This window comes from Canis aureus, chromosome 28, assembly GCF_053574225.1.
Source record: "Canis aureus isolate CA01 chromosome 28, VMU_Caureus_v.1.0, whole genome shotgun sequence".
Taxonomy (NCBI): Eukaryota; Metazoa; Chordata; class Mammalia; order Carnivora; family Canidae; genus Canis; species Canis aureus.
In genome coordinates this window covers 34589411-34705565 of record NC_135638.1, presented here as the reverse complement: position 1 = coordinate 34705565, position 116155 = coordinate 34589411, and the positions used below count along the sequence as shown (strand labels likewise).

At 36.6% G+C, this 116155-nt stretch overlaps 2 protein-coding genes and 1 pseudogene across 10 annotated transcripts; 2 read left to right on the top strand and 1 right to left on the bottom strand.

Annotated features, from left to right (window-relative positions):
* Positions 1 to 20583: 20583 nt before the first annotated feature.
* LOC144300635 (ras-related protein Rab-28 pseudogene) lies at positions 20584 to 21844 on the top strand (annotated as a pseudogene).
* A 5231-nt stretch (positions 21845 to 27075) lies between these two features.
* On the bottom strand, positions 27076 to 75092 carry TMEM68 (transmembrane protein 68). 7 transcript variants are annotated; one of them, XM_077876919.1, is made up of 9 exons: positions 74892 to 75085; positions 66162 to 66206; positions 64982 to 65375; positions 49934 to 50101; positions 46642 to 46835; positions 41514 to 41574; positions 39739 to 39878; positions 33633 to 33670; positions 27076 to 28451 (listed from the first exon to the last, which is right to left on the bottom strand). In XM_077876919.1, the coding sequence occupies exons 3-8, from the start codon at positions 65304 to 65306 to the stop codon at positions 33656 to 33658; spliced, it is 903 nt and encodes a 300-aa protein (XP_077733045.1). In that variant the 5' UTR covers positions 65307 to 65375; positions 66162 to 66206; positions 74892 to 75085; the 3' UTR covers positions 27076 to 28451; positions 33633 to 33655. The 7 variants fall into 7 exon arrangements, with proteins under 7 accessions (XP_077733045.1, XP_077733043.1, XP_077733042.1 ...); XM_077876917.1 differs by lacking the exon at positions 33633 to 33670 and having other exon boundaries at positions 74937 to 75092; XM_077876916.1 differs by lacking the exon at positions 33633 to 33670 and having other exon boundaries at positions 74892 to 75084.
* On the top strand, positions 74865 to 115749 carry TGS1 (trimethylguanosine synthase 1). Of its 3 annotated transcripts, XR_013367407.1 has the most exons (14): positions 74865 to 75401; positions 80582 to 80646; positions 82923 to 83083; positions 83423 to 84248; positions 87065 to 87182; positions 88651 to 88737; positions 90568 to 90743; positions 92619 to 92921; positions 94988 to 95143; positions 97109 to 97252; positions 101156 to 101372; positions 102274 to 102352; positions 113215 to 113376; positions 114179 to 115749. XR_013367407.1 is itself a non-coding variant. In XM_077876913.1 (13 exons), the coding sequence occupies exons 1-13, from the start codon at positions 75298 to 75300 to the stop codon at positions 114299 to 114301; spliced, it is 2559 nt and encodes an 852-aa protein (XP_077733039.1). In that variant the 5' UTR covers positions 74867 to 75297; the 3' UTR covers positions 114302 to 115749. The 3 variants fall into 3 exon arrangements, 2 of the variants coding, with proteins under 2 accessions (XP_077733039.1, XP_077733040.1); XM_077876913.1 differs by lacking the exon at positions 113215 to 113376 and having other exon boundaries at positions 74867 to 75401; XM_077876914.1 differs by lacking the exons at positions 74865 to 75401; positions 113215 to 113376 and adding an exon at positions 79715 to 79788.
* Positions 115750 to 116155: the final 406 nt, after the last annotated feature.

Below are 116155 nucleotides of genomic sequence, written 5' to 3'. Positions count from 1 at the left end.
CTGAGGAAACATGCTTTCTGTTACGTTTTAAAAGAAAATCTTATCCTTTTCCACAAATGGTGCTGGGAAAACTGGACATCCACATGCAAAAGAATGAAATTAGACCTATACCCTACACTACATGAAAAAATTAACTCAAAATGGATTAAAGACCTAAAGGTAAAAACTAAAACTATAGAACCTTTAGAAGAAAACAGAGGAAAACTTCATGTGGACATTGGATTTGATGATGATTTCTTGGATATGACACCAAAAAGAACAATAAGAAAAATACAACAAAAGAAAAATGAGATAAATTGAACTTTTTTAAAATTTAAAACTTTTGTACATTAAAGGACACTAACAAAAGAGTGAAAAAGAGATCCACAGAAAGGGAGAAAATCTTTGTAAATCATATATCTCATAAAAGATTAATATCTAGAATACATATAGAACTCCTAAAAGTCATCAACAATAAAAAAGAAACAACTCAATTCAAAAATGAGCAAGACTTGCTAGACATTTCTCCAAAGAAGATATGCAAATGGCTGATAAGCACATTAAAAGATGTTCAACATCACTAATCATTCAGACAGTGTAAATCAAAACCACTAGATAACAGGCAACTATCAAAAAAACACAATAAAAAAAGCAAATAATTATTGTCAAGGATATAGAGAAATTGGAACCTTTGGGCATTGCTGGGAGGAAAGTGAAATGGTATGGGCACCTAGAAAAAAATATGGTAGATCCTCAAAAAATTAAACATAGATATTATATATATAATTCAGGAATTACACTTCTAGGTATATACCCAAAAGTAGTGAAAGCAGGAAATAGAATAGGTATTTGTACATCCATGTTCATAGCAGCATCATTCATAATAACCAAAGATGCAAACAACTCAAATGTCCATAGACAGATAAATTAATAAACAAAATATGGTATGTACACACACAATGGAATGTTATACAGTCTGTAAAAGGAAAGTGGTTCTAAAACATGCTGCAACATGAATCAAACTTGAAGACATTATGTGAAATGAAATAAACCAGACACTTATTTCACTTATATGATTTCACTTATATGCAATACCTATGCAGTCAAACTCACAGAGACAGAAAAGGTAGAGCCATGGTTACAAGGGACTGAGGGGAGGGGGAAGCAGAGGAGGTAGAATTATTGTTTAATGGGTGCAAAGTTTCAGTGTAAGATGCTTAAAATGTTATAGAAATGAGTGGTGGTGATCGTTGCCCAACAATGCAAATTATACGCTCAAGAAAGATTCAAATGGTATGTTTTAGTTTAAAAACTTAAAGAAAGGGATGCCTGGGTGGTTCAGCAGTTGAGAATCTGCCTTCAGCCCAGGGCGTGATCCTGGAGACCCTCAATCAAGTCCCACATCGGGGTCCCTGCAGGGAGCCTGCTTCTCCTTCTGCCTGTGTCTCTGCCTCTCTCTGTGTGTCTCTCATGAATAAATAAATAAATAAATAAATAAATAAATAAATAAATAATCACTATTTTAAAAAAAATAAAAATTAAAAAAAAATCAGGATACACTATTGGCAACCATCATAGTAATAAATGATTTAGGCATCAATGGATACTAATACTGGTGGGTGAAAGTATGATGGATAGGAAACTTAGAGCATTAAGATACCTCCCTTCAATTAATTGTAGAAGGAAAACAGTGACTTTTAGAGTGGAGAAACCCGGCAGACGGCACCTTAGCCAAGTGATCAAGTTCACTTTCCCAGTATTAGGACTAATGAGCTCTCTGGGCCTCCTGACAGCTGTACAGAGAAGAACACAACAGCATTTCATTTTGGCCATGCTTCTAACAAAAATGCACAGCCTCAATCTAATGGTGATGAAATATCGGAGTAAAAGGTATTATAATGAAAAAAGAAATTCTCAAGCCAACTGATTTACAAGGAAAATTTCTTCTTTCACCAGGAGGTAGAATGGGCCCAGCCTTAGCTAATCTAGCAATTTAGATTTGTTTTTGTCTGTTGACAGTTTTCACTCTGCCATCCTTTGCCTGTTTGGCTCCCCGTGGCTCCTGTGTTATGTTCCAGACATAGTAATGGGCAATGGAGACAAGGAGTTATCTCTTCTGGTATTTCTCACTTTTAATCAGCAAAGAAAATGTTTATTAGAAGATCCCAATATAGTCTGGTCTCCAGCCCAGACTGGGTCACATGCAAACCCCCAAACAGATCTCTGGCAAGGAGAAAGGTATTCCCTGGACTATTTAGCAACTCTGTGGTGAAGGGTGGCCCCCCAAACCAAAGTGGGGCTCTTCAGCAAGGAAGAAACAGGAATGGCTGTTTCAGGGTGAACCGTGGACCTCTAGGGTCAAGGCTAGCTGCAATCAGAATATTAGATGATTCAACCGTCAGGTAGAAGGCTAAGGGTCACCATGGAGGGGGTTTTCTGGGGGGGAATTGTAAATTACATCTGGAGGTTGGTAGACAGCAGCAGCAGAGACACATGAATGATGCTATAAGCAGAAGATATGGACCTGAGAAGAGGCTCTTTTTGTTTGGTTAAAATCGGCAACTAAGGGTATTGAAGTGGCAGCAGGCATGGCAATGTGATATGCATGAAAAATCTTGTAACCCACCTTTTTCGTAAAAACTAACAACGTCTTCAAAGTTAGTGAGTATGAATGGGAAATGAGAGAATACATGCTCAAATAATGGGACTTGGGTGGATGAAGGAAAGTAAAGTTTTTCAAAGAGAAAATGGATGGACTATGTCTTGGTTTAGCACCGCCTTCAGCCCAGGGCGTGATCCTGGAGACCCGGGATCGAGTCCCACATCGGGCTCCCTGCATGGAGCCTGCTTCTCCCTCTGCCTGTGTTTCTGCCTCTCTCTCTCTCTCTCTCTCTCATGATGAATAAATAAATAACTGGAGGGTATTATGCTGAGTGAAGTAAGTCAGTCGGAGAAGGACAAACATTATATGTTCTCATTCATTTGGGGAATATAAATAATAGTGAAAGGGAAAATAAGGGAAGGGAGAAGAAATGTGTGGGAAATATCAGAAAGGGAGACAGAACGTAAAGACTGCGAACTCTGGGAAACGAACTAGGGGTGGTAGGAGGAGGGCGGGGGGTGGTAGTGAATGGGTGACGGGCACTGGGTGTTATTCTGTATGTTAGGAAATTGAACACCAATAAAAAAATAAAAAAAAAAGAGAAAAAAAAATAAATAAAAATAAAAATAAATAAATAAATAAATAAAATCTTAAAAAAAAAATAAGACCTGAATATCCTTGTTTAAAAACAAAACAAAACAAAAAACAAAGAGTATTATCTTTTTAGTGCTTAAAAAAAAAAAGAAACCTACACTCTCTGGGATTCACAACATCCCTGTCTAGCCTAGTATAGTGCTTTATTACCCTGAGTCTCAAGAAACTTAATCAATACCATGCTTGCCCAGATGTAAGTAAGGCCAATTAGTCTTTTTCAGTCTTAAACACACATGAAATACAACTGTTCATTTCCCAAAGTCACTTCACACAGATTTCACAAAATCTATTTAATTGTATCATAGAACACTTAAAAGATACCTCATTGTAGCATCCCAGGCTGGCAGTGACAATCAATAAAAATGAACAATTCCTAGATTCAATTTGCAGAAAACTCAATACAATACATTTTGGGGGAGGGGGTGTTTCTTTGTTATGTCTACATTCTAGGCTTAGTGTTGTCCTGAACATTGATCTTCAGGGGAATCAAATTCTCTTGATTTATCAATACAGAAAAACATTTTTGAACAGATTCTAAGTTCCTAGCTGGTAGAACGTGTTGCTTGGGATTTAAATACACTGGTGCATTTTTATAAATAAATTAAGCCACTTTTTAGATGAAGTCAAACAACTTTATCACAAGAAAATGTTTTAATCTTTTCATGCACTTTGCTCATTTATTCAGCAACTATGTATAACATGGTATGTATTCGGGAAGGAACCAAAAACACGACAGTCAGACAGTCAATGATACAAGCCGTTGATAATAACACATGACATGTATCCGGTGTATATGCCAGCACTGTGCCAAATGAGTTCTACCTTGTTTTTGCTTTGTTTTGTTTTCTGCTTGTTTGTTTGTTTTTCTCAAAGAGGTCATGTGAGTTGCCCAAACTATTATAGCTAAGAAGTGGAAGAGGTAACTTTTAAACCCAGTTCTGTTGTCTCCAAAACCTAAGCTCTAGAATAGCACTATGATGCTTCTGGCAGATAATATATGTTAAGAAACTACAAATGTGACAAATGAAATAGAAAGGAAATCTATGGCAGCCAACATTTCAGGGGGACAGAGAAGATAAAAATGGTGACATTTTAGCTAAACAAGAGTTAGCCAAGGAAAGCAAGAGCAGTTCAGGGAAAGGTAGAGCTAAGCAGAGGAAAAGTGGGGGCAAGGTGCCAAGAAACTACAAAAGAAAAAAAAAAACCTGTACGGCTACAATCAAGAGATGAGAGGTATGAAAAAGGGCAAGTAGCAAGACTCTGGTGCTCTTGTGAACCTTGTCAACAAGACTTTATTCAAATGCAAAGGCATCTCATCTACCACTTCAGTGTGGTTTTCCTATGTTCTTCTGTTTTCTTTTTTTTAAGATTTTATTTATTTTATTTGACAGAGAGAGAGAGAGATCACAAGCATGGTGGAGGGGCAGAGGGAGAAGCAGGGAGCCTGATGTGAGGCTGGGTTCCAGGACCCTGAGATCATGACCTGAGCTGAAGCAGATGCTCAACTGATTGAGCCACCCAGACACCCATATCTGCTTCTATTTTCATGAATATTTGTCTTTAGTTTTAATAGAATATTTCAACTTTTAAGTTATTAATTGAATATGAATAAATTTAGTTTTCTTTCATTTTTCACATATTAGAGATATGACTTGGCTTACTGGACTATTTTTCGAAGAAAATGATTTTTAATGACTACAAATTCTACTTCTTGGTTAGAGTCCTTCATTGTGAAGATATGTTTTGACTGGTTTTGCAAAAGCATTTGAGCAAGAAGGGGATCCTAGCATTTCCAACTCCAGACCTTATAATAAGTGGATATGTTCTGTTCATAAATATACTTTGACAACTAGCAGGTTGGGGCCCAGCTCCTGGCAGCTGTATCTGGAATAGTCCAACCAAGTATCAGGCTTTGCAGCCCAGAAGCCAAGGCTTTCACTTTCAAGACGTAAATCCTTAAGGCACTTGCTTCTAATAGACACCTGTTGCATCAAATTTAAAATAATACAGTTATGGGAGCAACCTTCAGAATCAATGAACAAAAAAAAAACACCTCCTACAGAACACTCACAGCTTCCTCCCCTCCCCTCAGCTTGCTCCCCTCCCCCCAGATCTCTTATGTTTGTGGAAAGAATGATGGTTCTTGAATCCACTGATGCAGTTACATGCACTGAAGAATTCCAGCCTTTTTAAGTTTTTTTTTGTACATTGGTAAGGCTTTTTGTTAACTCAAGAAAAAGCTTGCCTTTGATTACCTTTAAATACTAGCAAAGGGGGGGTACCACATACAAGCCATAATGCTTTTATGTATGTTGACACCATCCCCCTATTTGACTGCTTTATAAGGTTGTTAAAGGATTTTTTAAAAGACACCTAAAGTGCTCTGAATAGCACCTGGCTCATGATGGGTGTTCAGCCGTGTTGGTTGCTATTATTAAATTGGGATCCTCTCTTAAGTGGATGTTTAAAATTAATGTTTAAATGTTTAAAATTAATTATAATGTTCAAAATTAAGCCTTACAAGCCTTGCCGGGTTACAAGAGAAGATCCTCCAGGCCTTGGAAGGGGGTCCTGGTATGACAAGGGAAGGTTAAGCTGCTGGGTAATACGGTGAAGGGAGACTGAACTGCAGGGAGACAGTTATGGATGAGTCTCATTAGGGGAGCCTGACGCAGGCCCGACTGTGGGGGAGCTGAGACTACCAGCCTGTGCTATGACGGTGCTTTCCGTGTCTTGTTAGTTACAAATTATAGGACTAGCAATTTTTAATGCATCTGCTTAATCTGTATCCTGGAGGTATCACTTTTAGATGATTTTTCTCCTCTTGACTGACACAAAGAGCTCCATGCAGACCCAAAAATGCAATTGTCATCTTAATTAACTTCATGCTTAGTTCCCTGGGAAGAAGGATGCTTACTCCAGCAATCCATTGGTCCTCTTCAGCATTTTGGTGAAGTTCTTACGGTTCAAAATTTTTGAATAGTCATGCACTGTCGTATAATGAATAAGTATTCGTATCAACCCTTTGAAGGCTTGATGGAGAATGCCTCTTCTCAGGTCATCCACAGAATACTGGATCTCATTAGGACCCCCCACGAAAGGAGATGTGAAGCATATCTATGTTTCTCAGGTTCAGCCATGGGTAACTCAGTACTTGGAGTTCATCTGCAAGCCTATTGCAGAAATGAGAGTCTACCATAGGTAGATGATTATCAAATGAGTTCCCAAATAACCATCAGTAAAAAATGGTTTAATTAAGTAAAGGGTGTATTTGTTGGAATATTATGCATCTATAAGAAATGATGAGTTAGGTCTATATCTCTTCATTTAGAGGGTGTTCAAGATACTTTGTTTTTCTTTTAAAGCAGGTTTCAAGACAGTGTTTCTAATCAGATCTTCTGTTTGCAAACACACACACACCCCAGAAGACAACATTCCCATCTAGTACATATCCATTTGAATATGTCTTACACGCACAAGGAGGGAGGGGAAGGTGTTCACTGCACACCAGGCAGCTGACAACACACACTGCAGAGGCTCAAGGAAGGGGAGGCATGAGAGGGATCCTTTTATTTTCTTTATATGCCTTTGGACAAATTCACTCATTACATAGAATATGTTTTACCTTTGTATTTTAGAAATCTACTAAATAGGATTTAAACAAACAAACAAAAAAAATGATTCCAACCAAAACAAAAAAACACTTCCCTAGAGACTTCTATTTTGCCATTATACTTCCACTGTAAGATTCAAAACCATAGAGAAAGGCGGGGCTGGACTCTAAATTGTCTGTTGCTGTGTGTGTATTTCCTCATTCTTGACAATGGCCTAACTTGGCCTGGTCTCCTACTGAGTGCCCCCGGCTCTCAGGGCATTGCCTCTTTTTCAGAGCCTGTTTTTTGCCTCCTTTTCCCCTGGCTCCTCTGATGGCAGCCTCTTCACTCACCCCATATCTCTCAATGGCCTCTTAATAACTAGCATGGACTACCTCCAAATCTCTGGGTCCTGAGCTGAGAACCGGACTTGATTTCCCTGCCTTATTCAATTGAACCCAGGTCAGACTTGCACCAGATTGTATGCTTCAGTTTACATTCTTCCCCAGAGCAAGTAAAACCCCTTATTTCTGAGGATTCCCTTCACCGTTTCCAAACTGCGGGCCCCTCCTTCTTGAGTCTGAGGGTCTGCCAGGAGAAGCGGAGCATAGCTGCAAGTCCACACTCAAATGGCACTTTTTCCCTCCTCATGATTTCATCAAGGTGGCTGTAGCGAAGGCTGCTTTCTGCTTCCTGGTGTCCTTTCTTCTTCAGGAATAGGAACCTCAGTTTGTAGCTGGGCACATTGCCACCAGCCTCTCTTGTGGATAGATGTAGTTGTCTGAGTAAGTGTTGGGTGTTGAAATGTAAACTAGTACTATGTGAAGAATTCCAGGAACTCAGAGGGAGGGAAGCTGAGCCATCTTCTGCCCACCCTCCTTTCTGTGGCCTGGACTGCAATGCGAGCCTAGACCACATCATGGATCATGACCCGACTCAGGGGCAACAGCAGATAAAAATGGAAGGGTCCAGGGCAGCCGGGGTGGCTCAGCGGTTTAGCACTTGCCTTTGGCCCAGGGCATGATCCCAGAGACCCAGGATGGAGTGCCACATCGGGCTCCCTGCAGGGAGCCTGCCTCTCCCTCTGCCTGTGTCTCTGCCTCTCTCTCTCTCTCTGTGTCTCTCATGAATAAATAAATAAATAAAATATTTAAAAAAAAAAAAGAAAGTAGAGCCATAGTCCTGAATAGGTTTATATCCCACTTAGGTAGCTAAGATGGATACGAGAAAACAATGAGAGGGCAGGGAAAGCTGGCATCGTATTTAATTAACTTATGTGACAGTAGTTGAAAGTCCAAGAGGAGTTTAGAGAAATAAAAATTTGGAGGGACAGTAGTCTTTGTTTTGTTAAGAATGGATTATTTTCTTTTTTTAATTCTTTATTTAAATTCAGTTTGTTAGCCTTTACTGTATTATTAATTTCTGGAGTAGAATTTAGTGATTCGTCATTTGCATACAACACCCAATGTTTATGACATCAAGTGCCCTCCTTGATCCCCATCACCTAGTTACCCCATCCCCCCACCTCCCCTCCAGCAACCCTCAGTTTGTTTCCTAGAATTCAGTATCTCTTATGGTTTGCCTTCCTCTCTATTTTCATCTTATTTTATTTTTCCTTCCCTTCCCCTATGTTCATCTGTTTTGTTTCTTAAATACCACATATGAGTGAAATCATATGGCATTTGTCTTTCTCTGACTGACTTATTTCACTTAGCGTAATGCTCTCTAGTTCCATCCACATCATTGCAAATGGCAAGATTGCATTCTTTTTGATAGCTGAGTAATATTGTATATATATACCACATCTTCTTTATCAATTCATCTGTCGATGAACATCTGGGCTTTTTCCATATTTTGGCTAGAGTGGACATTGCTGCTATAAACATTGGGATGCATGTGCCCCTTCAAATCACTATGTTTATTTTCAATGAGGAATACCTATAATTGTGTTGTTGTTAAATGTTGTTAAATGAGTTCAATGATTTCTCTAAAGGCCCATTATTCCTCATTCTCTAAAGGCCCATTATTCCTCATTCAATATACCTCATTCAATGCTTCAGGTTAGACTTTTTTAAATAAATCAAGAAATGCTAGAATAATAAAATCATTAACAGAAGGCAGAATTACTGTTCAAATGATGAGAGATGATTATTGTACAGAAGACACTTTTCGGTTAGTCTTTGTGAGTCTGCTAATGTGTTTCAGTTTTCCAATGGAAACGTGATGAGGACTGATAAAGCACAAGCCTTCTTGGACTCCCTACTGCTGGTGCTCACACTGGACTGTCTATCCCTAATTCCAGCCAGTTCATAGTTATTTATATTATTCTTGATCTGCTTGGTATTATTAAAACCCCACCTCTCTCCCTGCTTCTGACTTTTGTATCAGAAGCATAGCTTTATAAATCATTGCTGCTCAGATTTATAAACTTATAGCATCAAAACTGTATGCTATGGAAGATTGGATTTGTCTAGAATTTCTGTTAGGAGTAAGAGGCAAATTCCCTACTTCTTCCCTGGATTTTCAGAATGCGACGGATATGGAAATGAGCCTTATACCTGTCACATTCAGTAGCTGCGGACAGAGTAAGTCCACTGAGAGTTGTTGTCTTAAAATCCATGTCTTGCTTTTAGCCCTCGATCCTCCAGAAAGCAGAGCCTGAAGCAAGGATTAAGATGCCAATACTTTATTTAGGAAATGCAAGCTGAGAACAGCGATGGTAAAGTAAAAAAGAGAGGTAAGGCTAGCAGAACTGTGACACAGCATAATGGGAAGTGTTAGTATTACTGCTCAAGCTGTTTTTCATTCAGTGACAATGAAAAACAGCAGGTTGCTCTGCAGTATGTTTATTCACCACTTATCATTTTCTAGAAGGGTTGTAAAGAGTAGTCCACCACAGAGAGAAAGGAAGGGAATGCAGGAATGCACAGGCCTCACTTCCACTCATCACTTGGCTCCCCCTTGCTGGTATTCACCTCAAGGAGAGCTAATTCCCTCACATGCCCTGGTAGTATCACCCATTGATCATGGATGCCAATCCATCCACTGGCAGCCACTCAGAAAAGCAAATGTCATATTCTTCTGTGTAGAGTATTAACAAAGTCCAAAAGTGGTAGGCCAACATGGTGCAAGCAGTGGGCCAACCAAAGAAGTGAGAGAGAGGAGGAAGTTAAGAGGGTCTGAGAAGTAGGACAAGGTTTCAAATCTATTATAGAGGCACATGCCAACTAGGTAGGCTTCAAAAATTTCTTTACCATTGGCCCAACTTTTGTTTGTTTGTTTGTTTGTTTTTAAAAACTATGAGGTAACTTAGGGTATGACATTTTTGATATAGTAAACAAGGGAACAAGGGCTCACCAAGTGATAAGCATTAGCTAAAGTATCTGGGCAGTGTAAGAAGTTCTGGTCAAGATAATGCTGTGAGGTCAAGGTTTATGTTTCCTCCTCAGTTCCAAAAGAAAACAGTAATAGAGATTAAAAGTAAGACAAATTCATCCTCTATGGGTCTAGAAGAAGAAATACAGTCATTCCTACTGAAACTTAAAAAAAATTACTAAAGGAAATCTGTAGCTTTTTTGTTGTTTTTTGAGAGAGAAAAAGAAAAAGTGCACAAGCAGGGTTGGGGGGATAAGGGCAAGGGTGGGCGGAGGGAGGGGCAGAGCGATAATCCCAAGCAGGCTCCATGCCCAGTATGGAGCCTGATTGTGTGCTCAAGCCCATGACCCACGAGATCATGACCTAAGCCCAAATCAAGAGTCAGACACTTAATCCACGGGCCACCCAGGTAATACTCTGTAATATTTGTAGCAAACATTTGTGAGTTTCGTTTTGTTTTCGCTATCTAGAAGCTAAACACATTTCCTATTTTGGAAAAAAACAAATTTGTGGGAATAGGATGCTCCCAGTAGGGTAGGTAATGTGAAGGGACAGTTACAATTTCTTCTCAGCTACCTCACAGCTAAAGCATGTTTCCAATAAGATGCTTCTGCCTAGAGCTTTGAATATTGAGAGATAATGTAAAAGTGATGAGGCAGAAATTATTCTTGACATGGGTGGTAGAGACAAGAAGCCTGGGACATGGAGCAGGAGCTCAAGAGCAAGAGTGCCCTTAGTAGGTTCTTTCAGTGACTACGCATCTTTGAAGTCCAGAAATGTAGACTTTCCATTGAAAATGCAAGGTATCCAATACCCTCACAAAAAGTGTTCTTCTGCTTACGTTTACCAGAATTAGTTTCCATTGTTTGCAACCAAGAACCCTGATAGAGCCAAAAGAGAAAGAGAGAGAACCCAGAATGAAGTAGCAGGACTGAAGAAACACTCATAAAAATAAATATCCCTAGAGTGCAACCTGGATTCCCCATACATCCTCTGTTCCATCGATAAGCCTCAGAGAGGAGCTGTGTGCACTCAGACTAAATGTGTTTCTTTGTCACCTGGAGTCAAAGGCCAACATGCTGAAATATGATCATGCAAAGAAGGCAGAGGCAAGGGCAATATGAAGACAGAGATGGAGATCAGAGCCATGTGGCCACAAACCAAGGACGTTGGCAAATACCAAAAATTAAAAGAGGCAAGGAACTGATTCTTCCTTCATGTGGCCTTGCTGACTCCTTAATTTTGGACTTCTGGCCTTTAGAATTGTGGGGGAATCCACTTCCATTGTTTTAAGCCACAAAATTTGTGGTAATTTGTTACAGAAATCCTATGAAACTAACACACATAGCAATTTCATTCCTAGGTATTTATCCAAGTGAATTGAGAAACTATGCTCACCTAAGACTTGTACAAAAATATTTATAGCAGCTTTATTTGCAATAGCCAGCAACCGAACAAACTCCAATGCCCCCCTGCTGTGGAACAATTAGACATATTATGGTACATCCATACAATGGAATAATGCTCAGCAAGAAAAAGGAACCAACTAGAAATACATGTAATGACATAGATGAATCTCAAATCTCTATTATGGTAAATGAAAGAGGCCAAACCTCAAGTGCTATCTAGTGTATGATTCCACTGATTTGACATTCTGGAAAAGGCAAATCTTTAGGGATGAAAAGCAGACTAGTAGTTACCAGGGGATGAAGTTGGAGAAGGGTTGACTACAAAAGTGGCATATGCATTAATTTTGGGGGTGGGTGACACAACAGTTCTGTATCTCAGTTGTGATGGTGGGTACTCAGTGATGCTTTCAAAGCCCAGACAACGGTACATCAGAAAGAGTGAAGTGTGGGTCAATTTTAAAATAGAAGTAAAAATACTCTTATAAATCATCATTCTAGAACTGGGCACCAGGGCACCAGGTAACCAGGAATGTCACTCAAACACTCATCAAGGTGGATCTTGTTTAACTTCAGAAAAATCAGAGGAAGAGGGTACATTTCATTTTTATTTAATGCCACTAACCATAAATATTTATTTGAAGGATAAAGTTTGTAGGAGATATGCTAAGGGTGGATAAGTTTCTTAAAAGAAATAGTACTTGCTCTTAGCACTAAAGACTTAGAGAAAACTAATGTGAACTAGAATACAAATATGTCACCTTGACAACTTGAAGGAAATGAGCTATCAAAATTTGCTCCTGATTTATTTTTATTTCCCTTGTGCATTTATGGCTACTTTTTTTTTTTAACAAAAAGGTACGCTTTGCAGTATTAGGGGAAAAAAACACCAAGAGCTCAAAAGTAATAGAGAATGAAAGAGGAGATTTTAGAAAGCAAGAAGGTTCAAGTAAAGGAAGAAAACAACAACAACAACAAAATCCACAACTCCCTTCCAAAATTGGACAGGAGTCCATGAAATATGAAAACTGATGCTAAGAATCTCACTGGACCAAGAAGAAACAAACAAAGTGCAATTTGTAAATCTTGACTTGCCTTGAAGTTAATTACATCCCACATTCAGTAGAAAGAAGAATACGAAAAATTGTTACTCTATCTCAATTGTGAACAACAGAACTGGTTGGAAAGGTAAAAAGCCATAATACCCTAAAAGCTAAGCAAAGGAATTCTGAACACAGACATTCTTGACTTAAGATAAAAATAGCCACATTTCTGTATCTGGAGATTCTACAAAAGGAAGATGACTCAAGAAGAAGGAGAGATGAAAAATGTAAATCTTCATAATAGCAACACTACTGAAGGATGAAGAAATGGAAGGTACACATCAAAATCCTTGTAGTTACCCAAATTACCATCTGGTAATCTTAAGTTTTAACAGATACTTATGAAAGAGGAAAGAAATGCCAAATGTCCAAGAACAATTTCTAAAATGGCATGACATGAAACTCTAGATTGGCATTCCAGGCTGAAGTAGCAAATGAGAACAACATATTAGGGTTCTCCAGAGAAACAGAACCAATAGGAGATATAGACGCATATCAGGAGATTTATTATTGGAAATTGGTTCCTATGATTATAGAGGGTGAGAACTGTTGTGATCTGCCACCTGTCACTGGTGTAACTCCCAGACCTATTTCAGAAGACCTTTGTCCCAGCACAAAAAAAGGCAGAGAGCAAATTCTTTTTTTACCCCTCTTTTTTTCCCTTTCTATTCAAGCCTCCAACAAACTGAATAATACCCACTCATGTTAGGGAAGGCCATCTGCTTTATTCCATCTACCAATTCCAACATTAATCTCCTCCAGACACAACCTCACAGACATACCCAGAATAATGTTACCAAATATCTGGGTATCTTGTGGCCTAGTTAAGTTGACACACAAAATTAACCATCACAGACAACAAGGGAGCTTTTTAAGTAGCACCAAGAGAAGGACAGACCTATGTGTGGGGCCATGGCCCAGTGAGGAGCAGTGTACGGAAGGGGAAAGGGGCAGGCTCTGGTGTGGACATGGGAGAGCTGGGGAGGGATTCTCTCTTCTGTTCCCAATTGTGACATGACCATGAGCAAGTTCCTTAATCTCTGCAGGGGGCCTACATTTCTACTTCTCCATATAAATGTGACCATTTCATATATTTTATAATAGAGATCATAATTTCTATTTCCTAGGATTGGTAGAAATAAGTCATATCTGTAAAGAATTTAGCACATGGCAAATACCCATGATGTGAGTACTAAACTGTTTCCTAACAGAATAGTAAGAAACAAATTTAAAACATTCAATAACAAAGCAAAACTTTTAATAGCACAGCAAAAGCATTCACTTTTAACTTAGATATGGTCTTCTTCATTAGAAAATATCTCAAAACTAGAAATATAAATAAGTTCTCTTCAAAAGACTTGAGGCTTTAAATATGCTGGTCAAAACATGGTAATTCCTCATTGCTTTTGATTTTTCAAATCTCTAGATCCAGATGAATTAGAATTTATAATTACTAATATCCAAGGAATTTTGAACAGGAGTATAGGGACCAAAATCTTCAGGAGGAACTTGAATGAATGAATGTCCTAATTTTCAAGAGGGGGCAGAGGTGGATTCTGAGAACAGCAGACTCATAATGAAAGAAAATGCAGATATTGAAAGCCAAGTGAATTGTTTTAACTCATAGATACCCTGCTTAAGACAATTCTAGCTCTCTTGATCAAGAAGGTGTTTTGTAATCACTTAGAAAAGGAAGAGATAAACAGCTAAAACTAGTGTTGATTTGCTAACAAGTCATACCACACTAATTTTGATTCTTTCTTGGAGAAAGTTAATTTATCAAGAGATCTAGGAGAACCATATATTAAATCCAGGAGCCTAGGAGCAGGCAATACTCACAGCTCCAGCATATGGGTGGGCAAGAGATTCACAGGTACCCAGCATTGAAGATGAGAAATGACAAAAAATTCAGAGTTGAGAACTCCATGATCAGAACTAGGGTCTGAGGAGCATGGTCAGAGCTAGAAATAGAGTACATGCACAGAGCTGGACAAGCAGGGCAGTTAGTTTCTAAGATGGATATTAGCATGCAAAGGGCTATGGTCTCTGGACCATGAGGTTCAGGACAGGCAGGAGAAGGTGGTGAACTACTGTGCAATTGGAAGATATTGCCACCAACTCCAGGGAGAGGCCTGGAGCTGGAGTGGCCTTTTAGAGACATCCTGAATTGAGAAAGAGACAAGGTCTATCTTTTTCCCACCATGGGCTAGTCACTGGAGGTGAGCTAGTGCCTGGGGAGGGATGTGCCTATGGGTAATGCTGCAGCCCTTTTAACAGAGGGCAATTCCAGGAGAGACACCCAGCTCTGAGCCTTCATCAGCTGAGGGGAAAGCATCTCTGTCTGCAGGAGGATGGTGGTGCACCACAGTACCCACTGAGTCTCCACAACACCAAGGAAGATTGCCTGCAGCCCTCTTGGGCCAGGAGCAGGGCTGAGATTGGAGACAGTGGTGGTAATTGTGGAAAAATCAAGGACTTTTGTCGATGGATCAGCAATTTGCTAGCAAGTTATTAAATTCTTTGAGCTCCTGGTTTCGGCCATATTTATAGAACACTTAGGGGTAGAATTAAAATGCATAATGTATAAAAAAGAAAGAAATATCAGTACGTTGATGAAAGAGTCAGAGAGATCATTACAACTTGGAATGATAGGGTGAAATAGAGAATATAAAATTTAAAAGGGACACATATGAAATATTTAATAAAGATTCCACAGTTAAATTGCACATATACACACCAGGAAAGTAAATAATGATGGCAGATACTTACTGAGTACCAAGTACTTATCATGAGCCAGGTCTTAAGCTTTGTACTGTCTATACTATGCAACCAGATACCACAAAGTACTAAACCCCTTTACAGGGATGATTTCATCATTAATCCTCTCAGCAAACCTGTGAGATAGGAGCTTTTATGACCCTTGCTTTTCATAGAGGCGAACTTTGGTTTGGGAGAGTAAGTAATTCTACCCAAGGTCACTTGACTGGGAGGAGGTAGACCCAGGATACTGAGAACCTTGAAACACAAAGCTCTTACATGTGATGACCACATCAGGCTACTCTCTAGTATTAGAGAAAAGAAACTAGTATATAACAAATCACATGTTGTATCATTTGAACCCCACATCCGTCAAGATACATAAATTGCAGGTAATAAAAAAAAATCAATTTAAAGATTTAAACACAAGAGAAAGTAATTGGCTCATATAACTGGAAGTCCAGAGATAGGATGTCTTTGAGGATTGACTTAGTCTAATGGCTCCATCTCTATTTTCCTGTAAACCTTTCTCTTTGGCCTCCAGTGAGGCTGGCTTCTTCCCAGGCTGAAAGTGACAACCTCACAGCAGATCCAGGGCTCACTGGATCCAGACAATAAATCCAGACAAAGAGAGAAAGGGTCATTTCCAAGACCTCACCCAAAAAAATGAGAAAGAATTTTCCCAAAGTCCCTGGCTCACTTCTACTTCCATCTCCCAGGTCAAAGTTATTAACAGATCAAGGACATAAGATCATCTTTAGACAGATTGGGCCATCTTAGGAATTGCAAGTGGGGTCAGAATTCCCTGAGATACACGAACTTCCTGGAAAAGGGGTAGATACATGAATAAAGTTAGGGTTCTTTTTTGGAAGAAGAAAGGAAGGAAGGAATGGATCCTGGATAGATAATCAACCATGTCTGATTCAGAGAAATAAATTCTTATCTCACCTTCCTTTTGCAGATGATATGTGGCTTTAAAACAGTTCTTGTGAAAAGGCTGTGATTTTTGTATTGATAATAAATTTAATATGAGCCAAATGGATCAGATGGTCAATGTAAATGTATCAGATGGTTAATCTTGAGCTCATTGATAAGAGCAGTTAAAGAAAGAATAGCTTTATTGTATTCAATTCTGGTCATATCAGAACCACAGTATCAACTCCAGATGTTGTGTTTAAAAAGAAATATTAAACAAAGATCATAGAGGATGTGGAAGCATAGCAATAGGCATGAGAAGGGACTTGGCAGGTTCAAATCTCAATTCTGACATTTCCTTTTGTGAACTTCAGCAAGTTGTATAAACTCTAAACCTCAATTTCCTGAGGTTAAAATAGGAATATCTTACAGAGTTGCTGGGAAAATCAAGAAAGACCAAATTCTGCAGAGTCTCAGGAGCATAAAGTTTACTTGGATGTCATGGTCTCCAGACCCTAGCTTTTGTTGGATTTGTCCAGTTCAAGAATTGTGTAGAAGGCCCCAATGAGCTCATCTGGCACTGACCCTAACCTGCCTAGACATAAATCTTGGTCTATTTCTTTGATTTGCACAGAAAAACAAACAATTCCCTCAGTCTCCAGAATCAGTATCAGTGGGAACACTGGACAGACACATGCAAAACAATGAAACCATACACACAAAAATTATCTCAAAAGTAATGGAAGACTTGAATGTAAGATCTGAAATCACTAAACTCTAGGAAGAAAACATAGGCAGTAAGCTCCCTGACATCAGTCTTAGTGATGACTTTTCAAGATTTGACATCAAAAGCAAGGACAATACTAGCAATAATAAACAAGTGGAACTCATCAAATTAGGCAGCTTCTGCACAGCAAAGAAAACCATCAACAAAATAAAAAGACAACTTACTGAATGAGAGAAAATATTTGCAAATCACATATCTGATAAGGGGTCAATATCCAAAACATATAAAGAACTCATACAATTCAACAGCAAACAAAAACAAAACCAGTCCAATTGAAGACTGAGCAGAGGATTTTAATAGCCATTTTTTTCAAAGAAAACACACAGGTTGCCAACAGGTACATAAAAAGATGCTCAACAAAACCACAATGAGATATCACCTCACACCTGTTAGAATGACTGCTATCAAAAAGATAAGAGATAACAAATCCTGGTGAAGTAGAGAAAAAGGAACCATTGTGCACCGTTGGTGGGAATGTAAATTGATGCAGCTCCTATAAAAACAATATGGGCGTTCCTCCAAAAATTAAATATTGAACTACCATATGATCTAGCAATCCCACTTCTGGCTATCTATCTGAACAAAACGAAAACACTAACTCAAAAAGACATCTGCATCCTGGTGTACATTGAAGCATCATTTATAATAGCCAAAATTTGCAAATAACGTAAGTGCCCATTGACAGATGAATGGATAAAGAAGATATGGTGTATGTGTGTCTAATATTACTCAGTCATAAAAAAATCTTGCCATTTGTGTAACATGGATGGACCCTGAGGACATTATGCTATGTGAAATTAGTCAGAGAAAGAGAAATAGCCTAAGATATCACTTACACATGTAATTTAAAAACAAACAAAACCAGGTTCATAGATATAGAGAACAGACTGATAGTTTCCAGAGGCAGAGGTTAAGGAGATGGGCAAAATGGGTAAAGGGAGTCAAAGGGTACAAACTTTCAATTATAAAATAAATAAATCCTGGGGATGCAATGTACAGCATGTTAACTAGAGTTAACAATACTGTATTGCATATTTGAAAATTCCTACGAGAGTAAATCTTTAAAATTATAATTTAAAAAAAAGTTAAAAAGAAAGAAAGAAAAAAAACCACCAAATACTCAGCTCAAAGAATAAAGAGCTAAACAAGTATCAACAAATTTCAGGAGACTTGGGATAAAATAAAACTACCAGAGAGAACAGGTCCCACAGAAAACACAACCAAAATGCCAAGTATCTTAGATAAGCAATAATAGACACTAGAAGATAATAGAAAATGATTCAGAAATTCTGAGAATGGAGGCACCTACATAGTCCAGTCAGTTAAGTGTCCAACTCTTGATATCAGCTCAGGTCTTGATCTTGGGTTCAAGAATTCAAGCCTCACATTAAAAAAAAAAAAATTCTGACAATGATTTCAATCATAGAATTCTACCTCCAGGTAATCTACCAAACAAATGTGAAGCTGCTCAAAAGCTTAAACATGTGTGTCTCATGCAACCTTTCTCAGGAAACTACTGGAGGATGTGTCCCACCAAAACTGAGCTTAAACCAAGAAAAAGGAAGAATGGGATCCAGAAAGCAGGAATCCAAGAGAAAGAAGTGAGAGGATTTGTTAGGATGCCACAGCAGGATCAGACAGAAACTATGCCAGACTGCAACACATGTACAGAAGTCTCCAGCAGAGGTAGAGTGCAGCAGACTGGCTGATGTGCATCACTGTAACATTATTTTGACTTTTTAACAACTTTGTAGTTGGGGAAGAACTATTAGGGCCAGTGGAAAATTAACCAAATAGAAAGTGAAATAATTACTAATTCAGCAGGGCAAGTGAGAAGGCTGTTCAAAAAAGGAAATGTAATCATAATACATATATGGCTAAGCTGTAAACATATTTGCATAGTTGCAAATAACACTGGATCCTAATTTTATCCAAAGTTGTGATAAATCTATTGGTAGAATGGGAATAGGAGAGGTATGGGAAGCAGTGGAGAAAAACGAATTAAATCACCAGCTTTCTTAGTAGGAAATCCACAGGAAAATCAGCAGATAAACCTAGAAGTAGTGGTATATGACCATGTTAGTTAGAAGTAATTAGCAAAAGTAGCTAGAACTGAAAGGGTTTGTGTCTAGAATAGGATATGGGAGGTGAGGGGAAAGAGAGGATAGAGAACGGCTACTGTTCCTTATAAGTTTTATTCAGCATATGTACTACTTTGACATAATGAAAATTAGATTTTAAAAATATGAGTGTGTTTTTACTTCCACAATTTAACAGATACCAAGACAAGCCCAATTTCAATGTCAGAAACTTACAAAGCTTTTATTATATACATTTTGTTGAGAATCCTTTTTCTTCCTTTGTTGATCCAGAAAAAGCCAAAGACAGTTTCCTGTTACAGAATTTTTGAGGAAGGACAAATAGTATGTTGCTTTTTGAGAAAAGAGTGTCTTCTGATTTAGAGTTACAGAGTTTAGTGTCATTTTTGACTTGTAAAAGATAATATATTGACAACCAAATTTTAAAAGTGGGAGTTTCTGCTTGGAATTCAATTTTGCCTGCCAGTTGATGAATGTGTTCTTTTACCTACAAAACAATAGTCCTAAATGGGGAAATAATGTTAAACATGGAGTTTAAACAAAGGTTTTGAATAAATAAGTCTGATTTGAATTGAATTACTCATTTGAATAAATGAGTACTTGGTTTTCAATACTGTTGGATGGCAGTACATATTAGAGTTAAGAATAGGACAAGTAAATAGCTTCTGTAGAGTAAATTAAATGGAATGACCAAGACAGAACAAATGTTTTACAGATATAGAATTATGTTCATAAAGCCACCCAGAATTCAAAATAACCCTAATAACACAAACCAGCCTGATGTTTAGAAATCAACAAACAACATGAAAGAGATAGAAGATTCACATCTATTCTTTCATCTTTGAACATGAAAAATAATCATATAAAGACAAAAATGCACACTTCTACCACATGTATTCAGCATACTGTCAGAAGTTCTAATCAGAGTAATTAGGCAAGAAAAAGAAATAAAAGATCCAAATTGGAAAGGAGGATGTAAAATTATCTGTTTGCAGATGACATGAATTTATATACAGATAACTGTAAGTTTCCACCAAAAAAAACCACAAACTGTTAAAGATAATAGATGAATTCAGCAAAGTTGACAAGCCAAACTAACACGCAGAAGGCACTTGTATTTCTGTACATTAAGAATGAACAACTGAGGAGGGGAGGGGAGGCGGGCAAGATGGCGCCCGGAGAGTGATTCACCCTAGTTACGTCCAGCGGCCGCTGAGACACCGGGCGGGGGGTCCTGCCCCCACTGCCGCCCGTCCTCCTCTCCTCCCGCCCCCGGAGACGCCCCCTCCTTCCTCCCTCTACCTCGGGGTGGGGGTGGGGGTGGGGGTGGGGGAGCGGGCCTGGTTCCCGGGACACCATGTGGGACTCGGAGGAGGAGAGCCAGGACCGGCAACTGAAAATCGTCGTGCTGGGGGACGGCACCTCCGGGAAGACCTCCTTAGCTACGTGCTTTGCTCAAGAAACTTTTGGGAAACAGTACAAACAAACTATAGGACCGGATTTCTTTTTGAGAAGGATAACACTTCCAGGAAACTTGAATGTTACTCTTCAAGTTTGGGATATAGGAGGACAGACAATAGGAGGCAAGATGTTGGATAAATATATCTATGGAGCACAGGGAATTCTCTTGGTATATGATATTACAAATTATCAAAGCTTTGAGAATTTGGAAGACTGGTATTCTGTGATGAAGAAAGTGAGCGAGGAGTCAGAAACTCAGCCGCTGGTTGCGTTGGTGGGCAATAAAATTGATTTGGAGCATATGCGAATGGTAAAACTTGAAAAACACTTACGGCTTTGCCAGGAAAATGGTTTAAGTAGCCACTTTGTCTCAGCAAAGACAGGAGACTCTGTCTTCCTGTGTTTTCAGAAGGTTGCTGCTGAAATCCTTGGAATCAAGTTAAACAAAGCAGAAATAGAACAGTCACAGAGGGTGGTGAAGGCAGATATTGTAAACTACAATCAGGAACCTATGTCAAGAACTGTTAACCCTCCTAGGAGCTCTATGTGTGCAGTTCAGTGAGCACACTCTACCTTTGCACCAGTATTCCTGGCCGCCCTTCACCCCCGCCCCCATGGCCAGAGGCCTCTAGAAAGCTGTGTTATCAGTGGCCATCTCTGTAGCATTCAGTTAACACCTTCTCCCAGCTTCCTCAGTGCACACCGCCGCCACAGCTGACGCAGCTCCTTGGCCTGAAGGATCAGCTTCAACTTTGGGACAACACTCTTGGAATCCAAAATGGAAAGCCTTTTCTCTGGAATTAAACTGCTTCACTGAAAAAGAATAATTTTGGTTCTCTTTACATTCTCCCTTCTTTTTTCTTCGACGTGAACTTTTTTAGACAAATATGAAAACAATACAGGTCTTGATCAGCAGCCTGGATTTGGCACTGCACAGTTTCATTCTCTTATCTGAACTACCTGGCAAAGTGCGTTTCATAGTGCAAACACTTAAACAAGTAATATATTTTATCAACAGATACTTCAGAAGGCATTCTTTTGCTGTCTATTGTGAGTGAAAATATATAAAGTTGTATCCAACTGAAAATGCTTGAAATAAAGCTGTAATAGATATATTTTTTTCATTTTTTTAAAGAAGGCCTAAACTGTTTATATTGTAACTGTAACTCACAAAGTAGTGAGTATTTGCTATTGTATTTTTATTACCATGTCATTATGTATCGTGTAATACTCAGGTTGGATGGCTTTATGAAGTTTGGTAACTGTTCAGCTGTTGCTCCACATGGACTTCCTCCTCCAAACTGCCCAAGAGCACTCCCAGAATGAGTCCCGACTGTTGTTGGATCATTGTGGATCAGACTGTACCTGATGTTCAGATGTTCTTCTCCTGCAAATAAACTTATTTCAATTAAAAAAAAAAAAAAAAAGAATGAACAACTGAAAAGTAAATTAAGAAAGCAATTGTTTAAAATAGAATAAAAGAATAAAATTCAAAAGACTTGAACATTCAAAACTATAAAACATTGCTCAAAGAAATCCAAGATGATATAAATAAATGGAAAGTATCCTATTCATTGGACACTTAATATTGTGAAGATGACAATACTTCCAAAAGCAATGTATGGATTGAATACAATCTTTATCAAAAGCCCACAGGATGAGCACTGGGTGCTATTCTGTATGTTGGTAAATTGAACACCAATAAAAAATAAATTTATTATAAAAAAAACCCACAGGAAAACCCATCCTAAAATTCATATGGAATCTCAAATGATTCCAAATAAACAATCTTTAAAAAGAACAAAGAGGACTCATACTTCTAGATTTCAGAGCTTATTACAAAGTTATAGTAATCAAAACAGTGGTACTGGCATATGGATAGACATATAGACCAATGGAATAGAATAGAGAGTCCAGAAATAAACATTTGCATTTATGACTAGTTGATTTTTGAGAAAGGTGCCAAGACCACATATGGAGAGGACAATCTTTTCAACAAATGGTTCTGGAAAACTGGACATCCACATGCAAAGTATAAATTTGACACCAGACAGAAAAGTTAACTTAAAATGGGTTAAAGATCTAAACTTAAGAACTAAAATTATAAAACTCTTAGAAGAAAAAATAGGGCAAAACTTCATATTGGATTTGGCAATGATTTCTTATATATGATACCAAAACACAAGCAACAGAAGGAAAAGTAGATAAGTTAGATCTCCACAAAAAAATGTTTTAAAGAAAAAAAAATGTTTTAAAGATTTATTATCCATTCTAGAGATGGGTAGAGGGGCAGAGGGAGAGGGAGAGAAAGAGAATCACAAGCAGATTCTCTGCTGAGTGTAGAGCCCGACATGGGGCCAATCCCATGATTCTGAGATCATGACTTGAGCTGAAATCAAGAGCCAGAGGCCCAAGTGACTGAGCCACCCAGGCACCCCTAGATCCTAACAAAATTAAAAAATTTGTTCCACAAAGGACACTATCAAGAGACTAAAAACACAACCCACAGAATAGGATCAAATATTTGCAAATCATATAACTGATAAGGGATTAATAAGCAGAACACATAAAGAACTCTAAAAAACAAAAACAGGACTTGAATAGACATTTCTCCAAAGACAATATGCAAATGGCCAACAAGCAAATGAAAAAATGTTCAAAATCATGTCATCAGGGAAATGCAAATCAAAACCACAATAAGATACCATTTGGATAGTTATTTCCCAAAAAATTGAAAATAACAAGTATTAGTGAGGATATGGAGATAATGGAATCCTGGTACATTGCTATCAGGAATATAAAATGGTAGTCTGTGGAAATCAGTTTGGCGGCTCTTCAGAGTTAAATATGGAATTACCATGACCCAGCAATTCCATTCCTAGGTATATATCAAAAAGAACTGAAAGCAGAGACTCAAACAGATACTGGTACACCAATTCATAAGAACATTATTCACAATAGCCAAAGGGTAGAAACAATACTTTGGATAAACAAAATGTGTTATGGACATACATAATATATGGTTGAATATTTTGCAGCCATAAAAAGAAATGAATTCTGATACATGCTACATGAATGAACCTTGGAAACATTATTGTGTGATAAAATATACATATATGTAGTCTTTGTTCCTAGCTCCCGGCATTGAGCTCCTAAAATCCTGGTAATTTTCTGAGTGATAGGAATACCTGTCTTATGCTAATGCTTCCTAGTTGGGTATGGTGGGGAAAGGCTCGATAGTTTCAGGATGGAGCAGTTATCAGGAAAACTATGTGATTAGAGGGTTTAGAACTTTCAGCCTCATCCCCAACCTCCAGGGAGAAGAGAGGCCTACCAGTGGCCAAGTCAATGAATAACACGAAGATGAGGTTTAGGGGAGTCTTCTGGATTGGTGAACACATCATATGCTGGAAAGGTGGAACACACAGAAAGAAAAGGAAGTTTTGACACACTACGTATTCCCATACCTTGCCCTCTCCCATTTGGTTATTGCTGAGTTGCATCCTTTATAATAAAACTGTAAGTATGGCATTTTCCTGAGTTCTGTGAGTTATTCTATTAATTATCCAACCTGAGGAGGGTAATATGCGAGGTCATGGAAATCTCCAAATTTGTAATAGGCCAAGCAGAGGCAGAAGTGGGGGGCGCCTGGAGGCCCTATTTGCAACTGGCATGAAGCAGAAACAGTCTTAGGGGACTAAGCCTTACCTTGTAGGGTCTGTGTTACCTCACTCCAATAGTTAGTGTCAGAAATTATCATATGATCTCACTCATATGTGGAATTTAAGAAACAAAACATAGGATCATAGGGGAAGGGAGGGAAAAATAAAGATGAAACTAGAGAGGGAGACAAACCATGAGACTCTTAATCATAAGAAACAAACTGAGGGTCACTGGAGGGGAGGTTGGTGGGGAGATGGGGTAACTGGGTGATGGACATTAAGGAGGGCACTTGATGTAATGACCACTGGGTGTTACATAAGACTGATGAACCATGATCTCTACCTCTGAAACCAATAATACATTGTATGTTAATTAATTGAATTTAAATAAAATTTTTAAAAATAAAGGGGAAAAAAGAATTCAATGGAATTGTAGGAAACCCAGTGGATGTCTGAGATTTGGAAATGAAACTATGTCATCTGGTGTCAGAAAAGACACCAAATAATTTTGCTCAGTGAAATAAGCCAGACACAAAAGAATAAATATTGTGACTCCACTTACATAGAGATTAGGCAAATTCATAAAGAAAGAAGTAGAATAATGTTACCAAGGGCTGGGCAAAGCAGGGAATGGAGAGTTATTATTTAAAGGACAGAATTATTGTTTGGGATGATGGAACAGTTCTGGAAATGAATAGTTGTGATGGTTCTACAATACTGTAAATGTATTTAATGCCAATGAACTGTATACTTAAAAAGGGCTAATATGATAGATTTTGTTATGTATTTTACAATAAAAAGGCAACAAAAATATATTTAAAAAATAATAATCATTTACAAAAACATATCCCACTTACCCTTACATATCCCATATCTATTGTTTCAAAGATTCATAAATGCTATAGAGGGTCTCATATTTAAATTATTCAAAAGTATATATATATATATGTGTGTATATGTGTGTGTGTGTGTATATATATATATATATATATATATATATATATACACTCCTTTGAACAAAATATGACTCTGACAGTCCACAGTGGTAATATCAAGTATGTGGGGAAAGCAAAAATTGGAAAATTCTTTCTTATAGTAGAATGCCAACTAATAATAGCGTTAGAAAATCACATTTTTGAAAACCCCATAGCAGTAATTGTTTTAGGAAATAGTCAACTAAAGGATGCTAAAACTAGAGGGTGAAAGTTTGATAAGAAATGTATTCACATAGTCTCAAAGTATCTCTCCATAAACTTAATACAAAGGACAAGTTTACAGGAAAGAATCCTGGTGAGGGCCATTTTAACCAAGTGATCAAAGTTACACATTGCTAATGACACAAACCAACATTATGTGCCTCCTGATGTGAAACACTTGAAAGAGCACAGCATCATTTATGTAGTATTTCTGGAATAATGCATAACCTGAATCAAGTTATGCAAAAATATCAGAGAAAAACAGAGTGAAGGGAATCTACAAAACAAATTGTCTTCTCTAAAAATGTCAGTATCATTGAAGACAAAGGCTAAGGAATCATTCCAGATTAAAGATTACTAAAGAAATATGAAAACTAAATGCAATATGTGATCCTGCTATGAACCATGCATCAAGAGAAACTTGTAAAAAGGATATTGAGACAATTGGTGAAATTTAAATCCAGCTATAAGATTGGATAATACTAGATATCAATGATAAATGTCCTGATTTTGACCATTGCTCTGTGGTGCTATAAGTGGATGGCCTTATAAGCAAGTGTAAAGGTAAGGGGCATGGTATCTGCAATTTACTATCAGTTGATTCAGAAAAAAAAAAAAATGTAAAAAAAAAAAAAGAAGAAATTTTATATATATATATATGGAGAGAGAGAGACAGAGATTATATATATAGACAGGAGGAGGGGTGGGTAAAGAGAACAAAACAAATGTGATGTAACAATTGGTCAATCTGAGTGAAGGGTATATGTGAGTACTATGTAACTTTTCTGTAAATTTGATATTGTTTCAAAGTTAAAAGTTTTTTGGGTTTTTTTTTAAGGATATGAAAGATTTCCCATAGAAGTATGCCATGTTCATGCTCCTGGAGAGTCCCTAGCTTTCATAAGACTTGTGAACACTCCCTTCAAGAAGGGTTAAGAACATCCCCTTTCCATTATTACTTCTATTTCCATATTTGATCATATCCCCTCATTCTTGTAAATGGCACTTAAATTCAAAGAGCAAAGACAAAGATCTTGTGTTGAGCAAGACAGGATGACTTGCAGTTAGTCCAAGTATTGAAGAACAAAACAAAGTTTTAAGTAAAGCAGTAAAACTTAAATACTGTAAAAAATAATAGCATTTGCTACATTAGCAATGAATATTGTTCTTTCTTTCATTTTTAAATCCAATAGTTGCTCCAAAACATTATTCTCATTCATTTTATAATCATTTATTTATTCATTCTTGAAATAATTATCGATTTCAAAGAAACACTGCTAACTGCTAGAGGGGGGGAAAGCTGCAAATAATCACTAAGTGACTCTTTTCATTGAAATTGAAATTAAAATATATTTATTACATTAGAAAGTAAGGTTTACTCATTGTGGCTGAGAGATGAATATGACTGTGGGTGAAAAATGAATAAACAGTAAAACAAAAAATTAGTTTAAAATAAGATAATGTCACATGCAATTTCACAAGAAAATGAATTGCAATTTACTTTATTTTTATGTTGCTTAATTTTATATACATTAAACACATCATACATATATACCTGTTATACAAAAATCTATACAAAAATCCAAGTAATTTAATGTCTAAAAAAGGAAGAGGGAGATACTGCATTTGATTTCTGGTACTCTTCCATTTAAATACTTTTAAAATTCAGATTTCAAGGAGACAACAAATTGAAAGCCATTAATTTTTCAGAAAGCTTTGTGTTCACATAAATTTATCATTCAAGTATATTTTTATTGAAACAATAAACCATTTGACTCATTGCAAAATCAAGCTAAATAAGCCATGATATTGAGCAAAAGCAGAACTTTCTTTTGCTCTGCTTTTATCAGCCTAAAATCAGCTTCTAACGTATGAAATGCAGAGCACAACAGTGATTTTTAACCTTATACTATTAAATGCCACATTGCATAGCTGACAATGCATAACACACCCTACATGGTCTATCTACTGATTCTTAAGAAATAGAATACTAAAAATAATTATTAAAAATTTTACTTTTCTTAATTTCTTTTTTGTTCAACTTGAAAAACAATGTATATTTTCCGTGGGCTTGGCAACTTGACATCATACCTAAAGAAATAATTTAAACATTGTGTGGGCCAATATATATAAATAAACTAAAAATTCTTGGTACTGTTTAATTCAGTAATAATTTCAGTTCTACAGTTATCAATCACAGCAAACATAAAGAATTTAAAATTTAAAAAAGAATTTAAAATAATATTCCTCAACATAGTATTAGCTTGTTTTTAAAAAGTGAATTGTTGAGGCACCAAAACATTATATGATTTGCCCAAGGTCATGAAAGGAATGAGGGACAGATGAAAGTATTTCTTCTCTAACTTCAATGTCTATACTAAATTATGCCATCTTGCAAAATCTGTTGCAAAATAAGCTCAGTGCAACAGAATCAGATTAGATGCATTACTTTAGGAATGTTTGTAAACCTAAATTGTTATTAATGAACTTAGTTTTTAAAATCTATATGTTTATTATTACATTATCAGGAATTTATAAAAAGAAACAGGATCATTTTCTGAATTATTAGGCATGTAATAAGTTACTATTTAAATTTGACACTATTGCAAAAACAAAATCAACAATACAATTTTAAACAAGTTCAGTGAAAGATGCTTATTAACATTTTCTTTAAAAATACTAATGATAGAACCTACAAAATTTAAAGGACAGTACAACAAACACAAACATACTAATATAAATGTATTAAATTGTCTTCTAGTTGATCTTTTGTTTTTTATGAAAACGTTCTAACAAAGCGCTCATAATGTTTCCAGGTATTCTTTGGTGTTTATCAATCAAAGCTTGAACAGCATTCTTTGTCTATTAAGAAAACAAAAGAAAAGCCATTATTCTTTTAGTTCTCAAAATAGATTTTTTATAAAGATTTTAATATACTACTTTCAAAAAGTCTTCCTTAATTCAGCACCCATCTTTCCTCAAAATGAATGATTTCCTTCTCAGAACACCCCCAGTGTAGTCCTCATACTGATTTTATTATGCTGGGAGTACAGTTAATGTTACCCGGCTATTTTCTGTACCAGATTGCACGTTCCTTAAGACACAGCTTCATATTTCTCCAGCACTGAGCACAGCAGTACTTTGCATACAATGAACACTACAAGGAATTGAAGGAAAAAAATCAGAAGAAGAAAAGTAGTAGGAAATTTTCTAGTGGGCAAATGGGAAAGGAAGTTTTACTTCTTTCTATCCATGAATAAACTTTTGTGTATTTTTCTCTCATCACTACACACCCAAACAACTATAGCAGGCAGTATAAGAGGAAAAAGTGAGGAAAACTGTAAATGAGCTGATACGCCTTTTAGTTCATTACGTCAGTTTCTAGACAGTTCAACAGGAATTTAAATTAAGTCACAGTAATGGAAAAGAAATCTAAAATAATGTTTCCCATTAAACTCATGACAAATTTAAATAATATTTACAAAAAATAAATAAATACATAAAAAATAAATAATATTTACTTTTGGATCAGTTTGTGGCTAAAAAAATTTGTGTGCATGCACATTATACATGTTTGTACATGCATACACACTTCCTTTTAGATGCTAGATTTTCAATGAGTCCTTTCATAAATTAGATCTTCATCTTTTTTTTTTAAGTTTTAATTTAAATTCCAGTTAGTTAACATATAGTGTAATAGTTTCAGGTGGGGATGCCTGGGTGGCTCAGTGGTTGAGCGTTTGCCTTTGGCTCAGGGCGTGTGTGATTCTGGAGTCCTGGGATTGAGTCCCACATTGGGCTCCCTGCAGGGAGCCTACTTCTCCCTCTGCCTAGGTCTCTGCCTCTCTCTGTGTCTCTCACAAATAAATAAAATCTTTTAAAAAATTTAGTTTCCGGTGTATAATTTAGTGATTCGTCACTTCCATACATTACCTGGTGCTCATCACAAGTACACTCCTTAATCCCCATCACCAATTTCATCCAACCCCCCACCCACCTCCCTTCTGGTAATAATCCATTAGTTCTCTATAGTTAAGATTCTGAGTTAAAAAAAAAAAAAAAAAGGTTCTGAGTTGTATCTCTTTTATTTTTTTTAATTTTATTTATTCAGAGAGAGAGAGAGGCAGACACACAGGCAGAGGGAGAAGCAGGCTCCATGCAGGGAGCCTGACGTGGGACTCAATCCCGGGTCTCCAGGATCACACCCTGGACTGAAGGTGGCACTAAACCGCTGAGCCAACTGGGCTGGCCTGTATCTCTTTTAAAATATACTTAATAAACCCTGGTCCAAATATGCATTTTAAAAATATGCCTCTCTAAACCACAAGTTCTCACATTTGTGAAAGAAGAACTATTTCATACACTTATTGTAAGTAATAAATGAAACTGCAACCATGTCTTCAGGTACTAAAGTGGCTAATATAAGTTGTTTTCTGTGAAGTATGTTCTTTTAATTTTATTCATTTATTTAGAAAACATTAGATGCTTTGGAAGCTATAACATTAACGAAATAAATCTCTAATCTCAAGCTCATAACTTAGTAAGTGGATCAAGTACAAAGCAATAAAAATGTAAGATCATTTGTAAGATGTATCTATCATCTGAGATGTGATAAGAAAGCATTTGGAAGTTCGGACTTGAGAGCCCATTTGGTGGGTAATGACAAGTAAGGACACATGAACAAGGTATTGCTTGGTCTGGGTCTCCAAGGACCAGTAAGATTTTAGTGACAGTGAAGGAAAGAGCAGGAGGAAAAAGACCACAGGAAAACAACTGCCTAAGGAATGGTGAGTTAGGGAGCTTGGCTGGAGTTTCAGGTATGTGTTCAGAAGCTTGGCGTACAAGGCTCTAAAATTAGAATTCAATTAAATCATGAAGGGCGCTAAACACCAAATGAAAATGTACAGACTTTGTTTAATATGAATTGAGGTGTCAAGGAAGGGTTTGGGGTGAAGATGTAACAGGGTAATGCATTAAGGAAATACAGCTCTTGCAAAACCACCAAAATACCCTTCTGTCACCAAACCCAGTAACATTCTTTTAATCCTACTTGACCTCTTAATCACCACTGATCTTGCTTCTGAAATTCTTACACTGGAGGAAAAGCTAGATTTTCTTCTAGCTTTCAGGCTGCTCCTTTTTAATCTTCTTTGCAGATTTCTAATCCCAAAATCAGGCACTGACTTATTCTTCAAAGGTTCAGAGTACTTTAATTACCTTTCATTTGCTGATGACTCTTGAATTTCTATCTCCAGCCTGCTCAGCTTCATAAAGAAATGTTCAATATGACTTCCCTTGAATGTTATATATACATAATTGAAAGATTTTATTTACTTATTCATGGGAGACACACAGAGAGAGGCAGAAACACAGGCAGAAGGAGAAGCCAGTTCCCTGTGGGGAGCCTGATGTGGGACTCGATCCCAGGACCCCAGGATCCTGGCCTGAGACAAAGGCAGATGCTCAACCACTGAGCCATCCAGGCACCCCTCCTTGAATGTTATAAAGGCACCTCAAATTCAATGTGCTTAAGACTAACCTAACATTCTTTCCCTCTCATACTTCGGCCTTTCCTTAATTCCTTCCCCATTTCAGCAAATCACAGTACCATGAATCTAGCCAAGTAAGTCAAAACCTAGGAGTCATCCTTAACAACTCCTGCCTCTCACTCACAATGGCTAATCCATTGGCAACATCCATTCATTTCACCTCCCAAATAACCATTCACGACTATCTACTTCTCTCCATCTTCTTTCCACCTTAACTATACACACACACACACACACACACACACACACGTATATATGTATACATAAACTTGTATTTATATGTATGTGTGGATTAAGACTGTAAAGAGTTAAAGAGAACACAGAAACAGACACTGTAAACACGGAGACAGAGCAATAGATTAAAACTGAGGGAACTTTCAGAAAATGTCCCAACTGCCCTGTTCAGTCTGCATTAGCACAGTATATTTTAATTAAGATTTAGATAGTGTTTACAAAATGGTTCCCCACAATCAAATCATCCATTTTTAAAATGAGGTTTCATTTCCACATTAACTTGGAGGCTAGTAATTTTGAATTTGTGATAATCCAGGGATTATTATCTTACAGTTTATGCTTACATTATTAACAACGAAGACTGGAAAATCATGACAATATATTCACAAAAGAAAAATTTCAAGTATTCTTTATTTCAAGTAAACTTTAGTTCACTAAATGACAACTTATAATCAAAAATATGAACGTGGCAACTATGTATTTAAATAAATTCCCCCAAGAAATTCTACTGTGCTTTGGTAGACTACTTGTTACTTTAGGTACTGATAATAAAGTACATAAAATAACTGGAGATGGTAACTGATGTTCACTGATGAAATACTGATGTATTTCAAGGATTCAGAAAAACTGCCTTTCTTAATTAGTTTAAATTGATCTGGTTGTAATGTTTATATTTTAATATATAAAATATCTAATTGTACCAGTAACATGAATGTGAATAAATGTTGCTCTCATATGAAAAACCCTCATATGAAAAATCAAGGCATTAAAATTTAACTATCAGTAATACATTTTCCTTAACTGAGGAAAATAAGGGTTCATTTAACTTGAGACCTGAAAGAAATGTCTGAGATCATCTAATTCAATTTCTCCATCCACAAATAAGGAAACCTGGAACTAGAGAAGTACATACTTATCCAAAGTGACACTGCTGCCTAGTGGTAGCACAAGGATTATAACCCAGATCCTTATACTTCCACGCCAGGGGTTTTTTCCCTCTTCTATTATCTTCTATTTTCTCCAAAAGGTACATAGTATTTATAAAAAGTGGTCCTAAGTATCTCTGGCCCATTTAAATCCTAATAGGAAGAAAAAATTTTATTTTAATTTTTTTAATTTTTTAAAAGATTTTTATTTATTTATTCATGAGAGACACAGAAAGAGAGGCAGAGACATAGGCAGAGGGGGAAGCAGGCTCCATGTGGGGAGGAGCCTGATGTGGGACAGGCTCCATGCAGGGAGCCTGATGTAGGACTTGATCCCAGATCTCCGGGATCACGACCTGAGCCAAAGGCAGACACTTAACCGCTGAACCACCCAGGCGTCCCATGGGAGAAAAAATTTTAAAAGAACAAAACAGAATTGGTTTTACCCTACAAGAGAATGCACTGTTGGGGGGAAGCAAAGAAATGTGCTATATTAACATTAAAGGGAGTGTGGGCAGAAGCAATGTCACTGGTTACAGTCTCACCCTGATTTAAGGCTCCTGGAGTGCTATCAGTAAGGCATCTCTCCTGGAAGAGACAAGTGTCTAGCTTTGCAGAGAGCATGTCCTGACCTTGTCAAGGAGTGTCACAGAGTTTTGTTTTCAGAATGCAGGAGGGCAATAAACTGTGATTATATTTAAAGGACCAGGAGGAAACCTGGAGGTAAGTTTTCTAAGAATGAAGTTCGTAGATAAGGCATATAATGTTTCTTTCCCTTTCCCTTTGTGAAACTTCCCACATATCAGCTGCCTGATTTGAAAAGTCTCACCTAATACACATTATAGCTGTTTGAGCTGCATATCCTTTTCTAAGTGCCTGGTCTTGCTGAGTCCCAGTAAGGTATAGTAGATTATAGAAATTCATTCCCTCTCTATTGGGCCATCTTATGGGAGGAATACAGATCTTGTCCCAGTCAAGTCCAGTGTGGCCGTGTAACTGTCAGTGGGAATAACTGAGCTATATCCAAACAGAAGCTTTAAAAGTTTCCACTCCTGACATTTTCTTTATTATGGCAATGTCCCACATGAATCAGCCTGAACCCAGGAGAAAGAAGACATGGACCTCAGGAGAAATAAAACATGAACCAGAAGTAAGCTTTACTGTTCTAAGCTTCTGAGATTGGTTGTTTGTTACTGTAACACACCCTAGCAAAACTGATAAATCATCTAGTTTTCTTATGTGTAGAACAGCAATAAGGTCTACCCTACAGGATTAAATCAGACTTATCCACAGAAGGAAAAAGTAAAAAAAAAAAAAAAAAAAAGTAAAATTACCTCTGTTCACAGATGACATGATTTTATACATAGAAACCCTAAAGATTCCACCAAAAAGAAAAGGAAAAAAAAAAAAACAGAATAAATGAATTCAGCAAAGCTGCAGGATATAAAATCCACACACAAATCAGCTGTGTTTGTACATGCTTAACAATGAACAATCTGAAAACAAAACAAAACAATCTCATTGACAATAGCATCACAAAGAATAAAATACTTAGGAAAAAACTTAACCAAAGAAAGGAAAGTCTTACACATTGAAAATTATAAAACATTGCTAAAAAAATTAAACACACAAATATAATAGAAAGACATCTGTGTTCATAGATTAATAGATTTAATATTGTTAAGCTGTCCATTCTATCCAAGGTGATCTATAGATTCAAGGCAATCCTTATCAAAATCCCAATAGCATTTTTTGCAGAAATAGAAAAAAAAATCCTAAAATTCATTTGCAATTTCAAAGGACTCTAAATAGCCAAGAGAAGAAGAAAGTTCCAGCCCTCATACTTTCCAATTTCAGAACATATTACAAAGCTACAGAAATCAAAACAGTATGGTAATGGCATAAAGACAAACACAGAGACCAAAGAAATAGGATAGACAACCCAGAAAAACACATTCGAATGTAGAGCAAATGATCTTTGACAAGGGTGCCAAGACCATGCAATGGGGAAAAGGCAGTCTCTTCATCAAATGGTGATGGGAAACTAGATATCCATGTTAAAAAAAATGAAGTTAAACCTTATCTTATATCATAAACAAAAATTATCTCAAATTGGATTAAAAAGCTAAACATAAGACCTAAAACTATAAATATAAAGCTCCTAGAAGAAAATATAAGAGAAAAACTTTGTGACACTGGATTTGGCAATAATTTCCTGAGTATGACACCAAAAGAACAGGTAACAAAGCCAAAATAGAAAAATGGCTCTACATCAAACTCAAAAACTTGTATACGACAAAAGAAACAATCAACAGGGTAAAAAGGAACCTATGGAATGAGAGAAAATATTTGCAAATCACATATCTAGTAAGGAGTTAATATCTATAATATATATAGAACTTCTACAATTCTACAACAAAAAAACGAAATACGATTTTAAAAAATGAGCCAACATCTTAAACACACATTTCTTCAGAAAATATATACAAATAGCCAACAAGCTCACACCCATTAGGATGGCTACCAACATACAAAACAGAAAATACCAAGTGTTGACAAGGATGCAGAGAAATTGGAACCCTTGTGCACTGCTGGTAGGGATGTAAAATGGCATGGTCAAATATAGGAAACTGTATGGATGAGGTTCCTTGAAAAATTAACAATAGAATGATCATAGTATAAGATAATAGAAAATAGGTATTGGTCTCTGCCCTTGTTCCTGACATAGAGCTCTTGAAACTCTTATAGTCTTCTAAGTGGTAAGGGCACTAGAAGCATCTTCTGTTCTAACATTTGGTTCCAACTTCAGTTCCTGATGCAGCACTCAAATCCTTATAATTTCCTGGCTGATAAAAATCTTTTGTTTTACTGGCCTCATGGATGGCTTCTGGGTAAGAGCTGGCCATCAGAAAGACCAAACCATGACTAGAAGCTTGGAATTTTCAGCCTGACTCTATCATCATCTCCCATAAAATCCCAATAATACAAGGTTCATGGAGCTTCCAGGTGGGTGAATCCATCCACACCAAGAGGGTGACACACCCCAACTCCACAGAGGCCCTGAACCTGGGGCCCTCTTATTGTTCCCCCTGTGTCATCTCTTTACCTGGTTGTCCATCTGTATCCTCTATCATATTGTTTCATAATCTGATAAAAGTAAGTGTATTCCTGAGTTCTGTGAGCCATTCCAGCAAATTAATTGAACCTGGGAAGGGGTTGTGGGAACCTCCAATTTATACCCAACTAAGAAATTGTGGGTTACATGGAGACCTACTACTTGTGATTAGCATCTAGAGTGGGGTGGGAATAGACTTGTGGGATCTACACTATCTCTAGGTAGATAGTGTCAGAATTGAGTTCAATTATGACATCCAGCTGGTGTCAGAGAATTGCTTGGTGGCAGAAAAAACCTTCACACATTTGGTGACCAGAAGTGTCAGAAGTCATGTTGTGTGTAAAAGTAAGTGAAAGAAAGACATAGTTTGGAAGCTGGGTTTTTCCCTAAAGGGGGGAAAAGCTGGAGTTTTTTCTTTCTACATATGATCCAGCAATCTCACTTCTGGGTATATATCCAAAAGAATTCAAAACAGGATCTTGAAGACATATTTGTACACCCATATTCACTGTAAAATTATTCACAACAGCCAAGAAAATGGAGGCAAACCAAATGTCCATCAATGAATGGATAAACAAAATATGGTATATACATATAATGAAATATTTAAAAAGGAAATCTTGTCACATGCTACAATATGGATAAACCTTGAAGACATGATGCTAAGTGAAATAAGCCAGTCACAAAAAGACATCATATGATTCTACTTTTTTTTTTTACAGTAGTCAAACTTCTAGAAAGAAGTGTCGCCCAACCTTATTGTCATAATCATTTCACAATATACACATGTATCAAATATTCACCTTGAACATTAAACTTTTATGATGTTATATGTCAATTATATCTTGATAAAGCTCGGGGCTGGGAGGAAAAAAGAATTCTATGCAGACGAAAAAGAAACTGGCATAAAATGTTGATGGATATATATAAAAAAAAAAAAAGAGAGAGAAACAATGGGTGGCTGGTGCTGAGTACACAGGTTCAACTTAGCAAATGAGAAGGTTCTAGAGATTGGTTGCACAATAATGTGAATATATTTAGCAATAATAAATCATACACTTAAAATGGTTAAGTGATGTTTTATATTTTTTACCACAATTTTAAAACTTAAAAAAAATCAAAATGTTGGTATAAAGTCATAATCAAAATACATTCATCCCATTTTCCAGGTAATTCAATAATATGACATTTAGGGCTCTTATCTAGTTTTATATTCTCTGCAATCTGAGTAATCTTTTCTTCCTTGATGTCTTTGCAGGGATGAATATTACTGAGCACTCCTATTTTTTAAACATCCTCTCCCGCTGATTTCTGTCACCCAAATTTATTTGTTCTCTACCTCTCTGCCACTTCCCCTTCTGTCAGCTTTGAGTATTTTCCTTGGCACACCCTTTACATGTGTCCGCTGGTCTGTCCTAAGTCCTCTTCTTTCTCTCTCTAAGCTGCTTTGTAAAGCTCATGACTTCAGTAACTGTCTCATGCAGATAACTTCTAAATCTTCATCATCAATTCTCACCTTTCTCCTAAACCCCAGTGCAGTATATTCAAAACCTGGGGTGCCTGTGTGGCTCAGGTGGTTAAGTGCCTGCCTTTGGCTCAAGTCATCATCCCAGGGTCCTAAGATGGAGCCCTATATCTGGCTCCTTGCTCAGTTGGGAGCCTGCTTCTCCCTCTTCTCTCTCTCTCTCTCTCTCTCCCCCTCCCTCCCTCCCTCTTACTGTCTCTATCACAGGCACACACACGTGTGCTTTCTCTCTCCCTCAAATAAATAAAATCTTAAAAAAAAAAAACGCCATGTATATAAATATATACGTACATATCCTGCAGGTGGCTATAAGATTAGGTTTCAAGTCTGATATTTTCTATCTTTGTAAAATCTCTCAAATCTGCACCTTGCTGCTCTCCCTTTCAAGTAGATAAAGAGATCATTAAGTCATTCATTCATTCATCAAACATTTATTGAGATCTAATTAAATACCAAATACTGTGCTGGGAACTGGAGACACAAGACTTCATAGCATAACCTCTGTTCTTAAAGAGTGCACTTAATATTTATATGGATCTAAGTAATCACAATTGCTAGAATCATCTATTGTAGAAAAACGGATTATACATCTGCTTGCTTTAGCCAAATAAATTTGAATGAAACTGATATAAGCCACTCCCAAACAGGGGCCTGTCCTAATTGAAATGTATTTGGCAGACAAATTTCATTGTCTGATAGTTAAGAACCTAAAAATGTAGCTCCTACTGACTTTTCCAGTTTCATCTCACCAAACCCTACCCACCAAGCTAGTAATTCCCCAAGTTTATTCCACAGTTGTCATTAAGTGCTATTCGAGGAAAAATAAGGAGAGAGTTTGGTCAAGTGAGACTGAGACATGCACTTTGAAACAAAGTTAAATAGACCTGTTTATAGTAGGGCTTCTTAGGACCTTTAATATGTTAATATGCTTTGTAAAATTCCCAGAGGAGAATTTAAGAGGCAGTCTTTCCCAACCTTGCTGTTCTAACCACCTCAGACTGCTTAACACAGCTGGTATATGGTCAACTTTCCCATCACCATTTCTTTGTTCATATTCTTCCTCTAGCCCCAAATCCATATGTACAAGTCACATCCTTCTTCTTTCAAGACGCACCACAAATGCCCTCATTCCAGGAAGCTTTTCCTATTTTTTCCTTCGCAAAGCGCTCTCTTCCCACTTTGAGCTTCTACTGGTCTTACTCAAATTCAGCCTTCATATTGCTTCCAGGGATCTTTCCAAACATAAACCTATTACCATTCACCTGTTTCTTTCTCCCTTTCCCTTCCTTCCTTCCTTCCTTCCTTCCTTCCTTCCTTCCTTCCTTCCTTCCTTCCTGATTTTATTTATTTATTCATGAGAATACACTGAGAGGAGAGAGAGAGAGAGAGAGAGAGGCAGAGACACAGGCAGAGGGAGAAGTAGGCTCCATGCAGAGAGCCTGACGTGGGACTTGATCCTGGGTCTCCAGGATCATGCCCTGGGCTGAGGGAGGCACTAAACCACTGAGCCACCAGGGCTGCCCCATTCACCTATTTTCAAGAGCAATCCCCCTTCCACCTCTGCCCTGGCTTTCAGAAAACAAAATCAGTTATAGGCCATCATAGTACAGACTCCTTGGTTTCTAGCCTCATTTCCTATAATATCTCTTCTAGGTATACAAGACTACTCTCAACTCCCCAAAGATTTTATGCTATGTCATATTGCCATCCATTTATACAGTTTCCTGTACCTCACTCTGTCCAGCTAATTCTTTGTCTTTCCAAACTGAAATCAAACATCATCTCTCTCTAGGAGGCATGCCTGATCTAATTTACATCTTTCCTTTGTGCTTCCATAATACCCTAAGATAGCAGTTCTTAATCGGGTGGGATTTTGTCCCACTGGGGGTCATATAAAAAGGTCTAGAGGCATTTTTTTATTACCACATGAGTGATGGGTGAGGATGGGGAGTGCTATTGGCATCTAACTAATGGAGGCCAGAGATGGTAAACATCCTACAGTGCACAGGACAGGCCTCCACAACAAAATGTCAGTAGTACCCAAGTTAAGAAACCTTGCTATAAGCACACCATTGTGGTTAACGCATCACCAGAGAAGGTGATTTAGTTATCAGCTCCTCTACTGGACTATAAGTTCCTAGGACAATAGTATTCACTATTGTTAATAATGTTAGTACCCAGCATTCACAGAGCCCTTACTATATCCTACTCACTGTTTTAAACAATGAACATGTACAGTATCGTGTAATCCTCAGGGACAACTGAGTGGGTACTATTCTCTTCCTTGAAGAGAAAGAGCAAACCAACTCCCTGAAGTCAAAGAGCAAATGAACAGTAGAACTAGGAATGATCTGATTTCATAATCCACACTCTTATACACTATTCCATTTTCCTGCCAGGATATTTCTATCCAACAAGAATAATGCTTTCTTTTTATGGAAGTCAAAGCTTTCTTCTGAACATCACTTATAAAACTTTTTAATTGTCAGTGCCAAAAGTCCCAACCTCAGCACTTTTGACATTTGAAAATGAGTAGTTCTCTGTTGCAGGGGACTGTCCTGGGCATACTAGAATGTTCAACAACATCCCCAGCCTCTACTTACTAAATGCCAGAAGCACCACCACCTCCCAGGACCTGCTTGTCACAATAACAGAATGTCTCAAGATGCTGCCAAACATCCCCTCAAGGAAAAAGCACCACTGATCTAAAACATGTCTGTAGAATAAAGTAATGAATTAATTTTTAATACAATAATTGAAAGTAAAAATCTGTTCAAAGATTAAGAAAGAAAGAATTTACCTTTTCAGCTAATTCTTCTGCTGTTATCTTTGGATCATAGGGAATAGGATCACCTAAATAGGTGCGTAATTTCACTGGAAAACCTCCATACATTGGAGCAAATGGATAGCGGAATTTTTCATAAAGCCACCTAAATAACCCTGTTTTAAAGTAAATAAAATTATTTTAATTGGTTAAATATTCTGAGCAAGTAATAACTTTCAAATGAATAATGTAAGACTTATAAGAAAGTGGCAAACAGTATCACCTCCTGGCAATACAATGTTTCTTTAAGGATGAGCTTTCTATCAATTGTAACAAATGTAGCATATAAATGTTAGATGTTAATAATAGGAGAAACTTGAAGTGTTAAGAAGCTTTATGAGTATTCTCTGTACTTCCACTCAATTTTTCTGTAAACCTAAAAATGCCCCCCAAAATAAGGTTTTTTAATTTTTAAAAAATGAGCTTTCAAAAATATGAGAATTTTAAGGGCAAGTTAAATACTATTATTACAAAACCAAGGGTAAAGACTGAAACCAAAAGCTAGAAGCTAAAAAGTGTAAAGGCTCACAAATACAGGCCTAGACTAATAAAAGAAAAATATAAAAGCATAAGATAAATTCACATAAACATGAAACTAAAATGCACTGATAGGTAAAGAAAAAAATTATTATTGTAAATTAAGAAAAATACATATAGTAACCAAAAATTACTAATGCTAATGACCAAGGATGAAACCTAACAAGATTAAAAGTGATAATACAAAATAAACTGAGGGATTAAGTAAAAAAGAAAGTAAAAAAGCAGTCAACAGCAATTTTTAAACCACTTTAATATTAAAGAAACAAAATTAGGAATAATTTCTGGTATGCAACTTAAATTCTGATGAAATGGCCTGAGAGAAAATTAGAATAAATAATTCTACAGTAACAGCTAAACATCACATCAATCTGCCTTTCCACTTTAAATTTGAAAAAGAAAAGGTAAAAAAGGTAACACCTAAAAAATATAATAGAATATTAACAACATACTCACATTACACATAAAAGAAACAATGGAAGTTTAAAGTTCTTCAGGAGGGGATTTTTATGTGGATAAGAACAATATAGTGCTATATAAAATATAATCAATCAAATATATAAATCATAGGGTATAAAAACCAACTATGAAAATTTCAAAATAAGAAGAAAACAGAGAAATTGAAAAGAAAAAGCACTTCTAATTGTTATCTCTCCTATATCTACACTCAACGCTTATTTTGTTACCCATAAATTAAAGTTAGGCAAAAAGAACTCTATAATGTAAATGTATCATGGTTCAAAATATTTTAAAAACAAAAAAACAGAAGTAACAGAAATGAACTAAGGCAGATGATACGTCCTTAGTTTGTTAATCTTAATTCAATATCATATTGTTATCCATTTTTAAAGCTGTAACTTCTTCAGCGGTGAGTTAGGAGGATAGTCTGGGTAATGGGTACATTTGTTTTAAACCTCAACAGCATAGTTCAATGAAGGAAATTAGATAACTCACTCTATTTTAAGAAGCCCACAAAACAAAGAACCTTCAGTACATATCTGAAACTCTTAACAAAAATCTAACACCTAAGAACTACCATTACTTAGATTCAGTTATCATTTAGACTTTAAATAGAGAAACATCTAAATAATAGATCCATTATCTAAAATAATAACTCAATAGAATTTCTTATAGGGTTCAAAAGCTCAAATATTAAATGATAATATTCTAAATATTACATTATAATTAGAAAAACCATATGAATCAGAACTTACTTGTTCCTCCAAGTGATCTAAATCCTTCTCGAATATTTTGTGTAAACATAGGAATAATGGGCTAAAGAGAGAATTTGAATTAAAAAGTAAATATATTGATCCATTCAATACTCCATTGAGTCAGTAATGCAAACTTTTGGGGCTTGTTTAAGATTATGAAAATGAGGAATTTTTAAGATAAAGGTATACTTTATCATAAAAAGGTCATAAAAGTGATTAGTGTGATTTATCAGCCTAAATTTAACTTGATCATTTATAAAAACAAAAATTGGAAACACTACCCTCTAGTGGTAATATATATTTTATTTACCAACTTTCTTATCCTTCCAAATATACCCTTAAAACTCAAAATAGAGATTGCACTAATCATTAATTTCATTAAATAAAATTAGTATGGTAAATTAAATTGATTTTCATGGTCCACTGAATAGTATGCTCACTGGAGAAAAAGTAACAGGGCAGATAGCCCATCTATGGGGAAATTTATACAAATTTAAAAGATAGATTTTGGCAAGATGCTGTCATAGAACTACTGAAACACTATTTTTGAGGTGGGGGATTACTAAACTTAAAAATGTTCAACATTAATGAAAGGTATAAGACTCACTGCAAAAAAAAAGGAAAAGCATACATATAAATATATAAAAAACAATTCCTTTTATCATTAATTTTAGAGGAATTCTGCTCACAAGTTCATGGTTTTTATTATTCCATGAATACCAGTGACTATGTATGATTTTTTTTAAATGGAGACTTTAATTATATGTCATAAAACAATGATGAAGTAGCAAAGGATCATGTACGGAGGTTCTGCTATGGTGAAACCAAAGTAAGTAAAAGTCTGAATAAAAACACTTTAAAATGCACACAAAATACACTGAATTAAATGATGTTTTAGAATTTTAAAAACTGAGCATCGCTTTACTTACATTCTACCATCAGTATTTGCCTAATACAGAGTTACCTGCTTAGTGAGCAGCGTTTGAGATATTTACATAAGCTGACGTTTACAAAGCCATTCTTTTTTTTTTTTTTTTTTGTATTTTTTTTTATTAGAGTTCGATTTGCCAACATATAGTATAACACCCAGTGCTCATCCTGTCAAGTACCATTCATATCCAGCTGCGGAAACCAGTATGATAAGGCAGACTGGAAGAAAAGGGACTACAGGGATAACATTCTTCATAAAACTTATTACTTCACATATAACTACTATCATTTATTTATTGTATCTCTCCCTTCACCAAAAGGAAGACTCCTAACAGCAGAGCCATTGTTTTGTTCACCGCTGTATCCCCAGCACCTGGAATAGTGCCTGGAACAGACTAGGTGCTGAAACAAAGTGTGATGGATGAATTAAAGAAGGAATGAAGAAGACACAGGACAGAGAGACAATGCATATAATGAAGTAGTTTGTATTCTCTGAATACAAAGTGTCAGAAACAGGCAGCAGCAATCTTAAAATCAGTTAGGAAAAAAGAAGTCTGGTAAAGAAAAGAACTCTGATGGAAGAATTTAAAGTTTCATAGTGTTAATTTACAAAGCTAAGACATAAAACCAAGTACACTACTGTTTCGTACAAAATTCAGATTATGTCTAAGAAACCACAACAAGTTTTGTAAAATAAAGTGATTGCTGACATCCTAATGTTTTAAAGAATTATAAAATATTTTTAGAATTAAGAACATAACATGGCTCTGAAGGAACAGAAACCATTCAGCTCATATATACACCCTTTGTCTTCTCTGACCAGTACCACTGGATTTATGTCTACTGGCTGGCATGAACCCCTAAGTTCATACTGAAGCATGCATTTTATAAAGACTCTTCAGGTTACATTCCACCCTTTAAAGAGCTTACTCTCCAGAAGCTAGATCTATCTAGAACCTACTAAACAGGAAAATGCCTATCCCAGCAGGCTCACTCTATTCCAGGCTACAGTCTGGGTATACAAGTTTCTAAATTCGCATTCAAGCTTACAGCCTTAAACCTATGAGCATTACTTTATTACAACTTGTTGCTGTAATACAATTATTCATTTCTTTCCTTGTATACTTTTTATGTACAAGGTATTTGCATAAGTAACCTAGAATTAAATTGTTTCCATGTATACTTGTGTCTCTGTATGTATGTGTATGCACATGTGTGCAAAAGGAATGTGTTTTTGTTAAAACTATTCTGGGGGAATAAGTTTAATATGGCCTTAGAGTCTAAACTTTGCTCCTAAAAATAAATGAGCACCACTAGACAAGTAACTTACCACATCTAGGCTTCAGGTTCTTCACGAATAAAATGGGAATAATAATAATTATACTATCTCAAAGGTTATTTTACGGATTGATATAATACATATAAACAATTTTATTAAAACAAATGTTATTTTCTTTTATATCAGTTATTTGTTTTCCAACTTGAGTAAATGGGTTAATAGTTTTCCACCTTATTTAGATATAAAGTTACCTAAATATTCTCAGGAATTTCACAAAATAAGAGTGACTTAAGGTATATTAAAAAGCCTGTATTCGGGGATCCCTGGGTGGCGCAGCGGTTTGGCGCCTGCCTTTGGCCCAGGGCGCGGTCCTGGAGACCCGGGATCGAATCCCACGTCGGGCTCCCGGTGCATGGAGCCTGCTTCTCCCTCTGCCTATGTCTCTGCCTCTCTCTCTCTCTCTGTGTGACTATCATAAATAAATAAATTTTTTTTAAAAAGCCTGTATTCAAATAAACCTTAAACATTTTTTATCAGTAGTATGTTAACTTGCATTGACAATCTAGATATTTTTCACTTTAATCTCTATGTCACAATTTAAATGTAGTTATTCCTACAACAGTCTTAAATTTTTACTCAAAGTTCATAATTCTATGAGGACTATGAAGGGGTTTCCCCGATAGGATACTTGTACCATTTACAACTATCTCCATACATGCTTGAAAGAGCTCCCTTATGTATCTGGAAAGTCCCTCTAATCTCAAAGTCAGCAGACTCACTGTGAAATGCAGTCAGGGGTGGCAACAGCACCGGTTGCCTGCAGTCCTGAACTGTATGCTTTGCTCTGCTTCTGCCTTGCTGTATGACCTGATCCCTCCATCCCTTCATCTCTCTGTGCCTGAGTTTCCTCATCTGTAACATTGGAATAATCATATACGTCACCTACTTACTATACAGGAGTACCAACATAAGGTCTTTAAAAGCACTACAAAAGGTTGGTGTGGTACAATAGTAATTACCAAATGTACAATGCTATCCTGTAAATCAACAATGTTAAAGATTTCTGGCTTTAAACCTATAAAAGGCTATTTATAAAATTTTCTCAAGTTTCATACAAAAACCTTAAATTCCCTAGATTATCTTAATTATCTAGAAACTCTACCAAATATTGAAAAAAATAGTTCCTTTCTCTCTATAATGTCTTTCTTTCTGGCCTTCTTCCAGGCAATGTTCCTTAAATCTGTGAAATTAAGAATGAGAAATTAGAATCTCATGATCTATTTATATAATTCCAAACCTATTTTGGTAATTTTTATCTTAAAATTTCCTAAGAAATAATTCTTTCAAAATATAAACCTGAAAATTAAACTATCTTTGGTTAGGTTTTTAGCTTTTATCATTGTTTTAATAGACATTACTTTCATTACCCTTAATTTTTATACAATGGTGCATATATCCTTTTGTACTTTATTTTATTCATATACCTAAGATTTTGTTTTATATATACATTAGCGCTTAAGACTTTTTGGGAAATAAAATGTGTTATAAAATAATTTTCTCATCACTAATGCTATTAAACATAAAGTTAAATTCCAAATGTCCCTTTCTGGTAGTGCTTAATATTATGTTAAAAAGATCAATTCAATTCAATTCATTTCAATTCAAATAGCCTACTAAGTGCTAGTCATTGTACTAAGGACTCAGAATATAAAAAGATGATCTTGTCCTTAGGGAGCTTATAATTATTATCCTACTGAGGATAATAATGTTTAAATTTTTATGTTGTCTATAACACTTAGGCAAATACATTAAATCTTATTCTGGAATCACATTACTAAAGCACTACTAGTTAGTTACACGTACACAAGTACAGCAGAGAATAAAGCTCAATGCATTTTATGTTAACTCTGTGATTAAAAAAAAGAAATTTCCACTCTTTTCCAAATACTGGATTTGGGTTAGAATGAGTCATGAATAAACTTCCTTTGTAATTCTGTATTTGCAAGAGAACAAGCAAGCTTAGGAGGCATATTGTCTCTATGTAACAGCAACAGGTACACAAACTGAAACATGAAAGTACTGGCCATAGTCTCTAATTAATTGGCCTGGAAAAAGAACACCATCCTGTCAAAGGGACTACCATTTCTTTTTCTAACAGATAATCTAAAACAACAACAGAAAACAAAGAAGAAACATTCCATGAGTAATAAATAAGTGTTTCATAGGATAAAGTACAATACGGAGACCAAAAAGTTGGGAGATACTTTCCAACGCAAAAGAAAAGGGCAAAATGGCATTCACCTTCTCCAGTCTAAGAATAACTATAGTGGATCCCTGAGGAACATTTAATTTTATTAACTAATTCTCTTATACAATCTTTTTCAAAGATCTAACTTACACCAATATCTCTCATCTTTATTCACACTATTAGATAGCTGATGACATTCGCTGATAAAAAATAATAGGAGTTATGTATTATTTAAGCCCTATTAATATACAAATTGGTCACAGATAAAAGAATTGCAATGAAACAAACCAACAATCATCACTGAAATATGCCAACTCAATCATACCAAAGACTTAAAATTCATAGAACTGAACTGATTATACTTTTGAAAAAGGTGTAACTGAAGGAATACAAAAAATTTTACAAATCTAATTAAAAGAAGCTAGATTTTGAAATGTAAATTAAAATTTGGATAGGTATTTGCCAAATTTCCAGATTGATTTTTTTTAAGATAACACCTCAAGCACAAAGGAATATTTCTCTATCATTAACCTTACAAAGAATTCTGTACACTTAATTTTTAAGTAGCGCAATGAAAGTATCTAAATTCTTATATACTCTGGCCCACTACATAAGCCTTTATTTTGAATTGAATCTAGCTTTACTTTAATAATTAATTTTATACAACTCACCACTTTTGCATCAATTGCAACCTGAGCGAAGCCTTTACGATTACCCCAAATGATGTTGTAGGTTTCATCACTAATTAGGGCTTCTCGAACTCCGCCTGGTGAAATAGCTAACAAGTGACCACTCCTCAGAATTTCAACACATTTTTCTCTTGGTCCATGTAGAGCACAAAATACATCAAGTAATAAACTAAACCCTGTAAGAAACATTAGCATGAAGATATAACTTAAGTACTTCTTGTCCAGTTCTTCAAGACAAAAATCTTTACAACCTAAAAAGCTAGTATCCATATAAATCAGCAAATTCCTTTTCTTTTTTAAAAATCAACAAGAACTCTTAAAGTTTACATAAGTTAATATTGCTTGTAAAGTAATAGCTGTCTTGTTGATCACCCCCTCAGTGATCACCAACTACTCGGGTTACAGTACATATTCAAACTCTGAATTAAAACTCTCAAAAACCTTGGAAAGCAGGGACTCTGATTCCCATTTTATAGACAAAGAAAGATCTTGCTCAAAATCACACACCTAGCAAATGGCAGGGCAGAGATTCCAGTCCAGGTATGTCTAGTCCAAAGCTCCTTCCACTGCATCTCATGGCCAAACACTGTCTACAGTATTTATTAGAGCAATCAGAAATGATATCCCATCAGCAATCACAAATCTAATCTTCCTTTAACCCTATAAGAAAAAGAATCACTCAAGAGAATATAAATCTGACTATGCTTAGCCCTACCAAAATTGGCATCTATAACAAAATCTATTAAAAGTTAGATGATGTTAATCCCACAACTAAACTTCTTAAATCAATAACAATAGCAAAATCACTAAGAGCTTTTAATAAAGTAACTATTTAACAGTCAATTCCAGGTCTTAATTTTATAGAGTTTTTCAAACCACAACTATTTATGAATGAAAGAAATAATCCTGGGACGCCTTAGTGGCTCAGCGGTTGGGCGTCTGCCTTTGGCTCAGGACATGATCCCGGAGTTCCGGGATTGGGTCCCACATTGGGCTCCTACGTGGAGCCTGCTTCTCCTCCTTTTTCTGCCTGTGTCTCTGCCTCTCTCTTTCTCTCTCTCTCTCTCTCTCTCTCTCTCTCGGTCTCTCATGAATAAATAAAATCTTTAAAAAAAAAAAAAAAGAAAGAGAGAAAGAATCCTATTAGTAACTAAATATTTTAACCAAATCCTAAACTGGAACTGACTGATGTTAGTACAATATATTACTGAGAATGGGAAATAGGAGTAGTGACAATTGTGCAGACTAACCAAACTTCTCACAGATTAAAGGATCTGAAGCAAGGTTAAAAATATTAAGATTGAAATAATATTCATCCCTTACTATATTAAAAGCTCACTGATTTAACTAGATACATTTTCATAATAGGCTTCACAAATTACAGGATCATAAAGGAGAAATTTTTTTAAAGGCCAAGTGTTAAATAAAAATATTCACATTATATTACACACTAAAAAAGATGGAAGCAACCTAATATTCTGTAAGAGAAAACTAATTAAGTAAATATTTTAGTCATACATTAAAACTACTCTTTATAAAGCACGGTAAAATGTCAATGCTAACATAACATTTTTTTTCAAAAAAAGAACACAAGGGGCAGCCCGGGTGGTGCAGCGGTTTAGTGCCGCCTTCGGCCTGGGGTGTGATCCTGGAGACCCGGGATCAAGTCCCCCGTCGGGCTCCCTGCATGGAGCCTGCTTCTCCCTCTGCCTGTGTCTCTGCCTCTCTCTCTCTCATAAATAAGTAAAATCTTTATTTAAAAAAAAAAAGAACACAAAAGAGTTTGCCTAACATGTAAAAATATGCAAATTAAAAATGAAGTACAATAAATCAAAATGATAACTGGTTTTTGTTAGGGTGGTAAGATTATAATGATGTCTTCCTTTTCTCTAGTTTTCAAATTTATTATAAAAGTGATCATATTGCTTTCTAAAGAAAAACTTTTTTATATAGAGTACAAATGGCTTTTAGTGACACAAGGATCCTTGAAACATTAACCATGTCTAAGAAAGGCACTGAGTAGACTATTATTTAATTCACTGCTTGGTGTTTGTCTCTCTGGTTGATGGGTGGTTTTGGCTTTTATTATTCTAGAGGACATATTATAAACTTTGTTGGCTTACTTCTGGTGATTCAATGACAAAAGAAAATAAGATTTATTCCCAATGAGCTTATTTTATTTTTTTCAAGATTTTATTTATTTATTCATGAGACACACAGAGAAAGAGAGAGGTAGAGACCCAGGGAGAGGGAGAAGCAGGTTCCATGTGGGGAAACTGACGTGGGACTCGATCCCAGGTCTGCAGAAACATGCCCTGGGCTGAAGGCAGCGCTAAACCGCTGAGCCACTGAGCCACTCGGGCTGCCCTCCAATGAGCTTATTTTAGAATGGCTTTTTAAAAACTCTGTTTGAAACCATTAGGTTAATTAATCTTTTTAAAAGGGTATAGGGGCACCTGGGTGGCTTAGTCAGTTAAATGTCTACCTTTGGCTCAGGTCCTGATCCCAGGTTCCTAGGATTATGTAATCCTGGGTCCTGGGATATAATTATGTCCTGCTCTCTGCTCAGGGGAGAGCCTGCTTTTCCCTCTCCTCCTGAGATCTCTCTCCTTCTTGCTCTCTCTCAAATAAATACATAAAATCTTTTAAAAAATAAAATAAAAAGGTATAAAGCCTTTATGAACAAATTAAGAAGGATATAGTCCTGAATTTTAAGAGTTATAAGTCTAGCAGGCAAGTCAAGTACAATAAAGACATATAGACTCTTTAGGATAGGGTTTCTGAAGCAATATTATTACATGAAGACAAAATATATCCTGGCTGACTGTAAATAATTTTGACCTACTATAATACTGATAGTAATCAAACTTTAATTCCTGTGAAGTTAAACTTCAAAAATCAGTATCTCATGGAAAAATTCATCATATGAAAAATCAACTACCTTGTATGCCAAAATATAAATTAATTGTGTGGCAAAAGTTACAATTTATTTTTTTAAAGAGGAAGTTCAGTATTTAACTTAGAAAAATAATGACTAAATACCTGTTAATAAAGAAAAAATCAGGTAACATTTTTGACCATAATATTCTTATATTTGGATATACTCTGTAAATAACATAATTAGATACTCCCAAATTAGAGTTCAAAGCGTGTTACCCTAAAAAGGCAAAAAGCTTTTCCAAATGATAGTAGAGAGTTCAAGGATATAGACTCTAACATAATTTTATTATGTTAATTAAACATTTTTATGTCACTATCTACAGTCAAAGTTTACCTGGAATTTTAAAGACAAAGTGATCAGCTACCACACGGCAAGTCCTGCCTTTATGGATAAAAATTTTAGCCATGAAGTAGTAAAAATCTATAGGAATAGCTCCATGATAAAAAATTATAAGTGCTGGTCCTTCTTCTGGTATTTTTTCCATCCCATGAACTTCATAACCTGTTAGAAAGACAAAACACAAATGCTTAAAATATATTTATTAGTTTATTTACCCTAAAGGATGTTTACTAACTCAAAAACTCAGTTTTTTCTTGTAACAGCACATAAGCCTTCCTCTTTCTCCCACTATCTGTTCCCACACAAATCAGTCCTAAAGCCATTAGGTGAGCCAGCGCCAGGTGTGGAGTGGAGGAGTGGCCTGGAGTACATGCTGGAGCTCAGGCAGGGTGAGGAGGTGGCCCAGAGCTCAAGCAGAGTTGTGAGTGCATACCCACAGGAGAAGAGCCTAGAACAGGATGCTGGGGTCTGAGTGGGAATGGGAGGGGATCCAGGGTGAGATTAAGCATAAGGGTTACAGGGTAGCATCCAGACACTTCAGTGGCCTAGTATGGGGTATCAGCCCGAATGGGATAAGAATGTATCCATGAGTGGCAGAGGATGGCAGCAGTAATAAGAGGTTAGTTACATACAGGAGGATTGGTCAAATAAGTCTACACATTAAGGATAATGTTAGCCTGGTGTCTCACTGTTGGAGATGGCGGCTACAAAAATAGAAAAGGAGAAAACCAGAATAAACTATAGCCGTAAGAGAACCTTGCTCCCATCCTAAAAGAAAAAGCAGGATGTCGGAAACCTCAATCAGGAGAACTGACAGCTCCAATGGGTGACAAGCCCCTCTACTGAGAGACAAACTGAGTATGGAAGGAAGATGTAGGTGTCCTAAAAGGCAAGAAAATAACTGAAATGTTAACAAATTTAAAGGCCAAGTACAGGTGACCACTGAGTGTAGAATCCCTGGGTATCCCAGACACAAACAAGAGTCCACACTCAACAACATTCCTCCACAGGCCTCAATAGGTGCTTAAAAGAAAAAGTAGGGGCATGGCAGGGAAGAGATCCAAGAGAGCCCCTGCAAATGGGATAGAGAACAAAACCCACTTGCTTCTCAGAAGCTTCTCTTGGAAAAGCAAAACTCAACACAGAGAGGTACAGGAAACTCTTCCATCCCCTCAAAGAAAAGGGCATATGCAAAAATATCTGATGGTAGAAAGGACAGAACTTACTACCCATCCCCTCATCCTTGCCTCATTATACCCCAAGCAAAGGTCCATTACTGCTAGGAAAAGGCAGAAGCCAAAGCATCCACCTCTGGGAGGAAGAAAGTAAGCCCAGGTTCTGAAATAACATCAAGCAGAGATCTGCTATGACTGGAAGGAAGAGCAAGGAACTGGCTGCCAACTCCATACTCTCACCTATACAAGGCATTTTCCCTCCACTGGGAAGAGGCAAAGATACATTGAGAAAGCCTCACACCTTAGTCTGAGGCAGACAAGGCCTGTGTACAATTCTGGCTAAACCAAGAAAATTGAAGAGTTGCCCCTGCCATCCCCATCTCACCACAAGACTCACATGGAGTTATAAGTAAAGGCAAAGAGAAACCCCAATGTGATGTAGGTATAATGGATTGAAGATGGAGGAGGACCATGGAGAAAAACCCTCTGGCACTGCAGGCCCTATACCAATGCAAAAGGTAGCAGCAGGATTTTGCAGTCTGTGCTGAAGGTGCCTACCTAGAGCTACAACAAAACTCAAACCCAATTTATTTTTTTTAATTTTTAATTTTTTAAAGATTTTATTTATTTATTCATGAGAGACACAGAGAGAAAGAGAGGCAGAGACACAGGTAGAGGGAGAAGCAGGCTCCATACAGGGAGCCCGACGTGGGACTCGATCCCAGGTCTCCAGGATCACACCCTGGGCTGAAGGCGGCGCTAAACCGCTGAGCCACCCAGGCTGCCCCTCAAACCGAATTTAACTACAGAGTATACTGAATTAAAGTCTACCCCATTCACTAATGGCCTGACAGAAAAAGGTCAATTTTCAGTTATAAATACTATTTACCTCATTCTCTACTGTTCTTTTAGAAGCAATGCCCGAATTCAATAAAAAGAAATTATGAAACATAAAAAAATCAAGAAAAAAATCCATTGTCAAGAGACTGTTTAAGTCAAAAGCACAGACCAAAATGTTTAAATTATCAGATAATAACTTTAAAATAACCATGGTTAATACATTAAAAGGACTTAGCAGAAAATTAAATACATATATAATCAGATTCGTAATTTTAGCAGATTGGAGGTGCCTGAGTGGCATGGTAGGTTGAGCATCCCAGTCTTGGTTTTGGCTCAGGTCATCTCAGGGTTGTGAAATCGAGCCCCATATTGGGCTCTGCACTCAGAATGGAGTCTGCTTGAGACTTGCTCTCCCTCCCCCCCTTACATGCATACTCTCTCTAAAATAAATAAATCTTTAAAAAAATTTCAGCAGATAGAAGGAAATTATGAAAACAATGAGAAAATGGAAAGACAAATACTTGAATGAGATCTAAGGATTAGTAATATATCCATGTTAATTTCCTGATTTTAACAGTTTTATTGAGATTAAGTAGGAGAACATCCTTGTTTGTAGGAGATATATACTAAAAATGTATATTTAAAGAGAGAGTAACGTAGGCACTTATAGTCAAATGACGTAGGAAAATAAGTTCTTTGTACAATACTTGGAATATTAATTTTTTAAAAGTCTATAAATAAAAGCAATAGTCATTGCCTTCTATGGAAAAACCATGTAAAATCCTAGAATCATAGAATCTATAAAATAAAAAGAACTTTTGGGTTATAACCGAACAGACAATATTAAAACTTAAGACTATTTTTGATTATTAATCAAGGCTATCCAAGGAGACACACATCTGTGAAACATCAAGCACACTTTATTGAAACTACTAGTTTCTAAAGCACAATCTGGACCCTTCCGTGTAAGCTTGATAGAGAGTAGTTTCACAGGAGTATGAGATTCTACTTGTTACCAGCAGGTTGTAAACAGGGGAATGAACAGAAAAAGGGGATTACTGAAGAGGCCCAGGGTAGGAGACATCAATTAAGTTACATATTCCCTGAGATAATACAATCTAAGGTAAAATTAAAGGCATAAAATAATTCATTGAGTGTGTGCTTTGGCAGCACATATACTAAAATAATTTATTGATAAAAATAAGAAAACTCTTAAGAAACTCTTGACCCAATGCAAAATAAAACATCATTTAAACATATACAGAGGCACCTGGGTGGCTCAGTTGGTTAAGCGTCTGCCTTCGACACTGGCACTGGTCATTATCCTTGGTCCTAGGATCAAACCCACAGGGCTCCCTGCTCAACTGGGAGCGTGCTTCTCCTTCCCCCTCTGCAGCTCTCTCTGCTTGTGTTCTCTCTCAAATAAATAAAATCTTTAAATAAATAAACTGTTATATGCAAATGGATAACTTACTAATGTTGCAAACTTCTGTTTCATTCACAAACATAAATTATACATTAGAAACTCCACCCATTTTATTCATCAAAAACAAAAATGATTTTATAGAATCTAACTACTACATGCAGGAAAAAAACTGATGAGAAATTTGAACTAGAAGTCAAGAAAACATCTCTCCTCTACTACAAATAAAATTAAAGACTCATGCCACTTATCTCTCCTTGTTAAACCCTATTCCAAGTCATTGTGAGGGGAACAAGTTTCAGCAAGGGAAGCAAAGCAAATGATATAGATGAAAGGCTGGTAGAGATGGGGAGGGGGATGGTTTCTGAAGGCTTCCTTCTAACATGACCCAGTTTAAGCTGCCTTCCTGTCCTGTCCATACTTGCTTCTCTGCCAGTTAAAGAGATTAACTTGCCTACTGCCCTTTACACTACTATACCAACACATTTTTCATAGCAATCTTGTGCTATTGGTATTTGTGGAGAATATGAAAGATTTAAGTAAGCTCCACAATGCTTTAGAGGAAAATATCCTGCATATTTTATCACAAGAGTGGGAACTTATACCCCGAGTAGCAGATGAAATGTGATCATGGCTCTACTCATAAGATGTTTTTCCTTCCCATCTCACTGCTGACAGGTGCCATTACAGACCTCAGCCTCAGCTGGTCCCAGCAAAAAGAAAAATGCCTACTAAACAACCAATGAGTCAATGAAGAAGTCAAGAGAATAAAAATTACTTTGAGACAGATGAAAATGAAAATATACCATAACAAAACTTATGGGATATAGCAAAATCAGTTCTAAGAGGAAAGTTCATAGTGATAAATGCCTATCTCAAGAAAACATGAAAAATCTCATATAAACAACCCAACAACATCTCAAGAAACCATAAAAAGAACAAAGTTAGGAGAAGGAAGAAAACAAAGATTAGTGAGGAAGTAAGTGAAATAAAGACTAAAAAGACAATACAAAAGATCAATAAAACCAAGAGATAGTTGTTTGGAAAGATAATCAAAATTGTCAAATCTTTAGCTAGACTCACCAAGAAAAAGAGAGTACTCAAAAAAATTAAATCAGAACTCAAAGAGGGGACTTTAATACTGATACCACAGAAATACAAAGGATAAGAGACTAATATGAACAATATATGCCAGGAAACTGGACAACCTACAAGAAATGGATAAATTCAACCTTCCAAGACTGAATTGTGAAGAAACAAAATCTGAACAGACCAATTACTAGTAATATGATTGAATTAATAATCAAAAAGCTCCCAACAAACAAAAGTCCAGGATGCCTTCACCAGTGAATCCTATCAAAAAGTCCAGGATGCCTTCACCAGTGAATCCTATCAAACATTCAAAGAGAAATTAATATCATTCCTTCTCAAACTCTTCCAGAAAACAGAAGAGGAGAGAACTCTTCCAAACTCATTTTACAAGGCCAACATTACCTTGATACCAAAACCAGACAAGGACATTGCAAAATAAGAAAGTTACAGGCTAATATCCTTAATGAACTAATATATATATATATATATATATATATATATATATATATATATATATATACATAAATCTTCAACAAAATATCAGCAAATCAAATTCTGCAGTGCATTAAAAAAATCATATACTATGACCAAGTGGAATTGATTATAGGGATGTAAAAATGATTCAACATTTACAAATCAATGTGATACACTACATTAACAAAATGAATAAAAATCATATTATCATCTCAGTAGATGCAGAAAAAGCATTATGATAGAGTTCAGTATCCACTTATGATAAAAACTCTCAACAAAGTGTAGAGGCAACATATCTCAACATATATGACAAGCCCACAGCTAACATCATATTCAACAGTGAAAAACTGAAAGCTTTTCCTCTAAGATCAGAAACAAGACAAGGATGCCCACTCTCACTACTTTTATTCAACATAGTACTAGAAATCCTATCCAGAACAATTAGGCAAGAACAAGAAATAAAAAGCATCCAAATTGGAAAGGAAGGAGTAAAACTGTCACTATTTATAAATGACATGATATTCTTTTTTTTTTTAAGATTTAATTATTTATTCATGAGAGACACATCTGCCCAATGACATGATATTCTTTACAGGAAACCCTAAAGACTCCATCAAAAAACTGTTAGAATAAAATTCAGTAAAGTTGCAGAACACAAAATCAATATACAGACATCTGTTGTGTTTCTATACACTAATAAACTATCAAAAAAGAGATTAAGTTAACAATTTCATTTAAGATTACATGAAAAGGAATAAAATATCAGAATAAATTTAACCAAGATGGTAAAAGATCTATACACTGAAAACTAAGGTATTAATAAAATAAACTGAAGAAGATACAAATAAATGGAATGATATTCCATGCTCATGTATTGGAAGAATTAATATTGTTAAAATGTTCATACCAGCCAAAGCAATCCATAGATTCAATGCAATCCCTATGAAAATTTCAATGGCATTTTTCAGAGAAATGAAACAAGCAATCCCAAATATTTTTGTGAAACCACAGAAGATGTCAAAGAGCCAAAGCAATCATGAGAAAGAACAAAACTGGGGGTGTCATGTTACCTGATTTCAAACTATGTTACAAATCTATAGTAATCAAAACCTTATGGTACTGAGATAAAAACACATATAGGGCAGCCCGGGTGGCTCAGCGGTTTAGCACAGCCTTTGGCCCAGGGCCTGATCCTGGAAACCTGAGATCAAGTCCCACGTTGGGCTCCCTGCATGGAGTCTGCTTCTCCCTCTGCCTGTGTCTCTGCCTCTCCCCGCCCCCCTCTTCTCTCTCTCTCTCTCTCTCTCTGTGTCTCTCATGAATAAATAAAAAAAGACACATAGATCAACAGAACAGAATAGAGAACAGAAATAAACCCACACATATATGGTCAATTAATTTTTGACAAAAGAGCCAAGAATAAGCAATGGATAAAGAATAATCTCTTCAATAAACAGTGTTGGGAAAAGTGGGTGGTCACATTCAAAAAAATAAAACTAGACTACTATCTTCCTCATACACAAAAATTAATGCAAAATGGATTAAAGATTTGAATGTTAAGACCTGAAACCACAGAACTAGAAGACATAGCCAGTAAACTCCATGACATTAGACATGGCAATGATTTTTTACACCTGATTCCAAAATCAAAGGCAACAAAACCAAAAATACACAAATGGGACTATATCAAACTAAATGCTTCTGCATGGCAAAGGAAATCATCAACGAAATGAAAAGGCAACCTACTGAAAGGGAGAAGACATTTGCAAATCATGTGTCTGATAAGCAGTTAATATGCAAAATACAAAGAACTCATACAACTCGAAAATAGCAAAAAAAAGCAATCATTTAAAAAATGGACAAAATCTAAACAGATATTTTACAAAGATATACAGAATACCAACCAGTACATGAATGACATCACTAATCAGGGAAATGCAAATCAAAAGTATTATGAGTTATCATCTCATATCTGTTACAATAGCTATTATTAAGAAGTCAAGAAATAACAAGTGTTGGCAAGGATATGGAGAAAAGGGAACCCTCTTGCACCGTTGGTATGAATGTAAATTAGTACAACCACTAGGGAAAACAGTCTGGAGGATCCCCAGAAAGTTAAAAATAGAACTACCACACCATCCAGCAATTCCACTTCTGGGTATTTATCCAAAGAAAATAAAAACACTAATTCAAAACAACATCTGCATCCCAATGTTCACTACAGAATTATTTACAACAGCCAAGATATAAAAACAATCTAAGTGTCCACGAATGAATAAATGGATAAAGAAGATACAGCATATATACATACAATGGAATACTATCCACATATAAAAAAAGAATGATATCTTATATCATCTGTGACAACATAGATGGAACTTGAGGGCATTATGCTCAGTAAAATAAGTTAGAAAGAGAAAGATAAATACCATACAATCTTCCTTATATGTGGACTTTAAAAACAACAAACAAAAAAACAGAGCTCACTGAGAACAGATTGGAGGTTGCCAAAGGCAGGAGATGGGAGTGGGCAAAATGGGGTCAAGGGATACAAACTTTAGTTATAAAATAAATAAGTCATGGTGATATAATGTACAGCATGGTGACTATAGTAATACTATAGTATATTTGAAGATTGCTAAGAGATCTTAAAAGTCCTCATCACAGGAAAACAAAATTTTTGTCACAGTGGCATCATAGTGTACGATGATGTATTTTAACCAGACTTACTGTGGTGATCATTTCATATTTTAACCAGACTTATTGTGGTGATCATTTCACACATATGCAAATACTAAATCACTACATTGTATACCTAGTGTGATAGAATGTTAATTATATCTCAATTTTGAAAAGGAAAGAAAATTATAAAGTGATAAATTGTTTTTGTTACTACTATTTTTTCATGGCATAAAAGAAACACCAACTATGGCTTATACTCTAATTCATTCAGTTAAATAAAAATGGAGAAATCTTTCTCAAAAAAAAACAAAAAAACAAAAAACAAGGGGGGGCGGGAAACAAGCATTTAGAGGCCAAAGGCAGAATTAGACTCAGAGTAAAAGGAAGGTAAAGAGAAAGGAAATCTCAAGTGGCTAGAGCAGAAAAGAAAGCAAGCTCCTAAAGCCACACTGCCACACACAGAACAGCTGTCCCAAGAATCCCACTACTCACTTGTAAGAGACAAAAGGAAAATCCAGAATATGAAAACCTGAAACTGTTTCTTTCCTTAAGTTTATCCCCATTTGATGTGCCAAGAAACAAACATTCAAATAATATAGACTTCAATGTAAATTTTAGGGCAGAAAATTCATTTTTAAAGTAGTTTATAATGTCTTCACCAAACGGATGAAATTAAGTATAACTGTGATTCTAGTATTGAAAGAAAAAGTACTTGGTAATATCTCAAATGGACTTAAAAGAATGTTTTTAAAAATCAAATTTAATATTTTGAGATTATGTTTGCTTTTAACATTTCTTTCCATTTACCTACCTCTAATTCAAGTAATCAGATTGACTTTTAGCTCTACAGAACAATCAATGAGGTGGTCTCAAGTTACCAAAAGAATCAACTGTCTCAGATAAATTTTTTGAGAAAAAAAAAATACTTCTTTGAGGGATTCTACACAGAATATTCCTGAGGTTCCTTCGTGCCTTCCAGAATATTAAAAAAAGAATTAAATAACTGTACTTATATAATACCAAATCATCTGATTCAAAGTAGAAAAATCCAGTTAATTATTGACTAAAACTATGGTTTACCACAGTGGCAATAAATATGAAATCCAAATATATTATTTAACTGTGTCACAGATGTGATAGACCACTCACTGCTCAGAAAGCATCAGTAGATAACACTCTAGTCCAACATTTTCAAGGTGTTTTAGAGCCCAATTGCCTATCAAGTTTTATTAAACAGATTCTTACATGAATTATTTGAGCAAAATGTGGCTCCCTAAAAATACTTTCCCATCTTTATGGTTCCACTCACATGACTGTGTCTCAATGGAATGTTTCCTGGCCAATGTATCCCTGTCTAGCAGAAGTAGAAACTTTCGGGGCACCAGGGTGGCTCAGTCAGTTGAGTGTCCAACTCTTGATTTTGGCTTGGGTCATGATTTCAGCTTGATAGGAGGAAGCCTGGCAACCAGCTCTGCATTCAGCATGGAGTCTGCTTAGGTTTCTCTCTCTCTCTGCCCCTCCCCCCTTCACGTGCTCTCTCTCAAATAAATAATCTTTAAAAAGAAAAAAAAGTAGAAACTTTAGGGCACGTAAGCTCTTCCTCAAGACTCCATATTTACCTGGTTACCAAGTCCTGTACGTTTTACTTCTAAAACCTCTTAAATCTATCATTCTCTCTTCCCAAGGTTACTTCCAAAGCGCAGTCCTATCATCTCCTGCCTATAGTACACCAATCCTTAGGGGGTCTGATGAGCAACACAAGCTCAGAGAAAGTAATCACAATGGCAATTAATTGTCACTGTCCATCCAGCCACTGTCTAGGGAGGGAGTGGCATATTTTGAGTAGTGGGGCCCCTTGGCCCAGGTAGGGCCAGAGTGCAAACCCATATTTGTCTAACTCCAAAGTCCATGCTCTTGGCCTATACTACAACTTATACAACAGATACGTCTATGCTAAGCTATATCTGTGACTTACAAATGCTATTTATAATCTATTAGTGAGTTATGAAATCGCTTTAGTGAGTTATGAGCATTTTTCTTTTTAAATAAGAAAGAAATGAAAATAAAACAGATCACTGTAGAAAGTATATATACTTTTCATGAAACAGTATATATGTATGTGCTTGTATACTAAGTAGCAAAATTCATTTCTTACTAGAAATAATAGTAAAAAATTTGATGACCTAAAAATATCTTGAAAATACCAGGGACTCTGACAGAACACAGTAGGTATGTTAAGTTGAACTTAATAATGATCAAGATAGGGGAGCCTGCGGGGCTCAGTCAGTTAAGCATCTGCCTTTGGTTCAGGTCATAATCATAGGGTCCTGGGATCCAGTCCCACATTGGGCTCCCTGCTCAGCAGGGAGTCTGCTTTTCCCTCTCCTTCTGCCCCTCCCCCTGCTCTTGCTCTCTCTCTCCCCCCTGCCCCCAAATAAAATAAAAATCTTTTTTAAAAAATAATAATGATGAACAAGTCACAGACAATGTATTTTGGTGCCTTCCATATTATTGAAGATGTCCTTTGGGGCACCTGGGTGGCTCAGTTGGCTAAGTGTCCAACTCTTGATTTCAGCTCAGGTCATGATCTCAGAGTCAAGAGATGGAGCCCTGGCTCAGCCTCCATGCTCAGCGGGAGTGTAGTCAAGATTCTCTCCCTCTCCTGCTGCCCTTCCCCCTGCTTGCACAAAGGTACTCTCGCCCTCTCAAATAAATAAATCTTTTTTTAAAAAGATACTCTACAATTATGATAGCTAACATTTATTAAACATTTAGTATGCAATAGAAATTATGCTAAATACCACTTTACATGAAATTTCACTGAATCCTTACAACCCATTTTCTAGATGAGGAAAATAAGGTTCAAAACATTAAATATCTTGTTTGAGGAGGTTAGTTTTAAGTAGTTCCCCTAAAATATTTATCAATTACCAAGTAGAAAATAGCAACTTTATGGTAGAGAAACCTGGAAACACCTCCTTAGCCACATAATCAAAGTTAGTTTCAACAGTAATCAGACATACCAACATCATGTACCTCTGATATGATGCACTGAGAAGAATACATCATCATTTTTGTGGTATTCTTGTCAAATAGGTGTAAATATGTGTAACTTCAGTCACATTATGGAAAACATCATATCTAAATTGAGAGTCTACAAAATAATTGAGCAGTCATCTTCAAAACTGTGAAGGTCATAAAAGATACACAAAACAAAACACCTAACTAAATAACCATCATATATTGGAGGAGACAGGGCACTAAATGCAGCATGGGATTCTGGTACTAGGACACTGGTGAGAAAACTGGTAAGATTTGAATAAGGCCTGTAGTTTAGTTAATGGTATTGTAACATCATTAATTCAATAGCTGTATAAATGGTCACATAAGATGTTAACATTAGAGGAAATTGTGTGAAAAACATGCAAGAATCTTGGTACTATTTTGCAACTTCTCTGTAATTCTAAATTAAAAAAAAAAAAGTTTTAAAAAATCATAACTGTTGCAAAAGGCAGAGAGGAGAAGGGGCGGGGGGAAGTTACGTAACTTGTTAAGGCCACCCAACCAGTCATTGGTTTTGAACTCAGGCAGTCCCTCACCCAATGAAAGACAGAAGAGATTAAAGGAAATGCTTTTTCAACTGAAGCAGAGAGGGAATATTTCTTAATACCTCAATTTAATTTTCCCATAGATCTTGCTACATATGGTTTAATTTATAGGACCCTTTAGTGAATAAAATGTATCTATTTTTTTATGAAGTAATAGAATATAAAGTAAAAGTTTGTCCATTAAAAAAACTCGGTAACTATGATCAAACTATTTATCCACCATATTTTTCAAAAATTTTATTCTGCCAATGAATTTAACCAGTTACGATGGCATTAGGTGAGCATACATATTTTCAGACAATAAAGTAAATTTCCCTTGTAAAACAAATATGAAATAAAACAAGATAAACTACTAAAAGCTTCAAAATGAAATATTCCTTACTTTCCTAAAGTGAAAGTTACAGTCCTCATTACCTTTACAGTTGTGCTAAAATATATAGCTTTACTTCTCTCAAAAACACTTAGATATCTGAGGACTCTTTCTCATCCTATTAATTTTCAGGGGAAATATTAAATATTACGAGTACGGCTTTTTAAAATATTCATATTTTCCAGGAATTATGGTTTTTGAAAAATAAGTCAAAAATTTTAATAGTTTGAAAAGCTAACTTGAGGGTAAGGATTTCATTGACCTACCACCAAGCAAACTACCTACAAATATAGGTATTTAAGAAACCTCAAATTAATATTTCTTGATTTACTATAGGAATTATGGTATGCAGCAAACAAGAATCAGATAATTTTTGTGGGGAGGGGTGGAGCCTGGGTGGCTCAATGGGTTAAGTGTCTGTCTTCAGCTCAGGTCATGATCCCAGAGTTCTGGGATCCAGCCTCACATAGGGCTTCTGGTTCAGCAGGGAGCCTGCTCCTTTTTCTCCCTCTGCCTGCTGCTCCCCCTGCTTGTACTCCCTGTCAAATAAATAAATCTTTTTTTTTTAAAAAGAGGTTTTTGAAAAATGACAGAGCACTTAAATTATATACAGTATGACATAAAATACAACTTCAAAACAGAAAACAGTGGATAGATTCTTATACAAAGAAATTTATAGTAAACAAGTTATAAATAAATGATAGCTCAGCAGATAACTGACTAAATTCATTATAAGATTTATATAGTTCCATGTAGTCATTAGAAGTCAGTAAGGCTTAGTGACATGAAAAATACTAATTGGCAACACATGTAAGAAATTATAAACACACCACAATTTTAACAAAATGCAACTGCATAGTAAATTTTAGGTGACCATTATTTTCTTTGTTTTTTTGTCACATTTTTTTTTTTTTACAATAAACACCTTTATTGGTTAAAAAATTCCTTTGAAGATTCTTTAAAAAGCATAAATTAAAACTGATTTGACACCAAATACAAAAATCCAAATATGCACACAAATGCCTTTTATATATGTCATTAACAATAGGGCAAAGAAAATCATTTTTTCCAGTTTTATTGAGAAGCAATTGGTATGTATCACTGTATAAGTTAAAGGCATAGAGCATGATGGTCTGAATTACATATATTGTGAAATGATTTACCATAGCAGGTTCTGCTAACATCCATCATCTCATATAGATAAAAAAAATAAAGAAAAAACTTTTTCTTATGTAAAAACTCTTTTAAGATTTATTCCTAAAAACTTTACTATACATTGAACAGCAGTGTTAACTATAGTCGTGTTGTATATTACATCCCTAGAACTTATTTATCTAATAACTGGAAGTTTGTACTTTTGACCACCCTCCTCCAATTCACCTTTCCCCATCTTCTGCCTCTGGTAACTGTGAGTCTGACCTCTTTTTCTATGAGTTTGGGTTTTTTCTTTTTTTTAGATGGCACATATAAGTGAAATCATACAGTATTTATCTCTGTCTGACTTATCTCACTTAGCATAATGCCTTCAAGGTCCATCCATGTTGTAAATGGCAGGATTTCCTCATTTTTTATGGTTGAATAAGGAACAATCACTTTTAAAAGAGTGTCACTTAGCTAATAAAATATAATGTTAAGTTATCATAAAAAAAAAACATTAAAATGGGCTAAGAACTATGTATTTTACTTCCTCTGAGCCATAAATGCATATTTAAATATACCTTAGAAAGACAAAAAAAAAATCTCAAAATTACATACTCTATTACAAAATAAGCTTAGTGCTTGAAATTATCTAAATTAAATCATGTGACCTGAAATATACACAAACCCAAATTCCTTAGGATATATAATATTCTGAAATATAGGGGTGTATATTTGGGAGAAGGATATATATATTCACAAGTATTATAAACAATGCCACTGTAGTTTTGTGTCACTGTAGACAATGAACCAACAGCAGTCTACATAGATGCAGTCTCTCAGATGCATACACACGATATGCTGAAGTATCATCTTATCTCACGTAAAACAACCATGCATAAAGACTGGCAAGAGCATTAACATTAATGAGTAATATTCAAAATTCAACACATCAAAGGCATATGGCTCCTGTTTGTAAACCTGCTGAATACCACTACTTTTGACCCTGAATTCCCAAACCTAGGACAAACTTCAACTTCCTCACAGGAAAACTGTAAAATGGGGACAATATGTAGAATCTATCATAAGTTCTAAAAGAATGTATGGTAAGCATTCAACAGCGTATAACATAATAAGTGCTCAAAAAAGACTTATAAGAAACGCATGTGGTAGGGGCACCTGGGTGGCTCAGTGGTTGAGCGTCTGCCTTTGGCTCAGGTCGTGATCCTGGGGTCCTGGGATGGAGTCCTGCATCGGGCTCCTCGCAGGGAGCCTGCTTCTCCCTCTGCCTATGTCTCTGCCTCTCTTTGTGTGTCTCTCATGAATAAATAAATACACTCTTCAAAAAAAAAAAAAAAAAAAAGAATGCATGTAGTATTAAAATGATGACACAGTGGCCTAATAAGCATGTTACTGGTGACTTTTGCTATTAGCAGCCTTATACTTCCTGATATGTAACCTCTGGTATCTATTTCAAAATCTGTGCTTCCTTCTGAAACCACTCTGATGCTCAAAATGAAATAGAAAGTACACCTTTGTTACCCACCTATCGAATTTTATGTATTTTTTTATAGTCCTAACACAAAAATGACCAATAAGACAAAAATTGGTAAAGAAAAACATCAAGTCCTTGATAAAAGGCTATACAAGAGGGCAATTTTCGTAATAGCCAAAGACGGCCAATCATTAAATATAGAACACCACAATCTCTCAAATGATAAAGAATGAATATCCTGGAGAGAAACTTGTTGCTATTCATTTATTCAAGAGACATATGACCTCTGAAATGAATCAAACAGGAAATGGGTAGATTTTGGTATACTAATTATATTTAATATTATCAGTTAATACTCATTTTCCTAAAAATCTCTACACTAGGAAAGTCAAACTTATTTTGAACAAAATGGAATTAAGTTCTAAATAACTAAAGCATTTTTGAAATAGGTTTCTATACAGCTTTAACTAGTTTCTTAGTCTTTTAGATAGCTTACATACAAATTTTAATATTTTAGGTTATAGAAATAGCCTGTTGTATGGTTGTTTAATGGAAACTAATATGCTTGGAAAAACTCATGTTAAGAAAGACATTTTTATATATACACAATGTATGCAAAGAGATAAAAGGAAATAGTAAATATGCCCTATATTTTTCAGTGTCGATCAATAAAATGGGAAAACGATACAGTTTCAGTGCCATACTCATGAATAGCCACATACAGACCACAAAGTAATCTTGCTTACCATGCCAAACTGCTGCATGTCCATCCCAAAGAGTTGCCACTGTCTTCCTTGCGCCATCCCATAAATTATGAGAGTAGGCTTCTTTCAATACATTCTTCCTCTTATAAATGTGTAAGAAAATAATAGTAAGATAGAGAAGAAAAATAGTAAAGTAAGGAAGTATTAAAAGTATTAGTGGTGTAAAAACCCAAAGGAGATAGTTTGCAAAATTCAAATAGTCCTCCAACTGCTCCACACCAAACCATTCTTCAAGTATGTGAATCAGACAAGTCATATAGGGCATAGAATCCTGTCCTGTACCACAGGTTTGATTTTTGTCTATCATTTTTCTTTAGGTGAAAATGACAAATTCGGTCTCTTTCTTCATTGTCATGGTAGGTCTTTAATTTGGCCACTAGAAGGGAAACATAATACAATGTTATTCTCTTCACAGCTGAAAAAAATGTTTTAGTCTATATTAATATTACATAGAATCATTTCTTAATATGAAAAATGAGTAGATTGTTAATAGTTAACTTGGTTAACTTTGTTACAGACTTCAATGTGAAAATTATAAGGTTTAATTTGTATGTCAGGTTTAGCTTTTGAAATAACTCACAAGCTATAATTGAGAGAGGAAAATAAACCTAATGAAGAATGAAATTTTGGATTGATCTTAATCATTTGAGTTACATCTCAAGTGGACCATACTGAATGTATCTTAAACTAGGTTATGTTGAGATAACTGTTCTTCACAAAACAAAGCATCAATATTTGATTTAATAAAAGTAAACCAATTCTTTAGGAAATGATGACATATATTTTTGGGTACTGTCTTTTATAAGCAGGTTTACAAAAAAATATTCTTTTGACATTCTGCAATAATAAATTTTTATCAGTGTCATTTTTATCTTAGTCACTAAAATTTCTAAGTGTTCAACAACTGAAAAGATACCTATTCAATTATTTTATGTCACTTATCTTTTTTTTTGTATATTTTTTTATTAGTGTTCGGTTTGCCAACATATAGTATAACACCCAGCGCTCATCCCATCAAGTGCCCTCCTCAGTGCCTGTCCCAGAGTTAGGAGTCTCTCATGTTCTGTCACCCTCTCTGATTCTGATTTTTCCTACTCATTTTCTCTCCTTTCCCCTTTCATCCCTTTATGTCACTTATCTCTAAACCAGCCACTTAACTTACCAGAAATTAGGTAAATATCTTGTCCCAAGCTTCAGTGTAAGTATTCTGGAAAACAAAGTATACAAATGGAAGAAAAATATGATTTAAAAAATAATAATTGTTAATATCTCAGGTTAATAGTTCCATAAAATAAGTATTTCATAAATGTGTGACAAATGTTATGGCCCTAGCCCCACACTAGTGCATTACAGTTAAAAATTAGACTCATGTTACCAATGCTTTAGTGCAGATAGCTCTATAACACTGTTTACTTCCATTATATAAAGCCCCACTTAAGACTGTTTTCTAAATTCAGAGCTATAAAAAAACTTTACTTCTTAGGAGAAAAAGTATGAAGGTAAAATGTATAACTGATCATGTCTCTTTTTAGTAACTTTTCCAGATAATAAGCTGATATCAAATAAGATTTATGATATATAATTACATTAGCTCTGGGCAGCCCCGGTGGCACAGCGGTTTAGCACCGCCTGCAGCCCAGGGCGTGATCCTGGAGACCCTGGATAGAGTCCCACATCAGGCTCTCTGGATGGAGCCTGCTTCTCCCTCTGCCTGTGTCTATGCCTCTCATTCTCTGTGTCTCTATGAATAAATAAATAAAATCTTTAAAAAAAAAAATTACACTAGCTCTTATGATCGTGATCTTTTACACAAGATTTCTTTCCTTCATTCCTATTTTTTCTGGTTCTGATTCTATTCTTAAGAGATATTTGTCATTACTTCATACTATGTAACTTTACAAAAATCATCTCAAACCCTCTGTAGATGAGACAGGAAATGAGTAAATAAAGAAAGGGATGGAGGGAGAGGGAGAGACAAATATACAAGAGCAGTTATACATTGTCTTTATGCCAAGATTATCTTGCTGATTGACTTATTAACAGGGAATACATTTTGACTTACTCCTCCAGGGATGGAAGATTTAGTCTAATTTAATTCCCTTGTAACCAAGAGCATTTACTTTTGAGAAATATAGGCCTGCTATGGTAACATAAGGGAAGCACAACACACATTAAGCCCACAATCTGGCTTTATTTATTTTTTTTTACTGAAGTATTAGTGACACACAATGCCACATTCATTTCAGGTGTGCAACACAGTGATTTGACAATTCTGTATGTTATGCTGTGCTCACCACAAGTGTAGCTGACATCTGTCACCATACAATGATACAGGCTTTAATTACATCATATGCTAATTAGTCCATCTAAAGACTTGAACCCTTATAATGTATCAGGGTTTGATCATTTAGAAGGCAACATGAACATACCAAAATGTGTTACTTTTAAAATGAGAGCTCCCCCCACTAGGATAGCTGGAATCACAAAAATGGAAAATAAGTGTTGATGAGGATGTGGAAAAATTAGAATCTTCATACATTGCTGGTGGGAATGTAAAATGTGCAACCACTGTGGAAATCCATTTGGCAGTTTCTTGAAAAGCTAAACATACCTTATGACTCAACAATTCTAGTCCTAGGTATATATCCCAGAAAACTAAAAGCATGTATTCACACAAAAATTCCTATATGAATGTTGATGGCAAAATTACTCCTAATGACCAAAAAGTGAAAACAACACAAATGTCCATCAACTGATAAACGGTAAACTAAATGTGCTCCACCCCTCCAACAGAGTATTATTCAGCCATAAAAAGGAAAGAGGTACTGGTTCATGCTACAATAAGCATGAATCTTGAAAACATACTAGATAAAAAAAATCAGGCACTAAAGGCCACGTTCTGTATGATTCCATTTATATGAAATATCCAGAATAGGCTAATGAATAGAAACAAAAAGGTAAGTGGCTGCCGGGGGCAATGACAAGTGACTGCTAATGGAAACAGAGGTGTCTTTTGGGAATAATGAAAAGGTTCCAGAATTAGATAGTAGTGATGGTTATACAACCTTGAAGTTATACATTTTAAAATGGTCAATGCTATGGTGAATTACAACTCAACAGAAAAAGAGATTTTAATACTGTTAATAAATTAAAAAATAAAATAAATTAAAATTTATGATAGCCTCTCAAATATGTTAGAAGAAGCTTTTCCTAGGCCTAAAAACCAATTGTTTTGATGATCTAACCTTATTGCTTAATACAATTGCCCCAATACCCTAACCTCATTTCTGATTTTAATAGGATCATAGCATCTTATGGTTTTAAAACCTTCTTTAGTATCCCCTCGCTCAAACTGGTACTAGAACTATACTTATCCTCAATTACATTCTGATTTATCAAACAAACAGTACACACACAGTACAGTGAAGAGGGACAGTGCATTGGCAGGCATCCCGTGAGAGAGTTTACATGGCCATCTTCATAAGTAGTCCCTGAACAGTGGCCCAGTGCTGCATGCAAGAAACTCCTCTAAACTGTCAACCTCGATTTTGATTTAAACCCTTCCAGAACAGAAAAAAATCAAAAGGTGTCTGATTCCATCTTCAAAACTATCCATCAATCAGAAAAGACCCCGAATAGCCAGGGGAATTTTAAAAAAGAAAACCATATCTGGGGGCATCACAATGCCAGATTTCAGGTTGTACTACAAAGCTGTGGTCATCAAGACAGTGTGGTACTGGCACAAAAACAGACACATAGATCAGTGGAACAGAATAGAGAATCCAGAAGTGGACCCTGAACTTTATGGGCAACTAATATTCGATAAAGGAGGAAAGACTATCCATTGGAAGAAAGACAGTCTCTTCAATAAATGGAGCTGGGAAAATTGGACATCCACATGCAGAAGAATGAAACTAGACCACTCTCTTTCACCAGACACAAAGATAAACTCAAAATGGATGAAAGATCTAAATGTGAGACAAGATTCCATCAAAATCCTAGAGAAGAACACAGGCAACACCCTTTTTGAACTCGGCCATAGTAACTTCTTGCAAGATACATCCACGAAGGCAAAAGAAACAAAAGCAAAAATGAACTATTGGGACTTCATCAAGATAAGAAGCTTTTGCACAGCAAAGGATACAGTCAACAAAACTAAAAGACAACCTACAGAATGGGAGAAGATATTTGCAAATGACATATCAGATAAAGGGCTAGTTTCCAAGATCTATAAAGAACTTCTTAAACTCAACAGCAAAGAAACAAACAATCCAATCATGAAACGGGCAAAAGACATCAAGAGAAATCTCACAGAGGAAGACATAGACATGGCCAACATGCATATGAGAAAATGCTCTGCATCACTTGCCATCAGGGAAATACAAATCAAAACCACAATGAGATACCACCTCACACCAGTGAGAATGGGGCAAATTAACAAGGCAGGAAACAACAAATGTTGGAGAGGATGCGGAGAAAAGGGAACCCTCTTACACTGTTGGTGGGAATGTGAACTGGTGCAGCCACTCTGGAAAACTGTGTGGAGGTTCCTCAAACAGTTAAAAATATACCTGCCCTACGACCCAGCAATTGCACTGTTGGGGATTTACCCCAAAGATACAAATGCAATGAAACGCCGGGACACCTGCACCCCGATGTTTATAGCAGCAATGGCCACGATAGCCAAACTGTGGAAGGAGCCTCGGTGTCCAACGAAAGATGAATGGATAAAGAAGATGTGGTTTATGTATACAATGGAATATTACTCAGCTATTAGAAATGACAAATACCCACCATTTGCTTCGACGTGGATGGAACTGGAGGGTATTATGCTGAGTGAAGTAAGTCAGTCGGAGAAGGACAAACATTATATGTTCTCATTCATTTGGGGAATATAAATAGTAGTGAAAGGGAATATAAGGGAAGGGAGAAGAAATGTGTGGGAAATATCAGAAAGGGAGACAGAACGTAAAGACTGCTAACTCTGGGAAACGAACTAGGGGTGGTAGAAGGGGAGGAGGGCAGGGGGTGGGAGTGAATGGGTGACGGGCACTGGGGGTTATTCTGTATGTTAGTAAATTGAACACCAATAAAAAATAAATTTAAAAAAAAAAAACTATCCATCAAACTACTAAAAAGATCTTCCATATACTTACCTCACTGTAACTTCCCTACTGGACCTAGTTCTATACCATAGAACCTCTTCCATTAGACAAACTCTTAAGTTTCAGCACAGCTATGATGAGCTGCAAAAACCCATTCTCTGGTCAGAATCCTTAATTCTTTCAACACCTCCTCAGACCCTAATTTCATAACCTTTTACCACTCAGGTCAGTCTCCATGACTGACTCCAGTTGTTTGATACTGAGAGGAGCATATACAGTAACCCAACTGTGCCTCAACTTGCTAAGATCTATAAAACTGGCATATAATAGTACATATACCACATTACGTGATGGTAGGTGCTATGGAGAAAAATCTACAGCAGGGTAAGAATGGAGGTCTATAGCAGGTAAGAGGGTAGGAGGGGGGGTTGCTATGTGATATACAGTAGCCTGGGAAGGACTCTCTGAAAGCATTTGAGCAGAGACCTGAGGAAGTGAGGATGCAAACCATGTGGGTATTTGGAAGAGAAATACAAAGGATGTGTACGTAGTGTGGTCTGAGGAGTGGCAAGGAAGCAGGCTGAAGAAGAGTGATAGGGAGAGCAATCAGAAATGGGCAGAGGGGTCGCACTGTAGAACTTTATAGGCCTGCTTTTATCTTAAGTGAGATGAAGGCACCAGAAGATTGAGAATGCCTCACTTGGGAGTTTAAATGACCGCTGTGCTGAGAATACACTGCACAGGGGACAAATAAATAGGAAGTTAAGGCAATAATTGAAATGAATGATAAAGTGGCTCGGACAAGGGCGACAGAGTGAAGGTCTGTAAGAGATGATCAATTTCTGGATGTACCATGAAGATAAAGCCAACAGGAATAGCTGATGAATAGGTACAGAATGAGAGTGAGTGAGAGAAGTCTGGGAGGCCTACATGGTTTTTTGGCAAAGCGGGTTTATATTCCAGGAAACTTCGCCACTTAACTGTGCGACCAAGGCAATTTACTTATCACATCTGCCTCAGTTTCTCCATCTGTGAATTGGGGATAATAATATTATCCCCAACAGAATTGGGGATAATAACAGTAATAACAGTCTAGTAAGACTGTAGTGAAGAATATATGTTAAAAAAAAAAAAAAGAAGAGTACTCTCCACTTTATAAACACTAAGTAAGTACTGCTGTCATGGTCATCATTATTAGCTTGCTTGTGAAAAGATGGAGGTACACTATGAACAGATTTGGGGAGCAGGATGGAGATCAGGAATTCTGTTTTGAACATGTTAAGATTCTTACAGACATCCAAGTGAAGACCTTCAACAGGCAGCTGGTCAGGAGATTAGCAGGAAGATCAGGGTGGGAGAGACGGATTTGGGAACTGGCAACATACAGATTGCATGAAAACCTTGAAACTAAAAAAAGATACTTTTAGGGAGGAAATATACAATGAAAGAGTCCCCAGGATTGAGCATCAAGGGACTCAACATTTTAGACATTGAGAAAACAAAGAAGAACCAGTATTCTCCTTCTGGGAGTAGAAACCTGCATGTCAAAGAGAGGGTTCAAGAAGAAATGAGTTATTCAGTTGTTTCAAATGATGCAGAGACGTCTAAGAAATGATCATTGATCACTGGCTTTTACAACACAGAGACACTAACAAACCCTGATAATTAAAAACTATTTTGATACAGTGGTGAATGAAAGACAGGGGGAGTAAATTCATGAAAAAGTAAGAGGAAATGAATTAGAAATAGCAAATATGGACAATTCTTCAAAGGAATGCTGATGCAAAAAGGAACAGAGAAGTAGTAACTATCTAGACAGGAATGTGGGTCAAGTTTGTTGCTGTTTTAAGATGAGAGAAAATATAGCAGTCTTTAATACCAATGGTAATGCGTCACAGGAGAGTAAGAAATAGACGATATAGGAAAGGAATAATTGTTGGAACCAGTCCTTGACTAGGCCAGAGGAGACAGAATACAGCGTCTAAGAAAGGGAAAGGGGAGGCTCAGACAAGACTTACATCACTGGGTTATTAATTCATTTACTCAACATATATTTATTAACCAAATAGTTTGCCCTTGATAACTATTCTAAACACTAGAGGATACATCAGTATACAAAATCATATGAGAAAATATATGTAAAGGTCTTAGAATAATATGCCTGACACATAGTAGTCACCTGACAAATACCAGCTAAATAAAGATAAACCTCAACTGTGTTCATTCAAATCTCTGACACCAAGATAGTGCCCTAAAACGTGCCACTAAAGAACTGAAGAGTCTGAATAACAAGCTTTTGAGTTGATAAAATATTTACTTTTGATAATATGTGAACAGGGCTTTAGAATTTAATGAATGCAACTTCTTAATTTTGCAGAAACCAGTTAAAAAGAGAAAGCCAAGCTGACTTGCCCAAAGATACTAAATTAATTCAGTGAAGAACCAAGGACCAAAATTAAAACCCAATTCTCCCACTTCCGACTCTGGTTTTCATTGTAACTTCTTTAATATTTCTATTTCTCTCTTTTATGAAAAGGCTGAAAATATTAAGATTGCAATCTCTGTCTTCCTTCTACTTCTGCCCAGCCCTTTTCCCCCCTCCAATTTATCATATGCTATTATTTGACTCCTTACTAATTTACTTTAATCCAATTAAAAACTATAATTGTTGGGATGCCTGGGTGGCTCAGTGGTTTAGCGTCTGCCTTCAGCCCAGGGCATGATCCTGAAGTCCCAGGATCGAGTCCCACATCCGGCTCCCTGCATGGAGCCTGCTTCTCCCTCTGCCTGTGTCTCTGCCTCTCTCTCTCTCTCTCTCTCTCTCTCTCTCCCTCTGTGCGTCTCTCATGAATAAATAAATAAATAAAAATATTTATTTAAAAAAACTATAATTGTTAAAAGATGTTTTGAGGAAGATACAATATTTTATTTTATTTTATTTTTTTAAGATACAATATTTTAATCATCAAAATTCCAGGTCGTTTCCCATCTACAACTAAACACTGTGCAGCACATATAAAGAAAGTATCACCATGTTGATATTGACGGTGAGAAACATTTACTGTAATTGACTTTATACATTTTAAAATAAGAGTATTTCAAAAACTAATAAATCAGAACAGAGGATTTTTGTTTCCTAGAAAACCTTCAGGAAATAAATCTATTTTAAAAACCCATTATCAGGACTTTTAGCACCATGAATGGCAGCAGATCCATTTCTTACTTTTAGTATACAGGCCACATCGAAGATATATTGAACATGCCAGTTAAACTAAATACTCACTGAAATAAAATTCATTTTCCCTTTTCCTTTCTGCATTTTTAAGAATTGTTTTACGAGGATTTAGGATTCAATTCTAAAGAATAAGCATTCTACCTCAAACCAAAAGTAAAACCGGAGTTTATCCAATATAAATTAAATAAATATATTCAGGAAACCTAATCATTTTATCTTTAAAACAGTACCTTGTAGACTTCAAGCTGCAAACTCTAGGTTCTATTACGAACTACTTTTCAAGGTTTCGTGGCTTTTTTTGAACCCCAGAACGTCCTCCAACTTCTAGCTAAAATCTTCCCCTCTGACAATTACTATTCTACCTTTTTTTCTTAACCTACCCTCAAACCCCAGAGGCTGTACATCTACACTGGTGTATTTGTTGTTAATTGTGCACCACTCTAGCCCTGAGTCACTGAAAGGAGCCTATCTCAGACACTAAAGTGAGGCAGCAGCAGTAAGGACGTGGAAATAAACATTTCACTTGAAAATCCATCTTCCATTTCCATTCAATAGTAAATGCGACCAAAATAGTTGGGACTGTCTTAAATATCCGGATTTTAACTCAGTTTCTATACATTTTAACGAAGTAACAATGCCATTCCGGCATTAGTAGCACAACCAAGTCCTAAATGCTCCAACCACCTTCAAGTTTGAACTTGTCTCTTTGAGGGAGCTGCGTGGACCGTCTCAACGACCAGCACACACCAAGTCCTAACTGCCTTTCCCACACCCAGCAGGGGCGGTCCAGCTCCCGACTTGCTGGCTCCGTGCCCTTGCATCCTCCCCACCCTGCACCAGCAGCTGCGGGCAGAGCCCTGTTTTAAGGCTGAAGACCCCGGGACCAAGGGCAGCGCCTGGGGCTTACAAAGCAGCTGTCCCCTAACACCAGTCACGGTGCACGAGGGTCTGCTGGACACGGCTTCATCTGGTCCTTCCAGCAGCCCCAGGAAGCAGGCGCCAGTCGACGTTCGCGTTCTCCAGACTATCACGGAGGCTCAGAAGGGCTCGGTCGCTGGCCCGGATCCCACAGGTAGCGAAGGAGCATCACACCCGGACTCAAGCCCGGCGCGTCTGGAAGCCGCCTTAACCACCCATCTCCGCTGCCTCCCGAGTGCACACGCCCGTCATCACCGCGAGGCTCGACTCGGATCCGGGAAGAAGGTGGCCGGGCCAGCCCCGAGACCCCTGCCCCGCCGCCCAAGCCGAGACCAAGCAGGGCTCTGGGGCGCGGGGGGGCGGGGGATGCGCGGCGGGGTGAACCGGCTCGTTGTGACCCAGGCATATCCAGCCCTCCCCGCCTCCCCACCGCCCGGCCTTACACCGAGCACCGGGAAGCCCGGCCCGCCCGCCCCGGGTCCCGCGGGGGACTCCGGGGGCTGCCCGCCCCCCCCCCCCGGAACCCCCCCGGAACCCGGAGCGCGGCCTGGGCGTTCCGAGCCCCGCGCCACTGACGAGCGACGTGCGCCCGGCGGGGAGGAGCGCGGGGAGGCCGAGATGAGGACCGACGCACCTCGGGGGCGAGGGAGCGGGGAGGGCAGACGCGGCTCGCTCTCACCCTCGAGCAGCGGCGGGAGCTCTTCGGTGGCTCAGCGAGCGACCCAGGCAAGAGGAGAAATTTCAGCAGCCGGCTTCCCCGCCGAGCAGCCGGTGAAGAACAAGACGAACCACGGCTGCAGCCCGGACAGCGCAGAGTGTGACACCGCCTTCACCCCGCCCCTTCCCGTGGGCGCCCGGAGCCACTTCCGGCGGCGGCTTCTCGGCGCCCTCCAGGCTCCAGCGGCCCCGGGCGGGTTCGTCACCCCTGACATCCCCTCGGGCGCGCCGGCCAGACCCCCTTGGGGCCTCCAGGAGCCGAGCAGAGGTCCGGACGGCCGGTGCCGGGCTGCCCCCCGCAGGGCTTCCTGCACTGAGGTAAAATGTGCTGCGAGAAGTGGAGCCGCGTGGCCGAGATGTTTCTCTTCGTCGAGGACCTGGAGGAGGATGCTGGGATCCTTTGCCTCTGCTCCAGGGCGTTTGTGGAGTAAGTCAGAGCCTACTCCCCTTCATCCCTGGCACAGTTGCTTCCCAGAAGCGTGGGCCTTGCAAACGACTCGGAATTGGGATCCCCGCCCCGAGTGTAAGATTTGCACAGGGTGATGTTTCAGGAAGAGCCCCCGGACCTCACGGACAGGTCGCCCACTGCCCCCAAGTGAAAGAGAACATCTGCTCTGTGGGCTGCTGTGGGGAAACGTGGCAGCTGCTTTATTCCGCTTTATTGCGGGGGCGGGGGGGGGGGACGTTTTAAGATCAGGCGAATGAAATGTAAGATGAAATCTTAGTGGATGTGACGTCACAGGTTGAAGGCTTTAAGGTGACTTGTTGGTTGACATTTTTTAAGACCTTAAGTCTTAGTAAAGTGCAAATGCGCTTAAAAAGAACTTCTAATTACCCGAGATAAAAGACTTAATTATAATTACGTCAGTTTTGGAGCTATATTCTTGGAAAATACGTATTTGAGGTAAAAATTGCCCTGCATGGAAGAGAGCCAGTGAATAGGAAAAAACGGACTCAAGGATTGGACTCTAGGGAGGCTTTCTTTGTCTTAGGTGTGTAAGTTTAGCCGCTTGGATCTTTATTTCATCCCTAGAACAGGTATTTCGACCCCAGTTATCACACAGGCTGGTGGTTAGATTCAACTTGTGGAAGCGAATTTTGCGTGCTAGACTTCTAATATACGTTACCGTGGAAGAATTTAAGTGAGAAGACGTTCTTGCTGTCGGTCGTGCTTTGTGGAGTAATCGGGAAATTGATCCAAAGGGAAATTAAACGCTATCTTTAAAAAGTATTGTCGTCTTTGTCTATATACATGCATATATTCACTCCACAAATGTCTCTTGTGCTTCCTTGTATGAGGCACACTGGTAGGCACCCGGGTGCAGGACACAGCCCTCCCTACACGCTTTGAGTTTACTTTCTAGCAAAGGAGGTCGATATTAAGACAAGAGTTACATAAGTATTTAGCTAAGCACTGTTGTAAGAGCTGTAAGAGAGAAGCGCAGCTATATATGATAGCAAAAACCTAACGTTTCTCCACAGATCACAGATTTCTTTGAGGAAGTAGCATTTGAAAAGATGTCTAAAGAGTGGGAATAAACTGGGGTATATTTGAGTGGGAGGGAGTGACGGGCAGAACTCTGTGTAAAAGGAAAAGAAAAAGAAAGCCAAGGCTACACACTTACTTCTTAGCCTGAAGCTGGGTTGAGTCTTGGGATGGTCTTCAGGAAGCCTCCTTTCCAAAAAGAAGGAGAGGGAACCTAAGTTAGAAACTGTAAAAAGTGGAGAAAAATTGTCTTGCTGGACTCCTGCAAAACAATAATACTAGGTTTTAATTAAAGCACCTTTATTTAAAATACACTTTAATTGCCATGCAAATCACCAATTACTTTGGATTTAGTCTTTTTTTTTTTTTTTAAGATTTTATTTATTTATTCCTAAGAGACACACAGAGGGAGAAGCAGGCTCCCTGTGGGGAGCCTAATGTGGGACTCGATCTCAGGACCCCGGGGATCATGACCTGAGCTGGAGGCAGACGCTCAACCACTGAGCCACCCAGGTGCCCCTGAATTTAGTCTTTTTGAACTAAAAGGTTCATCTTTTAAATTTCAGATAATTTCTTATGCATTCTTAAGACTTAAAAGCCCTACTTACTTTTAGAAGCTACATTCTGAATTCAAAATAGGTAAAGAGAAAATAATGGCTTTTAACTTTAGATCATTTAATGCCCAAATTATGACCCTTTAGAACGAAAAGAATGTGATCTTGGAATTATTTCTAATAGTCACTGAGAAGTCTTTGGGACTTGGAGACATGCTGGAAGTTCACAGGCTTATTTGTATAACCTTACCTGGTAGGGAAAAGGTCTCTTTCACAGTCTTAAAACAACAGATCAGTTGTTAGCAAAATTCTAGAATAGATTATTAAACGGAAAAAATAGTCCATGTAACAGAAAACAAAAAATGAGCATTAGCATAGGTGCCTAATTCCTTCTCAGTATTCAGTTGATTCTCATACTAAGTAAGGTTATTGTACACCTCTCCTCAAAGGCAGGAAATAAAACCTAATATCATAACTAATTTTTATTACCTAAGGACGTTATATTAACATCCTTAGTCTTATGAGCTGTAGAGTCATAATTCTATCTCATCTGCACATTCAGGTTTCCATACATTATATGTATGAAGAAAACGTATAATTACAATGTAATGGAGCTCTTAAAAATAATCTTTATAATGGCTCAGTGGTAACACGAAAAAATACCTTGTGTTAATTAAGATCTGAATATAAAATATCTACACTATTATTATAGTTACGTAAAATTTTGTTATTATGTATGAAGCCTAGAACAGAACATAGGTAAATGCTGAAATGGTAGAGTAGTAGATTTTTGTTATGAAATTGTTGTGCTATAGATAACAGGCTTTCATTATTTAATTTTTTTTAAGTAACTCATTTTAAAATAATTTCACACTTGGAAAAATAAGCCAGAAGAAGAGTAAAGAATGGGTTCAAACTTAAAAACAAAAATCCAGAAACAGGTCAAAGAACTCCCATAGTCTCCTCTCCCAGATTCACCTAGTGTTAACAGTTAACTGCATTTGCTTCATCTCTCCCTCTGCATACAGACACACGCGTGTGCCTCCCGACACAATCTTTAGTCTTTTTCTGAACCATTTGAGAGCAAGTGGCACACATGATTCCTGATCACTCCTAAACACCATTGTATTTTTCCCTAAAATAAGTGTATTCTCTTTCATATCCACGGTGGTGGATTTCCCCAGCTTTCCCAGCAGTGTTTCTCTTTTCCTTCTGATCCATAGTTCCTTTTATGTTTACTTACAACTTGTCAATCTCCTTTTGAAAAATTCCTCACTCGTTCCCTCCCTATCAAGACCTCAGCATTTTAAAAAATGCAGACCTTACTTCTGTACTGACCTTTCTTAACTTGGGTCTGCCTGACATTTCAACAGAAACAGGGCAAGCCATGCCTTCTTGGCAGGAATGTCACAGAAGTGATCCTGTGCTTGGTCCTGCATCACTTCAGTCACTTTCTATGGACCCATTCCACCACTGGTGACATTGACCTCTGTTACCTAATCATGTTTCAGTCTCATAGCTAGCCCTGCTATAAAGTCAGTGGTTACCCTTGTGTGTATTAGTATTTTGGGAGAAAGTACTCCAGCATTACCAATATCCTGTTCCTGCCTGAACCAGCTGCCTCTGAAGGTTGCCAAAGGATAATTCTCTATCTCTTGTCATTCTGCTTTTATTAGCTGGCATTCTGTATGGAGTGCTTTCTCTTTTCTCCCCGTGTATTTGTTTATTCCTTTATTTACATGGACTCTGTTAACATGAACTCTGGATTGTTTATTAAAGTTCTCTCTTATTACTCTCATTTATTTTGATGTTGATACTGTCTCAGTTTTAGCTGGTGGGGGCTCCTTGAGGTGGTTTGTGTATCATTTTGATGTGTCTCTGGCATTCTTTGACCTTCTCATAATTGTCTGGCACAGAAGGTGACCAGGCTTATTTTTTACTCTCTGTGCTTCAACCTGGAGCTGCTGTTTCTCCAAGGAACCTTGGTTCCTTTTAGCAAAGTATAGTGTTCAGAAACCAAGACCAGAGTGCTCATTATGTTCATTGCTCTACACTCTCTCAGCAGACACAGTCAGTCAGGATGTATTTTACATACATACATAAATACATGTATGTGTGTGGAAAATCTTGGCTGTCATTATCCTCAGTACCTTTGCTTCACTTATTTTAACCAATCTTACAACCGGATTAGTTTTATCCTGCACCTGACACTTGGTGCCCTGTATCCTTGGGTGCTGGTGGACATACCCTTGATGTCCTCTGTGCAGCTGCTGGTCTCCCGCACCACCTCAACCCCCTCTCCATTGTCTAATGTTCTTGAAGGCAGTGGGCATGCTGCCAAAGCATGTTTGCATTTCATCTGCTGGCCTGTTTGCTGTCCTGCTATATGAGTCATTACCTACTTTATGTTTTATGAAGTATCAAAAAATAAACAGGAGGATAGTGAAATATATCAAGTGTACAAGAATTTTATTGTGTTCAACTTATTGTGGTTCCATTAGAAAAATTAGCTAATACTTGAGGATGGCCTTATGGCACTTCTGATGGAGTTTATTACAGCTGAATTTAATAGTAGGAAGATAATAGCAAAATTTTCTCCTTTTTTTTTTTAAGATTTTATTTATTTATTCATAAGAGACGGAGAGAGAGGCAGAGACATAGGAAGAGGGAGGAGAAGCAGGCTCCATGCAGAGAGCCCGATGCAGGACTCAATCCTGGGACTCCCAAATCACGCCCTGAGCCAGAGGCAGACGCTCAACCACTGAGCCACTCAGGTGTTCCTTTTCTCCTTTTTAAGTGTTCTGCCAAATTTATTTGGGTTAAGTAATTTCCAATTTAGCAGATAGAGAAAAAATTTAGAAGCAGGTATGTAAAGAAAAGTTTAATCATTCACTGTTGAGATAGCTGGCTGGCTCATTTGGTGGAGCATGCGACTCTTGACCTTGGGGTCATGAATTTGAGCCCCATGTTAGGCTTAGAGCTTACCCTAGATGGATAGATACATAGATAAATAGATAAAATGTAAAATTGTTGAGGCTGAATTGTTTTATGTTTCAGTTTGATAAAATATTTAAAGAAGAACTTCTTTGGGGTTAGTCCCCAAAACAACTTTTGCTTAGACCATGAATATCTGTCTACTAGGCAATGGTAATGATACCTTGGCCTATTTGCAAAACGTAGGGTCTGCGTGTGGATTTATATGTATGTAAGATAAATCTTTCCACTTTTATGCTCACTTCTTACAGCAAATTTAGAGAACACTTCATTGTTCATGTATTAGAAGATCAATTCTTTCCCCATACTAGAACTACCATTTAATTTTAATAATCAATAGTTATAAATGTTTCCCATGTGATATATTTTAAATATTTTACATGTACTATTCTTATAATAATTTAACAAGATATGTATTGTTGTTTCTTGTATATTACAGATGAGGGAAATGTATTAGCAGATTGCTTTTCTTTTCCTTAACCTTTTTAATTAATCTATGCTGCCTTGAACTTGCTTTTTTCTCAAGTTTATAATTTAATTTATTTCAGTATTGACTTTTAATTTGCTTTGCAGAGATCGAAAATTGTGCAATTTGGGATTAAAAGGCTACTATGTCAAAGGCAATGGTGACAATGCAGGTAATACAGTATAAAATGATATGGCCCTTCTTTTGCTCAAAGTAACTGTTATAATGCATTGATTTTAAATATAATTTGTTACAATCATAGTCCTTACCTTTTTCTATAACATGGCTCTAAAATCCCTATCAAAGCACATCTTTTTTTTTTCTGTGGCTAGTTCGTACATGGACTTGAGGTAGCCTCTTTTGCTATAAGTAGCATTCCTTCTTGAGTTGTTGCCATTAGATAAGGCAAGCTGAAATTTGAAGCTTTGAAAAGTAGAGAACATATGTTTTTTTTTTTTTCAGCAGAATTTTATTGTGTTGAAAGATAAGCAGAAGCACATTAAAATTTTCAAGAGTGTATTTGAGCTTACATATACAGCTCTGGCGGTGCCAGCTCCCTGCATAGGAGCACCACTTCAGGACAGGAGTTAGGAAAGAGGCTTTTATAGAGAAGATGTAGAAACAAAGCAAGGAAATTACTGATTGGCTGTGGCTTAACCATTGGCCTCATTTGGGGAAGCCTAGTTGGCTGTTTGTGATTAGTTGTTTTTAAGTGTTATTTTCTTAGATTTGAGTGCTTTGATTCTGGCTTAGGTTTTTGGTTTTCTTACATAGACAACAAAGGCCTTCAAGCTGCCTCAGTCTAATGACCTCCTTGTTTAGATACCTTAAGAATTGTATGGATAAATTATTCAGGATAAATGCCAAGTGAACATCCATAGTCTTCTGTCTGAAGGAAAGAAGCCACCATCTGGGTTAACTTTTCCAAGTAACAAATAGAATTTGTTAGGTACTTTGAGTTTCATCTAGTTACCTGAAAACTGTCTTACTCTCTCTCTCAGACTTCCCTCTATGACCCCATTTGTTCCTTCCACACAGATCTTTTTTGTTTATCTAGATAAAGGGAAAACTAGCAAGAGTTCTAGGCTCAAGTCAGTACAAGTAAAGCGTGTCATGTTACCTTTAAAACTCCTTTAGTTCTTGCAATGATGGAACAAATCACAGTTTCTTCAGTTGATCACTGAATGAAGTATTTGGTTTGTATTTCAATGTAATGTACAAATAAGGTTTCTTTTAGACACCAGGGCTCCTGCTGAACATAAAATATGCATACCAGGAAAGGAACATAAAACTTAGCACATTTGTTTTTTCTGTTTGTTCTCCTGTACTTTAATAAGTCCACTGAAAGAAATGGTGAGTGGAATCCTCTTTATTATTTATGTAGATATCTTTTTTTCCCCTTTGTTTTAGTAGAATTTATACACAGAGGATGTCTCTTCTTTAGTGTCCATTTTTGCTTTGTAAGATTCACCATTCTATTGCCTATGATCATTTAGCTGGAGTGCAGCTCATCCCTAATTGAATGCTAATGTATAAAGTAATATTTTTCTCACATTTTAAACGGTAAATGGAACATTTGAATGGCATTTTCCATTTACTGGTCTGATATATTATTATATAACTGTATTAGTATAAAGCTAAACTTATTTTGTTGTAATAAAACAGGTTTTCTGGGAGAATCAGGGATTTGAAAGGATCTTCTAGTTCAGTGGATCTCAGACTTTTAATAGCAGAACCCTTTCATTAAATCATCTTTCACACAGAGTCACAGAATAAAAATCCCAGTTGTGATTGAAGATTGAAATACCCATGAAGGGCCTAAGGACATACCTTTCACCTCTCTTATTACTAGCTCCTAAAATAACTCCACAAATCATCGTTTTAAATTCACTGATCTAGTTTAGTAATACTGCATATAAGAAATGTAAAAATATGTTTTTCCTGTGGTTTTTCTGCCATGTTCCCTCTTATATCCTCAGTACTTTGCACAGTGCATAGCACAGAGGAGGTGCTCAATAAGTATAAGTTGAATGGGTAGCTGGTGGCAGGCAGAGGCAGACTAGAAGTTATCTCTTGATTCTTAATTGGCTTTTTTTTACTAGTCTATATCACCCCTTAAAAATCATAACATTTACATAACTCTCAGGTTCCTCTTTTAAAATGAGGATGAGGGGCCTGGGTGACTCAGTTGGTTGAGCATTTGGCTCTTGATTTTGGCTCAGGTCATGATCTCAGGATCCTGGGATGAAGTCTTGACTTGAACTCCCTGCTCAGGGGGGAGTCTGCCTCTTCCTTTGCCACTCCCCCTGCTCAGGTGCATTTGTGCTCTCTCTCTGCTTTCTCGCATGTGCAAATAAATAGATAAAAATAAAAAATAAAACAAAATGAGGATGAAAAAACTGGCATCTACATTTTCTCTAAAATGAAGCTAACAAATCCTGTCTGTAGGAGACCACGCTACAGAAGAGGAGGAAGGTGGTACTGCAGAGTCACATGACAGCAAAGGCTTAGGCCTAGATGAAAATGAACTTGATTCTGAAGCTGAACTCATGAGAAGTATGGGACTACCACTTCAGTTTGGTGGGATATCTGCACATAAGAATTTTGAGGTAAGTATGTTACTTATATGTTTCTTCATTTACTTCATAAAATACCACAAAGAATTTTTTTATCCTGTCTAATATATTCATAAATTAGAGCATTCCACCTCTTTTCAAATGTACATATTTATAAATTAATCAAAAGTATAAGTTTTGATATATGTCCGTTTGTGATTTTTTTCTCCTGGAAACATAAATAGTAAGATTTAACTTGTTTGTGTAACTAAAAACCCAGGATGGGGATTTGACGATATATTATTTAATTTAATGTTTAAAATAGACTTTGATTCTGCTTTCTTTTACAGTTTATGAGGTACATTTTACATTGTAGTTCTTTATCTTATGTAGGTGTCTATGAATACTAGAAATAAAGTTAAAATAAAAAAGAAAAAGAAAAAACACCAGAAGAAGTACTTAGATGAAATTATGAGAGAATCTTGGAGACAAGATTATGAAGAAGATGACATACTGGCTTCAGACGATCCATCTTCAGTTGAACAGTATGAGAGTACCAAAACATGTAAACTTAAAACCAAAGAAGACATTGAAACTGAAAATCTTCCTGTTGAAAATACATTATCTCCAAAGCTAGAAATTACAGAGAGGTGGGAAAAGTATTGGAATGAATATGGTGGAGGACTATTATGGCAAAGCTGGCAAGAAAAACATTCAGGTCAGACACTATGTTCTGAACCTTGGAACATTCCTGATACAAAGGAGGAATGGGAGCAACATTATAGTCAACTTTATTGGTATTATTTGGAACAGTTTCAGTATTGGGAAGCTCAGGGTTGGACTTTTGATGTCTCACAAACCTGTGAAACAGATACTTGTGGCTCTAAGATAGAAGTTGACAGTGAGAAAGATGAAAATTGCATGAAGGCAGACTTACTGTCCTTTCCATCTCCATCTGTTACGATTGATAGTGAAAGCTCTAGTTCCAGTGATAAAGAGCATAACGAAATCCTTGGTGGAATTAGTCATATAAGTCTGAATTCAGAGGAAGTGGAACAGAGCCAGTTAGATTCTTCAGTAAGTTGTGATGGACATCAGTGGCTAAGTGAAGTCAGCAGCAGCAGAGAATGCCCTGCTTCTGGCCAGAGTGAACCATGCAATAGAGGAACCAAGGACAGCAACTTGTCTGGGAACAGAAGCACAAACCAACCAGCTCCAGGTAAGATAGCCCAAGATTTATCCTACCAAATAACAGGAAAATTAACCTACATTATCCTTAATGGTAGGGTTGCACAATGCCAACTACATTTTATGGTATGATATGATTTAATGCATATATCGCAAGTTGTTTATTACCCTTTCATATAAATAATAAGAATATTTGCTTAGGGTTCTCAAAAATCTTGTCCTGGGATACCTGGGTGGCTCAGGGGTTGAGCGTCTGCCTCAGGCTCAGGGTGTGATCCCAGGGTCCTGGGATCAAGTCCCATATCAGGCTCCTCGCGGGAAGCCTGCTTCTCCCTCTGCCTATGTCTGCCTCTCTCTCTCTCTCTCTCTCTCTCTCTCTCTGTCTCTCATGAATAAAATAAATAAAATCTTTAAAAAAAAAAAAGTCTTGTTCCTTCCACTTGTACGCTGATGGCCAGTGAATTAAAACTTGAAACTCCCTCGAGAAATTTAATATAGAGTGAGTGTGTAACTTCTAAAGTTGCTTGGAGCAAATGAATTTATAAGAGCCATATTAGAGAATGGTTCAGAGTACACAATGGACATCAGGCAAATCTGATTGTAAGTCATATCTGGAATTTATTTCAAAACAAATGGAAGTCTTGCTCTGTAGGGAATCTCAACAGGGCATGTTATTAATTTATAATTGGAAGGATTGACTTCAGGATTCTTATAAAATATCCAGGATAAGGAGCTTGAATGACTCCAGCCTAAATGATTTAAAACAAAGCAAAACAAAACCTATCATGGAAACTGGTGTCTAAAGAACTAAACAAAGGACTAAAGAAAGCCAGTGAGCCGCGTGTTAAGAAAAGTGAGAGGTTGGTAAGAATGCTTTTGCTGGGGACAAGAATTCTAACTGATGGCACTAGGAAAACGAGAGAAAGTTTTTTTTTATTTCTGAATTTCCTGAAGGCCACTAAGAATGTCTTCCTGGCATTCTTGATGTTTGTTGCTAAAAAAATATATTTGTAATATAGGACTTTCTTCTCAGACTCATTCCTATATGAAGCAAAAGCTTTTGGCCTTTTTTTTAACAATTGGTTTTGCTTTGCTTCTCAGATTGCTGATCTTCATCCAGCTGAGAGGTTCCTTTAGAGAGTTAGTAAATTGCTCTATTTTTTAATTCCTTTTGTCTCTGTGCTTTTCCAATGGAGCTTACTTAGGTATTCTCATTCCTTTCTATTTTGGTGTTATTATCATATTTTTTAATGTGATTATTTTATATTAGTCTTTTGATATTGTATACTTTCTTGATTACTTTCTATGCTGATTTTGACCATAAAACTTGAAATATGGGTATTGGCCAATGTATTGGCTCCTGTCCTTATTCCTTCATGTTATTCCTTTAATTATCTTTCCTTATCTTCATATTTTTTGCCTTTGTCAAACATAGTAAACCTCGTAGTTTGTACCTTTTGTTGCCTATTTCCTAACTAACATGTATAGATTGGCCATTTCTTTAATTAGGTCCAGTGAGTATCATCAGGATCAGTCTGGGAATCTAGGTTTTGATTTGTTTTAGATCCTGCCTTGAGATCAAAACACAAGGTATAGGGGCATCTGGGTGGCCCAATTAGTTAAACATATCCCTTCGGTTCAGATCATGATCCAGGGTCCTGGGATTGAACCCTGAGTTGGGCTCCCTGCTCAGGGGGCAGTCTGCTTCTCCCTCTCCTTCTTCCTCTGCCCCGCATCCCCCATGGGCACACTGTCTTTCTCTCAAATAAATAAATCTTAAAAAAAAAATTACACAAGGTATATATCACATTTCTATGTAAGTATGCTTTCTACTATTAATGGTTGGGTACATTCCTGAAATAGTCTATGCCCACACACTTAAAACTTCCCACTATATCTACACTGCAGATAGTTCTTCATTGCCAGTCCCACTTACTGGCTTCATGCCAATCTGAAGAAAAACCGGTGCCTCAGTTGGAGCTCCCACAAGTTAAAAATATTCTTTTAAAATGGTGGTGTTTACCCTACTGTTACTTTTGATTTAAGAGCTATATTAGAGGTAATTTATTTGCTTCTTAATAAGGAGAAATCATTTTTAATCAATGTATTATGCTATCTTCAGCATGATTTAAGTTAAAATCCATCAAAAAGTAGAATGCCTAAGTCACTCACTCAGATAAGCGTCTGACTCTTGATTTCAGCTCAGGATATCATCTGAGGGTCATGAAATTGAGCCCTGAGTTGGGCTCTGTGCTCAGCAGAGTCTATTTGAGACTCTCTCTCCTTCCCCCCTCCCCCACTTCCCTCCCTCTAAAATTTTTTTTTTTAAGATTTTATTTATTTATTCATAGACACAGAGAGAGAGGGGCAGAGACACAGACAGAGGGAGAAGCAGGCTCCACGCAGGGAGCCCAATGTGGGACTTGATCCCAGGTCTCCAGGATCACACCCTGCAGGCGGCGCCAAACCACTGCGCCACCGGGGCTGCCCCCTCCCTCTAAAATTAAAGTTCCATCAAAATGTGGTAACTGTTCAGCTATCACAAAACTAACTGTGGATTAATTTGTGTAGATTTGTTTGGATAGCTATGAAGAAAAAGTTTTAGATTCCTTTTTAAATAGTTAAATGATAGAAACTTTTAAACTTTGATAGACATAGCTACCGTTTTTTTCTGCTCAGAATCTACATGGAGATAGACAAAATAGGTAGATGTGGTCTGGCACTGTGCCTGATACGCATGTAAGTTCATTGCAGGAAAGTGACAAAAATATTTTGATAGCCTTTGCAAAAGGCAGAAGAGTTGTCAAACGAAAGGGAAAATCCACTGCAATATCTCTGCCTCTTTAGATTCACAGGACTCTTCAGAAGCAAGCACAATCAAAGAAAGACTACACCCCAACAGTATTGATGGAGATGAGAGTGAAGAAGATCCACCTGAACGGAAGCCAAGCAAACTCAAGAGGAGGCAAGTTGCATATTACCTCTCTCTCCACAGTAGGGTAGCATAAGCACTTGTGTCCATGAGGGAGTGGCTGTGAAGCACTTGTTATATTACAGTACGGTTAATCCCGTGAGGAGAAAACATGAGATGTATTAGCGAGACCTGGGCCTAGGAACACCTGCAAATCCCAACTCTTACTCTGCCAGTTTCTCATTTCTAGAATGGAACTGATGCTTTTTTAATGAGCTCATTGGGAAGACAAGAGCTAGCATGTAATTATATCTGACAGTAGATATCAATGGATGACAGTTTTTAACTGTATTGGTAGATATGGTTTGTCTCAAGGAAGTTCTATTTTTTTTTCCAAAAGTCTGCGCATATATTATCACAGAATTTTACTGCTAAAATAGACCTCAGAAGTATGTAATCAAATGCTCTTAATCTATAGATAGTAATATTAAGACAAAATGAGCATAAGTGCCTTGCCCAGAGTTATATAGCAAAACAGTGGCAGCTCCAGGTCTAACACCCAGACCGACCCTTCTGGAAGCAGTGCTAGTATACTGTTGATATGTAAAATTAAACAAGTGACAAGTTACATAGATAGGATATGGTCAAATGCTAATTCCATAAAATAGAAAGAAAGGATGGATATTATAGAACTTAGATGTTAGCTAAAAACATTTTATTTCTTTGACAGGATATGAAATGTTCCACTTAAGACTTTTATGTTCTGTACAGCTTGTAGAAAAACAATCTACAAGCTTTAGAGGCTCAGTAACTTAGTATATACATAAAAGCATGCCTCCATTGTGTTCCCTTCACATAGTATACAATGCTTGTTAATTCCACCTTTAGTTCCCAGAGGCAGAGACTATGTGGGTGGTGTATTCACATTTCCGGAACCTAATAGGTCCACTGTAAATGTTTAGTGGCCTTAATTTGTAGAAATTATTTCTTACCATTTTTTCTTACTTGGTACTGTCACAAAGTAATAGGGGTCAGGAAGGCATCCCCAATAGATCAATGATCATGGGTTACTTATCACTTGTATCACAACCTTATTCTTCTTAATATTTTTTTTTTTTGTAATTTTTTTGGTTGGCTTGATACTTCTCAAATGTTTCGCCATTTTTAAGGAAGACTTCTAAAAGTAGCCCTCTAGGAGATTAGTTTAAGGCTACAGCTTTTACAGGTATTTTTCCAAAGGTGAATGGAGAGATCTGTGTCAGAGAGATCTATGTCTGTACCATGTTCAAGAATAGAGATAATTAGGATTTAGGTGCCTGTTGCTGTGTTCCAGACACTCCTGGGTAACTGGAAAATCTGAGTAAACTATTCTTTCCTTTCTTTCTGGATTTGTGAGCTGTGGTTAATTGTAGTAATAGGAAAGTGTATGTAGGTTGACTATGTATCTTTTTGATACTTACCTGAACTGGTGGGCTCTGGACATAATGGCTTATCACTGTTTACCTTTTGTTTATTTGTTTAGCCACGAACTGGACATTGATGAAAACCCGGATTCAGACTTTGATGACAATGGTTCCCTTCTGGGATTCAAGCATGGCTCAGGACAAAAGTAATTATACATAAATACAACATAAATACTATTGTCTGAAATTTTAACACTTCAGCTGTTTTCAAGTTCTCTGATATTCAGTAGCTAATGATGGTTATAGAATTGATACCATTTGAGATGTTACAGTTAAAACATTAACCTCTCTTCCAGAGAGATTACCACACATTTGATATATTCACATGTATTATTAACTCAGTTGTACTTCATAGCAATCCAGTATCATTATTAAAATTTCATGAATAAAGCAACTGCAGCCCACAGAGCTTGTGACTTAGGATCATATCAAGGATTCAAGCCAAGCTCTTGAGACTTCTAAGTGTGGTTCTCTTTTTCACCTTGCATCTCATGTATCTACAACATGTCATGAAAAGTTCAAATCTGAAGTAGCCTTTTTTTTATTATGAAAACATTAAAACTCAAAACAGAAGAAAGAGTAAAAATCTTTCAAAGCACTCCTCAGAGGTAGGCAATGTTTGGCATATATCCTTCCTAGTTTACTTGTGTGTTTCTATGATTATGTACATATAAATTGGTTACTCCCTTTTCATAAAAACACAAAAATAGAATCATATTATACTTGTTTTGCAGCTTGCTTTTTTCCCCCTTAACAATGTACCATGAACATCCTGATTTATCAGTACATGCTTATTTATCTAATCCTTGTGTGTGACTTACCCTGTATGTACCTCTAGGTTGTTCCTAAGATCTAGGCATATGCCCTTGAGGTTCCCCACAAGTTATTATGTTTACCAATGTTTCATTCCTACTTACTGCTGTATTCCACTATGGAAGTATCATAGTTTGTTTAACCATTCATCTATTCAAGATCATTTGAATTGCGTGTGGTATTTTGCCAGGACAAATAAAGCTGCTGCGAATGTTTGTATACAGAAAGTATAAGTTTTCTCTAGGATTAAATGCCCGAGCATTAAGTACAAGAATATTGAAGGGTTTATTGCATATACCATGAAGACTGAACTGAATAGTTAAGGCTCATTAAAGACCTACCATCTGTGTCAGCTTGTACCAGTGATTTAAACAAATATTATGGTCTTTGATGTTTCTAAGGGGTGAGACTTTGTTAGTTATGAAATCTTAACTGATACCTACATAATATGAAGGCAGCAAGAAAAGGACATAGATCTAAAAATTGACTTCTAAATTGAATCCAGGGACTCCTGGGTGGCCCAGAGGTTGAGCATCTGCCTTCAGCCCAGGGCATGATCCTGGAGACCCAGGATCGAGTCCCGCGTCGGGCTCCCTGCATGGAGCCTGCTTCTCCCTCTGCCTGTGTCTCTGCCTCTCTCTCTCTCTCTCTCTCTGTGTCTCTCATGAATAAATAAATAAAATCTTTTAAAAATAATAATAATAAATTGAATCCAAATTATTAGTTCAGAAATACATGCTCATAATATTATGAATATTTTTTAAACTATTAGTTATCTCTCCTTTATGGTACTTAAAGGCCGTTGCAGTTGGTATCATCTCACCATGAGAAAAGATAATATTTCCCTCATGTGCAGTGGGGTCATATTTTTCTGCAATTTTTTTACTACGTTTTACTACGTGGTATATGCTTTCTGTTACAGATAAGGTATTTGATATCCTCAACCGGCATTTCACATTTAGTTGAAAATGAGCATGCAACCAAGACCTTAAACTCCTCTGCATTCAAACTTTATTTCTGACTTTTGTAATTTAGAAAAATGAAATTAATATGGTGGTTGCTAGTAGAAAAATAGTGAAAAATGTCATTTTTATTCTTTTCATGTAAGAAAACAAACTCATAGAACTTAAGGTTTGAGTCAACTTCCTTTGGTTTGGCCACAGATACGGTGGAATTTCAAATTTCAGTCATCGGCGGGTCAGATACCTACAGAAGAATGTAAAGTATAAGTCAAAGTTCCTGGACATGAGAAGACAAATAAATATGAAAAACAAACACATTTTCTTTACTGAAGAGTCAGAAAAAACATTCAAAAAAAGCAAAACTCTGACTAAGGTAGGTTTACATTTTGTTGTATATTTACAGATAGAATTTATTTTGTAAGCTTGACTCCTTAAAATTTTTTTCAAGTGCAGCCTGGGTGGCTTAGTGGTTTAGCACCGCCTTCAGCCCAGGGTGTGATCCTGGAGACCTGGGATCAAGTCCCACATCAGGCTCCCTGCATAGAGCCTGCTTCTCCTTCTGCCTGTGTCTCTGCCTCTCTCTCTCTCTCTCTCTCTCTCGTGAATAAATAAAATCTTTAAAAAAATTTTTTTTCAAGTAAAAATCCTATTTCTACCAGATATAAAAAGTACCTAAAATTCTCTTCCCCTTGCTTCCTAAAGGCATATATCATGTGAACCAAATTCGAAAAAGAATAAGTTGGCAATAATATGAAGAGGGGATGTTTTGAAAGCTACAAAGTATCAGTGTCTGGGAAGATAAATAGGTAAAATTGCCTCCTATACACATAGTAACAGTGAGAATTTCTCATCTGCTTCAGGCTTAAGTAGGATCCTGGAAGTCAGTTTCTGGTCCAGCATTAATTGTAAGCCTTAATTTTGAGGTCATCAATCAAACATTGCACTAACCAGTTCATCCTAATAGTTTCATGCTAATTTAGTGAATACACTGCTAACTGGAATATTCATGCCCCTCTCTGGGACTCTGCTGTTACCTGCTGTCCATGCACTTGAAAAACAAAAGTAATTAGAATTATTTTTGGTTGATGAGTGATAATTCTCCATTATAGGAGAAAAAAAATACTTTTTAGTGAGCAGAACCTTTGTGTCAGTTACTTTTCTAACAGCACCTTTGAGCAACAAAACAAAAACCTCCAGACCTGGTGATGACCTTGTTTTACCTTTAGGATACATTATCTTTCCCAGCGTCAGCATTCTTCCAAAACCTGCTACATATTTATAGCTGGATTTATTTGTGTTATATTTTGGATTGGTTGGTCACTGATAATATTGTAATATTTTAGCGGCCCACGTTATATCTGGAACACATTTCCCAATATCAGACCAACCAGTCTTAAAGAACATCTTATGTATTGGTTGGATGTGATAGTCGCCATATATCCCTCTGTAGACAAAGAGCAAAAACATAACTGCTAAGTATTGCCAAAGAAAAAAGAAATATGGCTGTTGTGTTTTTAGATATCTGACTGATGTATAGTCATAGCCCCTTTGAAGATTCTGGATTGTTGCCTGTGCTCATCTTCCAATTTCCTAACTCATGGGAAGATCATGAAGATCTGTTATGAAAAATACTCTTGTTATAGAAGTTTGCAAGGAAGTACATATCATCTGTTAACACCTTGTTAACATTTCTGAGAAACCCAGTTTTTAGAAATCATTGTACTGACTCTACTGCTCCATTAAAGGTTAGCTTGCATTCTTTCTAAGATTAGCACTGTTCTTTTTCTTACAGAGAGATGGGCACTTAATCTTTTTAGAGTTTATCTTTGGTGCAGGGAGTACAATTTATCATAGGCTGGGCCATTGAAGAAAGGTCTGTATAATTTGTAAAGCTAATATTAGTGACTCAATAAGTAGGTACATTTGTAATAATATCATGTTATGTTGTTAGAAGCCTTTGTGGAAAGCTATTGGAACAGTTCAGCTTTATCCTCTTAGTGTTCATTGATTACAGGAAAGTCATCGTTATATGTTTAATCTGATGTTTTCTTCCTTTTAAAGAAATCTTTAATAAGGTCATGGTATGTCCAGATACTAACGTGCAGTTAGCTCAGAATTCTGTATAATTAGCTTGTGTAATATAGTATACTTATCAGAGTTAATAATTAGAACATTTTCTCAGTGAGATCCAAATGGTAAAGCAGGTATAATTTGGAATGAATTCAAGCCTGTGACGACTTAATTTCAGGTAGAAAAATTCCTAAAATGGATTAATGAACCAATGGATGAGGAAGCATCGCAGGAGTCCATTTCTCATGACAATGTACAAGACACGTGCACAAGCAGTGATTCAGAAGAACCAGAAATGTCTGTTAAAGAAGGTGATGACCCACTGCAGACAAATAATCCAGAGCCTGAAAAGTGTAATGCCACGTCTTCAGCTGGCGAACTTGAAACAGAAAAAAATGAAGGAGACAGCACGATAGTAATTATTACAGATAAGGAAGATGGTATTACTCAGATTACTCCAGACTCTCTTCAGGTAGAAACTGAAGGTAAGACTAAATATGCTTCAACCTGCTGATGAATTTAGATAGTGTGCTTCCCTAGTTTTCAGTTCTGAATCATCTCTACACTTAAGGATTCACTGCTGTTTATTTCTTAGAGGGCACAGTAAGTGTAAATGTGCTAGTAGCTATGATTTGGCACAGAACACTATACTTTTGGTTGATCAAGCATGATAAAATAAAAGGCCAGGCATGTGGGAAAACTGAGTACCTCTGTCTATGCCATTAAGATTGGTCTCTGCCGCTGCCCTCTTCCCTGGGCTAAAGGTAGCTAGCTGGAAGTCCCTTTTATCCCTCTAGAAATTTGGTTTTTCCCTGGTTTTCCTTTTGATTAATTTATTTGCTTATTTATATATTTTGTATTTTATGGTAATGGTTGTTGGTAGTAGTAGTTTGTTATTTGGATGGCACCCTGACATAAGGTATTTGTAGTAGTTGCTTGAAATGAATGGAGAATGGAGTCACATTTTCACTTTATGCCCTTTTGTGTACTGTTTGATTGTATTCTACAGCAAATGTTCTTTTTTAATTTATAATTGTATTCACTGGAACATTGAAGCTTTTATGAGGTAGAAATTTTCATTTGACATGTATTCATTTTTATCGATGAATGATTTCAGACTTAATCTAATGAAACAATTATATTGTGATGGTCTCTTTCTTAATTTAGTATTGAGGAAAATACCTCATTTGAATCTTAATTTTTTTCTGTGTGTGTATGTGTGTGTAGAGAGAGCTGAGTTCTTTGTATCACATACTTCTTTGCCTTTCTAAAAAGCATACATAAGGTAGTTTAAATTTTTTTATTGTCACGTACAGCTGATGTTCATGTGGCACCTGCAGACTTCTAAAATGCCTTCATATGCCTTATTTTCATTTAAGCTATAAAATAACCCAGCGAGGTAGGCAGGATTATCCCCATCCTAAAAATACACACAGTAAACTCAAAGAAACTAAGAAACTCACCTGCAGTCACAGTGCCAGTGGGTGGCATAGCTAGGACTCAAAACCAGGTTGTCTGATTCCTCCATCCCATTTTCCTGTCCTCCCCTAATTACCTTGCCTCATAATGCTGGTGGTTCCTCACCAGAGGCATTTGGAAGATATTGGCTGTTAGAATGATCTAGGGGTCCTGGCACTTAGTGTACACTGGGTTGCTTAATGTTATGTCGTATGGTCTTGCAAGGATGATCTTGCGCAGTAAGGATTTGTTCACTCAAAATGTTAGTATCCCCTCTCCTAAAAGACTCTTACTATACTCCGCTATTGATGACAGTTCTGCTGTTTGCAATGATCAGATGACCATAATAAGATATAGTCCTATCCTTGAGGATTGGTGGTAATTTTATTTGTCAGCATCAGTTCTTGTCATTTTACTTAGCTGTGACAGCACTCTTTCTAAATTGCTATTTCTAATCTGCTCAGAATTTAAAACAAATTACCAAATTAATAAAAATTGTCTAAGAAAAAGTCAATCTTTGAATGAATGAGATCCTTTCCTATTAACCTTAAAGCAGTGACCTGTCTTAATTTCCCAGAAGCCATATGACCTTCAGGTCATATCTGGATTCGGAGGACTGACCAGGCTGAAAGTTAGGAGCTTAATCAGTCCTTAAGAGGTTTTATTTTAAAGAAGGGAAGAGAAATGTTTGGGCTTCCACATTTGACCGACTAAAACAGTGTCTTATCTAACAAGCGTAATAACTTTTATACCTATGTAGTATCTCTACATATTTCCCTTTACAATCCTGTGAAGTAAATAGGTAAAATACTATCATTCATTCATTTTGAGGAATTAAAAATTAGATCTTAGAGAGCCTGGGTTACTGTTCCAAGCTCAGAGAGCTTATAAATAGCAAAATAGAGGCCGTAATCTAAAGTCCGTGCTATGCACAGTATGCCCTCCTGCTTCTCCTGGGATGCTGTTGAATGCATGGTCTGCAGTACATTCCCTAATTATAAATACTGAATGTGGCTATACTTTTTACATAAATTCATCTATGATTGTCTTTTTTCATACTGGGCATCTGCGTATTTATATTCTTTTATTTTAGCTGAAAGTAAAAAGAAAAAGAAGAAGAAAAAAAACAAGAGCAAAAAGGTAATTGGTCTGCCTCCTGAGATAGCTGCTGTTCCTGAGCTGGCAAAATACTGGGCCCAGAGATACAGGCTCTTCTCCCGCTTTGATGATGGGATTAAACTGGACAGAGGTAAAATATATATATAATGCTTAACACTATTTTGAAATAATTTCAGACTTACAGAAAAGTGGCGGGAATAGTAAAAAAGAAATTCATAATGCCCTTTACCCAGATTCAACTGTTCTAACATTTTGCCACATTTGCCTTACCATTCTCTATGTGTTTCTGGTCCAGTTGCTTCTACCTCTTAGTACTTATGTGTGTATTTTCTAAGAACAAGGATACTTATGCAACAATGGTAAAATTATTAATTTAACATTGCTACAATACTATCATTTGCAGTCCAGATCCTAGTTTAATCTGTTACCCTAATCATGTCCTTTATGGCATTTTTTTTCTTCCAGTATAGGATCACATGTTACGTTTAGTTTTCATGATTTTTTAGTTTCCTTTTGTCTGGAATAGTTCCTCAGTCTTTTTGTCTTTTATGACTTTGATGTTGTCCAAAGAAGAGTGACCAGTTATTTTCTACAGTGTCTCTCAATTTAGATATATATGTGTTTTTAAAATTTCATATTCAGGCTTAATGTATACTTAATCTATATTTTACGATAGGTAGCAAAGGGCATCAATAGATTGTTGTTGGGTTTGGGTTTTTTTTAAGATTTCATTTATTTATTTGTTAGAGAGACAGAGAGAGGCAGAGATAAGCAGAGAGATAAGTAGGCTCCCTGTGGGGAGCCTGAAATGGGACGCCACCCCAAGACCCAAGAATCACTACCTGAGCCACAGGTAGATGCTCAACCACTGAGCCACCCAGGCACCCGGAGAACAATAGATTGTTAAGCAGAATATCTGATAATGTAATATCTAGTGTAGAAAGATATAATTTGATGAATTAACACTGGAAACTGAGTTCTTCTGTTGAGTGTTCCTACTATGTCTTGAACACCTTCTCAATTCTGCAAGTTGATGCTTATTTTCATATTGGGGCTACTTAAATGTTAATCTTTATTAACTATCAAAATCAGGAAGCTTGATCTGGGGTTAGAATTTAGGTTCTTATAATTATAAAATATTGCACATTGGAGAAAGCGCATAGGAGCGCAAAGACTGGATAAAAGCTTTTTAATTCTATAAAAGGAGTTTATTTTTTTATTCTTCCAGCAGTGAGGAGCCATTTAGATTTTTGGTAAGGAAAGAGAACAAGAAAATTGGTGTATCATTTTGTTCAGAGAAATATCTTTCTGAAAAAAATGTTAATCTCTTCTATTGGGAAAGGAGGTTAGTACCCTCATTCTTTTGGAGTAGGTTTAGGACCCCATTTCTGAAGATGAAGAGAGTTCTGCTGTTCTTAAAATTTTGCAACCTGTTGCTGTCAGCTCCTTTCATTTCCTGACCCTTTGGAAATGTACAAATATTTCCAAAGTGTTGAGTACAAATCTGGTTCAATGCTTCCCTGTTAGAAATGAAACAGGAAACTCAGTGGAGTTTGGGGAGTTGGCCAGTTGAATAGCTAACTTTCCATCGTTCATAATAGTCAGTAGTTAATACTTCAAACAGAAAAACTAAAATTCCATTCAATTATTGGAGGTATATTACAAAAGCATCAGGCAAGAATTAAGGCGCTTGCTTCTGTGGAAATTGGGAAGGGAAATGGTACTGCTCCTTTTTATAACAAGTTTTGTGGAACTTTTTTTTAAAACTAAGTCAATTAGGGGCACCTGGGTGGGTTGGTTGGCTGGGCATCTGCCTTCGGCTCAGGTCATAATCTCAGGGTCCTGGGATCAAGCCCTACATCAAGCTCCTTGCTCAAAGGAGAGTCTACTCCCTCTCCCTCTGCCCCTCCACTGTTCATGTGCACATTCTCTCTGTCAAATAAATAGATAAATCTTTAAAAAACAAAAATAATCTATAATTTTTTGAGAAGAGAAGCTAAGTTTTGCTTGTGTAGATAATAATATTTGCTATGTTTATGCTTGGGCTGGCTTCTTGAAACCAAACATCTTAACAGAAATACTCTTCCCTTCACAGAGGGCTGGTTTTCAGTTACCCCTGAGAAGATTGCTGAACACATTGCTGGCCGGGTCAGCCAGTCCTTCAAGTGTGACATTGTAGTAGATGCATTCTGTGGAGTTGGAGGAAATACTATTCAGTTTGCCTTAACCGGAAAGAGAGGTAATATGCCATCAAAGGAAGAAAAGTAATTTATTTTCAGTTTCAAAAAATGTTTCATTTTGCTTCAGCCTATCTTTGCTGAGATTTAATACATAATTAGTAATGTGATGCCAAATATTTAAAATAATAACTAGCATATATTAAGAATATACTTTGTATCACGTACTGGTGTAAGTGCTTAATATGTATTAATTTATTAGTCAGGTATCTTGTGAGGTGTATCTTTTACTGTCTGGGTTTCACAGATAAAGTGAGAAATAAGGAGATGAAATAACTTATCCAGAATTACACAAACACAGCTTGGCAAAGTGAAGATTATAACATTATATAAAACTATAAATATTAAAAAGGAAAACCATTCTTTAGAAGAAGAGTGGACAGGGAATTCCAGCTTTGCCACCTTTATAACTTTGGACATCATTTAACCTCAATTTAAAGGAAACCTTAAATTGACATATCCTCTGTAATCCCTTTCAGCTTGAACATTATAGGACTCCAAAAACCTTTTAAGTATTATATCATTCTTATGGTTGTTTGATTTTTGAAACATGAAAAAGAAAACCTCTATCACTATATATGTGTTAAGAATTATGACAAGTAGGTAGGTACGTGTGCTATTTCCCAGGGGAAAGGAAGCTTTATAAAATTGAACGGTCTGCCCAAATGATCATGACTGAGTCATGAAGCCAAGAGTTTTTACTCACTTTTTTCTGATATCTCTGTTCTTTCTAAATTCTTTTTAAAGTGTAGTATGATGTGACATTTTAATGACATCAATTATTAAGTCATACTCTGAAGATGCTTTTTCTCCCCCCAACATACACATGTAGCTTCCATTTCAGTGAGTTACAATTAAGTCTTACTAATTTATATAAAGTTCTAAAGATTAACTAGGAAAGTATGATTCTGGAAGCATAATATAGAAGCTAGAAAATGATGAAGGAGAATTTGACATTGATTCTGAGACCCAAACCCATGCTAATGAACTGTGACCCTTATTTAATCATGTTCCAGGGCATGACATTGCTCACCTTATGTGGTCCAATAGCCTCAATTAAAGTTGTTTTCACGTTTTCCTGGAATAGGAATTATTTTCTAGTTTTCCTTGAATTCATTATTTACTCGTAAAATTTTTTTCTCTGCACTTGCCAGATAAGCCAGTCCTGTGAGCTCAATTCAGTGTTTATTGGTTGAAAATGATTTTTCCTCAAAAGTTGTCAAATTTATTTTCATTTTAACATTGTATCATAACATGACAACTCTAAAAATCTGTCCTTTGATAAAGCAGCAAATAGGTCTGAAAATATTTTCAAAATATTATAGAAACCATCCATATTACAGATTTATATTTCTCTGTATATAGGTACCTTGCCAAGGCTTTATGCAGCTCTGTATACATTTGGTAAAGAAAAATGTCTGTTGTGGGTCTCAAGCTAAAAGAAGGCTGCCATGTTATCCCAGCCCCAACTTTCATCCCAGCCCCTTAGGATCTTTTAATCACTCATGTTTACTGATGAATAGCCTCTGAGAGGAAAAGGAAGCAAACACAACGCCTCTCTAGTAGTATCAGGATCTGGCTTCTGTCCTTGCAGCATATGGAATGGGAAGCTCAGAAGCATGTTCAGTATAGTGGTGTCCCATGACCTGTTCCCCCAAATCCGCAGCAGCAGCTAACACAGATGTCCTAATTTTAGTTATATGTACTGCACCTAGCATGATAGAGCTGATTGCATCATCGTAGGGAATTCAAAACTTTTGAAGTGTAATTGTGTGCCTGTATATCTATCTGTATGTGTGCTTATATATACACACGTGTATGTATGTTTATATATACACATATGTGTATAATCAGTTACTCTTTAAGTGAATATACATGAATACCCACATGTATCCATATATATGAGAAAAAGGATTGTTTATAATTGACATGATCCTGTTGTGCCTCTTATTTCCTATTCAGCTAGTTGTTGTCTATGAGTATACTCACCTGAATGGTTAGAGAATCCACAAAGTTTTGCATTTTGATGGTAAAGGTTTTTTTTAATATTTTTATTTATTTTTTCATGAGAGACACAGAGAGAGGCAGAGACATAGGCAGAAGGAGAAGCAGGCTCCCTGTGGGGAGCCCAATGTAGGACTCGATCCCAGCAGGATCATGCCCTAAGCCAAAGGCTAATGTTCATCCACCGAGCCATCCAGGAATCCCTAATGTTAAAAATTTTATACTTTTCTGTATACTTCAGTATTACTGCTATCCACTAGAATTTTCTGTGATGATAGCAGTGTTGTGTATCTGCACTGTCCTGTATGATAGCCACTAGCCACATGTAGCTATTGAGCATTTGAAATGTGGCAGTGTGGAGGCGTCTGGGTGGCTCAGTGGGTTAAACGGCCAAGTCTTGATTTTGGTTCAGGTCATGATCTCAGGGTCCTGGGATCAAGCCCTGCATTAGGCTCTGCACTCAGCGGGGAGTCTGCTTGAGAATTCTCTCTTCCTCTCCCTCCACCCCTCCCCTGGCTCGCTAGCTTGCTTGCTGTCTCTCAAATAAATAAATCTTAAAAAAAAAAAAAAAGAAATGTGGCAATGTGACTGAGGATCTAAATTCTTTATTTCATTTTAATCAATTAAAGGTAATAGCCATATAGGGGTAGCGGCTATTGTTATTGGACAATGCAGTTCTATAAAATGTCATCCAACATTTGTCAGCATTTCATTTACATAATAGGCCAAGTGCTTACATGTATGTTTATATATACACATATATATAAAGCCTAAAGACAAAGACAGCCTCTAGGAGAAATGAAGGCCTAAAGAACAAAAGCAGCCTCTAGGAGAAATGAAGATGAAAAACATGAAGATTGACTGAATATATTTGATGTTGAAAATCATTTTTCCCATTGAGTTTTTGGTGTTAGCATATTTTTCCGTCTGTCTCTGTACTACAATTGGAGCAGATTGAACAGCTGAAAAGGACATTTTCATCTTTTCTCTTACGAATATTACTTGTTTAGAACAGAAAAAATAGCATTGTAAATGCATGATTTCAACATGTGATTGGAGCTTGTATTCATTGTTGAAGTGATTTATTTAGTGCATTATTTCTCAAAAGTGTTAACAAATTTTGAAACTGGCATTTTCTAGAAAACTGTTTCCATGACAACCATGGTGTATACATCAGGGTTCCACTTAGACCTTCCAAATATAAAATATTGCCACTAGTACCCTGGTGCACATACAGGTGCATTTGAGTTATTTACTGCCAGAGGAGTGAGCTAAAATTAACATATGTTTGCATTGCTAATTATGAAATTGCAATAAATTAAATGAAAGCCCATTTGATGAAAACATATCGTTGTTGGTTCCTTCTTCCTATGATGTCTCATTAAACATTATCAACAGATGTTTTTACATTTCTTCATAAGCTGGCTATATGGGTTTGTCATAATGTGTTTTAATTTGCTTTTCTGTAGAAGTCACATTTGTTTTTCTTTGGACTCTATCTCATTTTAGGAAATGGATCTGTTCTGAAATCCTAGTGTTACAAGCTTGACATGCAGTCAGTAACCTTTCCAAGTGTTTGCTGCTCAGGCTGTTCAGAGCACAGTACTAAGCACATGTTTACCTCTCAATAGATAACTACTGGTTTTGGAAAAGCTGGCTGAATGACCCAACTTTGAAAGCCAGGTCCTTCAGTCACATTTTCTTGGTACTGCACAAGTGAATTTTTCTAATTTAGATTAAAAATTTTAATTAAATTCTTTATCTCTGGTATATGTGCCAAACTCCCTTAGTCTTCAAAAAAAAAGTTCTTTTACAGAGGAAAAAAAAATCAGACTACTCAGAAGATGAACTGTTCTATAGATCAATGTCATTTGACTCATCTTTTCTTTTCCCACTTTTAGTGATTGCCATTGATATTGATCCTGTTAAGATTGATCTTGCTCGCAATAATGCAGAAGTTTATGGAATAGCAGACAAGATAGAGTTCATCTGTGGAGATTTCCTCCTGCTGGCTTCTCACTTAAAGGCTGATGTTGTATTTCTTAGCCCCCCTTGGGGAGGACCAGACTATGCTACTGCAGAGACCTTTGACATTAGGACCATGATGTCTCCTGATGGATATCCTTTAGAAGGCTGAGAGTTTACTCAAACAATGGTTGTGGAGAGAAAGATGTGCATGTGAGTGAGTGTATGTTGTGTGTCTGTATTTCAGAAAGAGATTAGTGAAGTAGGGAGATACTCACTAATAACACTTGATAGATTTGAGTTGATTTTGCATAAAGAGCCAGTATGTAAAAATTAAGTGGTAGTTGATTTTCAAGAAGAATGGCAGATGTGAAGTCATATTTCCTTTGGTTACTATCCAATTTTATCATTATAAAACAAGAACTAGGAAATATTAATTGCTTGAAATTATTATCTTGAAAATTGGGAGTTTCTTCAAGACCTATCCCTAGACTCTGGGTGACCATCCCTTAACTTTTCTTCAGCTTACACTGGCTTGTGCTAATTCTGTTTGCATCTTCAAATGTTTCCTGTTACTCTTTCAAGATACCGAAGCAAACCCTTCTTTCATAAAGAATAGCATTTATTATTTGACCCTTTCTTTATCTCTCCTTCCCAGAGGAATCATCTGTTTGACTCTAACAGGAAGCATGTTTCTAAATTACTAATTAAAATTTAGAATGTAAACCACAACGACCAGATTTATGTGTCTTTATTCTTTACTGGAAAAAGGTGATATGCTTTCCTGTTCTATTTTCAAATAATTAGGAAATGGCAAAAAGAGAAAGTGTCTTTCTGGCTCTTGGCTGTCTTCCACAAGGATAATCAGATGAATAGGTTTAAATTCAGTGACCCATTCTGAATTACAAAATCTACTTAATTCTCTTTTAGGTTCCATTAGAGGATCTAAATGTATGTTATCTTATAGTTACATATCAAAATACATTTGGATTATGACATATCTCTGATCAGAAATTAATGTTGTTTTTGTTACCATTCCTTAACTGTTGTCCACCTTTGAAATCTTCAGGCTTTCCCAGAAGATCACTAATAATATTGTTTATTTTCTTCCAAGAAATGCTGATATTGACCAGGTAAGCCACTACTGAAGAACTTCTATGAGCCTCTAGCATAACCATTACAAAAAATGGGCAGAAAAAAGATATAAGTCTTTCCTTTGAGAACATATTTATGAGAAATCTCTGACTTTTTTACTATTATTAGAAAACTGAAGGTGTTTGGCAGTTAAATCAATGCCTGTTTCATCTACTTTATCTTTACAGCTCCTGGCTGTAAAATAGAATCCTTTTAATTATATGCTCTGAAAGGGTAACTCTGTTGTATTTCAAATGTACATACCTAAACTAGCCAAGATCTGTCTTTACTAATACCTACCTTGAGAGTAGAGGTTTTAGGTATTCCTCAAAAGAGGAGCTTAAATAGAAATACACAGATAGATGAAACCTTAATTTGGCCAGTTTAAATATAGTCTTGGAGTGTAGGATATTTGACTAATAAGTATATTTATTCCATTCTTCCCATAAACACTTACTTAATATTATTATTGTCTCTTGTAGAATTGTATTTGGTATAACTGGCTCATAAAGATTCAGTGATGTCTTTATTTCATGTTTATTTGATTTACTTTCTATAAACACTACATATCTAATGTGTGAGAAGTGTTCTGTTGAAAAATCTTTTGTCTTTTTATATTTTGAATTTTACTGTAGTGTTAACTAGCTCTACAGTTTTCCTTTCTCTCTCTGATACTGAGAGCTGACCCTGTCGTTCTGAGCTTTTTAATCTTGTTCTGGAGAAAGTATCTCCCATTACCTATTCCACCAAATGTCTTTTTTTTTTTTTTTTCCACCAAATTTCTTATCACTTTTGTTCTTTTTTCTGGGACATCATTATGTGGATGTTAGTCTTTCATAACTATATATATAGAGAGAGAACTATATATAGAAATATATATATATGTGTGTGTATATATATATATATATATATATATATATATATATAGTCATTTAATATCCAGGTAAGCCCACCAAGGTTCATACAACTTCTTATGAGGCTAGTTATAGAGCATAATATTTATGTGGGCAAATAACAATTATGGAATCAACAGGCTCAACTTTATCTGGGAGTCTAGGATGCAGGTCAGAGTCACATGAGTAGCAGATACAGTTTAATATCAAATTTGATATAAAAATGCAGGGAGCAAGAGATTAGTGCTTTTTCTGTAACTGGTACAGCATAGTGTTTGGAAGGTCTAATGTATAAATAGGTTACAGGTGACAAGATCTAATTTCATCTCCTAACCCATGGAGTGAGAGCTCATGCTTGTTCATCTTATTTATCTTTCTCTTAGCCCAGAGAATCTCCACTCTGGCAGCATGTTACAATCATTCGGGGACTTTTAAAAACTTTATGTGTGGGTCTCAACCAGAAAATAATCAGAGTGAATCCTTCCCAGTACACCAGAGTACTAGTACTAGTAGTTTTAAGAAGCTATTCAGCTAAAATGATAAAACTCTCAGAAGAAAATATAGGGAAAAATTTCATGACATTGAATTTGGCAACAATTTCTTGAATGTGACACCAAAAGCACAGGCAATATATTTCCCAGTGCTTTTTCTCTTCCTTTTTCTTCTGGGAGATCTGGTCTTCCAACCAGTTCATTCCTCAGGTATATGAGTTATGTTATCTATCCCATCTATTGTATTTTTAGTTCAACTTTTACATTCTTTTACTTAATATTTCTGTACTATTATTTCTTGTTTTCTTCTTTTATACTCTAATAATATCTCTTACTATTATTTTAAGAATTTTAAATTCTTAATCTGATCTATCCTTTCTTCCATATAATTTAGAATCCATTTTATTTTTCTTCCATGAAATACTTGTGGTCCTCAAATGTCTTGTCTTACTGTGTATTGACTATTCTCAAGTAATGCAGAAGAAGACAGGCCAGGCTAGAAACTAATGTCAACTCTGGCTGTATGTTAGGGTCCCCAGGAACCCTGGTAAAAACTGTAATAGCCAAGCCCTATCTCAGAAATTGATCTAGCCAGTTTTTTAAAGCTGCCAGGTAATTCCAATGTGTAGCCTGGTTTGAGAACCACTGCTAAAAGGCTATCGCTGCTAAAAGGCTATATTACCCCAGTGATAACCTCAAAGGCTGAAAATGGGTAAGCTGTGGGTTTGCCAACCCAGACACCACAGGACTGCAGCTAATTATCACCAAGCACCATCTCAGGACACAACTCCTCACCTTTGAGGAGGAGCTGGACAAAAGCAGATTTAAAGGCTGTATTCTTTAATCTTCTAGTGTCATTCATCAACTCACTGGTATGGAGAGGGTAGAGTAAGACTGTGACTGTAAGGGATTAGTTCCCACCTGTTCCTCTCAGCTCTTCACAGCAGGATTTTTTTTCAGACTGCCTTAACTTTACTCCTGAACCTAGACCAGAATTCCCAGTTTCTGTAAACGAGGCAGCATATACTGAGTACAGGGTGATTGGGACAGAGCAGCAAAAGCAGAATTTCTTTTAATTAATTAATTAATTAACTAACTAACTAATTTGAGAGAGAGAGAGAGAATCTCAAGCAGACTCCTTGCTGAGCACAGAGCCTGGCACAGGATTCAATCTCATAACCCTGAGATCATGACCTGAGCCGCAATCAAGAGTTGGCTGCTTAACTGACTTAGCCACTTAGGCACCCCAAGAGCAGAATTTTTAAGTTTTTGTTTTCCTTTTTCCTGCCCCAAGCCAGAGGCACTCCCCCTCATCCTGTACACACACATTCACCATCCTGGGTCTCCAGAGATTTCTTTTGTTTGGCAGTTTCCCTCTGTATTGTTTCTAGTGCTGTCTTGCAGTAGCCAGCACTCATGCTAGGTCATCATCTTCCTAGGGCTTTGGTCAATGGGGACATAAATGATGACAGTGCAACCTTCTCATAAGAAAGGTGGAGATTAAATGCTCTCCATTTCTCATGGAATGACTTCAGGAAAAGCTCTGATGATCTAGGACATAAACTGGACTTTGAAGAAGCTTGGATTGTAGGAGTTGAGGAGAAGGTAGCAGGAGCACCAATGACATGGAAGTGAGCATATGTGGACATAGTCTTGTGTCAGTTTATCACACTATCCCAATCTTGGCTTATTTCCTTAGTCTTTGGAACACTGGCTCTCAGCTCTGGCTGCTAATTGGAATTGCCTGAGTGGCTTTTTTTTTTTTTTTATCATTGTGGTAAGATACACATAATGAAACTTATAATGAACCATTTGTAAGCATACAGTTTAGTGGCATTAAATATATTCAGATTGTTTTGCAACCATTCCCACCATCCATCTCAGAATTTCTTCATCTTCCCAACCTGAAACTATAATTAAACACTGACTCCCCATTACCCTTACCACCTGCCCCTGGCAACCATCATTGTACTATCTCCTTGAACCTCAAATAAGTAGAATTATACAGTATTTGTCCTTTAAATCTAGCTTATTTCACTGAGGTAGTATCCTAGAAGTTTATCCTGTTTCAACATGTCAGAATTTCCTTCCTTTTTAAAGCTGAATGGTAGTCCATTGTGTATAAATGCTACATTTTGTTTATCCACTCATCTGTGGACATTTTGGGTTATTTTCACCTTCTGGCTGATGTGAATAATGCTGCCATGGGTGCACAGTATCTATTCCTGCTTTCAGTTCTTTTGAGTATATAGCCAGAAGCAAAATTGCTGAACCATAGAGTAATCCTGTTTAGTTTCTTGGGGATCCACTATACAGCCGAACCATTTTACATTCCTACCAGCAATTCTTTTAAGAGTTCCAGTTTAAAAAAAAAAAAAGAGTTCCAGTTTCTCCACATTCTCACTAGCACTTGTTTTTCTGTTTGTTGTTTTTATAATAATAGCCATCCTAATGGGTATGAAATGCTATGTCATTGTAGTTTTGATTTGCATTTCCCTAATGACTCATGATGTTGAACATATATTCACATATGCGTATTTTGGATATTAATCTCTTATTACTATATGCTTTGCCTGTATTTTTCCCCATTCCATGAGTTGTCTTTGTACTATTTTGATAGTGTTCTGTGCTGCACAAAGTTTTTAATTTTGATGAAATTCAACTGAGCTGTTTTTTTCTATGTATTGCCTGTGATTTTGGTGTCACATTCAAGAAATTGTTGCCAAATCCAATATCATGAAATTTTTCCCTATATTTTCTTCTGAGAGTTTTATCATTTTAGCTGAATAGCTTCTTAAAACTACTAGTACTAGTACTCTGGTGTACTGGGAAGGATTCACTCTGATTATTTTCTGGTTGAGACCCACACATAAAGTTTTTAAAAGTCCCCGAATGATTGTAACATGCTGCCAGAGTGGAGATTCTCTGGGCTAAGAGAAAGATAAATAAGATGAACAAGCATGAGCTCTCACTCCATGGGTTAGGAGATGAAATTAGATCTTGTCACCTGTAACCTATTTATACATTAGACCTTCCAAACACTATGCTGTACCAGTTACAGAAAAAGCACTAATCTCTTGCTCCCTGCATTTTTATATCAAATTTGATATTAAACTGTATCTGCTACTCATGTGACTCTGACCTGCATCCTAGACTCCCAGATAAAGTTGAGCCTGTTGATTCCATAATTGTTATTTGCCCACATAAATATTATGCTCTATAGCTAGCCTCATAAGTTGTATGATCCTTATATTAAATATTAGGTAGACTTACCTGGATACTTGAATAACAATAGGAAATTTACTATTTATTGCAAAAGTTACAATGAATATGCCTTTTCTAGTTAAATAAGCTTTTGTCCAAGGTGAAAGGTAACTTTTTTCTTTAATGTGTGTTTTTGGTTTACTTCAAAAACATGGTAGAATCATGGTTGGTAGTTCATTCACTTTTTCTACCTGTAGAGGGAGTAATGACACTGAAGAATAATAAAAGTCAAAAAAGGAAATTTCAAGTACATTATATTGTTTGGTATTAAATTTGAATCAAATTACAGAGGGAAGTCAACTTTTCTTTTTAAAATAAAGAAAATCTATCCATATGTAGGATTTTTAAAACGCAAGAGACAGCAGTACTGCAAGAAGAAAGAAAGCAGCGTTACAGAGAAGTCAGCTTTTTTGTTATGGAACATTTAGAATGTCACAGCAACTTGCACTTATAAATGGTCTGGGTTCCCCAAGCTTATGAGTTGGTGGTTTGAAACTCAGGCTGCATTTTTCCCATAGAAATGTCTATAAAGAATAATTTCCCATCCAGGGAGATTTGTACTCTGGAGAATATTTATATTTAGGGTAACTAAACTGAGTATGATCTCAGTACAGATACAGCTTGTTCTGTGATCCCTCCACATAGGAGATGAGGCTAATTGTTTTCTGTATCTAGTAAAATATTTTTTCTAAGTCCCCTATTACCTCAGTCTCTTATTCCCTTTTTCTGTGTGGGGGGTTACTTACTCCAAACACATATTCCATTGTTACCTAAACTCTCACTCTCCAACTCATTAACTAATGTAGAAAGTTTTTTTGTGCTAGACTCTTGGAGGGAAATCACAACTGAAACTTCAGAACTAATTAGCTTCAGTTCAGAGGGCCCAGAGTATATGTATTTATCTACTAAATGCCTATTTCTTGCTGTGTTTTCTTTCATTTTTCTCCTTTGACATTCATACAGTTACAGCCAATACTAGCTTTGGATCCACCAGGCATTCCAAATATGGGAAACTTCTGTTTTTAAAAGTAAATATACACAATATGGATAGAAGTCTTTGAGCAGAGTAGAATGTTTGTATGAAGTCCCTGTGGACGGAAGCTCAAACCAGGAGGAGCCCTGTCTCCCAGGCAGACATTGGAATGCAGGGAGGAGTGGGTACTGGTTCGTTTGGTACAGTACCTCCTTATCCTTATCTCTTAAAATGTCTGGCCTCAGAAAAGTGATAGCATTTATGCTTTTCAAGTCAAATTAATTTAAAGTTCTTTCCTTTATAATTTGTTTAAACCAGTATAGAAAGCAGGGCAACATTGAGCACATCCCTAAGAATTGTGTTGAAAAGTAAACTGGGGGGCACCTGGGTGGCTCAGTGGTTGAGCATCTGCCTTGGCTCAGGTCATGAACCCAGGGTCCTGGGATCGAGTCCCACATCAGGCTCTCTGCTCCCTCTGCCTATGTCTCTGCCTATTTCTTCATATCTCCCATGAATAAATAAATGAAATCTTTAAAAAAAAAAAAAAGTGAACTGGGAGGTGGCCCTATATCGTGTAATTCCTGGCACTCATCTAATAGACATGCTCCACCCTTCCATGACTTCCTCCAGCCAGGCATCATGATAACAAGTAAGCCAAACCCCCACCTATTTTATTTCCTGATAAAACAAGAAAATATTTGTGAATTGACCTAGTACATAGGTAAAACAACCTGTGATTGTTAAAGTTCTATCCTTAAGTATAGAAATTGTGAGATTTAATCAAGAGACCTTTCTAGTGGGCAGAGTTCTTGAAGATCCCACTGGAACCAATACATCGTGTCTAGGAAGGGGATGGTTCCTAATTAGAGCAGTTACCACGCTTCTAATAGTCTATTTTATTAGAAAGATAAGGCGGGAAAGGAAGGAAAGGAGGACTGATTTATAGGTAACATTTCTAAAACCACATAGAAGAATACAATTAAGCACTTAAATAACTAAAGCTATTTATAAATATGGAAACTATTAGGTAATGTTATTTGGAAAAATATTTTAAATATAATTAAACTCCATTCATTAGCATTTTTCATCCTTGTTTTTAGCTAAGTGCAATAAAAATTTACCACTAATTTCTTTGCAAATATCACTTCTAAGCTATAATAGTATCTATTTAATAAATGAAAAGTTAGGGCCTTACTGGTTTCTAAATATTAAGAGTGATAAGAAATTTGTGTCAAATTCTTTAAATGAAATTTCTATAGTAGAAATCTGGTCTAAGAGCAGCACTGTCAATATAGCCAAAATTGTGTCCACATGGTAAACATGATGAAGTCATCATGTGAAAGACCCTTAGTCCAGGTATAGAAGCAGGAGAGAATAGAAGGACCAAGAACTGGATGGATTTTTGGTACATGTAGGAATAGTAAACTGTTGAACCTGAAAACAACCACCCTCTAAGACTGCAAGCACTCAAAAGTACATTCATCCTACAAAGAACCAGTACCCTGAATTTGTATACAATACAAATAATTTTTAGTTATAAATGTTTAATATTTCTTGTCTGGATGGCATGCTTAGAGTTTGGGGCTTTCCCCTGCACATTTCATTGGATTATCACAGCAGCTAGGGTAAGCAAGTCAGGTTATCAGCCTACAGTTATAGGTGAGTGAACTAGGGGAGTTTAGTGATTTGCCTGGTCATTCTGTCTCTCAATGGCAATGCCTTACTGATCAGTGCCCACTGATAAGGGTTTCATTACCAAAAGGAACAGATCCATCTCTTATCCCTGTGTTCACCCACCCTGAAATTGGGAACAGAATAGAAGTTGAGGTGACAAGAGAGGCAAAGAGAATTATGAAGAATTTCTACTGGGTCAGTTCTATTCCATTCCTGATTGGTGAGAAAAGCAAAAGAAGGCTAAAAATTCACCACAAACTAGAAGGCACTTGCTGCTGAGCTTTGTCTGCCATGGGTATTCTCTTACCTCTTCTAGTAACTGGTACCTAGATTCCCAGACCACCTCTGTTCCTAGGGAAACCCACTGCTTAGTACATGCATTGCAGTTAAGGATACATTTGACCAGCTTCTAATGTTTATTAGCTGGCTTTTCCCTGGGATGTTTGCCGTTGGACAATAGAGCCGTGTTGTTTGTTCTTGTAATACATATATTCTCATTCTCCACAGAGGCTATGTACCTGGCCTCTTAAGTGGAATTGGAAAGACACAAATGCTTCTGAACATAAGCTTATATTTCCTTTGCTCCTTTGGGTACATTTTTTCAGTAAATAGTAAATAGAAGGATACCACACATAGTGCTCTGGACAAGTCCTGTGCTAACAGCTAGGGATCCTGATTCTCTGGACTGTTGTGCTTTATGTAACTAGTTAAATTTAAGTACAGTCTTCATGTTTCCAGATTCCAGCTCTGAGAACACGTAAGAAGTAAAGCTTAGTGAACTGATTTTTGGTAGCTTCTAAGAGACTAATGTAGGTAAGCCTTTGATGCCCATGAAAATTTTTTTGACCTGTCATGACTGTGCTTCTCTTGACAGTGGTGGCTTTTAAAAATCATATTTGTTTTAATCAACAAGTAAACATTTGAAAAAAGAAATAGGAAATGATATCTTGAGAGCCTGAGATAGCATTCAAACTATTAGCAAAATACTATTAGTAAAAAAAAGATTCATTCACTTAAGCATAGAAATTGCATTTCTGTATTACCATGTGCAGATAAAGAGAACTAATCTATAAGTTTTGAGTATTACCTGATTTTCTACTAATTAAAAAATACTTCCTTTTATCTCCTAGAGAACTGTTGATCAGAAATATTTTTACCTAATTTACCTTCACTTGTGTGTAATGATTTGTTGGATGTCACAAAAGGTGTATGAGGGCAAAAGGAACCACAGATAAGGTGCTTGCCTGCTGGGCATTAGGTTTCCCATCACAGCGAATATTATTTCAGATGCTCACTACTCCTGTCATTAATTGGCAGAAATCCATAGACCCCATAAAAGATACTCTTCATTTTCACCTGATGTAATTTGCCTGTAAGAGCAATTGCATATACAACCACTTCTCCGGTATAGTAATAGGATTGTTTTTCAGTGCTAATTTTTCTGTATCTTTCTTACAATAAAGTGTTCCTATCCTTGATATTGATTATGTGTTTTTCCGTTAGGATCCAGTTTGGTAGTTATTCTCTCTCATTTGTTCAGCTGCCATACATTTTTATTTCAAATCAGTTTGCTTTTGAAAAAGAAAAATACGAGGGGTGCTTGGCTGGCTCAGTCCGTAGAGCATGCAACTCTTGATCTCAGAGTCAGTCGTGAGTTCAAGCCCCAAGCTGAGCATAGAGCTTACTTTTAAAAAGAAAGGAAAAAATGCACTTTTGAAAGTTTAGTTGGCTCTTAAATCTTTGATGCCTTTCATTTTTAGTAAAGCTATCACCTGTACCATGGTCTTTACCTGTTTCTCCTTTCCCAGTCCCCAAGTAACAACTTATAAAATCTAGTTGATGAGAGTTCCAGTCTTAGTTCTAGTTCCAATCCAAAATAATTGAGATTTCTTTTGGTAAATCTAGTTAGTATACTTGGGTAATATGCCAAAAATGTAGCATGTGATCCATAGCTGATAACCTTTATCTGTTTACCTACCTACGCCTTTCTCTCTGTCTCACCCCCTCCTTTCCTTCTTCTCCCTCAATTAAACTTTAAGAAAGGAAAAAGAATCAAGTAACATTTTGCCAGTTAAATCTGCTAGTGAAAGATACAGACCGCTGGAGGTTAATGGCATTAAGCTTGATTGAAGCAAATCATTACTGGTTTGAACTACATAATCTTTAGTGTCTTTTCAACTCCAGAATCCTAACCCTTAAAAGTACAAAAAAGCTAAAGTTAGAAATTGTTTTTTTTTATTAGAACATATGAAAGTAACATTCTTTTTTTTTTTTTTTTAGTTTCTCTCTAAACACTGAATAGATACAAGTATTCCCATTGTATTTTGATATCAATTCACCTTTTCCTCCTATATTTTCTGTCATCTGACTCTTCCAGCCTTCTTGAAGGCAGAGAATTTTTTTGTTTTTTGCTGCATACCACTGCCTGGGCCAAAAAACCTCTAAGTGCTCAGTAAATAGTTTTTTAATAAAATAATTCATTAACTGTTTTTGCAACAGACCTGGGAAACACACACAATGAGCACATCTCCACTCCTTTCTCTATCCAAAGCACCTAAGTCCAGGCAACCCTCTAAAAAGTGGGGAGAAAGGAAAAGAGATTTATTTTAATGTAATCCTATTGATGGCTCACAAAATACACTCTTTAGGGGAGATAGGTAGTATTCCTGTTTTTCAGATCTTTTTAAATTGATGGTTGAACTGGTATTAAAATTTATCTCTGACTTTGCTCTTGGTTTTCTGCTAGACCTATCCTAGCACGTTTTTCCTGTGGTTTCAGTCTGCTTGGTTCTCTTAACCTGCCCTCTTCTCTCCCCTTTCCCTCTCCTCCCCTCTCCTCCCCAACCACCACCACTCCCCCAGAGAAAACTTAAGCCTTTGAAGCCTTAGTCACTTCCTCTAAGTAAATCACTGTTTAAAGAAACAGGAGAAATACTGCACCTGAGTTCTATCTAACTCCTCGAAAAATTACTGTGAAATAATTGTATTTTAGATGTACCAGTCTGAATTCCTTTTATTCATTAGAGACAAAATTGTTCATTTTGCCTTTCCTTATGAAAAATCAGACTTGCAGGGGCACCTGGTTGGCTCGGGCATTTGGTCTCTAGGTCATGAGTTCAAGTCCCACATTTGGTGTGGAGCCAACTTAGAAAAGGAAATAAAAATTAGACTGGCATAAAGATACCAAAATAGAAAATTAAGCAATTACTCCTATAATTGCCACCCTGGGACTAGTTGGCTACTTTTAATTTCCAAAGTTTTACTTTAATATATTCCTTATTAGTAAATAGTGGATACATCTGTGCTTTCTATCATTATGGCAGATACTGTGTTTGACTCCAGTTGTCAGCTATTCCTATTGATAAAAACACAGCCATCTCATTATATCTCTTGTGCAGGTGGAGGTTGATAATTGACATTGCTACTGGTTTCGTGGGACAGCTTCTTTTAGAATGACCTGTGGTTTCTTCCCTATTTCTGTATCTGACTTTTTTTCTAAGAGGAAGTTGAAATGCTTTAAAATACATGCTCATTGGTGATACACAATAAATCTTTCCTTCTGCCAGATGCTGCTGTTGCATTTGTAATACCACTGAGATTAGATCTCTCAACCTCCAAACTAAATTAAACCAACAGCATCTCTCTTTGGAAAATACACAGTTTTGCCAATTATGACAACAGAATGAATTACAGAAACTACGTTTTGGAGTGCCAAGGTGGCTCATTTGGTAAATCATCCAACTCTTGATTTTGGCTCAGGTCGTGATCTCAGGGTCAAGAGATCAAGCCCTGCACCCTGTATTGGGCTCAGTGCTCAGCATGGAGTCTGCTTAAGATTCTCCCTCTGCCCCTTCCCTCCTCTCTCTCTACCTCTCTCTAAAATAATCTTTAAAAGAAAAAAAAAGTTGGTCACTGTATTCTAGTAGACCTCAGAAAGTAGGGGGGCTTAATACACACATAGTGAAGACTAGAACTCTCACAAGAGAATGGGATCAAGTCCGTCTTGCACTTTAATGTATTATTAGCATCATGTAGCAGGTGTTTGATAAATAATATTCTTGAATGAGTGAGACAGTAAGGGGAAGAAAACAAAAGCTTTCAGGGAAGAGAGTTATTCTTTAAGTTTCTATTGTAATAGATAAACCTGACATTTGGGAAGGATATGTTCATTTTCTCTTCTTTAAGTTTCTATTGTAATAGATAAACCTGACATTTGGGAAGGATATGTTCATTTTCTCTTCCTCTGAGTTCTTTAGCCTCTGGCATTGGAGAGATTAGGTCTTGAACAAATAACATAGCATGATGGTCATATCCATTTTAGCAGAAGTGTTTGAAACAAGTATCTCTGCCACCAAATATTGCAATCATACCTGCCTGGAAAGTAACAGAAACATTTGAGATGCCTCATTATTTGAAAGACTTCAGTGAAAAAGCTAGAGTCATCCTATTTGATAAAGCATATAAATAAAAGATTTATTTTGAAATCATGCTTATGTTCTATAAGACTTTCTTCATTCATTTTTTTTTTAGGTGGCATCCTTAGCTGGACCTGGAGGGCAAGTGGAAATAGAACAAAACTTTCTTAATAATAAACTGAAGACAATCACTGCTTATTTTGGGGACCTGATTCGAAGATCAGCACCTGAATCATAACTGTGAGGTGGTACGGGACAAAAAGTTTATGTGTGGCCAGAACACTATGCAGATGAGGCCCTTGGAATTTCTTTCTGTATTCACTGATATTTTGTACTCATGATCTTATATCACCATATGAAATGGAAACTTACAGTAGATCAAGGAATATGAATGAAGTGCTTTGACATCTTTGGACAGTGTTACTTCTGTATATTATACAGTAGGATAGTAAGTGTCTGAAATGGAAAAGGTAGGCTTTCCCCTGTGCTTACTGTCAGACAATGTGTATATATGTATGTGTGTGTCCATTTTTTTTTATAATTACACGTTTTGGTTTAACATCTTTGTGTGAATAAAAAAACAATTACTGTGTTTTTTCTAACATAGAGATAGAAGAAAACAATGAATGAGCTATGAGCTATAGTCTATCCATCCATTTGACCCCTGCTGAAATAAATAATGTTAAACCTCTAAGGGAAGAAACATAAACAGTTCCAAAGGGTACAAAATAAAAAGTAAAACTTTCCCACTCCCTAGACGTACCCTTTATTCATTTACCTAAAGATAACTACAACCAACAGTATTTTATATTTCCTTTGGAAAGCAGAAAAGGAATTGCAGTATACTTTAATACACTTTTTTCCCTCTAATTGATGCACTGTTCAATACTCCTTCCTTTTTTTTTTTTACTTAATTTTTTTTTAAACTATGTACATTTTTACAGATATTTCTTGAAGACCTTTCCATGTCCTTACATACATGCAGACCTACCTCATACCTTTTCATGGCTATCTTGTAATTTTTTCTGGATACACTATAATTAATTGAACCAGTCCCCTGCTGATGGACACTTGGGCTGTTTGCAATTTTTTGCAACTATCAACTATTATGGGCATCATCAGGCATTTTAATTTTAAATTATCTCATGTGTCAGAAAAATTGTATCTTATTATTTGTATGTATTCTTTAATTATGAATGAGATTTGAGCATATTTTCATATATTTTGGTCTTATAATAGTTTTCCCCTTTTAAACTGGCTATTCCTATCTTTTATCAATTTGTCTTTTGGATTATTACCTTTTTCTTAATAATATGCATGAATTCTTCATAAATTAAAGAGCCTTTGTCTTCACTGGGTGTTGCAAATATGTTTTTCCAGTTTGTTATTGGCTTTGCTTGTTTTGTGACTTTTTTATTTGCCATACATAAGTTTTTAAATTTTTATGTAGTCAGACTTACCAGTCTTTTTCTTTGTTGCTTCTGGGTTTATGATTTTTTGAAAAATCTTTACCATTCCCAGAAGACAAATACATTTGTCTAAGCTTTTTTCTAGAATTTTACTATTTTTGTGTCTTTGCTCCATCTGGAATTTACTTTTTAACATCTTTTTATTTTATAGAGTGAGCTATATTTTGTAACATTGGGGTTTATATTTTTTCTATTAAAATGGCAATGAAAGGAAGAATGTGTGTTGCTTAATTATTCATCTAAAACGTATTCAGTTAATTGTACAGGCAGATAAAAAGACACGGACATAGTACTCTATCAAGGATCTGAGGGGATCCCTGGGTGGCGCAGCAGTTTGGCGCCTGCCTTTGGCCCAGGGCGCGATCCTGGAGACCCGGGATCGAATCCCACATCGGGCTCCCGGTGCATGGAGCCTGCTTCTCCCTCTGCCTGTGTCTCTGTCTCTCTCTCTCTCTCTCTCTGTGACTATCATAAATAAATAAAAAATTTAAAAAAAAAAAGGATCTGAGATCTTTATCTTTAAATAATGTAATCATGTTAAATATTAAACAAAACATGGTTTAGGCTGGGATGGAGCTAGGAGTATTGAAATAAATTGGGGGAATTTCCAGTAAGTACTAGAA

Excerpts from the sequence above, each read along its gene's own strand:
- TGS1 (XM_077876913.1), top strand. The coding sequence starts at position 75,298 with ATGTGCTGCGAGAAGTGGAGCCGCGTGGCCGAGATGTTTCTCTTCGTC. Across the intron at positions 84,249-87,064 it reads CACAAACCAACCAGCTCCAG|ATTCACAGGACTCTTCAGAA; the intron begins GTAAGATAGCCC and ends CTGCCTCTTTAG. Across the intron at positions 90,744-92,618 it reads CAAAACTCTGACTAAGGTAG|AAAAATTCCTAAAATGGATT; the intron begins GTTTACATTTTG and ends AATTTCAGGTAG.
- TMEM68 (XM_077876917.1), bottom strand. The coding sequence starts at position 65,306 with ATGATAGACAAAAATCAAACCTGTGGTACAGGACAGGATTCTATGCCC. Across the intron at positions 50,102-64,981 it reads ACATGCAGCAGTTTGGCATG|GTTATGAAGTTCATGGGATG; the intron begins GTAAGCAAGATT and ends TCTTTCTAACAG. Across the intron at positions 39,879-41,513 it reads TAGATCACTTGGAGGAACAA|GGTTATTTAGGTGGCTTTAT; the intron begins GTAAGTTCTGAT and ends ACTTTAAAACAG.